The 118,842-nt window shown below is 40.9% G+C and overlaps 4 protein-coding genes and 3 pseudogenes across 6 annotated transcripts; 3 read left to right on the top strand and 4 right to left on the bottom strand.

Annotated features, from left to right (window-relative positions):
- Positions 1 to 3,630: 3,630 nt before the first annotated feature.
- Positions 3,631 to 5,024, bottom strand: LOC143568073 (eukaryotic translation initiation factor 3 subunit K-like). 2 transcript variants are annotated; one of them, XM_077054313.1, is made up of 8 exons: positions 4,926 to 5,024; positions 4,583 to 4,639; positions 4,467 to 4,517; positions 4,333 to 4,395; positions 4,217 to 4,267; positions 4,081 to 4,147; positions 3,910 to 3,992; positions 3,631 to 3,839 (listed from the first exon to the last, which is right to left on the bottom strand). In XM_077054313.1, exons 1-8 carry the CDS (start codon positions 5,022 to 5,024, stop codon positions 3,654 to 3,656), a joined length of 657 nt encoding a protein of 218 aa, XP_076910428.1. In that variant the 3' UTR covers positions 3,631 to 3,653. The 2 variants fall into 2 exon arrangements, with proteins under 2 accessions (XP_076910428.1, XP_076910435.1); XM_077054320.1 differs by having other exon boundaries at positions 4,583 to 4,627; positions 4,926 to 5,010.
- A 43,875-nt stretch (positions 5,025 to 48,899) lies between these two features.
- LOC143569653 (sucrose synthase-like) lies at positions 48,900 to 51,454 on the top strand. Its single transcript, XM_077055516.1, has 6 exons — positions 48,900 to 49,709; positions 49,792 to 50,075; positions 50,153 to 50,377; positions 50,462 to 51,025; positions 51,117 to 51,255; positions 51,328 to 51,454. The coding sequence occupies exons 1-6, from the start codon at positions 49,035 to 49,037 to the stop codon at positions 51,358 to 51,360; spliced, it is 1,920 nt and encodes a 639-aa protein (XP_076911631.1). The 5' UTR covers positions 48,900 to 49,034; the 3' UTR covers positions 51,361 to 51,454.
- A 2,122-nt stretch (positions 51,455 to 53,576) lies between these two features.
- Positions 53,577 to 55,308, top strand: LOC143566875 (pectinesterase pseudogene; annotated as a pseudogene). Its single transcript, XR_013141304.1, has 2 exons — positions 53,577 to 54,485; positions 54,575 to 55,308. The product of XR_013141304.1 is annotated as a pectinesterase pseudogene (transcript).
- Positions 55,309 to 55,332: 24 nt separating this feature from the next.
- On the bottom strand, positions 55,333 to 63,203 carry LOC143566863 (uncharacterized). Its single transcript, XM_077053444.1, has 11 exons — positions 62,566 to 63,203; positions 62,240 to 62,504; positions 61,822 to 62,007; positions 61,148 to 61,282; positions 60,636 to 61,037; positions 58,789 to 60,576; positions 57,981 to 58,165; positions 57,741 to 57,896; positions 56,501 to 56,735; positions 56,073 to 56,380; positions 55,333 to 55,979 (listed from the first exon to the last, which is right to left on the bottom strand). The coding sequence occupies exons 1-11, from the start codon at positions 63,201 to 63,203 to the stop codon at positions 55,670 to 55,672; spliced, it is 4,608 nt and encodes a 1,535-aa protein (XP_076909559.1). The 3' UTR covers positions 55,333 to 55,669.
- A 17,696-nt stretch (positions 63,204 to 80,899) lies between these two features.
- On the top strand, positions 80,900 to 81,460 carry LOC143566853 (ethylene-responsive transcription factor ERF017 pseudogene; annotated as a pseudogene).
- A 2,792-nt stretch (positions 81,461 to 84,252) lies between these two features.
- LOC143566846 (beta-galactosidase 15-like) lies at positions 84,253 to 102,471 on the bottom strand (annotated as a pseudogene).
- Positions 102,472 to 116,492: 14,021 nt separating this feature from the next.
- Positions 116,493 to 118,558, bottom strand: LOC143566838 (protein DEEPER ROOTING 1-like). The gene is made up of 6 exons (XM_077053425.1): positions 118,476 to 118,558; positions 118,347 to 118,353; positions 117,701 to 117,767; positions 116,855 to 117,309; positions 116,595 to 116,748; positions 116,493 to 116,512 (listed from the first exon to the last, which is right to left on the bottom strand). The coding sequence occupies exons 1-6, from the start codon at positions 118,556 to 118,558 to the stop codon at positions 116,493 to 116,495; spliced, it is 786 nt and encodes a 261-aa protein (XP_076909540.1).
- Positions 118,559 to 118,842: the final 284 nt, after the last annotated feature.

Here is a 118,842-nt window from a genome sequence, read left to right as displayed (position 1 = left end):
TAGATTCTTACTTGTTCCTCCAAGGTCGAGAGCCAGCAACACTTGTATCTCTTTACACCTGATTTTTTGGACTCGTCACACGCTTTCACATGAAGTTACGTCTCGATCGGTTACTCCTTAATTCACAAAGGATCTACGACCTATGACAGATTTAACTCACCTCCAAACAGCCTTATCACATGCCTTGATCATCTTCGGTGATCTACAATGCGAAAGCGAAAACGAAACCATCGAGCCCGATGTCTTCTATTTTTGAAAGCCCCAAAACCATAACTATGTGGCCATTTTTAGCCACCGATTCCAGCTCGTGACTCATCCCTCCCTGTTGTCAACAACCTGAGCTGCTGCTGATCACCTATACTTTACGATTTGGTCCCGAAACTAGACCCTGAACATCCGATGTTGTTGTCCCGTTTATACAGCGCAATAACACTACCACTTGGGACTATTGGGTCATCGTTTCACCCCACTAAACTACCCCGACACACGGAGATTTAACCATCCCAACACACGGTAATGACACACCATCATTGCCCGACATACGGAGAATCATCCTGACACACATCATCATTGAAACCTTTAACTTGATGAACATCAAAACTAAGTTGACACAACCTAGATGTGACCCGAAAGACTAGATCCAACTGATTGAAACCTGGACACACCTTCTACCGGACCTTGGTTCCTACGATCGGCTTCTTGGTCTCCTAAGCCTATTTGATCGAATCTTCTATTGCGATCACCGCGATTAAAAAAAACTGGACACCTTTCCTTCGAGCGAAAACTTACCATGTTCGGAAACTGGACATACCTTCCTTCAATCGGTTTCTATGTTTAAAAAAAAAAAACTAAAATAGCCGACCATTGCTTCCTTCGACTTCTTCGATCGGTTCAATTACTAAATCGACAAACATATCGCAACTCGTTCATGATCAGAACACCGGGTCCTCATGCTACTGTGATCAAGACTTGTTTTTTTTCTTGGTTTCTTGATAGTCACACTTGCTACATGGAAGGTGGTAGATTTTTATGGACTTGATTCACATGATAAGCTCAACCACAAACACAAAAGAATAAACTCCTGCTTCATAATTCCTTGTCTTCAAATGTAGAATTCCAGCCACAAATTAGAGCAATGTGCTAACCTAGTAGCCTGCTAGCTTATGTGGTTTATTTTATTTCTTCTTTTCTAACACACCAACAACTTATCTAGCAACTTCCGTTTTTTTTTTTTTTAATTAATCCCTTTTCGATGAAGCCAGTCTTCCTTTCTCCCAATTTTTACCGAGCTATAACTCTAGTTCTTGATCACTGACACAACGACTGTGTTACGACTCTCAAAACAGCTTTCTCTTTCACCAAGCTTTGATATCGCTTGTTAAACTTTAAGCAAGTTAATCAAGAACACGAACACAACACAGAGGATGGACTCTTGGTTTATTATGAAGAAACAAAGGACACACAAATAAACCTAACGTCTAGGACATATATATTCAAGCTCAAACTATGAATTTAAATAATAAACTTAATTATCTAAACATTAAACACTAACAAGATAATTATAAACGAACTTAACCTCCAAGTAATTCAAATTACACCTTGGACTTTATTAATCTCCTCTAACCACCCCTATAGAGATTACCGTACCACCCTAGTACTGCGATTCGAGTCTTTGAAGTTGGTATGGTATCATTTTTAACATGTAATATGTACAATAGGCTAGGCTAAGACACAAGTGCAGAGTAAAGGTCTTCCAGAGCAGCATACATGGGTTCAACAGACTTCAACAGGTATATCACAGTTGTCAGATATGGATCGCCATAAAACTCAAGATTCGTCTCCATCCTTGTTGAAACAATTAACGTTCCCTTCCACAAATGCTCCTTAAAAATTAAAAGAAAAAAACAAATCTTTTTAGATAACAAAAAACTTGAGTATGCTGAAAAGCTGTCCACTTCCCCACGCATTAAATCTATAAACCTACTGTTGACAGAAAAAAACTACTTCATAACCGTGAAAACGTTCTGTAGTCGCATACATTTTGCAATGCTGCAACAGGGCCTGTTGGGAGAGTTCTGGAATCTGACCACCATAAGCTACAAAACCACTTGCAAATGAAATTTTAGAGAACTAAACGCGAAGATTTAGCCATCCCCTGTGCAAATCCAATCCATGGCATCATGCTTGGCGACTTGTACAGCATTGCTGATGGTATTGATAAATACACGGGTCAAGCGTATCATAACAGGTACGGACCCAATAAATACGGTTGACCTGAGATGTGGTTAGTTAAAGGTGATTTGAAGATTTCAAGGTAGAATTATCTCCATGTAAATTATCTTTAATTTTATTTGATTTCGAAGTTATTCATTTTAACTTGAATTGTTTCCTTAGTTTTGTTTTCTCTCTTTCTAGAACTCTATTATGTATGTATGGAGGTGAGAATGAAATAGTAGTTAGTTGATTTATGTTTAATAAAAGATAATTGTAAGAGTGAAGCTTGTCAACCGAAGCTTTCGGTTTCGGTTATTTGATTATGATCAATTGTTGAGTAAAGCCGTGGAATTGGTATCAAGGTATCACATACCCTCTGTGGATTCCTCTCTTTGTTATGACCAGTGACAATTGCAATTTACCTCAGGCTGAGCAGAGTTGAGATGATTACCACCAGCCTGGTCTTCCGGAACAGCCCACACAAAATCATCAACGACGTAATCGTTCTTTACCATGTTTTAACTTGCAGAGCTTTGAGTTTTGGAGTAGCTAGCTTACTCTCAAAAGTATCATCACCTTCATCATATGATTCAATTAATCTGTTGCTTTTATTTACAAAACACAAACCCAATTGGAGCAGATAACTGGCAGTAATTAGAGCTTGTTTGATTAGATCAAAACCTAATCTTTAATCACTTTACAGTTTTTGAGCATGAGCTCATGACCCCCAATTTTCGTGGGTAAGAGGTAACAAAACAATTTCACCACTAGCAAAATTAGTTGGGTCATATGACTTTAAGACACTCAGATTCATCATCATCATCATCATCGTACTCAGTATATCCCACCAATAGCAATGCTATGGTAGGGTCTGAGGAGGGCAAGATGTAGACAGCCTTACCTCTATCCCATAGGGATAGAGAGGCTGCTTCCGGTGAGACCCCCGGCTCGATAGTAGTTTTGCATCAAGCCTTGGACATAAGGCACATAGCACTCAATCATCGGGACACCGGCTGATCGGTGCATGTGCCCTTGTCTTTCGGCTATCAACGCCACCACATGATGCCTGATTAACCTTCCGCCACTTTTAACGTTATTTTCACGTTAAGACACTCAGATTAATCTATCTAATTATCTCATAAGTAATTATGAGAAAATTTGAAAACCTGCTGTCAAAAATCATACTGAAAATACCAAATGAATGATTTGATTTATATTCGGTTTCACTTTCCGCCATTTGCGTATTATTATCTCTAATGAAGAATATTAAAAGGTGAGCAAAAGAACAGGCAGGTGTGTTGTGGCTCATATAGTTGTTTATTGATTTCACTAAACTGGTCCGACAACATGTACCAAATTTGCAGTATCAGAAACCTAGCATAAACAACATCTTTGTTTCTTACGCAGAATATCAAAAAAAAACATAAGAAAAGGGGGAATCAACCAAGAACAGGAAAGATACGAGTAATGCGATCCAAAGGAATGCTGTTGGCACCAGTTGCCCTCCTCAGCTCAGGATGATTAAACTCATTCCTAGGCAGTGAAACAAGATCGTCTTTGCCCTCAGCAATCCAACCATGCTGCTCAATGAACTTGTCCAAAGACACCCCCTCAAGATTAATTGCCTGTTTTTATGTGTGCGCGGTTAGTTAGTTGGCGAATTCAGAAAAGTTATTTTTATGAAAAGAGCAATACCTCAGCAACAACAGATCTTGGAACCTTTTGGTACGTCAGAGAGAGAACATGGACTGCGTATTCTTGAATTGCTTGCTCAAACCCTGAAGAAGAATTCAACAGGGGAAATTAGAACCCAAGCCATTAACATTATTATTATTGTTATTCATTAAAAAAAAGGAAAATGCCTACCTGGCACAACTTCAAGAATATGACGGTTTTTAGCAGCTTCATCCCAAAACTGACGAAATTTAGCAGTCTGCATACGGGGGCTAAATCAAGTAATCTGAAAGCAAGCAAAAAACAAAAAGGAGAAAAATATACGGACCTCCAAGTAATGGGAGAGAACTATAAGAGTCTTAAATTGCTCATCCATTTGCTGACAATTGTAAAAAAAATACATCAAAAAAATATGAATGCATGATGATTATGAAATGAGCATACCACTCTCTCTGGAATCAAGAAAAGACATAAGCTGAAATCTGGAGCAGGCATGGCCATAAGAGCCTACATTACATGGAAGGTAAGATCAATAATAAAACAGAATAAATAATTGTATTTGAGTGGATTTTGTTCACCTTGATCAAAATGCGGGCGACAATCTGAGTGCTCATCCTCTCGGGCTCAAACTGTGTAATAAATTAATTAATTAATTAGTAGTCTTGAAAATGAGATGGCAAGCAAGCAAGCGTACCTGATAGAGACGAAGAAGACAAAGATTTGCATCTAAACTGTAGGTCTGCGATGAAACCTGAAATTAACCACAAAGATTTAAATGTAAGAAAATAAGCAAGTAATTCATTACTTGTGTTGATGTGGAGAATGTTTAATGAATTTGGATACATACTTATTCTTGCTTGCGGTTGTGCTAATAATAATAATAATATAATCTAGAAGAAGAATGATTGTTTAGTAATCAAACAACAATGTCAATACTACTACTGCCCTAGCTAAATAAAATATCTCTGTCTGTCTTTCTAAGCAGATAGATATAAGTTTTAGTTTTGGAAAGTGGGGAATTAATTAAGTATAAGAACCTGTTCGTTGACGTAATTTTGGAGATCGGGGAGGATGTCAGGGTTGTAGGGATTGACAGCGACGAGTTGCTCCACCATTTGCGACTGCGACCTTCCCATCTGATCTGATCTGATCTGATCGGATCTTCCTTCCAACGCCGACACACACACACACACACACAGAGGCTTCTTCGGCTTTCACCTTTTAGGTTAGAGCCTTCTTTTTTTCATGGGCCGGACCACATTCACACTGTTTTCTTTTTTCTATTCTTTGGGCCTTCACCCATTTCGCTTCTCACATTAATATTTATTATCAAAACTAAATATCAATAAATTCATATTATGTGAGTCTATTAATTAATTACTAGGATAATAACCCGTATTACACACGGGTGGAAAACATATCAAGAAACAATATAAAATATAAAAAATATATTCAATCAACACAAATATTTGACATAAGTTTTTTTATCAGCAGATATTACAAAAGATGTTAAACTATGTCTATAACATAAAAAAAATACTTTATAAATAAATAATTCAGTAAATAAAGAATAATATAACATAAATGAACCATTATACCTGAAAAAAATAAAAAAAAAACACGTTAGTAACAGATTTTGTAATATTATTTGAAAATTAAGCTTATAAATACATCCCAAGTTTAAACTTATATTTTTCACCCGTGTAGAGTTTTCATTCAACAACCTTTTGAAACAAAAAATGTCGGGTTTAAAAACCGTAGCTTGCATTCCATTCTCCTGTCATAAAATAATAATAATAATAATAATAATAATGATAATAATAATAATAATAATAATAATAATAATAAACATGTCTATATAATTAATGAAAAGAGTAGTATAAATAAAGAAAAATATAAAACAATAAAAAACTTACAGATTGATCCATGAGGACCATCTCCATCAAAAAGTCCTCATTTGGAGTGTTTGTTATCCTTGACGGTCCATACTCTCAAAACTCTAACCTTAACTGTGGATGGAGATATTTTGATAATATCAATTTCATCCAACATTGTAAAGCTTTGAACCTCCGTTGTAATATGTTTTAAATCAAACGATAAAAGACTTTAATGAAATAATTCGTTTACATATAAAATTTATAATTACAGTTGAAGAACTTACCTTGTAAAAGCTTCAAAGACAGAAGATTGTTTTAATGTGGAAAATGCATCTATGAGCGGATGTTATATACTACATATGGAGATGTTTATTTTTGACAAAGACCGCAAGTTCATAAACTGTTTTAATTAAATAATAAATACAATAAATCGAATTCAATATAATGCAATATACATCCTATAAATAAAACCCTATAAATGCAGCATATAATTTCTAATAAAAATCCAGGGGTTGATTTTTTGAACTACTAAAAATTAGACATCTAAATATAATAATAAACCAATTTGACCTGTTGACTAATTTAGAAACCGTTTTAATTAACCCATTTTCTTTTCTTTTATTTTTATTGAAATGTTTGACGGGGATCCAACCCCTTTAAAAAAAATTCATTGTGTGTATTTTGTAAGATTGTTTTAATTGTTTTTTGTAAGATTTTTGTTGTAGGATTGTTTTAATTAAAAATAACAATTTTTGTAAGGTTGTGAATTTCTAGTCAATATATAACTAATTGATCAACTATATTAAAAAAGATTTTAGTTTCCAAAAATAACATTTTAATGTTACCAAAAATTATTTGTAAATATGTGGAAAATAATTATATGGAAATGTGATGATGTGGAGTCTTATGTGGACATCCTAGATTAATGGCACGCGGATAGAACTGAGTTGCTTTATTATATTAGTTAGATTATAACAGTTAGGTTCCTATCCATATATAATAAGATCTTCAAATTTTAAATTGATAGGTTATAAAAATAAATTAATATTAGTGAAACTTGGAAAAAGTCGTATTATGAACAAAAAATCACAATATACAAACATAATTTTAAGTAACAAATATGTTAAACATCATATTGATTAACCGATAATTTAAAAAAAAATCATACCTTTAAACCCTAAATAGATTAAAACATAAATCGATTAATAGGAATAGATTAAATATCAAATCTATTAATCGTTAGTATAAAAAATCATGCAGTTAAACCCTAAATCCAATAACAGTGAATCAATTTGATGTTGTTATTCACAAAAATCAATTAAACACTAAAATATAAATCATACCTGATAATTGCAAACTACCTGATAATTGCAAACGATGAACATATTTAATGTTGTTTGGATTATGAAACTGACAAATCATGAAGAACTGGTTATAGATGAGGCGAAGAATCTGGTTACAAACGATGGGAGCGTTATGATTTTTGAACGAAGCATGTGTCTTTTAAAGAAGAAACGATGAACAATTTAAACATAATAAATTTAATAAGTTTTTTAATTCTAAAAATAATTAGAATAATTAATATCATAATTACATTAATAAGTTACAAATATATAAAAGTCAATATCATTGATTAAAAATTTATTGTGAATATATGGAAATTAGATTTATGGAAGGTTGACGACATGGAAGCCTATGTGAACAACCTAGGTGAAGGACATGTAAACAAAATTATGTTGCTTTAATATATTAGTTAGATTTTATACTGAATAAGAGACCTATTAAAAATGATATATATCACTAACAATGAATTATCCTTTCTATAATTATTACTGGTGATGAATAAATTGTTAGATTTCGAAATGAAATTTAGTTTTTTAGTTTTTTAAAATGATATTGTTTGAAAAAATAAAGGTTGGGTTGGATTGGGTTGTATGAGGCAAAGAGAGAGAAATTGTTTTTTTTTATATTAAAGGTTGGATTGAATTGTGAATAAATGTGGTCTAAGAGTATTCTCGTCCGGTTCCCCAAAATTTTGTGATGGGAGTTTGTAAATTATAGGGTGAGGTTTTGAATGATTGTTAGAGTAAATTATATGGTGGAGAAAGAAAAAGGTAGTTTTTTTGTAAATTTGAGAAAAAGATAGTGATTTTTTGTAAATTATAAGGCGGTGAGAGAAAACTGTAATGATTAAAGTACAAAAAAAATATTAATTAATTAAACAGAAGAGAGAAATGCAGTGTTTCTTAGTTTAATTATAAACATGGGGATAGGAGATCGGTTGAGAATGCTCTAATACTAATGAATTGCTTTTGGAGTTGAATGATATAGTCATAAGGTAAATCTGTTTGTATGCGTCTTCGTTCTCTCAAAACATATTTATTATTCTTCGTTTTTCCCTTAAAGCTCTCAAACAAAATCCATATTGTAATCCATATAATTTTGGATAATGTTGATATTTAATATTCATTGTTTTTGTATTAATCATTTTAGACCAAAACTATATTGTAATTCATACAACTTGCGTTATATTGAGATTAGAATTCTTGTCTTGATTATTTCAAATATAAACCATATTGTAACTCATACAATTTTATGTTATCTTACATATTTATCATCAACTATTCATCTTTTCTTACACAGTTTAAAGAAGTTAATTATAAGTGACGAACTTAAAATTGGTGGATGTTAAAATAACTTATTGTTAACTATGTCTCACATGAAAAGTTTCAAATATAATAAAGAAAAAAATTCTGTTTGTATACTTGTGGTTTGTTGCTTCCATCCATTTGTATACAAATTCGAAACCTTTAACACTTTGAATACATATTAATTTCAATTGTATCCATTTGTATACAAGTTCCAAACGAAGTTAACCAAACCGTTAAAACCTCCCTCACATAAGGGATATTTTCGTCTATTACAGTAAAACCGTTTATGCTTTAAATTATTCATTTTTATAAGAACATAAACGAACATGAATATGTTCATTTTTTTAACATGTTCAATTTTAAAACGACGTACATGAACACAAAATTTTGGTTGATTAAGTGTTCGTTTTTACTTAAAGTTAAATACACACCTACGAACATGCTCGTTTTCGTTTGGTTCGTTTACATGCCTACATATAATGTTGTAATTAGGCTAACTCAAAGAAAATAGCAGTAGTTGACTTTCTATAATAGTTTGACAATAGTCAAAATGGGTTTACAAGATTTAAATGGAACATAATTTATTTGTATTAAAAAGAGGCGATTTTGATATAATTTAAACACAATTTGAAAACACATAAATGTGGTATAATTAAGGTTCACATGTTCATGATCAACATTTGATATTTGGGTCAAACTATTGAATTATTGATCTAATTACCCATTCAAGCATCTACCAAAATGTTAAGTTCAGATTTTTGACTTCAACATAAACGTGACATCGTGACCAATATATTGCAGCAGATTGTGATATATATTGCACCAGATCATATATTGTAGGAATATATTGTCAGATTTTCATACATAATGTTAGTTTTTTATACACTACATAGTAGACTAAACTAAAAAAACGAAGCATGCTTACACATTGAACTTTCACTAACAGTATACCACTAGGTACCTGCAATCACAATGGACTTTCACTAACAGTAGCATAAAGACATTATCATTTTTATACAATATATCCTCTTTCCCTAATATCATTAAAAATCAAAATTAGGTCATAAGGTTTAAATGTTGTTGTTTGAGAACACTAATAAAAAAACTAGAACAATGTACTTTTGTAATTGGCTTAAATTTTTGAATTGGTCTGATATGAAATTTGGATTTATTTTTTATTTGAATAGACGAAAATACACCTCATGTAGGGGAGGTTTTAACGGCATTGGTTAACTTCGTTTGGAACTTGTATACAAATGGATACAATTGGACTTAATATGTATTCAAAGTGTTAAAGGTTTCAAATTTGTATACAAATTGATGAAAGCAGCAAACCACAGATATACAAATAGAATTTCTTTTTTATAATAAATCATTGACAAATTTGATTTTAATAATCTTATTTTTTTGTAGTGAGCATATAGTTATCTCACCACAGAAAATCTGTGCCACTAGTCCCACATTTCACTTTATTTTTTTCTCATAACAACCTAACTCTATTATATCGAATTTCAAATTGACATTTTATGGTTTCATATCGAAAAAAGAATACAAGTCAATCTTTGTCTTTTAAGCTGATTTGTAAACCAAGTAAATTTCACTGGCATGTTTTCGCGAAAAAGCACCCATGTGAATAAGACCAAATTTAATGTGGAAAAGTAGTGTGAGCTTTATCAACTGAATAGTATTAACAATAACTAATGGAGTAATAAAATAATGATAGTTATTATAATAATATTAATAAGTAATATTAATTATAACAAATAATATTAATAATGTATAATTATAAAACAATTACAAAAAAATATATATGTATATTAAGTATGCAGGTGTGTGTGAATACAAAAAAAAAACAAAGAAATCGACTCGTATCAAAATCGAAACATCAAAATCATACAATAAAATACTATAATGTTATTATTTGATCATTTTCTTATTTACTTAATATTTTATTATTCAACAAACATAATAATTTAAATAATAAAATCACACAACAAAATACTATAATGTTATGAATATTTATCCTACAAGATCAAGATTTACCATTTAGATCTACCAAGCAAGTGAATGAGCTATTTGTCAAGCTTATTGATAGTGTACCATACTACTTGCCCATCAGATAATTAACCTTGTCTAGAGAAAAAGTTAATTTGTTATGATATAAATACTAGCTCAATGTAAAAGAGAAAATGCACATCATACATACACATTTATAAGTGATACATTTCACTACTTTCTCTCTTTGCCAAATTTTCTAAAATTCTGAAGTTTAGCACTAATCATGTGTTAATTCTTGTTAAATGATAACATATAACATTTTATAAAGTAAAAGCTACAATCAAATAGGAATAAACAACAATACTTAAAATAAGAAAAAAAAAATCTACTTGACATATAAGAGAGAGAGAGAGATTAGAATATCTTTAAAAAACGACTACTTGTTGGCACAATTATCTAATTAATTATCTTTACCAAATGTTCATAAATTGTTCATCAACAAGTTTGTTTATGTTCATTTGTTTAATAAAGCAATGAACATGAACACTATTTTTTGTTTTTTTATTAAACGAATAAAAATGAACACACGTTTTGTTCGTTTACTTATGTTCACGAACGTCCGTTTATGTTCATTTATGTTTGTTTGTGTCACATCCCAACCTACGGCGAAATATGTCGAGGCGCAATTGATTGCACAGTAGCTCATAAGATACTATTACTAATAATGATAGTAACTAATTAATTTGTTTTATAAATCGAAGTACATCACAAGACAAACAAAAACAATGCATCATGCAATCTTGCTTTATATTCGATAACCTAAAATCAAACTAAATGTCTTCTCTAACATCCAAATCTTCAAATAGCAAACTTGTAACACGTGTAAACATAGATTTTAATCAACAAAATTAAAGTTGAGTGAGCAATACACAAGTTTAGATGTATTATTATTGTAAAACAAACAATTTGTATGTGAATATACACCATTACAACATTGATGATATATAACAATTATCAAATAAAATAGATGTGGACCATTTCAGTCTAGAACAAAGCCAACTTACGGGGGTAATGTATGCATACTAGATGAGGATGAGGTGACCCAACCGCCAAAACAATAAAAAATAAAAGCATAACCATATAACATGTCATCGATGAGCAAATAATCCATAAACACATAATATCGAATTGTGGTTGATGAGGCATAGGTGTAAATAAATAAACTTTGATATATATGGTACGGATGTTAGCCCCAAAAATAAAAGATGAAAAACAAGGGTATGAATTACTCAAATTTATTGTTTAGGCGAGATAACAATAAAATAATAATAAATAAGGAAATTAACATGCCTACTGATCCAACAAAAATACCTGCAAATTTGAGATAATAAACTAGAGTCAAAATTGAGAATAATCCATCTGGAATCATATTAAAATCATTTACGGTTTATGAGTTATGATGAAAACAAGTTTTAAGCGAGCTGATGCAGGTCAGAATCCAAACAGTGAACTGGGTTTCGGTTCTGGTTCCTCATATATAACACGTGAAAATAAACATAAAAGTTTTCTGGATTGAAAGCTAATTTTAAACAAAGATACGTTAATCGTAAAATACCCAATTTTACCCTAACATAAACCCTAAAACGAATTTGATTAAATTAGACATGGTAATCCCTCAATCCTTTAAAATTGATTGAGGGATTTTGATCCTATGATGAACTATAACACTTTGATGTATAAAAAACTTACCCGGAATTCGGATTCAAACTAGGAGAAATCGAGAAGATGAAGAACTTTGACTTTTGAAAGTCAACCGATGAAGAACACTTGAGCTAGGACTTGAATTCGTGAATGAGAGGGTGAGTTGATGATTTAGGAGCAGAGAATGAATGATAAGGGACATTGGTTTATATAGGAATCGAATTATAGCTTCATGTTTATCAATAAACTTGTTTAAAACTCAAAAATGAGGTAGGATAACCACTAAGATCATAGCCTTAAATTAGACGATAAGATTCGTAGATTACTGTCACACCCCGACTAGCAAAATTGCGGAAGTGTTAAACGAGAATGTAACAGACACCTCCGGTATCAACCACATTGTTTATAAATAACAAGACAAACTAATTTACAATATTTCACATCGTTCTAACTTCTTTTACAAACTAGGTGATACAAATCTAAACCAGCCCGTTAAGCTTCTTTACTTCTTACTAGCTGTAACATTTCGGGTTTTACCGCATTCTTATTTGTATTCGTTTTATTGATCTACGAACCTTATTCGGATCTTTATCCTTAATAATATGAAGCATTTATAAGTATTAAAGTTTTACATGTTCATTTTATACCTTTTTATACTTTACATGATGTTCATTTCTTGTTTTAACCATAAAATATTCAATATTTAGCCTTTTTATGAACTACAAGGACCATTATTGTAAAAAAAAATGAAACTTATACCCCTTAGGGCCGGAGCACCGTGCGGTGGCACCACCATAGGGTGGCCACGCGCCGCTATGGCAAGTCTGATCAGATTCTATTGCTGTTGATGTTTTCTAGTTCGTTTTTAGCATCTAAATCGCTAATTTTTTGTCTAAATCGAGTAAATTAATGCCCAAGAAAAGAAAAATATAGCCAAGATACATGTCCATGTTCATTACCCATTGACCAAGAATGAATTTTAATGATCATTCTATTAATTTTGTCATTAAATGCTTATTCGGTTACTTAAACTAGCAAAACAACCAAATTGGTTCGTTTTTGCATACATTATATAAACAAACCTCATATTATCTGTCATAAACTTTACTCCAACCCTAATAGAGCATTCCCAGCCGTCACCCTCTCCTGTCCCTCATAAACTTCTTCGGTCTGGCCATTGTTCTTGAAGAAACAAGCTTTATCGGTTGACTTTGCTTATACATCGACCTTTGACTCTTCTTTTTGGTTGATTCTTTCACTTTCCAGGTAAGTTGTAAACTGAGAAATCATTCATACATATTCCCTAGTCAATAACCTTCAATAAATTTCCATGATTGAAGGGTGTTGACTGGTCAATTTGATTAAAACCCATTAAAGGGCAAAACAGTCAACAAGTTTGAGTATTCGTTTTCTCATACTTCTGGTCAGAACCAACGTTAGGTCCAGAAGACTTTTATTCTCGTAATGAAATTTTAAGGCTACTGACCAAAACCCGACTTTCGAATCACTGTTCGGATTCTGGTCAGTACCGACTCGTTTAAATCTTTAATTTAACATAACCGGAGTTTTAAACATCCGTTTGGAATGATTCCAGCGGCAAGAAGTTCGTTTTTACTTATATTTTCTTATCTCAAAGTTTCATGTTCTATTTATTGGTTTATCTCATTTGGCGCGTTAACGGACGATTTGATTATTTTATTCTTATTTTTATTTACTTGCCTACTATTTAAGATGAGTTTTGTCATTCTCCTATTTTACTATGTTTTCACAAGTTTTGGGGACGTGTGCGTACTTATTAGTATTTCTTATTATATATTTGTTACATGTTTACTTGTTTACTTTAACGCATTCGGAGAGGTCCAACATATTCTCATTTGAAGTATGATCATACGATCGTTATGGTAATCGGCGCCCGATTCACTTAGCAATAGTCAACTGACACCTTATTTGCTCATGGTTTGGTTATATTTACCGCAATTTATTACGTTTTGCTTATTTCATATATTATATTTATATCATTGCAAAACTGGTGACAATGTAACATCCTAAAAATTTTAATGATGAATAAAGGAAGTTATGTTTAGTGATTTCGCGTAATTAATTAATATCGGGTAGGGGGCGGGTCTTGGACGTGGATTAATTGAGATGGGTTAAATGAGAATGGGATTTCAGGGATATAAATACCCCCAAAATCCCAAAATATCTTCATTTTCACCAAACTCCCTAACACCCCAAAACACACACACACCACACACATACCGCCGCCGGCCGGCCGAGCCAAGGGAAGAGTCTGGCAGGTCCGAGAGAGAGAGATTAGTGTACTAGCAAGTAAACGAGATCCAAACAAGCCCAAAAAGGTATGATTCTTGATCTTTGAAGTTTAAAGATCCAAGCTTTTTAGTGTATAAGCGACCGGAAATGGTCGGGAAGCGTAGTGGGTGATATTGAACCATAGCAAGGGTGTTAAAATCGCTCAAAATGCTGGAAAGAAACCGAACAACGGCTGTCTGGGCAACTTCGCCTGCATCTGGGCAACTTCGCCTTCAAAGCGATGAACTTCGCCTGCAAGCTAAGTTCGCCTGATGAACTTCGCCTGCAAGCTAAGTTCGCCTGATGACAACTTCGCCTGAGGCCAAGTTCGCCTAATTGATAACTTCGCTTACGGCCAAGTTCGCCTGATGACAACTTCGCCTAAAGCCAAGTTCGCCTGATGACAACTTCGCCTAAAGCCAAGTTCGCCTAAGGTTTAACTTCGCCTAAAGCTAAGTTCGCCTAAGGTTTAACTTCGCCTAAAGCCAAGTTCGATTAGGAAGTAAACTAAAAATCTAATGAAAAATGTGTTAAGACAGTTAATGGAAATAAAATTTTTCCAAGCTGACCTGGCAGCTCGACCCCAGCCAGGGGCTCTGCCCCTTGGACCCTGCTAGGGGCTGCCGCCCCTAGACCCCGCTGCCAGGGGCGCTGCCCCCGGACCCCCGTTCGTTGTGGGTCATATAAAGATAGACATACATTATGAGAAGTGATAGTTAATTGATACGTATACTTGTTATACAGTCAGCCGTGCACAACTGAAGAAAGGAATTACGATTAACGGTGAATGTAACCGTGTTCAGGTGAGTTTCTAGCCCCATTCCTTGTTATGTTTTCGGGGCTGTGTGCATACTTGATGTGTTGTTAATACATTTATCCTAAGTGATAAGTGTATGCCCTATATGATATATGTGTTATGTAAGAATGATTGCTTGATGGTACGTGAACGATCTTCGGATATTGCACGTACTGTCAGGTTGTAATGCTATGTATAAGGTAAGTATAATATGAATGATTATGCGTATGAACGTGATAGAGATAATAAAAGAAGGAAATAATGATGTATGGTCGTATGGTTACGAAAAGGGTACCGAGCCCTAATAATACTCGAGGTATGATGTATGGTTGTATGGCTACGAAAGGGTACCGAGCCCTAAAAATACTCGGGGTATAATGTATGGTAACGAAGAGGGAATCGAACCCTACTAATATTCGAAAACTAGGGACCAGACCCTTATAATATCTGTGATGTTAGGGACCAGACCCTTATAATATCTGTGATGTTAGGGAATCGAACCCTTCTAGTATTCGAAACTAGGGACCAGACCCTTATAATATCTGTGATGGTAGGGACCAGACCCTTATAATATCTGTGATGTTAGGGAATCGAACCCTTCTAATATTCAAAAACTAGGGACCAGACCCTTATAATATCTGTGAGGTTATAGGGCGAAAGGCTCTTTAAAACGTATGATTATGTATGTAAAGAAAGTATGAAGGTAACAATGAAAGTAAAAGCACTTAAGTGTGTATGAAAGAAAGTTAAGAGGTTAAGTATGAAATGTAAAGAATGTATTGTATGATTATGTGATTAACTAGAACTCACTCAGCGTAGCTGACTTTTAGTATGCACGCAGGTGAGTAGGATGAGACAGCGGGCTTGAGCGGGGACACATGGCAGAAGAATAAGAGCCTGGCATCTGAAGACTTACGATGTTTTAATTTTAATGTTTTAATGTGAAAGACAAAGGACGTTTTGAGACAAGTTATGAAATATTGTAATGTTTTATGAAAGTTTTATATTCCGCGTAAATGTTTTAATTAACTCTGATATTTAGAACTGTGTTTATGAGTAAATCCAACACGAAAGTAGGGTTACCGGTAACGGGGCCTTACAGACAATCTCACTCAACTTTATGTTGACAACTCGATTGTATTTTCTACGCATATGCAGGTTTTCGTGTGACTTGAAGATCGAAGTTGGGATATTTAGAAGGACCTTAGGGGTTTTAATGAAGACAATTTATTTTTAAATTCATGTTTGGATTATATTTGTTTGTTTTTGGATTATTTGTCTTGTTTGGATATTGTGTGTGTTTTTGAATGAAATAATTAACATAATAGTTATTGTCACCTTTATTTTATGATAGTACCTTTGAGCTGTGAACAATCAGTTCACGCCCCAGCATTTCCGCTGTAGGTTGGGGTGTGACACTAGCATACTTGCATCAATTTACCCAACATTGATCACAAGCCCAACACGTAGCACATTAGCTTTCTAATCCAAATCCTGTACACCTGAAAAGCACGTTTAAAACGGGTCAACTACAAGAGTTGGTGAGTTTCATGATTTTCAAGAAATCAGTTATGCGTAATCACAAGTCATAGTTTGTATATACATATGTAAGTATGTATGTACGCATGTACGCTGGCCAATACGTTTGTTTGTATGTTTATGATGTAATTATGCTAAGCTATAGTGAAGCCTTGATTGTTCGTTCATGCTGCGTGCCTCCATTTCCCACACATAATCAATCACCGTGGCCCCCCTTCCGCCCACAACATGCCCCAAGTAGCTATGTCAAACACCACATAGCGTATTTGTATAATTATGGTCTTGTGAAAATGGGATAAAGTCTCAGCAAACTGTGTCGGCTCCGTTTGGGTTTATCAAACCAATAGTACTATTCACAAGCCATCGGCTCGAAGTTAATCACCGTGTTAGTGGGGACTTTCGTGTGTTAACACTTAGATAATTCACATCATTACATGGTATCTGATATTCAAATGTAAATAACATGCTTTTCACCCCAAAAGTTCGTAAAAACAGTTTAAAAAGTGGGGTCATGAAATACACGATTTAGTAGGTATTCAACACGGTATCGGATAGTGGTTCGCTCTGCTTGTTATCACTCAGACCCTATAATCAATATTATAATAACATTAATATTTAAATATAATTATAATCTCCATACTAAACTGGACTGTATATCTAGTCTGGATATATCTGTCACGCCCAGAAAGTGTCAATAGCCTTAGATTGTGAAGTTGTTCAATATCTAATGTTTAAAACCGAACTACGCTCAGTTTCCCCTTTTCACCTGCTCGCCCAAGTTGATCATTTACGTGTTTGGAGAACATGTACGAGCATGTAAACTTGGGTAAACGCGTTGGTTGATAAAATGATTAAATTTATAAAGAGAAATCATGGAGTAGATGTCTGGATTCGCTACGGAGCTCATTTCCATTTATTCAATCTGGTTTGGAGAAAAATGTGCACAATCCATCCGAATCGTCTGGATTTCTCATAAAATGTTTGGTTTACTTAATTAACTCGAAAATATGCTTTTTGATCACTCTTGATGTTATGATATTCCAACAAATTCGTTAATCACAAACCTGTTGGTTTTTATCATAAATTAATTTGTTTAACTTTCAAATTAGTATAATTAATTACCCGTTTATCATTAAATTATGAAAATTTATAAAATTATCAAGTAAAATATTTATATTTTTATAAAAATATTTCTGGAATTATTTATTGATTTCTTAATTTATAAAAATTCATTTTATATGCTATATTTAACCCGTAAATCGTCCGTTTATACCAAGCGATTTCTGAAAAATCTAATAAAATTCCTGAGTGATCCAAATATCTCCCAAAACACCTTGTAAAATTTCCAAAATCTAACACTTTTGCCAAGTTACCTTTTTGAGCCAAAAACGACTATAAAAACTCGAATAAACGCGAATTCAGAAAGTATATCTAGGGTTATCCAAATGACCCCAAATTTCATATGTGATTATATAATGCCATACCTGAGTTCTCCACCAAATTTCATAATTTGTAAAGCAGTTTAAGTATTTTTTTTCTAAATAAATGTCTCTAAACGGTAATAAATTCGCCAAATATTCTCCGATGGTCGCAAAATTACCAAATTTGGACAGGAACTCGTTCATATGGTCCCTAATTTCTCTGCAAATTTTAACAAGCTAACAATAATCACGTCATATTCTAATCCTAAGCAGTCCTTAAACAAGTGTTTCGGCATTACCTTTGCGGTTTTCGCTCGTTTCAACTCTTTTGCTCAAATTTCCAGGTTCTTGTTGTCACACCCCAACCTAAGGCAGAAATTCTGGAGCGTGATTCGATTGCTCACAGCTCGAAGATACTATCATAAATAAAATGTGACAATATCTAATTAATTATTTTAATTCAAATGTACACACAAAAATCAAATACAACAAAACAATTCAAATAAATAAATACAATCAATTAAATTTAAGTTTGTCTTCAATATAACATATGGTATTGACTACATATCCATACTTCAATCTAAGCAACCTGCATATGCGTAGAAAATGGATTTTGTTAACAACACATGTTGAGTGAGATGATCACTAATTTTTAAACATTAAATAATATATATATATATATATATATATATATTTAGTTGATGAATGATAAATGATAAATGCGCAAACCAACCATGTGATAATAATCAATCGAATCATAACAAACATGCATATAACCAAATCGTGTGTGCCAATGAAATCGTTGCCAAGCGAATCGGGCATTGACTACAATGACTAAGGTTGTCGTTTTACCTTTGCCAAGCGAATCGGGCTCTGGTTACTAAGACGGTCGTATGATCATACTAATGAGAACTCTCTACAAGGGGATATGTTGGACCTCTCCGAAACGTTATCAAGTAAACAATTAAACATGTAGCAACTAGCAAATAGCATTCAACTGATATTCACACAATGATTATATTTGCGATTTTGTGTATATATATAGATAGAAAATATGAATAAGTACGCATATGTCCCCAAAACGTTTATGAAAATCGAGTAAAATAGGGGAATGATCAAAATCACCTTAGACGGAAGGCAAGTGATTAATAAATTCGACAAACGAACTAATGATTTAAGCGAGTCATCCAATACACGTCCAATGAGATTAATGATCAGAATCTAAAACTTTGTGATATGAAACTATAAATAAAAACGAACTTAATGCCGCTGGAATCAATCCAAACGGATGAGTAGAACTCTAATTATGTTGATTTTAATGTTTAAACGAGCTGGTACTGACCAGAATCCGAACAGCGAGTCGGAAGTCGGGTTTTGGGCAGTAGCCTTAAAATTTCTTTACGAGAATAAAAGTCTTCTGGACCGAACATTGAATTCAAACTTGTTGACTGTTTTACCCTTTGTCGGGTTTTAAAGCAATTGACCAGTCAACACCATTCAACCACCGAAATTGATTGAAGGTTATTGACTAGGGAATATGTATGAACGATTTTAAAGTTTACAACTTACTCGGAAAGTGAAAGGATTGATGAGAAACGGAAGTCAAAGGTCCTTGAGTTTGCAAAGTCTACGAACAAGTCTTGAATCTTTAACGAATATGCAAAAACCGAAGGGTTAGAGGATGAACAGAGGTAAGGGACGGCTGGAGGATGTTCTTTAGGGTTTGTTTAATGTTTACAGCAGATGTTTAATGGTTTTTTATATAGAAAAACATAAAACAAACTAATTGTGGGTTTTTTGGCCCGTTTAAGCAAGTAAATATGTTTTAAGGAAAGAATCACCAAAAGATTCATAAAGATCTGATCTTGGACAAGGGAAAACGAATTAAGAGTTGTATTTTAGTTATATTATGATTACTTGGTCCTTAATTCTCTCTAATATGCCTAAAATAAACGATTTTATACCTTAAACGAGTTAACGAATGAAGACGAACCAAGATTGGGTGCAGTGGGGCCACCGCGCTGCGCGGCCAACAGGTAGGCTAGCTGTCGCGCGGCGCTCCGAAGGGTATGGGGGATAAGTTTCACATGTTGTCACATTTACTCCCTGTATTTTGGTCTTTTAGCATTTTTATGAACTTTTGATAATATAAATAAGATTTAAACACTATTTAAAGTACAAGGGCTCCAAGTGAATTATTAGAAACTTAAATATTTATAATTATTTGGTTTTTGATTAATAATAGTGATACAAAATATTTCCGGGTCGGGTTATACGCAACGAATACAGTTTCGAAAAATACGAGATGTTTCACTTGTCCTTCTAAGTAATGTAACTAAAGATCCTATATCACAAAACCAAGCATGTATAAGATCAGCCTTGAAACTTAGGGTTTCGGTTAGGGCTTTAAACTGAACATTTGAACCGTAAGAACACGATTTAAACTCCTTAATCCGTGTTTATGGCCAATAAAACTTATCAAACCAGGTCTTAACCATGCGTATGATCAAAATATGTTTTTGGCTAATTTTTAGGGTTTTTTAATGGTTAGAAACAATTTTTGGTAATCAAACTATGTTTCTTTGAGTTTAAACATGCTTAAATAGGCTAGAAATTGATCAAATAAGTAGTTTTTACCTTAGGATTTGATGGTATGAAAGAGTCCAGAAGTTCTCTCCAGATTTATGTTGATATGTAGATGAAAATATCTTGAAAACATAGCTTAAGCTTAAAGAAAACATAGGGGGGGGGGGTAGACCACTTTGGCGGCCTGGCATTTTTGGGCCCATTTGGGCCCAATTTTGGCCCATTAGTCTCGTTTTGTGTGCCCGAACGTAACATCCCAAGCCCAAGTTTATTTCGGGTTCGGTTTTTGGCGAGAAAATATATCGGGTGCGACAAACAGTGCGAAAACGAGTGTTTTTCGGCCAATTTCTTGTTATTTAGAAAAACATACTATTAGGTTGTAAAAATCCAAAGTATTTTCACGGATCGCTTAAAACATCTCAAATAAATGTTTTGTAAGTCTTTTTCGGCTTAACAGATGATACAATGCTTGTTTTGGAACTATTTTTCACGTTTAAAATCATAGCGGGTAGTTAAACAAGTATGCTTTTGTTTAACTGGTTTGCTATTGTACTAAGGCCATAATATCAATATGTTGGCTTATAATATACGTATGTCACTTATAGGTGCCCCCGGGTACTCAGGTCATAACCAGACTCGTTTGGTTATTCGTTTGTTTGTTACGCAATAAGCGGTTAATCGCTTATTCGATATGTGAATATTAAGGTGTACCCGGTTTTGTCACGAATGCCACAATTAATGATAGAATATGCTTAGGAACATTCTAGAACTTTTGTATTTGAACTATAACTCTATTAGGATAGAGATTTGAGGATAAACGAGTCAAAAACGAGCTAAACGAGTTGAAACACGAACTAAACCAAAAACCAACCGCTGCATTGGCCTGGTCACGTGACGTGGCTAGGTGGTTCAATTTTGGTAATTTTAGCCCCTAAACTTTCCAGAAATGCGTTTTAGACCAAAATTAGTGTTTTTAAGGGATTTTAACATATTTAAACATCAAATCAATATGAAATAAATCAAACAACATACATTACTAATAAACATTCAATTTCATTGATAATAAGAATCCAAATACAAGCCTGGGTCGAGAAAACAAATAAATCGAAATTGACGAATGCCATAGTATATTTGTTTAAATTCATTTGAATTTTAATAAATACATAAGTACATATATTTATATAATTTTAAACATAAAAGCTAGGTTTAAGTTATATATACATGTGTGTGTGTGTATGCTTGATGGTGCTTAGTCATTTATGTTCATTTGCGTTCGTTTATGTTTATTCAATTATGTTCGTTTAAGTTTGTTCTTTTTAGGTTCGTTTGTGCACGTAAATCGTTCGTTTAGGTTTTAAATAAACGAGCACGAACATACCAATTTTCTTAATGAACGGACACAAACACAGGGGTTTCCCCTTTGGTGGGCTTAGGGAGTAGTGGTTTCACAGCCCGTCAAGCTACTTTGAAAGCTGCTTCAGGGAAGGTGACCAAAAATGAGAAGGCGTGTCTTGATAACCAACATGTGTTTATTCCTTTTGCTTTTAACACTTTTGGTTTCCTCGCGCCTGAAGCATTGGAGCTACTTACCCGTGTTCAATGGGTCATGCATAGTAATGTTATGACTCCAAAATTCGCAAATATAGTTTTTAAAATATTAGGTTTTGCAATTCAAAAAGGAGGTAGCGGCGCAGCTTTTTGCCCGCTTGCCTTCTGTTTCGATGTAATTTAATATAATTATTAAATTTAAACTAAAAAATACATCTCTAAAAAAAATTGTGTTCATGTTTGTTCGATTCATTTACATGTTTAACCATTTTTGGTATGGGAAAACTTATTTGTAAAGCAGTACAATTCTTTTATCATAATAATTTGTTGCAAGAGTAATCAGGGCCGGCTATAAGGTAGTGCGAGCTGGACCCTCGTCCGAGGCACGCTTTGTTCGGGGGCACGGAGGAATCACAGGAGGGTCGATATGTTATTGTAGGTTGACCTTCAATCTATCATTGGCATGCATAGTAACAGAACTAAGAGGAAAAGAAAAGAACATGCCGGAAAATTTTCCGGTGACTGAAGCCGAGTTAAATGGTAAAGAAGAAGTAATGGAAATGAATCAATGGTTCTCTTATACCTAATTAATGCATGTGTGCTATGGCCCTATTAATACAATATTTTAATGAGAACAAAAGAGCAGGAGGATTGTAACTTACTTCAAAATAAAAATTTTATACTTTTTTCTTTATAAAAGTTAAAATAAAAATTTACATGACAAAATAAGCTATAGAAGTTGATGTGTTGTAAAACACTCGTATTTTTCGCACCTTTTATCTACGTTTTTGTATTACATTTTATGTGTTTTAACTCGTTTTAGATAGCTTTTACATATTGATCTTTATTTTGTAGGCTATGGGTGAAAGATTGAAGAAAACCGGACTTTTGGAGCAGTTTACGAGCCTTTTACGCATACGTTTTCAAGTAAAACTCAAAGCCCGGCCCGTCTACAACATGAAAAAGCCCAAGCCTCATATTATAACATAATATAAAAAAGAAAAAAAAACCTAAGCCTAGGAGTTCTGGCCGATCGCAGAAGACAGCAGCCAAGGGAGAGAAGAAAAACTTTTTTCGGCTAGGGTTCTTGGAGTTTTGACGGCTTAGGAAGGAAGAAGGAGTAAAGGACAAGCCCCGGGATCGATTATCATCAATTGTTATAGCCACGAGCAGCCCTGGAATCATCCATATCCTTACATCATTTTCATTGTTCTTATTCTTTGATTTGCTTGTTCAATTGTTGATTGTTTTTGCAATTGTTTGAGAGATTGAATTGTTAGTGGTTATTGTTGATCGTTGAATGATTATTAAGGTGATTGGTATGAGTTATATGATGATTTTATTGAGCATTAGCTGCTGTCCAAAAATGATAATCGGTTAAACTTGTTAGTTCTACCTAGGAATGATGATAATTGTTAGTGTTTGACGAGTTTTATGGATTGTTTGATTGATAGGCCTTAATTGCTATTGTAAAGTTTTATTTAGACATGAAATAGGTTGTGTTTAAGGGCTGGAAATATTGGTTAATTTATTGCATAAACCCCGTGTGTTGATTGATTAGTTTTGTATTGATTAATCGGTGCATTGTTTGATTCTAGACTTGGTGTTTAGGGTTTGTTTGCGGTAGGAACAACCGTAGGGTTTTGTTGCATGATTTATTGGATTAAGTACAGCGGTTAGGCACCTTCTTTGAGACCGAGAGGTGATAAAAAGTTAGGGTTGTCTCATTGCCTTTGCATTCTAGAATAAGGATTACGCAAGAGCGAGTTCGTTTCTTGTCAGGTTTAGGTGTTTTGAGCGACTAGTTGATCTATTTTGGTTTAAGTTGAATTGTTCCTCTATCCTTGGTTGTGTAGTATTCATTGCCATTAGGGTCGAGTGTTGGTGAGACCGAGAGGTGATCCTTCATTAGAACACGTTAGCAATTGTTTCCCGGTTTGGTCGTTTTAGCTGATTTTGAGTAGTTTAGGCTTGTTGATTGAGACCGAGAGGTAATCCAGTGAGCCCGAGCGATCCTTAGTCGTGTCATCTTTAGGGACTGGTGTCTTGATATCATTCAATCCATTAGCTTGTTAGGCCTACAATTTGATTCAGACCTAGGTAGACGTTTTTCTCCATCCGAAGTCAACTCAGTTAGTTTGTCGTTAAGTTTTCTATTTTTGGTAAGTTTTGTCAGTCAGTCTAATTAGTTCAGTTAAGTTAAAAGAATTCAAAAATCAATTAAATATTATTCTAAGGTAGGTCTTGTCTAGGGTTAGTAATCGTTAGCGTCTTACGTGTCCACGTGTTCGATACTCGGACTTCCTAGGTCTATACTACTTGCAATCGGTACACTTGTCGGTTGTGTGTGGTTTTAGGATTTTCGTTTTAATATTAAAGCTTTGTTGTGAGGGTCATTATTATAGGGTTATTAGACACACATCAGAAGTGGTTCGGCTTATTACCTTTTATTTTCTGTATTTGTATTTGTTTAAATTAGATTAATGTTACTAATATACTTTAAAATTAAAATTCTTTATAATTACTGAAAGTATCTTTACACTTTTAAAACATAATAAAAAATTAAAGAATTGTTTTTACTATTTACATTGTTATGACATTTATTTGATTTTTGTTAATAATTTTCTATAATTCTAATAAAAGATATATGAATTATTAGTTTTTTTAACTATTAATTTCAAATACCATTAGACCAACTAGCAAGACGTTAAAAACCAAAAACGACAACTAACTTTCAAAATGAAGTTACACGAATTTTTCCTAATGATACTAATAAACGAAGATCTAATTTTTATCCATAAAAGCCCAACGAATTTATAGCCTTCATGGTTTTTGAAATGTTTGGAAACAATTTTCATCATAAGATTTCTCAGTTTTATCAAGGTGCATACATAGTGTTATCATTTATCAATAAAATTAGAGTTCTGGTCACATGGTAAACAACAGGGTGGCCCTAGGGTTGTGCAAGCTAGACATTCAACAAAGGCCCGTAATTTTCAGGGTCAAATTTATTATATATTAATTTTTTAGTAAAACGTATGGATCTTAACAAACTTAAAAATATTTGGCCCAAAATTTTTTCATCCATAACGTCGTTTAGATAAATTAGCTTGTGTATTTCACTACTCGTGAGGACGTATGGGCCTTTTTATTTCGGCTCGGCCGTGGTATTAAAATCCTCGGGGCTGGCCCTGAGAGTAATCGTCTTAATCATATATGTTAAGATGTAATCCAAAAGACATGATTTGCGATTCAAAAAGGGGGTAGCGGCGCAGCTTGTTGCTCGCTTGCCTTCTGTTTCAATATAATCCAAAAGACATGATTTATGATCGTTTAATTTATGACAAACACTGGTATATGTATATGTATGATGAAAAATTGGTTTTGCACAAAAAAAAATATATATATGTTTAGTATGCACTTGAAGAAACACTAAGTGAACCCACGGGCAGATTATAGATAATCTGGGGGTTAAGTAATGTTTCCCACGAGGATGAGGTCCAGCAGAGAAGGTTGTTCTTCAGGGGACCTGCAAAACAGACACTAAGTGAAGAAACACTAAGTGAACCCACGGGCAGATTATAGATAATCTGGGGGTTAAGTAATGTTTCCCACGAGGATGAGGTCCAGCAGAGAAGGTTGTTCTTCAGGGGACCTGCAAAACAAACACCGTAAGCTCGTCACTGAGAAGGGGGGGGGGGGTTCCTCCTTGTGACCACCCTCCGGCATGAGAATCAGACTAGATTGCTCTGAATATAAGTGTATATTAAGAGATTGCTAGATAAGATTGAGATATCAGATGATGTCCTTACCATTCCAAGGTGTTGGAGTATTTATAGCCGAAGGTAGGTTTCCTACAAGGTACAGCCGGCTGAATAGTATTCTTGTTCCACCAACAGTGGATTATGCACAGGCCATGCTGGTTGGTGGATAGGCTACGGCCGACAGTAATAAGGTCGGCTGTACACTGTTCCTTTACTGCCGGAATTCCTTTAATCGTATGTTCTGATGAGGAATCCGCAGATGGTCCTCCGTTGGTGCGGAAGAAGAAGGCTGCCGGCGGGAAGGGGAAGGAGAAGGTGGCCTCCACTGCCGATCCAGCGCCTCGGTCTGATTCGGAGACCGAGAGCGAAGAGGTGGCGGGGAATCCCGGTGGTGATAAGACCACCGCTCCGGAGGCTGCGACTGTCACCTCCAGAGAGCCCAAGAAGACGACGGTGAGCGGCGCAAAGAGGCCGGCTCCATCGGGTTCGTCCCCGCCTCTCCGTACCTTTAGGCTCAAGAAAACCCGTAAGTACAAACTTCCTTTTATCTTTTAACTTCATAGTTTTCCATCATTAATACTTATCTTCTTTACGCAGGCGTGGATGTTGACGCATTCCAGGGTGGAGCGCAGAGGGGTACCTCTCCGCCAATGACGGTAGGCTTGGTCAGCCTACCTGAGGCGACGACCCAGGCGCCTGCGCCTGCTTCCGCTGGTTCAGTTGCTCACTCCTTTGAGCCGACTGTTCCAGCTGTGATGACGTCACCGCCGGCTGTGAGTGCTATTTTTACAGCATCTTTCACCGAGCCGGCGGTTACTATTGCTGCGGATTCCGCAGCGGCGACCGCGGCGGCCGCTACCATGCCTCCTCCGTCATCGGCAACGACGGCCGATCCTTCAGGTATGCATGGGGCGTATCGCCAACCTCTGCCACCTTCCCATCTGCCTGACCTCTTGGATGGATTTCCCTTGGGTTCAGGTGATGGGTTCGGCGGCTATCGGCCTGTTATTGACCCTACAGGTGCGTAGGGTTCTTTTGGCCTATTTTATATTTTTCAATCATCTTTTCCTAACTGCTCTTTGTTTTTTGCAGTGTCGGATTCCAATGAAGTGTATGTTCCACGATGGAACATTCGCCGAGGAACAACCCTTCGCACCCCTGTGGAGTGCGTGGAGTGGGCTCGTCACGCTGCTCCTAGTGGTGCGTTGGGGGAAGCCATGGCTAGCTACCAGGAGGGTAGGCTAAGCAATGAGCTTCGGGTTCTCCTGGCCCGGATGCAGCCGCGCGTCGAGCTGCTTTGTAGGAAATGGGCCTGTCACATCGATGGCCCACTTCTGAAATGGCCATGAAGAGGTGACTGGAACAAGTTCATTCTTCGGGCGGTGCGTGTTGGGTGCGTAAAGCTGGCAAGACCTGCATTTTCTGATGTATGCCAGCGCATCCGTATGCATCCCCGGCCAAAAGTATCCCGCGTTGTTTAGCTTAGCTACAATAGCGCGGGGACCTGCGTGTACTCCGCAGATGCCTTCGTGTACCTCCCTTAGGAGGTAGTCAGCATCTTGGTTGTCCACGCATCTTAAGAGTGGGCCAAGAAAGTTACGTCTGTAAAGGATGTCATCGATGAGTTGATAATTCAGTGCTTTACAGCGTAGTTTTCTTGCCTGTGTTTTTGACTCTGGTAGTGTACCTGCCGCAAGGTATTTTATTATTGGTGTCATCCATGTTTCTGTGCCGGTTTGGATGACACAAATTTCCTTGTGCGGGACCGAAGGTGTCTCGAGGAGTTCAATGCGGATGTCCTTTCCTAAGTGGGTGAAGGCTAACGATGCAAGCTTGCTTAACGCATCCGCAGATTTGTTTTCACTTCGCTTGACGTGTATGACTTTGCAGTCGTTGAAATCGCGCATAAGGGATTTTGCTTGTGCGAGGTACACCCGCACAAGCAATGAGCTTCGGGTTCTCCTGGCCCGGATGCAGCCGCGCGTCGAGCTGCTTTGTCGTGAAAACGACAAGTTAAAAGCAGCTCGCATTCAGGAAGTAGCTCAGGCGCGGGCTGTCCGGGAGGAGAATAGGAGGCTCTCCGCCGCGGCTCCGGAGAAGGAGAAGGCGTTCAAGGCCCTTGAAGTTGAGGTTCAGGCCCGTCTCGAGGCTCGCTCCAAGGCTGCCCAAGCTGTTAATGAACAGCTTCGGCTGGCTAAGGAGACTGCTAGGAACTCAACTGAAAGGGCCACCAAGGCTGAAGCTGTTGCCGAGCCTCTACGCGTGGAGAATGAAGAGCTTAAAGCCAAATTAGAGGCTCTCCAGCAGGCTCATGATGCCTTGGCGATGGAGGACGCGAAGAAGCTCCAAGAGATCCTGGACCAGAGGGGCGTGCTTGACCACCCTGAGCGGAAGCTAAAGGGCGTCGAAGAGGCTGCTGCAAAGGAAGTGTTGCTTGCCAACCTTAATAAAAGTGAAGCCGAACGCGCCTGTACCCAAGCTCAAGCCGCCCTCCAAGAAGCTCTGGTTGCCAAGGAATGGCTTCTTCGAGAAGCGTTGTCTCGGGTAAGCTTTTCATGTCTTTACGCTTTCCTTTGTAAATAGAAAAGGTTCTGATACTTGTATTTTTTTTCTTTGTAGGTTGTGCATCGGGTCTTTTCAGAGACATCTTATGACGATGCTATGAGCGCAGCCCTCAACGCTTCTCATGAGGATGGGGAAAAGGCCGGTTTCCTGCTTGGTCTAGGGTTCGTTGAGAAAGGCATCCCGCCTTCCAACTTCCCTTTGTATGATGTGGATACTGAAGCTATTTACGACCAAGTAGTGAACCAGTATGCCGCCTTCCCGCATCCGGTGGTGGAGAAGGTGAACGAAGTCGCTGCTGATGATGGGCTAGCTATTCTTAAAGCTTTCCTTGAACCACCACGCTCTACTGATGGAGCGGGTCCAAGTGGAAGTGGTCCTGAAGCTTGATTCTGAAGATCCCTTTCCACCATTAGCGTAGATTTTTGCTTTTGTATAGCTATCTTTGTAATATTTGAATTTGATGAAATAAAGATTGTGTTAGTTCTTTGCCTTGTTTATTTTACGCATGTTTTGATCTAACTTAGTAATTTCTTTAGTACTTAGATAAGTTAACTTTTTAACGTGGCAGATTATAAGTTTGTCTCGCTTCCTCTTTCATGATTGTGCGGGTATGACCGTCACTTACACTTAGTAGGATGGCTTGACTTTACTTATATCCGACCTGCGTGGAAGTTTTCCTCATCTTTTCCTTTGAAATTTTCTAAGTGTTCAGAATAAGTTAACCTTTGAACGTGGTAGATGATAGGTTGAAGTTTTGCTTCCTTGTTCGTGATTGTGCGGGTAAGACCGTCACTTGCACTTACAAGGATGGCTAAACTTTACTTACATCTGACCTGCGTGTAGGTTTTCCTTAAAACTTGAGATTTCTAGCGTTGTGTTTATGCGGGTTTTGCCGCCTTCCACACGTAACGACTTACTTCTTCCCCCATTTATGCGGTGAATACCGGCACATTAGTGTGGGAAGTTCGTAAGTATAAAGGTAAGGCTATCAACACATTGTGAAAGGAGAATCATTTCCATTAGAAGTGGCTCTAGGCCTTTTCTTTACAAGTTTGGAATTGATCTACATATAACATTTGCGTAATTGAGCTCCATTCCATGTTCTTGGGATGGGAGTGCCATCGAGCCTTTCGAGCGTGTATGCGCCCTTTCCCAGGACCTCTTTGATAATGTATGGCCCTTCCCAGACCGGGGCCAGCTTTCCTGGGCGTTCTTGGTTCGAAGCCTCGTTGTTACGCAGTATGTAGTCTCCTACTTTGAAGTTGCAGAGTTTTACCCGCGTGTTGTAGTACTTTTGCATTTGTCGCTTGTAGTTCTCTTCACGCACTGCGGCTAAGTCTCTGCGTTCCTCGGTTAGCATAAGGTCCAACCGTCTTTCCGCATCATTGTCTTCTGGCTGAATCAAGATCCTTGGTGAGGGTAAACCAATTTCGACCGGGACCATGGCTTCAGTGCCATAAGTGAGGCTGAACGGGGTTTCTCCCGTACTGGCCTTCTTCAGCGTTCTGTTTGCCCAAAGGACGTGCGGAAGCTCGTCCACCCAGCCGGATCTGTGTTCCAAGAGTCTCTTCTTGATGCCTTCGACGATGCTCTTATTTGCTCTTTCCACCTCACCATTACCTTGCGGGTGTGCCACTGAGGTAAAGGTGTGGGTGATTTGAAGTTCTTTCAGCCACTGTTGTAGCTTCTTGTCAGCAAAGTTGGTGCCGTTATCGCTCACCAAATTCTGTGGAAGTCCAAAACGAAAAATAATAAATTCCCAAATAAATTTTTTGATATGTTTTGCGGTTGTTTGGGCTAAGGGTTTTGCTTCTATCCACTTGGTGAAGTAGTCGATGGCTACCACTAGGAACTAAACATTTCCTGCTGCTGTAGGAAATGGGCCTGTCACATCGATGGCCCACTTCTGAAATGGCCATGAAGAGGTGACTGGAACAAGTTCATTCTTCGGGCGGTGCGTGTTGGGTGCGTAAAGCTGGCAAGACCTGCATTTTCTGATGTATGCCAGCGCATCCGTATGCATCCCCGGCCAAAAGTATCCCGCGTTGTTTAGCTTAGCTACAATAGCGCGGGGACCTGCGTGTACTCCGCAGATGCCTTCGTGTACCTCCCTTAGGAGGTAGTCAGCATCTTGGTTGTCCACGCATCTTAAGAGTGGGCCAAGAAAGTTACGTCTGTAAAGGATGTCATCGATGAGTTGATAATTCAGTGCTTTACAGCGTAGTTTTCTTGCCTGTGTTTTTGACTCTGGTAGTGTACCTGCCGCAAGGTATTTTATTATTGGTGTCATCCATGTTTCTGTGCCGGTTTGGATGACACAAATTTCCTTGTGCGGGACCGAAGGTGTCTCGAGGAGTTCAATGCGGATGTCCTTTCCTAAGTGGGTGAAGGCTAACGATGCAAGCTTGCTTAACGCATCCGCAGATTTGTTTTCACTTCGCTTGACGTGTATGACTTTGCAGTCGTTGAAATCGCGCATAAGGGATTTTGCTTGTGCGAGGTACAGGGCCATTGTGTCGTTCACGGCCGTGTACGTCCCGTTGATTTGATTGGCTACTAACATGGAATCCACGTGGGCTTCCAAGTTTTTCACTCCCATCTTACGCGCAATTCTCAGCCCAGCCAAGAATGCCTCATACTCGGCTTCGTTATTCGTACTTGGAAAATCCAGTCGAATAGCGTAAGTGTATTCTTGGCCTGCTGGGTTGGTTAGTTTCAGCCCTGCGCCTGAACCCTCGTTACTGGCTGCTCCATCAGTGTAGAGTCGCCAGACATCATTGATGTCTTGTGCTGGAGAGGGTTGAGCCTCTTCCTGGCACTCTTTTTCCCGCGATGCAGGCACTTCTGCAATAAAGTCGGCCAGAACCTGGCCTTTTATGGCTGGTCTTGGCTTATACTTTATCGCGTATTCCCCCAACTCAATTGCCCATTTGGCTAGGCGTCCCGATAACTCGGGTTTGCCTAGAACGTTTGCAAGTTTGAAGTTGGAGAGAATGGTGATTGGGTGACCCTGGAAATACCGTCTTAACCTGCGTGAAGCGTGTATAAGTGCTAAGACTAATTTTTCAAGGGTAGAGTACCGGGTTTCTACGTCTGTTAGGATACGGCTGACATAATAGATTGGCATCTGGATGCCTTTTCGCTCTACTATCAGGACTGCCCCGGTTGCTCTATCTGTTGCGGAAAGGTATAGGATTAACTCCTCTCCCGCTTTTGGTGCTGTGAGCGTTGGGAGTTCGATCAAGCGTGACCGAATCTCCTGAAAAGCTGCTTCCGCTTCTGGTGTCCAGCGGAAGTGCGTTTTCTTTAAACAGTTTCTCAACGTTGACACGAAGGGAAACGACTTATCCGCGTGGTTTGCCAAAAAGCGATTAAGTGCCACTAGTCGTCCATTCAGTGTCTGAGCCTGTTTGATGGTAGTAGGTGATTCCATTTTGATAATGGCTTCGACCTTTTCAGGGTTCGCTCTGAAGCCATCTTTAGTGACGATGACCCCCAAGAACTTCCCTTCTTCCATTCCAAAGGCACACTTGCTCGGGTTGAGCTTCATGTTTATCTTCCTGAGCGTGTTGAAAGTCTCTTCGATGTCTTTCAACATCGCTTCTGGGTCAGGGCTTTTGATGACCAAGTCATCCATGTAGACTTCCAAGTTCCTCCCAATTTGGGCATGAAACTGGTTGTCCATCAGGCGTTGGTATGTGGACCCGGCATTCTTAAGTCCGAATGGCATCATTTGGTAACAAAATGTGCCATCGGGCGTCCGAAAAGCGGTTTTGTCCTGATCATCAACGGCCATGTGGATTTGATGGTACCCCTTATACGCGTCCAGGAAGCATTTAAGGCGGAATGGTGCCAACGAGTCCACCTTAAGATCAATTTCAGGTAACGGATAACAATCTTTGGGGCATGCTTTGTTCAAGTCTTTGAAATCTATGCACATGCGCCATTGTTTGTTATTCTTCGGTACCATAACGGGATTTGCAACCCAAGTTTGATATCTACTAACGCGTACGATGCCTGCGTCAAGGAGTTCCTTGACTTGGGTTCTACACGCGTTAGTTTGTTCTGGCCCCATTACTCTGCGCTTTTGTACGATCGGCGTAACAGCCGGATCGCATTTGAGCTTATGCTCTGCCTTGCTTCGGGGTACACCAGTCGTGTCAGCTGGTGTCCACGCGAAGATGTCAGCGTTTTTTTGTAATAAGCGCTTGAGTAAGGTGCGTGTGGGATCAACAATTGTTGGGCCAATGGAGACGGCCTGGTCAGGGTACTTGCCGTTGAAGGCCCATCTTTCTGGTTCGGTGATGGTTGGTTTAGCCATCTTTGGTTTGGGTTTAGATGAGACAGATGCGATGCATACCTGGGGAATGCCGGTGATCATCGCTACACCCTCAGCTGTTGGCCATCCCATCATGCCGTGGACTGAGGATACCACAGCGTTGAATCTTGCCATCCCGTCTCTCCCGAAGAGAATGTCGTGTGTGGTGTGGCTTCCTCATCACGACAAAGTCCACATCTTCTGTGCGGGAGTGTTTCCCATCCGTAAGAGTGACGGGGAAAGATAGGATACCCAGGGGGGTGTTTGTGCTGCCATCAAACCCTTCCATCGAGGCGCAGATCGTTTCCAGGCGTTCCTTGTCTTCGTCATCTAGCTTGTCGAAGAACTGCCTGTACATCACCGTTGACGAGGCGCCGTTGTCAGCAAGAGTGCGAGAAGTGATGTAGTGCCCCAGCTGGCTTTTGATGACGATAGGGCCTTCTTTGCTGGGTCCTCCTGGCACTCGCGGGAAGCGCACCTCAGCTTCCTTCCACGCGCATGGTTCTGTCGCTCGCCTTTTTCTTCCTCTGATGTTGCCATGAACCATGTTGATGCTGATGTCAACGGGCTTTCGTCCGTTGCCTCTGTACCGGTTATCATTCCTTCCTCCCTTCTTGATTGATGCCACAAGGTGTGCAAGTCTTCCATCCTTGACGAATGTTTCAACAATATCCTTCAAGGATGTACACTCCTCCGTACTATGACCTTTTGTCCCGTGGAAGTCACAGGATTTGCTTTGATCCGCATTATGTCGCTGCCGGATCATTGGAGCTTTTGGCCATGGTAGTTTTTCGGTGGCAAATATCTCCGTGACGCTTTTGGTGAGTGGCGTCCACCGGTGTTTTCGGCTTGAAGGGTGTGTGTTATCTCTTCCGCCAACAAGAGGGTGAGAGCTGGATGAGGTGTCAAAGTTTACCCTTGACTGCCAAATACCTAGCTTCCTCTTTTTGTTCTGCCGGGCGATCCGAACATTGTTTTCTCTAGTCCTTTGCGTTTAGAGGTGTGTACTCTGGGGAAGATCCCTTCCCAATTGCTTCTCCGTCTCGGCAAAGCGCTTGGCCGCCGTCATGATGGCATCCCATGTGGATGGCATGCCGTCATTACCCGTCAATGTGCGGATAAGCTCTGGGTATTCGGCGCCCTGGATGAAAGCGGCGCGAACAAGATCTTCACTTATGTTGCCGAGACTTAGCTTTTTGGAGTTGAAGCGAGTGATAAAGTCTAGTAAAGATTCATCATCCTCTCTAACGCAGTTGAGGATCGTCCACTGTTCTTCAGTATATTTCCTCTGCTGGCTGAAGTGCTGGCTGAACTTGTTCTGAAAGTCCGCCCAATCATAAATGTGGTGGACCGGTAAACGGTCGAACCATGCCCTGGCCGCTCCAACCAGAGTCATCTGGAACATATAACACCACGTGGGTTCCGTCCAGTTACTGACGGTTGCCCCCGCAATGAATCTGTTCAAGTGGTCGTCTGGGTCGGATAGACCATCATAAGTGCCAATGTTGGACATTTGTTTGGCACTTCTCGGGGCGATTGCTTCCGCAATGTCCCTTACGAACTTTGACTTTCCTGCATTTGTAGCAGTTGGTCTAAAGGTTTTGGAGAAGTCACGCGGGTTTCTCTTCGCATTTGTTGGTTTAAAAGCTTCCCCAAAATTCCTTTTCGGTTGGAAGTCCGTTTCCTTACGCTTCCCTTTCGCCTTATGGCGAGGGTTTGCGTCGGTATCGGATTCTTCCCTCTCGTCGTCTGAGTACTCGCACTCACTGTTCATATTGAGATGTTGGCGAGTACTGCCGAATTCGTCAGCCTGTTGAACTGAACGCAAGCGTTCATCCAATTCAGCTTGGAACTCTCTCTGACGTGCTTCGGCCCACGCCTTCACTTGATCTAGTGTTTGGCGAGGGACCCTCGTTCGTTTTTCCAACTGGGCATCAGTGAACCCCAGTGGAATATTTACTGCACTTGCCCCGGCTTGGGTAGTCGGGGTAGTGTTCGTAAGATTTGTATAACCGCCGGTGTTCCCCCCAGTTGCTGGGGTTGTGGTTACCGGGGTTTCTTGGTCGATTACTGGCCTTTGGACCGGAGTAACGTTAACCATTTCTTCAGAAATTTTGAAAAAACTAAGAATTAGTTCTAGCTTTTATGCACGGATGGCGCCAATGAAGAAACACTAAGTGAACCCACGGGCAGATTATAGATAATCTGGGGGTTAAGTAATGTTTTCCACGAGGATGAGGTCCAGCAGAGAAGGTTGTTCTTCAGGGGACCTGCAAAACAGACACTAAGTGAAGAAACACTAAGTGAACCCACGGGCAGATTATAGATAATCTGGGGGTTAAGTAACGTTTCCCACGAGGATGAGGTCCAGCAGAGAAGGTTGTTCTTCAGGGGACCTGCAAAACAGACACCGTAAGCTCGTCACTGAGAAGGGGGGGGGGGGTTCCTCCTTGTGACCACCCTCCGGCGTGAGAATCAGACTAGATTGCTCTGAATATAAGTGTATATTAAGAGATTGCTAGATAAGATTGAGATATCAGATGATGTCCTTACCATTCCAAGGTGTTGGAGTATTTATAGCCGAAGGTAGGTTTCCTAGAAGGTACAGCCGGCTGAATAGTATTCCTGTTCCACCAACAGTGGATTATGCACAGGCCATGCTGGTTGGTGGATAGGCTACGGCCGACAGTAATAAGGTCGGCTGTACACTGTTCCTTTACTGCCGGCTGCGCACTGTTCCACCAACTGTAGGCTGCGCACGTCCCATCGTAAGGGTTGGTGAGTAGGCAGCGGCTAATAGTGACAAACAGTACTAGAGGGTGCTCCTCCTCGTACTGTTGTCGGTGAGCTGTCACCCTGTGATTGGTTCATGGGCTGTTCTGGTCAAATCGTCTGTTCTGCCCATACCTTAGTAGGTATAGTACAAAAGATCTTCCAGAAGCATACGGACTGGCTCATTTAGGCGGGAGTATTCCCGCCTTGCTCATTCCTTCATGTGACTACTGAAGTAGCTAGTGCCTTGTGCGTGTAGCTTTGCTGTTAGTGCGGGTAGCCTTCCCTGATGGCTTGTATCCGCAACTGCGGGAACAGGCGGGGTACTTCACCATTGGGAGGCTTTCCCTGCGGGTACAGCTGGCGTACTGCGCGTAAGGTTCTCTGAGCATGGTGGGTCCTGCTGGAGCAGTTGATGCGCAGACGTCCCTGTTCAAGGTGAGTCTTGCGGGTCCAACTGGGCTCTGCTGGGACCTACCTCTTCAGCACTCTACTAGTATTTAACAATATTTGATCATATATGTTTGGCTGACATTTGCAATAGTGCCTTATTTGGAGATGGCGTAATGGTATAATTTAACAATCAATTGGCGGCCACATCAGCATGTCTAGACTCTAGAGCTTCACTACCTCCCATTACGTCCGGTCATTATTAGTTAGTATATACTATAATATAATAATAGAACTTTTGTAAGTAGTGGTTAGGGTTTATATTTTAAATATTTTCACGATTCCATGCTTTGCTTTTTTTTTTCACTGAAAGTGATATATATATCTACTTTAAAGCAGACGCATTAAAAATGAACGAGATTTGGCGTTTATATCGTTGTTTAATATAAAGTTTGAAGCCAAGTTTGCATTTATTTCAGTAGTTAGATTTCTTAGTAACTCATCATAATTAGTTGCCAAGTAGCAGGAGTAAGCAGAATCATTTGTTTGTTTGCCTTTGATTGGAAGCATAAATGATTTAGGCGCATGGTGGGTACATGCCACATAATCACAACCTTAAAAGGAAAAAAATATATATGTATATGTATATATAATAAGAGAAGATGATATTAACTCATTATGTATGGATCTGCATAATTAAAGAAGCTTGCCTTTTAGGCGTATAAGAAAAGCATCATTTTATAACCACTGATTTAGAAATTGCGACTTAGGTGGCGTCCCCACCTTCCCTTGATTAGTGGTCTTTTAATCAAAATTTTTTACATGTAGCTTTTTTATATTAACATTGTTGACAATTGAATTTTCTTTTAATAGCGTTTAAAACTACTCTCATATCTGAGTTAGCATTCCTGACATAATATGTTAATTATCTATACTGATTTTAAGGCTTCTAACCTGACATACTCAGGCTTACCATAAAACAAAACCCGCCACTTTCGGATCTTTAGTCACCGTTGACAATTGACATTATCTATAGGTAATTGACTACAAATGATTGTCTTTAAAACCGGTAAAAGCATTTATTAGGATAAAAGACTTTTATTCAATCAGAGTGGCTGAGTCTTTAATTTTCTCATTCTATCATAATCACTAATAGGATTAGGATATAAACAAATACATCATTACGCTTACAAGTTTGTTGGAAATATCATGTAACGACAAGTCACATTCATTCACTTGATAGATAGCTGCTTCACATCAAAGAAGCAATCATCCAATTTTTGGTTGGGGCATCACCTTCTTCATCATCCTTAACCAAAAAAATGAAAAATAACATAAAAAGGAAATAAACAAAGTTGCACCTCTTTATTATTAAACAATATATAAACCCAAAATACTTCCTTCCATCCAGTTTCCCTCGACTCTCAAAATACTTTTGCAAAACTGATAAAAATTTTTAGCTCGACCCCCATCCAACATATAAAGCCTAAAATACTATGCAAAAGAATAAACCCTTGGCGTAAGTGTGTATCAAGTCCTACAATCAAAAGATTGATTTGTTGGTAAATGTCGGTACGAGGGATTATTATAATCAAATTTTAAGTAGTTTTTTGATTATAATAATACAGGAGTTCATCAAAATTTGTGTGGTTTGCGTTTTGTTTGCCAATTCAATCCTAGGTACCATACCAACGCACAAGACAACGGTATCTAAGTAATTAACAGTCTAAGTGTAACTAGGTTGATAAGGGACTGCATGTTTTTGAGTCGCAGAATGATTTTTAACATTGACATGTCTACGAGATTGATTGACGGAGTTGAATATTGATGCACTTTCAAAACTGATCCAATAAAAAATATGAAGGGCATGAAACAAAATGCTTAAAGGTGGGTAGACTAAATTGCCTTCTTTCTCTAGTTCATGGTCACAAATTCGAATCTTAGCCATCACATTATTAACTTGTTCCCATTTTTATCATTCTCTATTTGGATTATTTTTTTTTTATTATTTTACTTTTGTTGCGTATTGTGTTCCGATAGAAATTAGTGTTTTTTCAATAACAAGACACTCTAAAAGAAAGCGAAGGATAAATAATCCTTCTAGATTTTATTAAAAAAACAGTGGTTTTACCGTCCATATTCACTTCAGTACTATACTTTAGGTTTATAAAATTTTCAAATTAATTAGGCCATGTACATTAGGGTAGAGGTGCACAAATTGGTTAACCGGTTAACCAATTACCAGTTTCTAACCAGTTTTTTTGGCGGGAAATAACCGGTTAATTGGGTCGGGTACTAACTGGTTTTGATAAAATTATAATAAAAAAATCGGTTAACCGGTTGGCGGATAACCAGTTAAAAACCGGTTTTTAATAAAATAATAATAAAAAATTGGTTAACCGGTTTGTAACGGTTTTGACATCAATAATATAAACCGGTACTAACCGGCAGTTAGGATCTGTTAGTAACCGGTTAGATTTTCGAGTACGAACCGGTTTATTTGTGCACCTAGCCCCTATAACGCCCCATCACAACTCCTTTTAAGGGTTAGCGAGTGAGTGTGTATGTGTGTGTGCGTGAGAGAGAAAGAGAAAGAGACGCAAAATAGAAATTCGCGTTTGAGTTCGGATGGGCCCTGGTATGGGGCTCGAACGTGACACCTCCCCTCATATCAACTCAAACTAATCATGTTTTTTCCCACAAACTATAAGTCTCCAACAAATCAAATGCTTATGTTATTTAGATTTAATTTAAATTACAAAAAATAATTAATTTACATACCAGTGCAAATTTATAAGTTTTCATCTAAAAATTTTATATGTAATGCAAATTTACTTATTTTCGTCTAAAAATTTGAACCCGACAACCTCGATTTATGAAATTTTTTTATACGTATTAAGTCTGGTCACCTTGATGTTTTCGTCCAAGCTTCATCACCACACATGGATTTAGAAACATAAAATAACTAGTTAAATCATCGTCAACATCCAAACATAATTAAAATAACCTAACCTTCATACAACATGCAAGGTTTAAAAGTATGGAATCGCGCCTCGAGGCGTGTTCCCACAGCCTCTCGAGGCGTAAGCCTCGAGGCGACACAAGGCGTAAGCTCAAGGCGGAATTTAAAAATAAATATAAAAATTATATATCTTATTAAAAAAATACTTAACATCAAACAAAAAACTTTCCAAAATAATTTCATCATCAAATTTACTAGTCATAAGAAACACACAAATTCTAAACCATAATAAAAGACATAAGTTTGAAACTGACGTCAAAAGTCTAAAACATTAAAACACACAAAAAAGTTTGGGTTTCCCGCCTCTTTAACGCCTCAGCCGTTTTTTTCCGCCTCAGACGTTTTTTTCCACCCCGGCCATGAAGAGGCGTACGTTTATTTCTATCCCCTAAGACGCCGCCTCAAATTCGTTTTGCAGCCGTCTCGTACCGAGGCACCGCTTCACAGCGTTTTTTAAACCATGACAACATGGAACCCGACCCAATCTAAAGTGGCACATTGAAATACTGATGAAAATGAATGAACACTTGGCCTAAAAAGGTTGTATCTTAACATTTTGATGAATCCAGTTTTATTATATTATATTATGCGAAACCGGATGGAATACCTGGTTTTAGAAGCGCCCATGGTTTCTGGGATTTGTGGGCTCCCCTAAGCTTACTTGTACTCCCAATTTAATTTAATACATTAATCTGACAAATTAATTTAAAATTAAGACACGCCATTCTCGATATCATTTATTTTTAATCGAGGAATTATTACTAACTAAGAGTGAATAAGAATCCCAAAAACTATTTTCTTTGAAACATGGACTGAAGAAACACTAACCGGATCCCGGGCAGATTACTGGTAACCTGGGGGTTAGATAGATGTTTCCCACGAGGGGTTAGACCCTGAGAAGATGGTTCTTCTGATAACCTCCAAAACATACACCGTGAGCTTGTCACTGAGAAGGGGGGGGGGGGGGGGGTTCCTCCTTGTGACCACCCTCCGGCGTGAGAATCAGACTAGATTGCTCTTTAAATGTAAATGTATATTAAGAGATTGCTAGAGCAGATATCAGGTATAATATGATGATACAAGATAAGATATGATGGTCATACCTTTTGTGGTATTTATAGCCGAAGGTAGGTTTCCAAGGAGGTATGGCCGGCTGCAACAGTGTTCCTGTTCCACCAACAGTAGCCTACGCACGTGCCCTGCTGGTAGTTGGTGGGTAGGTAGCGGCTGATAGTGACCAGACCTGCTGTATACTATTCCTTTTCCACCAACTGCCGGCTACGCACGTGTTATGACAAGAGTTGGTGAGTAGGCAGCGGCTAATAGTGACATACAGTGTAGGAGCATGCTGCTCGCCATACTGTTGTCCATAAGCTGTCGCATCTTTAGTCAGATCTTTTTCCCATACCTCGTCAGGTACAGTACAGAAGATCTTCCCGTATCGTACGGACTGGCTTATTTGGGCGGGAGTATTCCCCCTCCCGCCCTTGTGCGGGATTGTTCCCGGCTTCGCTCATTCCTTCAGGTGACACTGAATGAGAGCTAAGTGCCTTGTGCGTGTAGCCTTGCTGCGCGGGTGGCCTTCCCTAATGGCTTGTTTCCGAGGCTGCGGGGACAGGCGGAGTCCTTCACCATTGGGAGGCATTTCCTGCGGGACCAGCTTGCGTACTGCGCGTAAGGACGTCATGTCTCTGAGCATGGTTGGTCCTGCGGATCCAGTTGGTTTCTGCGCAGATGTCCCTGTTTAAGGTGAGTCTTGCGGGTCCAACTGGGCTCTGCTGGGACCTACCTCTTCAAGTCCCCCCAGTCCAATGTTCTTCTCATGCGTGTTTAATAAAGTGAGGTGAATTTTTGGACTTAAGCAAAGGGTTTTGAAAAGGGTTTTTTAAGGTTTTCCATGGGGATTCTTCCCGCGGAAGTCCTTGTCACTTGCAGAAATTCCCGAGTTTCCTGATTGGTCTTTGGGTATGATGCGCGTAGGTCTGTAACCTCCTCGCAAGTCAGGAGCGTTGAGTCCCACTTGTGTGGTCTTTACATGAGGTTTTGGTAGTTTTGAACATAGTGATCAATTATGTTAAAACCACCAATTCCATCCTGGAGCTTCCAACAACGTAGTTCTCGACGTTCCCGCTATGCGGGGATGTTATTTCCGTTTCCGCAAGCATTGCCAAGTAGATCTTTCTTGGTTTCAATTCCCAGCGGAGCGCTAGGTATGTGAAGGGTTTTGCCTTAAACACTGTACCAGCGCTCGTCTTACGGTTACTTTACTTCCAAGGTATTCCTGGCGTCAATTCCCTGCGGGTGCTAGGTATGTGAAGGGTTTTGCTTTTACACTGTACCCGCAGCCGTCTTATAGTTACTTGGTTGCCGAGGAATATTTGGCTTCAATTCCCTGCGGGTGCTAGGTATGTGAAGGGTTTTGCCTTTACACTGTACCCGCTTCCGTCTTACGGTTACTTGTTCGCCAAAGTTGGCTTCAATTCCCTGCGGGTGCTAGGTATGTGAAGGGTTTTGCCTTTACACTGTACCCGCATCCGTCTTACGGTTACTTGTTTGCCAAGGTTTTACTTGGCTTCAATTCCCTGCGGGTGCTAGGTGCGTGAAGGGTTTTGCCTTTACACTGTACCCGCATCCGTCTTACGGTTACTTGTTTGCCAAGGTAAGGGGTATTTTCCCGCTTACTTTTTAATATTTTTAAATTTTGAATTTTGAAATTCGAAAGGTTGGTGGAAAGATAGGAACAGTCCAAACCTCTGAAACGTCGTGCGACGGTTTCTTCTGACTGTGTCAGGACGTGCAGGAAGTTATGGTGACGTGACATTATATGGTCATTCCAGACGCTTTTTATGGCGCGTAGGCGCGATTTTTCGGGCGCGTGGCCGCGAAATTACTGGCACACGTCCTGTCAACAGCTGTTGCCAGCCTGCTTTTTGCCACGTGTCATAGTTTCATTGCACCTTAGATTTCTCTCTCCTCCGCATTAAATTCATCGCATTAATTGCGATTAGTATATAAAGGGGGAGAGGCCTCTTTGTAATCCACACTTTCACCTCTCTTCTTCTTAGCGATTTCCGGCAAATACTCCCCTTTTCAGGCAAGCATTTTCCCGAAATCGCTTTCTTCTTTCTGCAAAATGTCTTCCCATGATGCTGAAGCTGTAGCCGACGATAGGAGTACTGCTGGCGAGTGCCAGTGTGCTCTACCTGTCGATCAGTACCAGTACGTTGTCAGGAAATTCATGCTTGAGTCTCTTGAGCCTGAATTTCCTGAACCCCACCAGACTGTGTACGATGCCCCCAGTGGCAAGATCGGGGTATATGCTGCATTCTTTGTTTATGGGAACCTTAGGTTCCCATTGACAAAGTTTGTGTACCGTGTCCTGGAGAGGCACGGTGTGCACCTGACCGAGTTGCATCCGATGGCGATTGCCAAGATCCGGCACTTCGAGTGGGTGTGCCGGATTCTGGGTATTGAGCCCTATGTGGACCGCCTGATGACTTTCTATACTTGGAGGTGCGTCCAGGGGTGGTACACCCTGACAACCCGTATTAAGGGTTTGAAGATTTGCGTGACCGAGCGCAGTCTCCGATCGTGGAAGCGGGAGTTCTTCTACATTTCTGCCCGCGCCATTCCCATTGCCATGAAGTTTAAGAAGGGGCAAGCGCTTCCTAACCTTCACGCTTCCAGCTACCAGGAGGCGGAATGGTTCGCGAAGATATCCCGGGTCCAATCTCCGGTTTACCGGTTTGCGGAGTCCGGGATGGTGATGCTGGGGATGAGCCGGGTATGGAAGGAGGCGTCTCGGTTTCCCATCCTTCTCGAATACGGTTTGAACTCTATTCCTTATGGTATGTCTTGTCTTTCTTGCTTATATTAGTTTGTCTTCTAACTGTTTCTTTTCTTTAGAGGGGAATGATTTGGAGTCGCTCCTGTACCCGCGGGAAGCTGACGGTCCCGTGCGGGTGGGCACTCGTGCTCTAGACGAGAATGAGTTGCCCATCCTGGAGCAAACGGCGGATCGGTTTGTGGAGGTCTATCCGCTGGGCCACGAGATCCTGAGCCACCGGCGGCCAGGTAAGGCGATATTCTATCCTCAACCCCTCAATGCTGTACTCGCTGCTGGAATTCCTTACATCCTGTCTTCTTCTGAGGAATCCGCAGATGGTCCTCCGCTGGTGCGGAAGAAGAAGGCTGCCGGCGGGAAAGGGAAGGAGAAGGTGGCCTCCACAGCTGATCCGGTGCTTCTATCTGACACCGAGTCAGATAGTGAAGAGGTGGCGGGGCACCCCGGTGGTGAGAAGACCACTGCTCCGGAGGCTACGACTGTTACCTCCGGAGAACCAACGACGACGACGGTGACCGGCATCAAGAGACCGGCTCCATCGGGTTCATCCCCGCCCGTCCGTACGTTCAGGCTCAAGAAAACCCGTAAGTACAAACATTCTTATCTTTGTAGATTTATCACTATAAATTTATTGAAACACTTATCTTCTTGTGCAGGCGTGGATGTTGACGCATTCCAGGGTGGAGTGCCGAGTAGTACCTCTCCGCCGATGACGGTAGGCTTGGTCAGCCTACCTGAGGCGTCGACCCAGGCGCCTGCGCCTGCTCCCGCTGGTTCAGTTGCTCACTCTGAGCCGACTGTTCCAGCCGAGTTTACGCCACCGCCGGCCGTGAGTGCGATTTTTACGGCATCCTTCACCGAGCCGGCGGTTACGATTGCTGCGGATTCTGCGGCAGCGACTGCGGCGGCTGCCACCATGCCCCCGCCACCGGCACCGACGGCCGGCTCATCAGGTACGCATGGGAGTACTCGCCAATCCTTGCCACCTTCCCATCTGCCTGACCTTTTGGATGGGTTTCCTTTGGGTTCAGGTGATGGGTTCGGCGGCTATCGGCCTGTTATAGACCCTACAGGTGCGTAGGGTTCCTTTGGCCCTTTTTCACTTTTATTTTTTATCATCTTTTTCCTAACTGCTTTTTTGTTTTTTGCAGTGTCGGATTCCAATGAAATGTATGTTCCGCGATGGAACATACGCCGAGGAACAACCCTTCGTACCCCTGTGGAGTGCGTGGACTGGGCTCGCCACGCTGCTCCTCATGGTGCGTTGGGGGAAGCCATGGCTAGCTACCAGGAGGGTAGGCTAACCAATGAGCTTCGGGTTCTCCAGGCCCGGATGCAGCCGCGCGTCGAGCTGCTTTGTCGTGAAAACGACAAGTTGAAAGCAGCTCGCGCCAAGGACGTATCTCAGGCGCGGGCTCTTCGGGAGGAGAACCAACGGTTGGCCGCAGCTGCTGCGGAGAAGGAGAAGGCCTTCAAGGCCCTCGAGGTTGAAGTTCAAGCGCGACTCGAGGCCCGCTCCAAGGCTGCCCAAGCTGTTAACGAACAGCTTCGGCTGGCTAAGGAGACTGGGAGGAACGCAACTGAGAGGGCCACCAAGGCTGAAGCCGTTGCTGAGCCTTTACGCGTGGAGAACGAGGAGCTCAAGGCCAAATTAGAGGCTCTCCAACGTGCTCATGATGCCTTGGCGATGGAAGATGCCAAGAAGCTCCAAGAGATCCTGGACCAGAGGGGCGTGCTTGACCACACCGAGCGGAAGCTTAAGGGCGTTGAAGAGGCTGCTGCAAAGGAAGTGCTACTTGCCAACCTCAATAAAAGCGAAGCCGAACGCGCCCGCACCCAAGCTCAAGCCGCCCTCCAAGAAGCTCTGGTTGCCAAGGAATGGCTTCTTCGAGAAGCGTTGTCTCAGGTAAGCTTTCATGTCTTTACGCTTTCCTTTGTACATAGAAAAGGTGTTTTGACACTTGTATATTTTCTTTTGTAGGTTGTGCATCGGGTCTTCTCAGAGACATCCTATGACGATGCTATGAGCGCAGCCCTCAACGCTTCTCACGAGGATGGGGAACGGGCCGGATATGGAGAAAGAAATATGTGCGATATGCAGATAAATAATCAACTCTATACATTCATAGTTTTGATTTTCTCTTTTTTCAGTTTATAGAATTGATAAATAACCATTCTTTATGTGTGTCCAAATACTAAAGGTGTGGCCGATTCACGTGATAAGGTTGCCTAATTTATATTTATGATATGGAAGTCCTGTACGTTTTTTTACCTGATAAAAAAAATAACAAGATTACTTATCTTTGCCTTTTTTCTAAATTAGTAGTTTATGATATCCGTTCTCCTTTTTAATATATATATATATATATATATATATATATAGGGTTAGGTTAGAATAAAAACCCACTTAAATTGTGAAAACTCTAAAAACTCATTCTCAACCACATGTTCTTAATTAAAGATTAAATCTTGTGGTTCACAATTAAAGTTAATAAAAAATATAAAAGTTTATTTACATTTTCTCTCACCTGAAAACATATATAAAAATTACTAAAAAAATGTAAAAAAAATAGCAAAACATTTTTTTTATGTTTTCGATGTTTTGAATTAAATGTAACAACATATATTACATGTAACAAAAAATAAAAAAAAATAAAAAAACGATGTTATATAGGGTTTTCACGGGTTTTCTTGTAACACCCCGGCTAAAGCGGAAACGCCTGAGTGTGACGTACAGATTGCTCAAACACATGTGACACTATTATGCGACCATAATAACATTATTTCATTTAAATCTTCATGTAACACAAGTTTATCAAATAATACAGGTTGTAACAAATAAATAAACAAATGATGAGTTGTTCTTTGAATATCCTATAGGCATGCTATGTGTCTTCTAACTTTCATCCTCGTATCTTTACACTTGTAACATATGTATAAAATAAAATCAGCTATGAACATATCTGATGAGATTTCCACAGTTTTATATACATACATAAAAAATTATACAATTCATGGACAAGTGATAAACGAGCAAGTAAAGTCCTTTCCAGTTGGTATCAACCAACGTACTCGGGTAATCGCGCAAGTAGGGTCCTTTCCAGTTGGTAGCAACCAACGTACTCGGATACTGAGGCCCTTTTCCACTCGATACAAATGGACCTGAGTGCAAAGGGGGGCGTATGATCATACATATTGAGGCTACCACGTGCAAGTAAATTCGAGCAAGTAATCAAGTAACACACAAGTCCATATAGTGAATTGCAGTTTGTAATCAAAATCGTAATACTTGAATTTGTAATAGATACATATGCTACCCCAAAATATGAAAACGTTTAAAAAGGGGTTGTGAGAAACTCACCTCGAAATTGAAGATAAACATTGCAATGAAAACCAAAAGCATGATAATGAAACCGAAGCGGTCAAACGTCACGAACTATAAATGAGATAAATACGGAATTTAAAGACTAATCCAACGGAATTATTAAAGTTTATTATTTGTTGAAAACATGCATTATTTTATTATTTTAATGTATGGGTTATTTTGATATTAATCTAAGTCTTAATGATTTTAACGAATTTTAAGCTAACAAAATAAAGTTTAATGAACTATGAATTAACATTACTGAATCAAAGTTTAATGACTTAAAAGTTAACGAATTTAAGTTCAATGAACAAATTAAAATTAATAAATTAAAGTTGACGAGTTAATGTTAACGAATCATGATATAAACTAATTTTAAATGATTTTAACGAACTATCTTATTTGCATATTATTTAATAATTTATTATTAATAAGTAAACTTTAATAATTATGGAATATAGATTTTAAGGTACAAGTTTTATCTAAATAAAAGGACTACATTGGTGTATTTAAAGATTAACGACTACAATAATAATATAATATTATATTAACGAGGTTAAAGTTAACGAACGGGTTAAGTTAACGAGCTAAAAAAATAGTTTTTAACGAGTGTGGAGACTGGGTTTAGTTGGAAATATATATTTAAGTTAAAAATAATTATATTTGATTTATTATGATTTAAATAATTTATTTGATTTTTTATATTTATTAAAGCTGAAAGAAAGAAAAAAAATAATATCGCCCAAAACCCGGGTCCTTCCGTTCACATCCAAACGAGCCAACCAGTTGATCCGATTTACGTGTTTGTCATTAGAACGAAAACATTTGTATTTATAATATACCTTTCAACTTCATCTTCTTCACGTAAAGCCCTAAATATCTAATCTGCTAATTCGTTCCATGTTTGATTAAATAAGGTTAGAGCTTTTGTTAGTTGGCTCAAGACAATCAAAAAGCATATAATCGTTACCTGCTAGTGTGACGGGAAGAGGATGAAACAGGGTCGCCGGAAGTTAACTTGACTGATTAAATAAGGAGTTTAGGGAGTGTTTTAGATGGATAGAAGGATTGGTGCGAGTTTAGCATAAGGTTTACATCCTATTTATACTAGTTAATGGAGCGTGTATTCGTTAATCATATTAATTGATTGATGCCCTTTTTCCGGCGGATAATACGGAATTTAATTTGACGATTCTAAGTCGTTATAACGCGATTAAGATGTTGATTATTGTTTGTTATCGAAGTCTATGATCATTACACTAAACAAACGGTTCAAACGCATGATTAACGGACATTTTGTAGACCTGCCGGCGCCGAACTCCGACGGCCGGAGTTCACAGACGGAAAAACGGGGTGGGTTGGCTGGGGTGGGTTCTTTTTTTTAATTAAATTAATATAATTTAACTATATTTACACTTTCGGTCATTGAGCTTTTAGAGGTATAAACTTTTAAATTAAAACTATAGTTTCAATAATAACCTTGAACTTTGAATTATTTTGAAAAGATTATTAACTTAGATATTTACGTATTAAGCCCATGTAGTTCGAAAATCGATTAAGTAAGGTATATTAAGCTCTCGGGGTTTCGTTAAAAACTTGGAATGAACGAATAATATACTTGAATCATCTTGAATATAATTCAATCAATAAAAATATACGTCGAAACGACCCAAAGGGTCGGGTTAACGAATACAAACTTAAATCCAAATATGAATCAAAATTGGTGAATGTCAAACAAAATTCATGAAACAAAACTCGAGATTAATAATATATATATATACACATACACACATATATATTTATAAACAAAATCAAAAATTCGAAGTGGGTTGGGTTTCGGGTTTGAAAAGTAACGAATGTTACATTTCTCAACTCAAGAGAATTTTCAAACTATACTTCTCATATATATATTATACTAGATTTTATCTCCCTTATTACGGGGGTTGTTTTACACTATTCGTTTTTAATATATATATATATATATATATGTATATTTGGATTTTAATTTTATTTATTGTAAAAAAGTTAATAATTAATATACTTGAGGTTTGATGATGAAATTGTTTCACAAATAAATGATATGTTATAATCCGATTTAAAAGCTATCTGGGTTTGGTGATACCCATTACCTGTTTATTTTCTTTATTATAAAATTGTTTCTTAATTATAAATAATATTTTTTTTAAATAAAATAGGATATTAATTTTTAGTATATTCCTATTTTATAGGATTTTCATATCAAATATTTGATGAGGTTATTTTTTAATATAATGAGATGTTATAACCCGTTTAATAGCTATATGAGTTTGGTGAGAACTTTACCTGTGAATTCAGGTCAAATGCGTGAGAAACCTTCATTTACAAATAAAGCAATATGATAGCTTAAGAGAATGGTTGTTTTACATTTTTTGTTTTTTAATATTTATTTTTTGGATTTTAATTTTCTTTATTGTAAAAAAGTTAATAATATACTTAGGGTTGGATGATGAAAGGGTTTCATAAATAAATGATATTGAGTGTTCCCGAGTATCTTCACTTCAAAGAGGAGCTGGTTGATGGGACCGGCAACTTCGTTCTCGAGCTGGACTTCGAACCGTTCACGGCCTCCTTCCCCCGCCCCACCCTCACCAAGTCCATTGGGAACGGGGTGGAGTTCCTCAACAGGCATCTCTCTGCTAAGATGTTCCATGACAGGGACAGCATGCACCCGCTCCTCGATTTCCTCCGAACCCACCACTACAAGGGCAAGACGATGATGCTCAATGACAGAATCCAAAACCTCAACGCCCTCCAATCTGTCTTGAGGAAGGCCTCCGAGTACCTGTCAACACTGGATGCATCCACTCCATACTCTGACTTCGAGCATAAGTTTCAAGAGATCAGCTTGGAGAGGGGCTGGGGGGACAAAGCAGAGGGCGTCACGGAGATGATCCAGATGCTGTTGGACCTTCTCGAGGCCCCGGACGCCTGCACTCTCGAGAAGTTCCTCGGAAGAATCCCCATGGTCTTCAATGTGGTCATTCTTTCTCCCCATGGTTACTTTGCTCAGGAGAACGTCTTGGGGTATCCGGACACCGGTGGCCAGGTCGTTTACATTCTCGATCAAGTTCCTGCTCTGGAGCGGGAGATGCTCAAGCGGATAAAAGACCAAGGCCTTGACATCGTTCCTCGCATTCTCATTGTCACAAGGCTTCTCCCTGACGCCGTGGGAACCACTTGCGGGCAGCGTCTTGAGAAAGTGTTCGGAGCAGACCACTCTCATATTCTGCGAGTCCCCTTTAGAACCGAAAAGGGAATTCTTCGTAAATGGATCTCTCGCTTTGAGGTGTGGCCATATATCGAGACCTTCACCGAGGTAATTATAAGCTACCTATTATTATTATGAAATTCTAGTTTAACCAGACTAATAATTATTAATCCATGGACTTGATCATCAGGATGTGGCCAAAGAAGTAACAGCAGAGCTGCAAGCCAAACCAGATTTGATAATTGGTAACTACAGTGAAGGCAACCTGGTTGCCTCTTTGCTAGCCCACAAGCTGGGCGTCACTCAATGTACCATTGCTCATGCCCTGGAGAAAACCAAGTATCCTGATTCCGATATCTACCGGAAGAACTTCGACGACAAGTATCATTTCTCTTCTCAGTTTACAGCTGATCTTATTGCCATGAACCATACGGACTTCATCATCACTAGCACTTTCCAAGAAATTGCTGGAAGGTATATACATACTTACTTTTCAATCATATCATCTTAATATTATTGCTGTTTCTTAACTTGTATTGATATATTTTCAGCAAGGACACAGTTGGACAGTATGAGAGTCATACCGCTTTCACAATGCCTGGACTATATAGGGTGGTCCATGGGATTGATGTTTTTGACCCCAAGTTCAACATTGTCTCACCCGGTGCTGATATGGGGATCTACTACTCTTATACCGAGAAAGACAAGAGGCTCACAGCACTCCACCCTGAGATTGAGGAACTTCTCTTCAGTTCCATTGAGAACGAAGAACACCTGTACGTTGATTGCCTAGCTTTTCTTTTTATATACATTCATTATATTTATACATACATATACTAATGGAATGAAATGCGATGTAGGTGTGTGTTGAAAGACAAGAATAAGCCAATATTATTCACAATGGCTAGATTGGACAATGTGAAGAACTTAACAGGACTGGTGGAGTGGTATGCCAAGAGTGATCGGCTTCGTGAACTGGTGAACCTTGTTGTGGTGGGTGGTGACCGAAGGAAGGAATCCAAGGATCTTGAAGAGCAAGCCCAAATGAGGAAGATGCACGAGCTTATCGACAACTACAAGCTCAACGGCCAGTTTAGATGGATTTCCTCACAGATGAACAGAGTGAGGAACGGGGAGCTGTATCGTGTGATTGCGGACACCAGGGGAGCGTTCATTCAGCCTGCATTCTACGAGGCGTTTGGGTTGACGGTGGTGGAGGCCATGACCTGCGGTTTGCCCACGTTTGCGACCCTTCACGGGGGACCTGCTGAGATCATTGTTCATGGGAAATCCGGGTTCCACATCGACCCCTACCATGGGGACCAGGTGACTGAATTGCTCATAAATTTCTTTGAGAAGACCAAACAAGACCCCTCTCATTGGGAGTCAATCTCCAAGGGTGGCCTGCAGCGTATCCAGGAGAAGTAAGTGAAGTACCCTATTGATTCAGATCGATATCTTTTGATTGAGTACCATCAAGATAAATGTTATGTTTGGTTGTTTTGTCCTTTGTAGATACACATGGCAGATCTATTCAGATAGGTTGTTGACGCTCGCTGGCGTTTATGGATTCTGGAAGCACGTGTCAAAGCTTGACAGGCTTGAGATCCGTCGATATCTTGAAATGTTTTATGCTCTTAAGTACCGCAAACTGGTATGGTAGCCCTCTCTCTATTGTTTGATATTTGATATTGAAGAGCATATATATAATGAGCTGATTTTGCAGGCTGAATCTGTTCCATTGGCTGTTGATGAGTAAAATACAATGGTTGGTCAAAGGGAGGCTTCGGAGTTCTGCTGCTCTTATAGATATATATAATAAAAAAGAGCATTTTGAAAGACTTTTCCTTTTGTATTGTGTGTTCTCTGTAATTGATTCCTGCCTTGAATTGAAATTCGTCATGAATTTTCTTTTTTGTAGTAATCTCTCAATGTCTTAAAAATCACAAGTTGAAACAAGAATCCTAGTGTATTGAATAATTCACTTGTAAAATACAAAACTTTGAAATGCAAAAAGTACAAAAGAAATCATGTGCAATGTAGCAAAAATCCCTAAAATATCAGACATGATTACATATTCTATTTTCCTGGGTTGCAACATGGTTGCCAAATCGATGATTAGGTGGGCAAGTGAATATATCATCTATTATTAACATATGATGATAACTCATTAAGATAATACAATAAAAAGAATATTTACATGTCAAAAGTATTGTTCAATCCCTAAACTAAACACCAAGGCCATCCCGTTTCTAATCCTCCTGTTGTGTTGATTTATCTATAAGTAAACCTCTCATTATGTGCACCCCATGCTTAATAACAGAAATACATTCAATACAAAGCATTCACCAAGTTAAAAGGCCCCTATGAGATTCACTAATCTTGTTATGAGATCCTTAGATGCCTTACCGCATGGTTCAAGTTAACACCATACAAAGACACTTTATATGCATGCAAATAATCAATCATATAAGTCTTTCCTAGATGACTATTAACAAAGCAAAAACAACAGCTATATATGTCGTCATATCCAACATTACATCAATGAATGATAACTAAGCTTATGCATAAAATAACTTGTAAATAGGCCACATAATTTACAGAAATTGCAAGTTAGGTCAAAATCGATGGCTAATTTTACTTTACTTTAGATGGATTATAAATCCTCCTCATATCATATCATATGCGATGATTCTAACCTATTAAATGAAATGATAAATTAGCCACTGAATTCCAATAAAAAAAGAATGGATAGAATAGAAGCTAAGCTAACCAAATGAAGTCTTTACGATGGAAATCAAAATCATGATGATGATGTCTCAGAAGTGATGAAATTGCAATCCCTCACACACGCAGCCGCTTCTATTTTGACTTGATGTGAAACAACCGCTTCCAAGATTATTTGTTCTGAATAATTTTTTTAAAAGTTTACTGTTTCCCCATAATTATAATTAGTCCTTCACATTCAGTATATTGACTTTTAGCACCTCATTTTTTTACTTTTGACCCAAACCCAAAGCTCAACAAATTTCTGACGTTTTAATAAGATAGACTACTTGCTTCGAGATCCTTATGTCAATATATATACCACAAACAAAAATATGAATATCACATTATTTTAAATTTTAAATATCGTGTTCAAAATTAATACAAATTTTGAGATGTTTCAACTAGCGTACACAAATTTAGAGTTTCCAAAATTAGTATCATGTAATTTCGTCCTACATTTCATAGAATAGATGTAGGCTCAAGGAAATCTTGTTAAAAAGAATTATGTATTTTGGTCACATCACGTAATTTTGAAAGTCTAAATTTTCTTTCACCTTAACCATCCATCCAAAGGTGATGGGATACCAACTGTGTTGTAAAGATCCTGACTAGACGTCAATCCCCATTCCACTGCCCGACTGACGATTTTACAACACCTGATATCAATAGACAATTTGGTACCTAACTTCCCCTATAATTTTCATCAAAATTTAAGAAGTACCTGTGTATCAAATACAATCAAGTAAACCTTAGCAGCTTGTGTAGTAATTCAATTAAATCAAATAGATTTTAAAAACTGAATCCAATTTCTTTTTGTCTTGACCAACAACCCCTGACCAAGCTGTTGCCATCAAACACACATAGATCCGCATTTTTCCAGTCAACAAAAATACCTTCAAACTACAACGAAATCTCACAATTGCGCTAGTCATATACTTTGACGATAGGAGTTGGATCAATTTTCATGATCCTCCCCTCATTTTCTAATCAGTAAACCAGTTAGAGGGGTAATTTGAAATTAAACGTGTAAGTATGAATACAAAAGTGTGTTACTTACATTAAAGAAAAATGAACTAGTTGCTATGATTTGAATATACTTATCATCAAATGCATAAAGTTTTAAAAGTGTGAGGGAGGGGGCTAATGAATCTTTTCTTTTTCTTTTTATTGTTGTTATATGTAGAAACGAAGTGACCGCCGTCAACAATGGAGTTTTCCGGCAACAAGAAGTCATCGTCATCTTCACTTACAATCATCGTCATCCCCGTAGCATTCCTCATCATCCTCTCTCCCTGGTTATTCTCCTCCCAAACCGATCACAACAATCACCCACCATCACCACCACCACCACCACCGCACCTGTTCATCAGAAACACCTGCGCCAATACCCTCTACCCTTCTCTCTGTCTCCACACCCTCTCTTCTTCTACTCATTCCATTTCCCTCAATAATCACACCAGACTTCTTGAGTTCGCCATCAACAAAACCATCAGACGTGCTACCAAATGCCGTTCAAGATTATTATTAACCAGGGGGGTTCAAGAAAACTGCATTGACCTACTGGACCAGACCATCTATGAACTCCAAGAATCCATCAACGCCCTACACCTCCACCCCCTAATTACGCCGCCATCAAGAACCTACTCAGCGCCGCCATCACCAACGAGAACACCTGCATTGAAGAAGAACAACGCCACCACAAATCCCTCACCCCCATCATGCGCATGATCAGCAACTGCCTCGCCATCGTCAACCACATCGACGATGGGCTCACCACCAGCCTTCTCTCCCCTGACCATGCCCATCTCCATGTCCCCTCTTGGATGACCGCTGCTGACCGCCGCCTGATGCAGGCGCCTCCCACGCCTACTGTGGTTGTAGCCATCGATGGCTCTGGGAACTTCACCACCATTGGCGCTGAGGTTTCAATGGCTCCTAACCGAAGCGCGGCTAGATACATCATTCAAATCAAAGCGGGGGTCTACAACGAGAATGTCGTGATTCCCAGGCTAAAGATTAGCATCATGCTGGTTGGAGAAGGGATGAACTCCACCATAATCACCGGCTCCAGAAACTTTGTGGACGGTTACACCACCTTCACCTCTGCCACACTATGTATGTATTTCATATTTTCACAAATGGAAAACTTTTATGTTATGCATATACATGCATAAATGCTTATTATGTATTGTGGTGTGGTGCAGCTGTTATTGGGAATAACTTCTTGGCACGAGACCTGACCGTCATCAACACAGCAGGCCCGGAGAAGCATCAAGCGGTGGCTCTAAGGGTGACCTCCGATGCTGCTTTCTATCACTGTCAGTTCATCTCCCATCAGGACACACTCTATGCCCACTCCCTCAGCCAGCTGTACCGGGAGTGTGCAATCCACGGCACAGTCGACTTCATCTTTGGAAACGCAGCCGCCATTTTTGAAAGATGTCTGATACTCGTTCGCAAACCAATCCCTGGTCAGAAAAATGTGATCACTGCGCAAGGAAGATTGGATCCAAACCAGAACACAGGAATATCACTGCAGGACTGCACCATAATGGCTGCACCAGACTTTTCAGTTACTGAAAGGTCTAATTTCTCAACATTTCTGGGCAGGCCATGGCGGAACTATTCCAGGACCATAGTTATGAGGAGCTATCTTGGGGACATTATAGACCCCCGAGGTTGGTGCGCCTGGAATAAGTACAGCAACCTGGATACTGTGGAATACATCGAATATATGAACTTCGGGCCAGGTGCAGAAACTAGAAACAGGGTACAATGGGCTGGTTATCACAAGAATTCCAGTACAGATGTTGACAACTTCACCATCCAATCATTTTTACATGGAGCAAATGAATGGTTAAAGTCCACAGATCTACCCATATGCGGTGGTCTCTATGCAAAAGATTGTAAAACTGCTGCCTCTGCTCAGGTTTACTGAGCCATGTATAGAAACAAATACACACAGCTTCAAAGCTTATGCAGCAGATAGTAATTTTGAGTATGAGATTTTTGAGAGAAAATGTAGCATGAAAATAGCCATACACTTACTGCATCAATGTATACTGCAGGTCCAAGCTAAGAAAATTGTATATATCTATATGTATGTATGTGTGTATATGTACATGCTTTTTTTCCCTTTATACAGATGGTACACTAGAACAAAATTTTCGTGCGTGCCAAAACTAAGAGCAAGTAATTTTCTGCATTCGCATCAGAAAACCAAACATCTTTGGTCAACTGACTTGACTTTGAAAATAATCACTGTCATTCCGACTTTCGGGTCTTGCTTGATTTGTGCATTACTTGATGTTTTCACGCTGTTGTGCATTTTGAGGATTTCTTGGATAGAGAACTGCCGCCCATAAGAAAGCCACAGCAAGGCCCACTATGCTGTTAAAAGGCTGGAAAGGGTCACCACCACCACTTACCCATAAAGGATAAGGAGTGGTATTATTATACATCAAAAAGCCGCCTTCTTTTAAGATGAAACTAGAAGCCATAATCCCTGCACGCAGCCCAATGGGAAGGGAGAGCCTTCCTTGGCATCTCTGCCTAACACCTGCCAGCCCCACTGATAATAGCCAAATTCCTGGCATTGCCTTCAGTGACCTTGCATCCAAAACATATTTCATTAAGTTTTTTATTGTTTGCTTACGAAGGAATAAAACAAAGTGTGTCTCTGTTAGTCAAAGCCATACTTACCACTGAGATAATGAAAATGCAAGTCCAGAAAGGATTATTCCTTGATTGTATCCAAGATCAACTGCAATTTCTTCGGACAACCATGACCTGAAGAGCAATTCTTCAACCAGAGCAACAGCAACTGTTGTTACAAGCCCTTGACCAACAAATCTAATCACTTTCCCAAACACCTTAAGCAGGGTAACAGCATCTCTAGAAGATGGAATGCTAGGCCATGATACGCACACAAAACCAAGTAATACATTTGTACATTGTATCAACAAAACAAGCATCACCCCTCCAATCAACCCATATACAAAGTTTTGGATCTGCAAGTCAACATTACATTAGCTCTTCCATCCAATTCAACTAAGTAGCAATTGAATAGGAGGGTAGAGTGTAGGGTCCATCAAAACATGTTTATCAGATGTTCAAATTAATAATAATACCTGTCTTGCTGAAGTCAACTCAAGTCCATATCTCTCAAGTGGATCTTCATAGCCTCTGATCCTTTTGCCCCATAGCACAATAAGTATCATTATAGAACCATAAAGACCAATTATGCAAGCAAGTTCCGCATATTTTGAGGACTTATGTGCTGCCCAGTTCTGTACAAGTGTTGGAAGCAAAGGAACCACAACTGGTGTCCACAGTACAAGCACCATACATGCAAACCCCAAAACCCTACGTAAAATAAAAGGATAGTAAGCAGAATCCCATAAAATAATAAACGCACATTCCCATAAAAAAAGAATAGTGGGTATAGAACATGAAAGCATATGTACTCAGTACTCCATATCTATAAAATTAAATCTGAAGTTATGCCCTTAATATTACTATTTGACGTATGTATTCATTGCTATGTTCCAGCTGATTAGCTTAATACAAACTAATATCTTGATAGAGTTGGAGAAGCACCATACACTTAATTAGAGGCAACATAAAGTAGTTTGTTATTACCCTAGACTTGTGGGTGGATGTCGGTATCCATAGGAATAAGAAACTGGGATTGCCTGTGAAATTGCAAGTGGCATTGTCATTGCGACGCCAGCAGGAATTGTGGTAGGCCTTAATTAAGGCAATGGTTGTATTATTTTAGTAACAACCAGTCAAGCGTAGCCAGTAAAATCCACTCATATCAATTAAGCAACTGGTCTGCCAAGGGTGTGATGAGAGCAAACCTTTCCTCTATTTAAGGAGATAGAAAGGCTGCTACCACTAAAGACCCGTGGCTCCAAAAAATCTGATTTTCTTTTTTTTGACATAATGATATTGTTTTAGACTCTTAGTATTAATGTTATTTCCTTAAGGAGAGTATTATGCTTGAATTTATATGCAATTATTCGAGCCACAGTTGGAGAGCAGCCTACATCTCAAAAGTAGGTCATTCGGAAAGACGGTTACCTATCAAAGGCTTCCATTTATGGCCATTTCTTTTATCTTTAATACAAAACCAATCAGGTTCTAACAAATTGTCTCTAGACTAACCAATTCTACTTTTGTCTCAATTCTATCTTACCAAAGTACCCAAAGCATGGCTCATTCAGTTCGAATTATAAAACAGAAGTTTGCATGTTCTGAGGTGAAATCCTAAATCTAAAGACGCACAGTACCATCTTTACTTGCACCCATTGATGCACATTTTTCCTAGCATCTGAACAGAAAGTAATAGAATACTCATGTATATACCTCTGAAACAGGGCTCGGTCAGCAAGGCGAAGAAAGGAGATGAGCTTTCCAGTCAAACTCATAGCACCACGTATTCCTCCCCAAAGTAAAGCAACTTTACCCACCAGCTTCAATATCCCACCTTTTTGCCCCAAATCTGCCAGCAGTGCAACCAGCCTAGCCAGCCACACAAGGGAAATGTTCGGTTACATAGTACACGCATACTAAAATATGTTTATGAGCAATGTTAAATATGCAAACCTCTCTTGATCCACCGCACCATCTTCCTTGGTAGGCACTACAGGAGCAGCAACTAACATGGCTTTCTCAGCAAGACTTGTGACTATACCATCACCACTTTTGGGCGTTTCCTCCTCAACCTTTTCAGGCTCCTCATGAGTCTCTTTTGACATAGAGGAACTTTCAAGTCCATCACTAAATGAATTCTTCATTCAAAATATAAGCTTTGTTCAGCATCAATGAAATTAACTATATACACATGGTCATTTAATCATTTGTTGAAATGCAATTTTGATCAAAAAATCAATAACCTGAATTGACGATTTTGTTAGTATATAGCACAATCCCAATGAAACAGTAAAGAAATCACTCCAATCAAACTAATAATGAGATAAAAAAAATATCCTGGGAGATTATAAAGGCCGAGATGGCAAGACAAGCATGCCATACATAGATTATGGAAGAAGGTAATTGTTTAAACTTTAAAGAATAGTTTCTGGTACCATAGATTATACCACACATGATGCAATTCAGGAAATGCGATTTGTTAGTTAACACCTATTTTGTTGCATCTAAATGATGGTTTAAGTAGCATGCTACATAAAATACTTCAAGAATTCATAGTAAAGTTCTTATTTTGCCCCCACACCTTCTCTCTTGTTCAATTTCACAATTCCTGTTTACATTCAACCCATTTACACTCATCTGCCACAGTTCTGAATAATATGAATATGGAGCCAATTTCAAGTTAAATGAAAATGCATATATGCAAGCTAGAAAAGAACAATCTGTGTAGTCACGTTAAAGTTTAACAGAAAGTGAGCCTTACTTGTTGATGAACCAATAAAGCAGATGCTCCTAAGGCGGCAGTAACTGCTCCAGCCATGACAGTGTCACCACTAAGACTGCTTGGCACATTTTCCTCTCCATCTTCATTGTACAAGTTGTCGTTCGGGTTTACTTCATTAACAGCCATCCTATCTGCTTGTAAATGATATCCTACCTTAGAATCACTAATTTGATTGGTTATGGCTTCAGTATTTTGTATAGAATATGCTGCATCTATGTTGTCAATTTTTCTCAGAGAAGCTAGGCTAGAGCCTACAACAATGCCAACTGGAATCACTTCTTTCATGTATCTGGTGCTTTGAACAGCTGAAGAGATGGTGTCTAGTATATGTTCATCCTGCAGATTACGAAGGCCAACCAATTTCTCACCATCCCATGATAGTACATGCCGTTTGTCATGTACAACAGCCAATGAAATGGCATTTGCAACACCCTCTAGTTCTTTTTTCAGCATGGCTGCCATGTTTGTTGCTTGTATTCTTCGGAAAACTTCAACTTCTAAAGATTTTAATATGTTCTCCTTGACAAACTGAAAGGCCTGTACTGATGCAGCATCGCCAATTTCATGTTTTTCTTTGGCTGGGTCACAATCACCTTCAGCATCTAATATTACATAAGTTGGTTCGACGATGTCACTGTTACACTCAACCTCAACATCAGATGGGACATCATCAGCATAATTTGTACCATCTGCTGATTGCTCTAAGAGCTTCCATTGACCTTCTTCTGGAACATAGTCAAGATATAAAGCATCCAACTGAAGCAACTTATCATTTTTCATCTTTGAATAAAGATGACTTTGGACGTACTGATCGTAAAAAGAGTTCCTATATGGAAGTCTGGTTATGGAGTTCGGGATGTCTTCAGGATTCTTGTAAGCTTCATCTTTTTTCTCAATGGAAATTGACATGGTTTGGTGATGATTACTACTTTTCCCATCACCTCCTTTTTGTTCGCTCTTAGAGACTGTAGATGTGTGGTTATCATCCGCTGCTCTGTTCCCTTCCAACTGAGTAATTACATCTTCAATTACACTAAAAACGCTGTTAACTGCTACTTGGGTAGAATCATCCATCCCTGTTAGTGCATCCAATGCCTGGGAAACACTAAAAGATGGAGAATTAGGCTGTGCACTTGATTCTCCCCTCCTCTGACTTTCACCTGCCATCTCATTGGAAGTTTTTTCAGTCCTTGGGGGGTTTGATATATCAGTAGAATGTTCTGATGCGTCCTTGTGTTGATTATCCTTCTCCGCATTTGTTCCACCTTCAAGACCCAAGTTGGCCTGATCACTGATATGATCCTCAGACCTTTCCATCTTTCTAGAAGCGTCAGGAGGCATAACACCTGAATCAGAGTCTTGGGGTTCAGCAACTTTTTCTTTGGAGAGATCATCACTTCCCAATTGATCATGATTGCTTGTGGACCCGAGATTGGAAATTTCACCACCTTGATGACTTGTTGGTTGCAACCTACTGCCATCATCAAAAGTATGAGCTTGGGTGGGTTCATTCTTGCTACAAGGATGATTATTTGAATTTTCTTCTGTCAAATTAGGATTAAGATCCGAAGCATTTTTCTCTTTTTCTACATTTACAGATCTTTCTTGCACCTTTGTGTTTAATGCTGCTGGTGTACCATTTAAGTTCTTCTTCTGGTTTTCCAGGATTGTAGTAACAGTGCTGGTGAGCTTTCCACGAACATCTTCAGGCACGGCATCTTGCAAAGCACTCATTAGGGTCTCTCCTTGACTAACTGCAGTCAGTACCTAACCAAAAAGCCATATTAGTTTCACACCCATTTTATTAATGTCCTCCGATGCATTACCTTAAGTTTCTGTTCTTCTGACAGAGCTTCAGGCATCGTCATGTCAAGCATGTTCATCACGACTTCTGTAGCCTGTAGCACCTTTCCTCTTTCACTATCCACATCTCCTTCCTTTAAATCTACAAGGTTTGTTTGTGTTACCGTTCCATTGGTCGCATCTTTGTCTTTGGCTTTAGTTGTTTGTAACTCAAGAACAGAACTTGAATTAACATATTCATCACTTTTTTTCAGCATCTTATTCCAAGGATTTGAGGTGTTGCCACCCAACTGGTGAAAGTTTAGGAGATTATTGTTTCTGCTACTTGCATGAGATATCTGTTTTAAATGACTGATGGTTACATCACTGTCCTCCAAAAGAGGATGTCGGCCTTTCAGAATTCCTAGCTCGACAGCTGTAAGCCACTGCATGTAAGATTAAATATTACTCATAGCTGTACTAACCTAACAGAGTATATGTGAGTACTTCTCATGTTGGAAGCTAAAAGAAAGTACAGTTGTTTATTAGTAATTACCTCAACAACAAGTTGCTGACACCATGATACATCGGTAGTACGTTGGTCATCTGATTGGAAAGTGCAGATAAGCAGGCTTGTAAATGGATTTTCTGCTATTAAGCTGCGTGGGATCGAAAAAGGCACTGCATTGTTCTGTCACAAACCATCAGAGTATGAAGCTGTCAAATTCTATACACACTTACCATAGAACGATAACAGGCCCATGGGATGTTCAACAGTAACATATATATCTTTAAAAAAAATTAACCTAATCCAAAGCATGACAAAACTTAGGGTCTACCAGGAAGATAGAAATCATTCCACTTCCAAATCAGAGTTGCAAAGGGTACATGCCAAATTCACACACTAAGTTCAAATGCTCAATAATACTACGACCAGGCTTTTTCCCATGTACTTTTCAAATGAGTTTGGAAAATCAACAGCAGCTTAAATGCATATATCAGGTAGAATCAATTTCTATGGCTTTCAAAAGCAACCATTAAAAAGACATAATATAAAGGATGAAACCATGACTTAGGTATAAGAGTTTTTCCCCTAGACAAAGCATACATATTGCCTCACTTACACAAATGTTCTGTGAACTTGTGCAACATTAGCATGCAGAAAAGAAACATGCACAAGTAAAATGGTTGAGCTAGACCCCAAGAGGCTATGATAACATATTTTATTACCTGAACAAAGAGAAGTGGAATCTTTACATTGCCAACCACATCTGTTGTACTGGAGCTGGCATAAAATTCTTCGATTGAATCAAATCCATATGAAACCATAGATATTGCTTCCTCAAAATCTTTAAGTGACTTAGCTTGTAAAGCCTTTTCAACATCAAACCCTTTAGATCGACCCAGAAATAGTTCCTGCAAGCAATAACATACGTTATTCAAAGGCAGATAAATTTTTAAATCTGATGCAAATCATGCTGTAACATCTATTTGTAGGGCTTCAGAGAGTTAAAAGTCCTTTTGATCACCTAATAAACTATGAGACCAAAATATACCGAAAGAGATTACTATTGCCAGTTCCTATGCATTCCATTGGAACATTCCCTCTACTTTACTTTGTGAAAATCAATAATGAGTTTGCAATAACCTTGTTGGATTGCAGCATATCAATTAAGCCACTTGTAAGATTGTGATCAACATAAGGATGAGTAGAAGCCTGTTGTAAATCAAAAGGATTGTCTATGCATGTGGCAGCTGTAAGAGGCGTTTCGTCTCCAACTTGCGCTAGATACTTTGTCAGCATATTAGCACCATAACCAAAGCCAACAGCCATGAAAGTTGTCCACGGTCTGGCCCTGCCGATAAACTGTACAACCGTGCGGATATCATCGCTGTCAGCAGCAGTGAATAACCTGCATCGCATATAGGCTTAGGGATTTTGACGAAAAGAAAATAATGAATAGGATTGATTACCGTGGGGTGGTGATAGGGGAACGGGCGCAACCCCTGGGATTGATGACAATGGGGAAACAGCCGCGAGCTAAGCATTGAGAAACAAAGGAGGTGACATTGTGATCCATACTCCCATCAGTAGCCCCTGGGACGATAAGGACGGTGGTGTCGAGGTGGTGCTCGGAGGTCAAGTCGTCCAAATTGGCAGGCCAGTCGAGGGAGACTACTCCGCCATCGTCGGTCTCCAGGCATATTCTCTGATATGATAGCATTTGTGGTTGCTTATTATCTACTGCTAGATGTTGAATTACTATTCGTCCAGAGCTAACAGCCTCTGCATTTGAATGCTGTTTCTCCTCCAACGGAAGAAGAAGAGAGGCGCACCGTAACTTGATAAAAGTGTTAAACGGCGAGGGAGATGTAAACAGAGTCCACTCTCCTCCTCCGATTAGTTGATGATTGGATTTGAAATGGAAATGGAATTTGGAAGCAATAGCAAGAGCAGTGGTGAGCTGAGAGAGGAAGTCATTGCGAATGATAAGGTGCGTGCTTCTTCGCCTCCTAGGTCGGTGGAAACTGATGCTGATGTTTAATCGATGGGCTGGTGGTAGTAGTTGTGTGCCTGCCACTGAATTGCTGCTATTCAGGCTGAGGCTCATTGTTAGTTTAGTGTTGAATTTGAATTCTCATACCGGTAAAGAAGAAGTTGGTCCACATAAACAAACAACCCCAATCCCAACGCCACCAGCGCCGACTCAGATCAATCAAAACTTAACACACAACAACGTAAGCCCAACCAAAAATCCAACTCAAACTTTTCGTTTATTATGGAAACCAGTCTTAGTGACTCATATATTTTTAAGTTTTCACATCTTTTGGACTTTAATATATTAGTTTTAAACTATACGGTCGAGCTTGTTCCGAGTTTTGGCCTGTTTAAGGTGCCACACAAGCTTAGGCTCGTTTAAGATTTTTTTTCATAATATATGAAAATATTTGTAATCATATATTAATTAATAAACAAGCCAAACCTAACCTTGAAAAACAACTCAAGAGTGGAGCTTGAAATAAGTCGTACTTGGGCTTGGCTCAACTCATTTACGCCCCCCTACCAGCAATTGCAAAAACTATAGTTACACTTCTCGTCCTTTACGTTTAACTTAAATTGCAGTTTTGTGCTCTTTAACTAAAGTATACTTACATAAAACATCCTTTTTTTAAACATTTGTAGCGCATTACATACCGGGTCGTCATTAAGCGTATGTTTGTTTTTGTTCGTATAGGTGCGTTATCTTTTTTTGTGTAAGTTAAACATATGTGCATTTTTTTTTAATAATTAATGTCGTTTTAAAAAAGTTTTGGACTTTTAACAACATGAGGAAACTTGAAAAAATTATAACAATGGTAGGATATAATAGTTTTACGGTTTTACCCACATTAACAATTTCACAATGGTGATGCGACAATCTTTTTATTATCTCACCTATTGATTTCTTAAGGGTCCTGCCAATAAAACACCCACCTTCAAAATTCAAACACCATCTACACGACTCATATAGCTTATACGCGTCGTATAGGCTTCTGTACACTGACAACCACCAGTTTCTTGGAAAAGGTGTTTGACCAAATTCTTAAACGAGCCGTATGACTTATACGAGATGGTGCTCATACACCCTCTATACGACTAGCATAGCCTATACGAGTAGTATGTGGTATGCTATGTTATGTGGTATTATTACTTCTATTATTATGTGATTTGTATGCGTGATTATAGATTCAAAATAATTAGTTAAACATGGTAGCATTACATAAATTATATATATATTAGATAAATAGCAAATGACGGTGCCGCAAAATATTTTTGTTGTTTATTTGTGTTACTTTTAAATACAGCCACTTTACAATAGATTAACAAAAAATCAATCTATCATAGTGGCTCTTCTGCGTTTTGCATTGATTATTTCACATGATGCATGGGTTTGAATCCCTGTTGATTTAATTTTTTGTTTTCCTTTTTTTAGTTTCTCATTTTTGTAAATAAAAAATTTTGTAATTATTTTACATGTGCTCCGGCATAAAGATGTCATGTCACATGAAAATTCAAATTCATCTCGTATAGCCCATACAACTCATATGGGGGGTTACTCGTATAGCTCTTCTGGTATTAAAGGGTTAACGGGTTCTAACATAAAGTTGACTTCTATACGACTAGTATAAGCTATACGAGTCGTATATGTAGGGAAGGGTGTCCAAACAGCAAAATGGGTGTCGGAATAGAGAAAGCCTTTATTAATCGAAGGATTCAAATTCTTTCTGTACTTTATAGGTTAACATTTTAACAACCCTATATATATAATACTAGGATAGAACTTGTGTGATACATAGATTGTTTAAAAATACAACAAAAAAGTTAAATTTAATCATATACATAATAGCATCTCTTATGAATTAATAATATATAAATAATGATAAACAAAATTTTACAATTCATAAATCTCTAAACACTCTTTAAATATACAACATTGGATAGTGACCCATGTGATTAAGAGAACAGTTAATATCATTATATTTAAACGTAATCAAATGTTAACTTATAACATACTAATAGGATATTTAACGAAATTTATTAATGAATCTATAATATTTCTATAAGTTATTTGTTGAGATTCCCAAATATAACATAAGTGATTTGCTTGATAAAATAAGAAACCGCTCACATGACATCTACGTGTCATTCTATGTGGAGGTCATAGAATGATGTCATGTGAAAAAATTATCTTAATTTAATAGTATAGTTAGATATATAAATTTGAAAAATATTAAATAAAAAAATTGTTCATAAAACCTTCAAATATCTTATTGTACACAACATATGTGGTTTTTCTATATTAATTATTCAATGATACAAAAAGATAACTTTAAGGTTTTAAAATGGTAAAATAAATCAAGAGTCAAGCCAAGTTAAACTAGATTTTTACATAATGCAAATTCTGGGTATTTAGATGTTCAAATGCTCGAAAATGAAACTTTTTATAGTTTAGGCACATGTTAGTTGTTTTACGCAAATCAAAAGAATCTTTATAATAATATTTTGAAATAAAATATTTAAAAAATTAGCTTAAAAGACGTAACAAAATAAATAAACATTAAACGTTTTTTTATTTATGGAAATCACATTAAATGAGAGTTAATGAAAATTTAATTTAGGAATTAAAAAAATATAAAATAAATTGGATGTGGCACTCACTTTACTAATGAGAGGTAGGGGGTCACCTCACTATCACCAATTTATATGGGAGATATGAGGGATGACCCTGGCTTGCCAGGGTTCGAGTGCTGATCTCACCTGGTTTTACCGGCCCATCGCTGTCTTGCCGTTTGGCGGGGTGGGGGTCGGGTTTTATCCGGGGAATCCCTTAATAGGTGGACCGCTAGGGGCTCCGGCTCGGGCTACCTTTAGCCAATGGGGGCCGCATACAAAGTACCCGACGTTACTTAGCTGGTCGTTCCAAATATATATATATATATACAGACACTTTAGAAAAATAACATGTGTCCATATTATTTTACTTTAATATAGTAGTAAGATTATATTAAATTGTATGCAATAAGAGCATGTGTATGATGTTATATGTTATATTTGGTGGTGTGTCGTGTGGTCATGATATTAAGGGTATGAGATGTGGTTGTGAGAGAGTGGGGCATTGGTTTGGACGAGCCTCATATATGTTACTACCAATAAATGATCCATGCCACAAGTTAACTAGTTGTTGCAATTCTCTTGTCTTTAATTGTCAATTGTGGCTTACATTTATTGCAACCAAACCCATACATAGATATGATACTGAAAGATAAATCTTTTTTTTTCTTTCACTAGTATCTTTTGTTCGAGAAAACCACATGCATTTTCATGAAAATCAAAATAACAGTTACTAACAGATTGATTTAAAAGTAAAACACACTTTTAATTAAACAACAAATTCAAACATAAAATTTAATTTTAGTGACAAATCAAAACACCTTTAAATTTCGAACTTGATATTAAGACAAAGTGTTACGGTGAGGTGAGGGCGTCACTCACCATACTTCAACCTTAAAGGCTTCAAAAAGGTGGGGTCTGCCCCTCATTTCAGTCAATCATTTTTTTTGATATATTGGTTAACTAACTCTCCTCCGTAACATTTCTTTTTGGCATTAGTTAGTGTCTCATTGTTCATGTAATAGTGATGTAATTTTACTTTTTGATTAACACCTTCACAACACATCTACTTATTATAATAAAGTAAAATAAATGTGGACACTTGTCATGTTTTGGTTAATTCTCACAATTTTTTCCCTCCAAAACTAATATACCCTAATATATATAACTAGTTTTAGAGCCCGTGTTACACACGAGATAATTCAAATTATAAAATTATAAGTAAAACAAATAATTACATGGCGTATATGAAAAAAAAATTACATGGCGTATATGAAAAAAAAATGTATTACATCTATGGTTGTTTCTATACAATGTGTACATAAATTGATTTTATTTATATCACAAACTGATTTTTTTAAATGAACTTAATAAAAAATGTCCGTGCAAAATCGTACCTGAGAATGCTTCTTTCTATTGAAAAATTCATTCTCGGTGTCATATATGTATAATTGACAGAATTTTGGTTATGAACCAATTTCGAAAATAAGACTTCTCATACAATAGTAGTTCTAACCACTCAGCCTAAATACAAAAGAGACGCTACATTTATTGATATATTTATCAATTTACCACCAATCAAAAGAAAGTAGGATATTAAATTGTAACAATGGATGTTCTTTAAAAACTATGTTTTTCTGAGCTACATCATAAAAAATTTTTTGATAAGTTTCAGAGGGCTTCTCGACTTTGTCATAATGACAACATAAAAAATAACATGTTAACCTATTCAATTTTGTGAATATTTTGTTTCATTTGAGCATAGTTTTGCATGACATGCTTCCCATACAACGTTCTGATCACCATTGAAGGAAAAATTAATGTTGACGTAAATATTTGAAATTTGATAAAAGTTATAAGCATTGATAGGTATGGGGGTGGCATGTCGAAAGTGTTCGCAATCTTTTCTTAAGTTTTAATAGTTGAGGGAAAAATAGTCAATTTGTCAAATCCCGAACCTTTTGATTATTTCAAAAATTGCCCTTAAAAATAAACTTGAAACCTAAATCATGTTTAAAATTCTAACTTTCATACTTTTGACATTTTAAAGTCAACACTTTGAACCCATAACAATTTGACGATAAATATTTTGCATTCTAAAACTTTTAAAAATACTCAAAATTTTCATTTTTGACCTGTAACAAAATTTAACCTAAATGTAGTTAACTTGTACCAAACAATTTATTGACCAACTTTTGACCCAAAAAATCAAATTTAACTTCAATAAAAAACTCAAAACAATTTTCATTTATTTTACATATATTATGGTATATTAGTTTTGGAGGGAAAAAAATTGTGAAAATTAACCAAAACATGACAAATGTCTTCATTTATTTTATTTTATCAGAATAGGTAGATAAATCAATAATTATTCACTTTCCTTTTACACTATATTTATATAATATCTATATATTTTTTTAAATATAAATATTAACATATTATTTTACTATATATTTCAAAATACTTGGTGAATTACAAAAATTAACAACAAATCATGTTTCTTAAATGAAAATTGTTTCGGGTTTTTTGTGGAAGTTAAATTTGATTTTACGGGTCAAAGTTTGGTAAATAGATTGTTAGGTACGAGTTACTACATTTAGGTCAAAATTTGTTACGGGTCAAAAATGAAAATTTTGAGTATTTTTAAAAGTTTGAGAATGCGAAATAGATTTATCGTCAAATTTGTTATGGGTTCAAAGTGTTGACTTTAAATTGTCAAAAGTATGAAAGTTAGAATTTTAAACATGATTCGGGTTTCAAGTTTATTTTTAAGGGCATTTTTTGAAATAATCAAAAGGTTCAGGATTTGGCAAATTGACTATTTTTCCCTCAACTATTAAAATTTAAGAAAAGATTGCGAACCATTTCGACATGCCACTCCCATGCCTATCAATGCTTCTAACTTTTACCAAATTTGAAATATTTATTTCAACATTAATTTTTCCTTCAATGGTGATCAGAACGTTGTATGAGAAACATGCCATGCAAAACTATGCTCAAATGAAACAAAATATTCACAAAATTGAATGGGTTAACATGTTATTTTTTATGTTGTCATTATGACAAAGTCGAGAAGCCCTCTGAAACTTATCAAAATCATTTTTATGGTGTAGCTCAGAAAAACGTAGTTTTTGAAGAACAACCATTGCTACAATTCTACTTTCCTTTAATGGGTGGTAAATTGATAAATATATTAATAAAGGTAACGCCTCTTTTGTAGTTAGGCTGAGTGGTTATAACTACTATCGTATGAGAAGTCTTATTTTTAAAATTGGTTCATAATCAAAATTCTTTCAATTATACATATATGACACCGAGAATGAATGTTCCAATAGAAAGAAGCATTATCGGGTACGATTTTGGACGGGTATTTTTTTATTAAGTTCATTTAAAAAATCATTTTGTGATATAAATAAAATCAATTTATGTACACATTGTATAGATACAAACATAGATGTAATACATTTTTTTTCATATACTCTATTTAATTATTTGTTTTACTTATAATTTTATAATTTGAATTATCCCGTCAATAAAACTAGTAAAGTAACAGAATGTTATGTTTTACAGATAAGTTTTAAAAAGGTAAGCTAACATTGAAAAAATAACTATTTGAATGATGAAGTTACTTTATTTAAATTTGAAAGAAAGAAAAAACAAAAGTTTTAATGTACGTGGTCAAAATAAAAGAATAGTGTGAACAAAAAAAAATGGAACGGCATCCAGTGAGGGATCTACCATTGGCATCTAATCTGGATTCGTGGCATCTAAATCAACATGTACCAATCCCACGGTTCTCCCTTCATACCAATAAAATATATATAATCTAATACTTGCTTGCTATAACCACACACCCCGCAGCTAAAGCTAGAGATCGAGTATGGCCATGGAGTTGGAGGCGCTTGCAATCAATTACCTGACCCAAAGTGTTTGGGCCTGGCTAGCCTTTCTAACCGCAGCTCTTAGCTTCTGGAAGATCAAGTCTTCTGTTCTTCATCATAATATCTCTCCCAAGCTATTATCACCACCACCACCACCACCACCATCACCATCATCAACACCACCACCACCATCACCATCAACGCCACCACTGCAGACCTCCAATCAACAGGCCACATTTTGTTTGTTGGATAATAGGAGAAGTGGCAAGTTTAGTGTGTACTATGGAGAAGATGCAGGTAGGAAGGAAAGCAGAAAGACAATTAGGCATAATAATAATTGAAGAGGTAGGTCCCAGCAGAGCCCAGTTGGACCCGCAAGACTCACCTTAAACAGGGACGTCTGCGCAGAAACCAACTGGATCCGCAGGACCAACCATGCTCAGAGACGTGACGTCCTTACGCGCAGTAAGCAAGCTGTTCCCGCAGGAAATGCCTCCCATGGTGAAGGACTCCGCCTGTCCCCGCAGCCTCGGATACAAGCCATTAGGGAAGGCCACCCGCGCAGCAAGGCTACACGCACAAGGCACTTAGCTCTCAATCGTTCAGTGTCACCTGAAGGAATGAGCGAAGCCGGGAACAATCCCGCACAAGGGCGGGAGGGGGAATACTCCCGCCCAAATAAGCCAGTCCGTACGATACAGGAAGATCTTCTGTACTGTACCTGACGAGGTATGGGAAAAAGATCTGACTAAAGATACGACAGCTTATAGACAACAGTATGGCGAGCAGCAGGCTCCTACACTGTATGTCACTATTAGCCGCTGCCTACTCACCAACTCTTGTCATACCACGTGCGTAGCTGACAGTTGGTGGAAAAGGAATAGTATATAGCAGGCCTGGTCGCTGTCAGCCGCTACCTACCCACCAACTACCAGCAGGTCACGTGCGTAGGCTACTGTTGGTGGAACAGGAACACTGTTGCAGCCGGCCATACCTCCTTGGAAACCTACCTTCGGCTATAAATACCACAAATGGTATGACCATCTCATCTCATCTTGTATTATCATATCATATCACATTATCATCATATTATACCTGATATCTGCTCTAGCAATCTCTTAATATACTTTTATATTTAAAGAGCAATCTAGTCTGATTCTCACGCCGGAGGGTGGTCACAAGGAGGAACCCCCCCCTTCTCAGTGACGAGCTCACGGTGTCTGTTTTGCAGGTTATCAGAAGAACCATCTTCTCAGGGTCTAACCCCTCGTGGGAAACATCTCTCCAACCCCCAGGTTACAAGTAATCTGTCCGGGGTCCGGTTAGTGTTTCTTCATTGGCGTCATCCGTGCATAAAGCTAGAACTTTATTTTTCTCCAGTTTTTTCAAACTTTCTACAAAAGATGGTTAGAGAAATTCCGGTAACCACAACCCCAGCTACTGGGGTGAATACCGGTAACACAGTATTTACAAACACTACCCCGGTTACCCAAGCCGGGGCAAGTGAAGTAAATTTTACGAACACTACCCCAGTTACTCAAGCTGGGGCAAGTGCAGTAAATGATCGCCTACTGGGATCCACTGATACCCAGCTTGAGAAACGAAGACTCCCCCGCCAAACTCTCGATGAAGTTAAGGCATGGGCGGAGGCACGACAAAAAGAATTCCAGGCTGAGTTGGACGAACGCTTGCGTTCCGTACAACAGGCCGACGAACTCGAATATTGGGAGGATGACTCGGAGGAATCCGACTCCGACGCGAACCTTCGCCATAGGGCAAAAGGGAAGCGAAAGGAAATGGAATCCTAACCGAAAAGGCATTTTGGACAAGCCTTCAAACCAAAAAGCACAGGTGGAAGTCCACGAGACTTCTCCAAAACGTTCAGACCAAACGTTGCAAATGCAGGAACGTCCAAGTTTGCAAGGGACATTGCAGAAGCAATCGCCCCAAAGAGTGCCAAACAAATGCCTAACATAGGCACATATGACGGTATATCTGATCCAGACGATCATTTGAACAGGTTCATAGCGGGGGCAACCGTCAGCAATTGGACGGAACCCACGTGGTGCTACATGTTCCAAATGACGCTTGTTGGGGCTGCTAGAGCTTGGTTTGATCGTCTACCGGTCAACCACATCTACGACTGGGCAGACTTCCAGCAGAAGTTTAGCCAACACTTCAGCCAGCAACGGAAGTATACCGAGGAGCAATGGACAATCCTCAAATGCATACGAGAAGAAGATGAATCTCTGCCAAACTTCATCACTCGCTTCAACTCAAAGAAGCTAAGTTTGGGCAATATCAGCGAAGATCTTGTTCGCGCAGCCTTCATCCAGGGCGCGCATGACCCAGAGCTCATCCGCACCCTAACGGGTAAAGATGGTATGCCATCCACATGGGATGCCATCATGACAGCAGCAAAACGCTATGCGGAAACGGAGAAGCAACTGGGTAGAGATCTCCCACATAGCACAAACATCTACACTCAGAAGACGAGAGAAGACAATGTCCTCACCGCCCGATTAAACAAAAAGCGGAAGCTAGGCATTTGGCAGTCAAGGGTAAACTTTGACACCTCATCCGGCTTGCAACATCGATTGGGCGGAAGGGATAATGTACAGCCGCACCGAAACTCCAGATGGACGCCACTCACCAAAAGCGTCACTGAGATATTCGCCACTGAAGAGCTCCCGTGGCCAAAGCCTCCAATAATCCGACATCGTCACGATGCTGATCGGAGCAAATACTGTGACTTTCACAAGACAAAAGGCCACAACACTGAAGAATGCATAGACGTAAAAGACATGGTCGAAGCATTTGTCAGAGATGGGACGCTCGCGCACTTCGTGGCGCAATAAAGGCTGAGCAGGCGGGTGCGTGTAGAACCCCAGCTGGGGAACACGAATAAAAATTCCAGCTTCAATATCGAGACTACATGCTGCGTAAAGAACGAGATCCCGAACCAGGTGCGTATCGGCTCGATGGCACTCCCATCCCAACATGGAAGGGAGCTCATTTACACAGTTTACATGTAAATCAATTCCAATTTGTAAAGAAGGCCAAGAGCCACTTCTAATGGAAATGATTCTCTTTAGAACATCGAAGCTGATGATTTTACTTTTCTGCACTAATATGACGATATTCACATTATGCGAAGTCGTTCCGTGGGAAGGCGGTTCTACCCGCACAAACCCAATAATGTGAAAAAACCTTCACGCAGGTCAGTTGAAGGGGAAAGGTTCAGCACCCAAAAATGAAAGTGCCGGTCTATCCGCACGAATCATAATGAGGAAACTGAACAATAACCTATCAACAACCGCGCGTCGAACGGTTAAACTATGCAACACTGGTGACGGCATTCACATTACGTGAAGTCGTTGCGTGGGAAGGCGGTCCTAACCGCACGAACCCAATAACGTGGCAAACCTTCACGCAGGTCAGTTGAAGGGGAAGAGTTCAATTATCCCATTAAATGAAAGTGCCGGTCTATCCGCATGAATCATTAAAGGAAACTGAACACTAACCTATTGACAACCGCGCGTCGAACGGTTCAAAACAAAATTCTCAAAAGGATGAGGAAAACCTACACGCAGGTCAGATAAGGGTAAAGTTTTGCCATCCTACTAAGTGCAAGTGACGGTTCTACCCGCACAATCACGAAAGAGGAAGCAAAACTTCACACCTATTATCAACCACGTTCAAAGGTTAACTTATCCTCAAAAGATGAGGAAAACCTACACGCAGGTCAGATATGGGTAAAGTTTTGCCATCCTACTAAGTGCAAGTGACGGTTCTACCCGCACAATCACGAAAGAGGAAGCAAAACTTCACACCTATTATCAACCACGTTCAAAGGTTAACTTATCCTCAAAGGATGAGGAAAACCTACACGCAGGTCAGATAAGGGTAAAGTTTCGCCATCCTACTAAGTGCAAGTGACGGTTCTACCCGCACAATCACGAAAAAGGAAGCAAAACTTCACACCTATTATCAACCACGTTCAAAGGTTAACTTATCCTCAAAAGATGAGGAAAACCTACACGCAGGTCAGATAAGGGTAAAGTTTCGCCATCCTACTAAGTGCAAGTGACGGTACTACCCGCACAATCACGGAAGAGGAAGCAAAACTTCACACCTATTATCAACCACGTTCAAAGGTTAACTTATCCTCAAAAGATGAGGAAAACCTACACGCAGGTCAGATAAGGGTAAAGTTTCGCCATCCTACTAAGTGCAAGTGACGGTTCTACCCGCACAATCACGAAAGAGGAAGCAAAACTTCACACCTATTATCAACCACGTTCAACAGGTTAACTTATTCTACACTTGGAAAATTGCTAATTTAAACTAAGTATGCAAGTCATAAGTTTATAAAGCAAGAAACCCAAAGAAGGAAATAACAGTCTTATACGCAAAAAGATTAATATTTCACAAGTGAATTATTACAAGAATGGCCGGGTAACTACCCGCATACGAAGAAAAAAAAAAAAAAAAAAAAAAAACTATCCTAGCAGTGGGAAGGGATCTTCAGGATCAGGCTTCAGGGCCACTTCCACTTGGACCAGCCCCATCGGTAGAGCGTGGCAGTTCAAGGAAAGCTTTGAGGATAGCTAACCCATCATCAGCAGCAGCTACTTGGTTCACCTTCTCCACCACTGGATGCGGGAAGGCGGCGTATTGATTTACTGCTTGGTCGTATATGGCTTCAGTGTCAACATTGTACAAAGGGAAGTTGGAAGGCGGGAAGCCTTTCTCAACGAACCCTAGACCAAGCAGGAAGCCGGCCCGTTCCCCATCCTCGTGAGAAGCGTTGAGGGCTGCGCTCATAGCATCATCGTAAGTAGTTTCTGAGAAGACCCGATGCACAACCTACAAAGAAAGTATACAAGTGTCAAACACCTTTTCTATGTACAAAGGAAAGCGTGAAGACGTAAAGCTAAAATACCTGAGGCAACGCTTCTCGAAGAAGCCATTCCTTGGCAACCAGAGCTTGGGTGCAGGCGCGTTCGGCTTCGCTCTTAGTAAGATTGGCAAGAAGCACTTCCTTTGCAGCAGCCTCTTCAACGCCCTTAAGCTTCCGCTCGGTGTGGTCAAGCACACCCCTCTGGTCCAGGATCTCTTGGAGCTTCTTGGCATCTTCCATTGCCAAGGCATCATGAGCACGTTGGAGAGCCTCTAATTTGGCCTTGAGCTCTTCGTTCTCCATGCGTAAAGGCTCAGCAACGGCTTCAGCCTTGGTGGCCCTCTCAGTTGCGTTCCTCGCAGTCTCCTTAGCCAGCCGAAGCTGTTCGTTAACAGCTTGGGCAGCCTTGGAGCGGGCCCGGGCCTCGAGTCGCGCTTGAACTTCAACCTCGAGGGCCTTGAAAGCCTTCTCCTTCCCCGCCGCAGCTGCGGCCAATCGTTGGTTCTCCTCCCGAAGAGCACGCGCCTGAGATACGTCCTTGGCGCGAGCTGCTTTCAACTTGTCGTTTTCACGACAAAGCAGCTCGACGCGCGGCTGCATCCGGGCCTGGAGAACCCGAAGCTCATTGGTTAGCCTACCCTCTTGGTAGCTAGCCATGGCTTCCCCCAATGCACCCTGAGGAGCAGCGTGGCGAGCCCAGTCCACGCACTCCACAGGGGTACGAAGGGTTGTTCCTCGGCGTATGTTCCATCGCGGAACATACACTTCATTGGAATCCGACACTGCAAAAAACAAAAAAGCAGTCAGGAAAAGATGATAAAAAATTAAAAGTGAAAAAGGGCCAAAGGAACCCTACGCACCTGTAGGGTCTATAACAGGCCGATAACCGCCGAACCCATCACCTGAACCCAAAGGAAACCCATCCAAAAGGTCAGGCAGATGGGAAGGTGGCAAAGACTGGCGAGTACTCCCATGCGTACCTGATGGGCCGGCCATCGGTGCCGGTGGCGGGGGCATGGTGGCAGCCGCCGCGGTCGCTGCCACAGAATCCGCAGCAATCGTAACCGCCGGCTCGGTGAAGGACGCCGTAAAAATCTTACTCACGGCCGGCGGTGGCGTAAACACGGCTGGAACAGTCGGCTCAGAGTGAGCAACTGAACCAGCGGGACCAGGCGCAGGCGCCTGGGTCGACGCCTCAGGTAGGCTGACCAAGCCTACCGTCATCGGCGGAAAGGTACTACTCGGTACTTCACCCTGGAATGCGTCAACATCCACGCCTGCACAAGAAGATAAGTGTTAATAAATTTATGAAGTATGATAAATCTACAAAAAGAAGAATGTTTGTACTTACGGGTTTTCTTGAGCCTGAACGTACGGAGGGGCGGGGACAAGCCCGATGGGGCCGGTCTCTTGACGCCGGTCACCGTCGTCATTGGTTCTCCGGAGGTAACAGTCGTAGCCTCCGGAGCAGTGGTCTTCTCACCACCGGGGTTCCCCGCCACCTCTTCACTATCTGACTCGGTGTCAGATAGAAGCACCGGATCAGCTGTGGAGGCCACCTTCTCCTTCCCTTTCCCGACGGCAGCCTTCTTCTTCCGCACAAGCGGAGGACCATCTGCGGATTCCTCAGAAGAAGACAGGATGTAAGGATTTCCAGCAGCGGGTACAGCATTGAGGGGTTGAGGATAGAATATCGCCTTACCTGGCCGCCGGTGGCTCAGGATCTCTTGGCCCGGCGGATAGACCCCCACAAATCGATCCGCCGTTTGCTCCAGGATGGGCAACTCATTCTCGTCTAGAGCACGAGTGCCCACCCGCACGGGACCGTCAGCTTCCCGCGGGTACAGGAGTGACTCCAAATCATTCCCCTCTGAAAGGAAAGAAACAGTTAGAAGACAAACTAATATCAGCAAGAAAGACAAGACATACCATAAGGAATAGAGTTCAAACCGTATTCGAGAAGGATGGGAAACCGAGACGCCTCCTTCCATACCCGGCTCATCCCCAGCAGCACCATCCCGGACTCCGCAAACCGATAAACCGGAGATTGGACCCGGGATATCTTCGCGAACCATTCCGCCTCCTGGTAGCTGGAAGCGTGAAGGCTCGGAAGCGCTTGACCCTTCTTAAACTTCATGGCAATAGGGATGGCGCGGGCAGAGATGTAGAAGAACTCCCGCTTCCACGATCGGAGACTGCGCTCGGTCACGCAGATCTTCAAACCCTTAATACGGGTTGTCAGGGTGTACCACCCCTGGACGCACCTCCAAGTATAGAAGGTCATCAGGCGGTCCACGTAGGGCTCAATACCCAGAATCCGGCACACCCACTCGAAGTGCCGGACCTTGGCAATCGCCATCGGATGCACCTCGGTCAGGTGCACACCGTGCCTCTCCAGGACACGGTACACAAACTTTGTCAATGGGAACCTAAGGTTCCCATAAACAAAGAATGCAGCATATACCCCGATCTTGCCACTGGGGGCATCGTACACAGTCTGGTGGGATTCAGGAAACTCAGGCTCAAGAGACTCAAGCATGAATTTCCTGACGATATACTGGTACTGATCGACAGGTAGAGCACACTGGCACTCGCCAGCAGTACTCCTATCGTCGGCTACGGCTTCAGCATCATGGGAAGACATTTTGCAAAAGAAGAAAGTGATTTCGGGAAAATGCTTGCCTGAAAAGGGGAGTATTTGCCGGAAATCACTAAGAAGAAGAAGAAAGGTGAAAGTGTGGATTACAAAGAGGCCTCTCCCCATTTATATACTAATCGCAATTAATACGGTGAATTTAATGCGGAGGAGAGAGAAATCGATGGTGCAATGAAACTATGACACGTGGCAAAAAGCAGGCTGGCAACAGCTGTTGACAGGACGTGTGCCAGTAATTTCGCGGCCACGCGCCCGAAAAATCGCGCCCACGCGCCGTAAAAAGCGTCTGGAATGACCATATAATGTCACGTCACCATAACTTCCTGCACGTCCTGACACAGTCAGAAGAAACTGTCGCACGACGTTTCAGAGGTTTGGACTGTTCCTATCTTTCCACCAACCTTTCGAATTTCAAAATTCAAAATTTAAAAATATTAAAAAGTAAGCGGGAAAATACCCCCTTACCTTGGAGAACAAGTAACCGTAAGACGGATGCGGGTACAGTGTAGAGGCAAAACCCTTCACATACCTAGCACCCGCAGGGAATTGAAGCCAAGAAAACCTTGGCAAACAAGTAACCGTAAGACGGATGCGGGTACAGTGTAAAGGCAAAACCCTTCACATACCTAGCACCCGCAGGGAATTGAAGCCAAGAAAACCTTGGCGAACAAGTAACCGTAAGACGGATGCGGGTACAGTGTTAAGGCAAAACCCTTCACATACCTAGCACCCGCAGGGAATTGAAGCCAAGTACCTCGGCAGCCAAGTAACTATAAGACGGGTGCGGGTACAGTGTAAAGGCAAAACCCTTCACTTACCTAGCACCCGCAGGGAATTGACGCCAGGAATACCTTGGAAGTAAAGTAACCGTAAGACGAGCGCAGGTACAGTGTTAAGGCAAAACCCTTCACATACCTAGCGCTCCGCTGGGAATTGAAACCAAGAAGGATCTTCTGGGCAATGCTTGCGGAAGCGGAAATAACATCCCCGCATAGCGGGAGCATCGAGAACTACGTTGTTTGAAGCTCCAGGATGGAATTGGTGGTTTTAGCATAATTGATCACTATGTTCAAAACTACCAAAACCTCATGGAGAGTCCACACAAGTGGGACTCAACGCTCCTGACTTGCGAGGAGGTTACAGACCTACCCGCATCATACCCAAAGTCCAAGCAGGAAACTCGGGAATTTCTGCAAGTGACAAGGACTTCCGCGGGAGGAATCCCCATGGAAAACCTTAAAAAACCCTTTTCAAAACCCTTTGCTTAAGTCCAAAAGTTCACCTCACTTTATTAAACACGCATGAGAAGAACATTGGACTGGGGGGACTTGAAGAGGTAGGTCCCAGCAGAGCCCAGTTGGACCCGCAAGACTCACCTTAAACAGGGACGTCTGCGCAGAAACCAACTGGATCCGCAGGACCAACCATGCTCAGAGACGTGACGTCCTTACGCGCAGTAAGCAAGCTGTTCCCGCAGGAAATGCCTCCCATGGTGAAGGACTCCGCCTGTCCCCGCAGCCTCGGATACAAGCCATTAGGGAAGGCCACCCGCGCAGCAAGGCTACACGCACAAGGCACTTAGCTCTCAATCGTTCAGTGTCACCTGAAGGAATGAGCGAAGCCGGGAACAATCCCGCACAAGGGCGGGAGGGGGAATACTCCCGCCCAAATAAGCCAGTCCGTACGATACAGGAAGATCTTCTGTACTGTACCTGACGAGGTATGGGAAAAAGATCTGACTAAAGATACGACAGCTTATAGACAACAGTATGGCGAGCAGCAGGCTCCTACACTGTATGTCACTATTAGCCGCTGCCTACTCACCAACTCTTGTCATACCACGTGCGTAGCTGACAGTTGGTGGAAAAGGAATAGTATACAGCAGGCCTGGTCGCTGTCAGCCGCTACCTACCCACCAACTACCAGCAGGTCACGTGCGTAGGCTACTGTTGGTGGAACAGGAACACTGTTGCAGCCGGCCATACCTCCTTGGAAACCTACCTTCGGCTATAAATACCACAAATGGTATGACCATCTCATCTCATCTTGTATTATCATATCATATCACATTATCATCATATTATACCTGATATCTGCTCTAGCAATCTCTTAATATACTTTTATATTTAAAGAGCAATCTAGTCTGATTCTCACGCCGGAGGGTGGTCACAAGGAGGAACCCCCCCCTTCTCAGTGACGAGCTCACGGTGTCTGTTTTGCAGGTTATCAGAAGAACCATCTTCTCAGGGTCTAACCCCTCGTGGGAAACATCTCTCCAACCCTCAGGTTACAAGTAATCTGTCCGGGGTCCGGTTAGTGTTTCTTCAATAATCCTGACGGATTAGGCGACGGATGGGAAGCGTTACTAAAGTTGAAGACAACGGAGATGGGGTGATATCGCCACCAGGATTTGACGGTGTTAGACGGCAATGTTGTTCGCTTGTGGAACCACCATGTGGTGTACTACTAGACTATATTTCTTTCTTTCTATCCCTATGCACGTGTACGTGCTTTGGCATGGTCATCCAAGTCCATCAAATTATACATACATGATGAATTTATTACAACATTAATAATAATAATTATTATTATATGGAAATTATGCCTTAGGTATTGGTTAATTATATGTTATAAACCATCCTTATGATAAGTATCTAACAATTTGTAGTATACCATCATGGTATGGTTTTAATTTAATTCATCTATGAAGTAGCCAAAACTTTCTTTTTGCGACACCAATCTTCTCACGACATGGATGACCCACCCGATTTAATTGGTTTTTATCCACAAGTAACTCATCGCTTTGACAATTCAATTGTATACATAGAAAAACATATAAAACGATGTCAAGTGAATTTAATTTTATGATAACAATTATTTTTCACAATATCAATTTAACCTCTTATACTATAAATAATAAGCATCTTTAATTTAATTAATCTTTTAGTAAATTTATTTTTCTCTAATAACCTTATTTTAATAAAAAAAAATCAATACTAAATTAAACGCGCTGTTATGACTAATATTTTATGTTTGAAAAATGGGAAAATTCTCAAAGTATGTATTTTTAAAAACAAGTTTTAAGTTTTAGGTATTATTTGTAAAAAAATTTAAAAAGTAGGTATTTTAAACTAATCGTGATGACTAGATTCTTGGTGTCAACGAGTAGTTTACAAAACTAGTCACGAAGACTAGTTTGGGCGAAGAAATTTCAGGGACGAGTATTTTGACGCCCTAAACTTTTCAGGATGACCAGTTTAGGTAAAAAAAACAGTCTGGACGAGTTTTTATGAATTTTTATGTACTTTTCTTAATATTATATTATTATATTTAATTTTACTTATAATTAGTTTTTCTTTTATAACTTTTCAAATATAAAGTTTACTAAAATCCAAATACACCATTGAGACATGCTTTTTTTATCTACATGCCGACATAAAATTTATTCAAAACCGAGCGGTTTAGAAGTAGTAGGGGGTTTGTTTATTAAAAAGAAAAAAAGAAAAGGATTTGTTGACTGGGGTTGTGAAAAAAGACACGTGAACAACGTCTCTGGGCACCGCGTGAGTGAGAGCACCCGTTTGTAGATAACATAAGACTGGCTTGTACCAGTCAACGCGTCATGTTGACTCTGGAAGTGTGCATATATATGGAGCCGCCAATTAATCCACTCAAACAACACCAAACCAATATCTAAAATCGTATAATAGATAAATATGGTTAAGTCCTCAAGTTCGTGTTCAGACAGGAGTAGGAGTAGCGAGGCCATGTACAGAGGTGTGAGAAAACGGAAATGGGGAAAATGGGTGTCGGAAATCAGGCTACCCAAGAGCCGCGAGAGGATCTGGTTGGGGTCCTACGACGCCCCTGAAAAGGCCGCCAGAGCCTTTGACGCCGCCCTTTTCTGCCTACGTGGCAGCGCCGCCAACTTCAACTTCCCTCACGCGCTTCCTCACATTCCGGGAGGGAGATCGCTCCTTCCCTCCCAGATACAAGCTGCGGCTGCTCGCTATGCAAACCACTCAGAAGATACGATCTCATCATCCTCGTCCTCTTCGGAGCTGGAATCTCCTAATTCTCCTGCTTCCGTCTCTGTCCAAACGGACCAGGATCTGGATCATGAGTTGATGAGCTATATGAGTAATATGCTTGATGCCAGCCACCTGCCTGATTTCGAGCTATACCCAGCTGGATTTGATGATAATTACTTCACGCCATCTGTCGGCGATTACCAGGAGGACGAGATCAACACTTGTTCATTACTCTGGAACTTTTAGAAAACAATTCTGGAAAAGTTTTAGTTGCCGGAGTTGTGAATTTGCTGAGAATTAATGAGATGGACCACTTTTTGTTCATGGCACCAATCTCATGTTTTGGCCTTAATTAATTTACAATCGTAGGATATAAATATATGCATATATAGGATTTTACAAATAAATACATGCACTCATCTCATTTGTATAACATATGCCGGCCAACATTTGGTAATCTCAAAACTAAGCATGCAAAACTTCTCTTTCAAAGTCTGAGATGCAACAATAATAAACCACCGAGACAAATACCATTAGTGAAGCTCACTATATATGACATGTGATATGATGTGTTGTTAAACTCTAGTAAAACGGGTGTTGGTTTGATTGAAAACGAATTGGATCAAAACAAATTATTTTTTAAAAATGTGTTAATTTGGTTCGGGTAAAAAGAGGCTTCTAACTCAATGTGCATGGGTTAAAATTGGTTGTTTTGAAATTAAATACTAAAATACGTTATTATGATGGCTAGTGATAATGGGTTTTGGAAATGGCAGTGGTAGAGACTGTTCTTGATGATGGAACCTAACTAACCCCTCTTAAAAAAAAAAACTTATTCTCGAGCCCGCAAACATAAATTTTAGCCTTGTTGAGTTGGCCCATTCTAATTATTCCAAACTGAATTTCCACTCCATCCTTGCTGAGAGTAACCATTGTTCCAGCCGTTGGAGGAGTATTGTGGTGGATTACAACCACCACGACCCGAGCACCCACGGCCACTGCCGTTGCCGCGTCCCCTTCCACAGCCTTGGTATTGATTAACTGTAGTTTGCTGATAGGATTGGGGTTGGTTAGGGTTCTAAGTGGGTTGCTGGTAGGATTGATGATAGCTACAACAATATTGTATTCACTTGGGACACCTTTGATCATCTAAAGCACGAGTCATGACCCGTCCACCGGTTTTCCACATCTTCCATCTGATTTGCAAATGTCTTTAAGTTGCTGAAAATAATCGTCTAATGATACAAGGGTGAAGTTAGTGAATTTATGTTCGAGGATTTTTTGTCGGGATTCCATATTATTGAGAAATATTTCTTTGATCTTGTCCCATGCCTTTTGAGCGGTAGAATCAGCTTCAAAGACCCGGACCAAGATTTTGTTGGAGATGGTCCCGTAAAACCACTGTAAAACAATGGCATCAATTTCGGCCCAAGACTCGTAAGTCGCATCTGTGACTTCTTAACCATTTAAGACATCAATTTTATTATGTGTATTTTTGACAAAATATATAGGGTGCAGGGGTTTAGGGTCGGCCTTGTTAAAATCTGAGTTGTCGCCGGCCATGGAAGGAAACAAATTTGAAGACAGCTAGATAGAATTAGGGTTAGGTGATGAAGTCTATTTTATTATGTGTATTTGTGACAAAATATACGAGACACGGGGGTTTAGGGTCGGCCTTGATAGTATCTGAGTTGTCAGCGGCCATAGAAGGAAAAAAGTTGAAGACGGCTAGATTGAATTAGGGCTAGGTGATGAAGTTGTGATACCATGAAAGTATTCATGATCGTTTATGATTCTCAATGTATTTTGTGTACAAGGAAGTCCCTAATATAGGGAATTAACATAACCACCTAACCGTAAACAAGGAAAGAGATATCTCCTAAACAAATATAAAGACATGCCAAATATATGTACAATAATACACACTAATAAATGACATATATGGTAGAATCTTAACCATAGAATACGACCTGACCCAAACCGACCCAAATCAAAAGGCATGCATTTGTCTTATACGTCATACTTCCGGATCCAGTCCATAGAAATCAATAGAAAAAGGTAAGCTGGGCGTCGGTCCCGCTATGCGAACGATCGAGCATACCCCCGTCGCGATACGTGACGAGTTGAGTTCTACTAGAGTTTCCAAAATGTCATATTTAGTCCATGCACTTACATAAATGCATTTTTTAATCATTTTAAGTTATTTTAAGAGTTTCTAAGAGTTGTTTGACGAGTTTGAAAGTTACGAGAATATAAAATAAGCTAAATCAAACTAAATACTAATAAATACCAGTTTTTAAATAATACAAAAGATCTGGATTACATTCCGAATCGGGTTAAACATAAATGAATACAAATACGAAATCACATAAAATGTATTTTGGAGGGGGGGGGGGTATGACTGCGGGGTCCCCCACACCAACCGAAAAATATGTATTTTGGTTTAAAGTTAAAAATATTGGGTGGGGGGGAGGGGGGGGGGGGACTAGGCTTAAAGCATTTCATCGGTTTCATCAACATTCCTTCCAAAATTGAAGGATTTCTAAATTCCACTCAATGTGGAATTTCATTGGAGTTCATTAAAATTGCAATTACATCTATTGTCGAACCGAACACGCCGTGTTATGGGAATTCAATTCTAATTTATTTGAATTCTCATGAATTTTGTGAAACGAATGCGCCCTAAAAGTAAAGTTGAAAATCAGTGTAAATTATTTCTATTAAAAATTGTCAAAAACTGAACACGCCGTGTTATGGGAATTCAATTCCAATTTCTTTGAATTCTCATGAATTTTGTGAAACGAACGCGCCCTAAAAGTAAGTTGAAAATCAGTGTAAATTATTTCTATTAAAATTTTCAAAATCATAATTCAACACTATGGATGTTGTAAGAATTTATCAGAACATAGAGTTCTAGTTTGTGATGTAGCTCTTAAGGACTTGAGGCGTCTTGGTCATTTTATGGTGTACATGTAAGTCAGATTTGAAACCATTGATCGATCAACCGAATAGTTTTTCCTTTTCAAAACAACGTTAATCTAACAAACTGCTTCTGCAACAAGTCTCTTTTTGATGCCTTGACAGTTTACGGATCCAAACAGAGCTTCATCTGCTAAAACCACACATTTCTCCTTGCCAATGCAATTCTGCTCCATTACACATATGTTAATTTAAGATAATATACTATATATCTGAAGAGGTAGGTCCCAGCAGAGCCCAGTTGGACCCGCAAGACTCACCTCGAAGAGGGACGTCTGCGCAGTTGGACGCGCAAGACTTACCTTAAAGAGAGACGTCTGCGCAAAGACCAACTAGATCTGCAGGAACCACCACGCTCAGAGAGATGACGTCCTTACGCGCAGTACGCAAGCTGTTCCCGCAGGAAAAGCCTCCCAATGGTGAAGTACCCCGCCTGTTCCCGCAGCTGCGGATACAAGCCATCAGGGAAGGCTACCCGCACTAACAACAAGGCTACACGCACAAGGCACTAACTCTCAAATAATTCAGTAATGTCACCTGAAGAAGGAATGAGCAAAGTCGGGAACACTCCCGCCCAAAGCCGGGAATACTCCCGCCCAAATGAGCCAGTCCGTACGCTAGTGGAGGATCTTTTGTACTGTACCTGACGAGGTATGGACAAAAGATCTGAGCAAAGCAGCGACAGCTCACTGACAAACAGTACGAGGAGCACGCTCTATTACTTAATGTCACTATCAGCCGCTGCCTACTCACCAACCCTCACTGTGGCACGTGCGTAGCCTGCAGTTGGTGGAAAAGGAACAGTACACAGCCGGCCTTGTCACTATTAGCCGCTGCCTACCCACCAACCAGCATGGCACGTGCGTAGCCCACTGTTGGTAGAACAGGAATACTATACAGCCGGCTGTACCTGCTTGGAAACCTACCTTCGGCTATAAATACTCCTCCAACACCTTGGAACGGTATCTGATCATCACATCTTATATCTTCATATATTACCTGATATCTGCTCTAGTCATTCTCTTAATATACACTTATATTCAAGAGCAATCTAGTCTGATTCTCACGCTGGAGGGTGGTCACAAGGAGGTACCCCCCCTTCTCAGTGACGAGCTCACGGTGTCTGTTTTGCAGGTCATCAGAAGAACCATATTTGCCGGACTTAACCCTCGTGGGAAACATCTATTTAACCCCCAGATTATCCTTAATCTGCCCGGGGTCGATTAGTGTTTCTTCAATATCCATCAGTACTTCAATTTGGTTACCTTTTTAATTATGGCCAAGGCATCATTTTTCTCATGGCAAGTCCCCTTCTGAAAGGATCCGCAGGTCCCTCGGGCATCTCCATAGGAAGCAAATCGAATGGCTGAGATGTTTCTCCCTGGGCTGCAGGATATCTCCATTGTCCTGTTCTCGCAAGCATTACCGCACGCACTCCCAACTCTCACTGTCTGGAAGTTGACCACAGACGGGTTACCTCAAAACTCTTCAAACAAAACGAGCTCATTCTCCCCGTCCACCAAGAAGGATCGTGGGACATGATACCACTTCTGAGTAGGTATGCCACAGTTGAGTACACATTTTGTGTTGTCATATTTACCGCTATAATCACAAGGTTTCACTGTGCAATTACTATCACGCGCAATGTTGCTCGGCCAGTACCTACCGATGCTCTTCCCGTTCACCCATGCATGCCCTTTACCCAGCCCTTCCAGATCCAACAACACTGGATCCCTTCCTAACGGCGCCTTGAATGTCGTATACACTAAACAAAACAAAAAACAACTTCCGTCTTTATTTAATTAATTAAACACACACACACACATATATATATTATAATCAATCAATCAATACCTTGTACCAAGTGAATTTTTGTTGCGTGGGAAGTGTATCAGATTGCCACTCAGAGGGATTGACATTAAGAAGCTTATTATAGCGATCAATGCTGTTTAATCCGGCCTTGTAAGACCATTTTTGTGAGGACAGATCTTGAAGAAACACTAACCAGACCTCGGGCAGATTACTGGTAACCTGAGGGTTAGATAGATGTTTCCCCTGAGGGGTTAGACCCTGAGAAGATGGTTCTTCTGATAACCTGCAAAACAGACACCGTGAGCTTGTCACTGAGAAGGGGGGGGGGGGTTCCTCCTTGTGACCACCCTCCGGCGTGAGAATCAGACTAGATTGCTCTTTAAATATAAGTGTATATTAAGAGATTGCTAGAGCAGATATCAGGTATAATATGATGATATAAGATAAGATGAGATGGTCATACCATTTGTGGTATTTATAGCCGAAGGTAGGTTTCCAAGGAGGTGTGGCCGGCTGCAACAGTGTTCCTGTTCCACCAACAGTGGCCTACGCACGTGCCCTGCTGGTAGTTGGTGGGTAGGCAGCGGCTGATAGTGACCAGGCCTGCTGTGTACTATTCCTTTTCCACCAACTGCCGGCTACGCACGTGGTATGGCAGTAGTTGGTGAGTAGGCAGCGGCTAATAGTGATACAGTACAGGAGCATGCTGCTCGCCATACTGTGGTCAATAAGCTGTCGTATCTTTAGTCAGATCTTTTTCCCATACCTCGTCAGGTACAGTACAGAAGATCTTCCCGTATCGTACGGACTGGATTATTTGGGCGGGAGTATTCCCCCTCCCGCCCTTGTGCGGGAGTGTTCCCGGCTTTGCTCATTCCTTCAGGTGACTGAGTGATTGAGAGCTAAGTGCCTTGTGCGTGTAGCCTTGCTGCGCGGGTGGCCTTCCCTGATGGCTTGTATCCGAGGCTGCGGGGACAGGCGGAGTCCTTCACCATTGGGAGGCATTTCCTGCGGGAACAGCTTGCGTACTGCGCGTAAGGACGTCACGTCTCTGAGCATGGTTGGTCCTGCGGATCCAGTTGGTTTCTGCGCAGACGTTCCTCTTCAAGGTGAGTCTTGCGGGTCCAACTGGGCTCTGCTGGGACCTACCTCTTCAAGTCCCCCCAGTCCAATGTTCTTCTCATGAGTGTTTAATAAAGTGAGGTGAACTTTTGGACTTAAGCAGAGGGTTTTGAAAAGGGTTTTTTAAGGTTTTCCACGGGGATTCCTCCCGCGGAAGTCCTTGTCACTTGCAGAAATTCCCGAGTTTCCTGCTTGGTCTTTGGGTATGATGCGGGTAGGTCTGTAACCTCCTCGCAAGTCAGGAGCGTTGAGTCCCACTTGTGTGGATTCTCCATGAGGTTTTGGTAGTTTTGAACATAGTGATCAATTATGTTAAAACCACCAATTCCATCCTGGAGCTTCAAATAACGTAGTTCTCGACGTTCCCGCTATGCGGGGATGTTATTTCCGTTTCCGCAAGCATTGCCCAGAAGATCCTTCTTGGTTTCAATTCCCAGCGGAGCGCTAGGTATGTGAAGGGTTTTGCCTTAACACTGTACCCGCGCTCGTCTTACGGTTATTTTACTTCCAAGGTATTCCTGGCGTCAATTCCCTGCGGGTGCTAGGTATGTGAAGGGTTTTGCCTTTACACTGTACCCGCACCCGTCTTATAGTTACTTGGTTGCCGAGGTATACTTGGCTTCAATTCCCTGCGGGTGCTAGGTATGTGAAGGGTTTTGCCTTAACACTGTACCCGCATCCGTCTTACGGTTACTTGTTTGCCAAGGTTTTCTTGGCTTCAATTCCCTGCGGGTGCTAGGTATGTGAAGGGTTTTGCCTTAACACTGTACCCGCATCCGTCTTACGGTTACTTGTTTGCCAAGGTTTACTTGGCTTCAATTCCCTGCGGGTGCTAGGTATGTGAAGGGTTTTGCCTTAACACTGTACCCGCATCCGTCTTACAGTTACTTGGTTGCCAAGGTAAGGGGTATTTTCCCGCTTACTTTTTGATCTTTTTGAATTTTGAATTTTGAAATTCGAAGAGTTGGTGGAAAGAAGAACAGTCCAAAACTCTGAAACGTCGTGCGACGGTTTCTTCTGACTGTGTCAGGACGTGCAGGAAGTTATGGTGACGTGACAGTACATGGTCATTCCAGACGCTTTTTCAGGCGCGTGGGCGCGATTTTTCGGGCGCGTGGCCGTGAAATTAATGGTATGCGTCCTGTCAACAGCTGTTGCCAGCTTGCTTTTTGCCACGTGTCATAGTTTCATTGCACCTTCGTTTTCTCTCTCTTCAGCATTAATTTCATCGCATTAATTGCGATTAGTATATAAAGGGGGAGAGGGTTCTTTGTAATCCACACTTTCACTCTTCTCTTCATCTTCTTTGCGATTTCCGGCGAATACTCACCTTTTCAGGCAAGCATTCTCCCGAAATCGTTTTCTTCTTCTTTTACAAGATGTCTCGTGATCTCGAATCTACAGCTGATGATAAGAGTACTGCTGGTGAGTGCCAGTGTGCTCTGCCTGGCGATCTGTATCGGTACGTCGTCAGGAAGTTCATGCTCGAGTCTCTCGAGCCTGAGTTTCCTGAACCCCACCAGACGGTGTACGATGCCCCCAGAGGCAAGATCGGGGTTTATGCTGCATTCTTTGTCTATGGGAATCTTAGGTTCCCATTGACAAAGTTTGTTTACCGTGTCCTTGAGAGGCACGGCGTTCATTTGACCGAGTTGCACCCCATGGCGATCGCCAAGATTCGCCACTTCGAGTGGGTGTGCCGGATTTTGGGCATTGAGCCCTATGTTGACCGCCTGATGACCTTCTACACTTGGAGGTGCATCCAGGGGTGGTATACCCTGATAACCCGAATCAAGGGTTTGAAGATTTGCGCGACCGAGCGCAGTCTTCGCGCGTGGAAGCGGGAGTTCTTCTTCATCTCCGCTCGCGCCATCCCCCTTGCCATGAAGTTTAAGAACGGGCAAGTACTTCCCAGCCTTCACGCCTCCAACTACGAGGAGGCGGAATGGTTCTCGAAGATATCTCGGGTCCAATCTCCGGTTTACCGGTTTGCGGAGTCCGGGATGGTGATGCTGGGGATGAGCCGGGTGTGGAAGACTGCCGATGCGCAAAAGATCCCAATCGTCCTCGAATACGGTTCGAACTCTGTTCCTTACGGTATGCTTTGTTTCTTTTTGTTGATTTTGAATTTCTTCTAACTTTCCTGTTTATTTCAGAGGGGAACGACTTGCAGTCGCTCCTGGACCCGCGGGAGGCTGACGGTCCCGCTCGGATGGGTACTCGCGCTCTAGACGAGAACGAGTTGCCCATCCTAGAACAAACGGCGGATCGGTTCGTGGAGGTCTATCCGCTAGGCCATGAGATCCTTAGCGCCCGTCGGCCAGGTAAGGCGCTATTCGACCCTCGACCCCTCAATGTTGAAACCTCTGCTGGAATTCCTCTAATCGTATGTTCTGATGAGGAATCCGCAGATGGTCCTCCGTTGGTGCGGAAGAAGAAGGCTGCCGGCGGGAAGGGGAAGGAGAAGGTGGCCTCCACTGCCGATCCGGTGCCTCGGTCTAACTCGGAGACCGAGAGCGAAGAGGTGGCGGGGAATCCCGGTGGTGATAAGATCACTATTCCGGAGGCTGTGACTACTGTCACCGAAGAGCCCAGGATGACGACGGTGACCGGCGTGAAGAGGCCGGCCCCATCGGGTTCATCCCCGCCCGTCCGTACTTTCAGGCTCAAGAAAACCTGTAAGTACAACTTCCTTTAGCTTTTATCTTCATAGTTTAATATCGTTAACACTTATCTTCTTTACGCAGGCGTGGATGTTGACGCATTCCAGGGTGGAGCGCAGAGGAGTACCTCTCCGCCAATGACGGTAGGCTTGGTCAGCCTACCTGAGGCGTCGACTCAGGCGCCTGCGCCTGCTTCCGCTGGTTCAGTTGCTCACTCCTTTGAGCCGACTGTTCCAGCTGAGATGACGTCACCGCCGGCTGTGAGTGCTATTTTTACAGCATCTTTCACCGAGCCGGCGGTTACTTTTGCTGCGGATTCCGCGGCGGCGACCGCGGCGGCTGCTACCATGCCCCCGTCATCGGCAAAGACGGCCGATCCATCAGGTACGCATGGGGCTTCTCGCCAATCTCTGCCACCTTCCCATCTGCCTGACCTCTTGGATGGATTTCCCTTGGGTTCAGGTGATGGGTTCGGCGGCTATCGGCCTGTTATTGACCCTACAGGTGCGTAGGGTTCTTTTGGCCCATTTTATATATATTTTTTCTTTATCATCTTTTCCTAACTGCTTTATGTTTTTTGCAGTGTCGGATTCCAATGAAGTGTATGTTCCACGATGGAACATTCGCCGAGGAACAACCCTTCGCACCCCTGTAGAGTGCGTGGAATGGGCTCGTCACGCTGCTCCCAGTGGTGCGTTGGGGGAAGCCATGGCTAGCTACCAGGAGGGTAGGCTAACCAATGAGCTTCGGGTTCTCCTGGCCCGGATGCAGCCGCGCGTCGAGCTGCTTTGTCGTGAAAACGACAAGTTAAAAGCAGCTCGCGTTAAAGAAGTAGCTCAGGCGCGGGCTGTCCGGGAGGAGAACCAAAAACTTACCGCAGTGGCTGCGGAGAAGGAGAAGGCCTTCAAGGCCCTCGAGGTTGAAGTTCAGGCTCGACTCGAGGCCCGTTCCAAGGCTGCCCAAGCTGTTAATGAACAGCTTCGGCTGGCTAAGGAAACTGCAAGGAACGCAACCGAGAGGGCCACCAAAGCTGAAGCTGTTGCTGAGCCTCTACGCGTGGAGAATGAAGAGCTTAAAGCCAAATTAGAGGCTCTCTAGCAGGCTCATGATGCCTTGGCGATGGAAGACGCCAAAAAGCTCCAAGAAATCTTGGACCAGAGGGGGGTGCTTGACCATACCGAGCGTAAGCTAAAGGGCGTCGAAGAGGCTGCGGCTAAAGATGTGTTGCTTGCCAACCTCAACAAGAGTGAAGCCGATCGCGCCCGTAACGAAGCTCAAGCTGCCCTCCAAGAAGCCCTGGTTGCCAAGGAATGGCTTCTTCGAGAAGCGTTGTCTCAGGTAAGCTTTTCCTGTCTTTACGCTTTTCTTTGTAAATAGAAAAGGTTTTTGACACTTGTATATTTTCTTTTGTAGGTTGTGCATCGAGTCTTTGCTGAGACGTCGTATGACGATGCTATGAGCGCAGCCCTCAACGCTTCTCACGAGGATGGGGAAAAGGTCGGCTTCCTGCTTGGTCTAGGGTTCGTTGAGAAAGGCATCCCGCCTTCCAACTTCCCTTTGTACAATGTTGATACTGAAGCTGTTTACGACCAAGCAGTGAATCAGTACGCCGCCTTCCCGCATCCGGTGGTGGAGAAGGTGAATGAAGTTGCTGCTGCTGATGATGGGCTAGCTATCCTTAAAGCTTTTCTTGAACTGCCACGCTCTACTGACGGTGCTGGTCCAAGTGGAAGTGGCCCTGAAGCCTGATCCTGAAGATCCCTTCCCACTGCTAGGATAGATTTAGCCTGTATAGATTTATTTTCTTGTAGGCGGGTAGTTACCCGGCCATTCTTGTAATGAATATTTATGAAATATAAATCTTTGTGCGGGTAAGACCGCTACTTTCTCTGGATTCCTTGCTTTATAAACGTTATATGACTTGCATACTTTAGTTTAAATTAGCAATTTTCCAAGTGTAGAATAAGTTAACCTTTGAACGTGGTAGATAATAGGTTGAAGTTTTGCTTCCTCTTTCGTGATTGTGCGGGTAGGACCGTCACTTGCACTTAGTAGGATGGCTAAACTTTACCTGCGTCTAACCTGCGTGTAGGTTTTCCTCATCTTTTCTGAGGATAAGTTAACCTTTGAACGTGGTAGATAATAGGTGTGAAGTTTTGCTTCCTCTTTCGTGATTGTGCGGGTAGGACCGTCACTTGCACTTAGTAGGATGGCTAAACTTTACCCATATCTGACCTGCGTGTAGGTTTTCCTCATCCTTTTTGAGGATAAGTTAACCTTTGAACGTGGTAGATAATAGGTGTGAAGTTTTGCTTCCTCTTTCGTGATTGTGCGGGTAGGACCGTCACTTGCACTTAGTAGGATGGCTAAACTTTACCCATATCTGTCCTGCGTGTAGGTTTTCCTCATCCTTTTTGAGGATAAGTTAACCTTTGAACGTGGTAGATAATAGGTGTGAAGTTTTGCTTCCTCTTTCGTGATTGTGCGGGTAGGACCGTCACTTGCACTTAGTAGGATGGCTAAACTTTACCCATATCTGTCCTGCGTGTAGGTTTTCCTCATCCTTTAGAAATTCTCTGTTTTGAATAATTTAACCGTTCGACGCGCGGTTGTCAATAGGTTAGTGTTCAGTTCCCTTTTTCATGATTCATGCGGATAGACCGGCACTTTCATTTAATGGGATAACTGAACTTTTCCCCTTCAACTGACCTGCGTGAAGGTTTGTCGTTTTTTGGGTTTATGCGGGTTTTGCCGCCTTCCCCACGCAACGACTTCACGTAATTATGCGGTGAAAACCGGCATATCCGTGTTGAATAAATTAACCGTTCGACGCGCGGTTGTTAATAGGTTAGTGTTCAGTTTCCTCTTATCATGATTCATGCGGATAGACCGGCACTTTCATTTAGTGGGATAACTGAACTTTTCCCCTTCAACTGACCTGCGTGAAGGTTTGTCGTTTTTTGGGTTTATGCGGGTTTTGCCGCCTTCCCCATGCAACGACTTTCCACGTAATTATGCGGTGAAAACCGGCATATTCGTGTTGATAGTTCATAAAAGTATAAATGTAAAATCATCAGCGTCGATGTTTTAAGGAGAATCATTTCCATTAGAAGTGGCTCTTGGCCTTTTTTTTTTACAAATTTGGAATTGATTTACATGCAAACTGTGTAAATGAGCTCCCTTCCATGTTGTTGGGATGGGAGTGCCATCGAGCCGATACGCACCTGGTTCGGGATCTCGTTCTTTACGCAGCATGTAGTCTCCACATTGAAGCTGGAATTTTATTCGTGTTTTCCCCAGCTGGGGTTCTACACGCATCAGCCTGCTCAGCGTTCATTGCGCCACGAGGTGCGCGAGCGTTCCATCTTTGACAAATGCTTCGACCATGTCCTTTACGTCTATGCATTCTTCGGTGTTGTGGCCTTTTGTCCTGTGAAAGTCACAGTATTTGCTCCGATCAGCATTGTGACGATGTCGGATTATTTGAGGCTTTGGCCATGGGAGCTCCTCGGTGGCGAATATCTCGGTGACGCTTTTGGTGAGCGGCGTCCATCTGGAGTTCTTGTTTGACTGTACGTTATCCCTTCCTCCTAACCGATGCTGCAAGCCGGATGAGGTGTCAAAGTTTACCCTTGACTGCCAAATGCCTAGCTTCCGCTTTTTGTTTAATCGGGCGGTAAGGACGTTGTCTTCTCTTGTTTTCTGGGTGTAGAGGTTTGTGCTCTGTGGGAGATCTCTACCCAGTTGCTTCTCCGTTTTCGCGAAGCGTTTAGCCGCTGTCATGATGGCATCCCATGTGGATGGCATGCCATCTTTACCCGTTAAGGTGCGGATGAGCTCTGGGTCGTTCGCGCCCTGAATAAAGGCAGCGTGAACAAGATCTTCGCTAATGTTACCCAGACTTAGCTTCTTCGAATTGAAGCTAGTGATGAAGTCTAGCAAAGATTCGTCTTTTTCTCGAATGCACTTGAGGATTGTCCATTGCTCCTCGGTATACTTTCTTTGCTGGCTGAAGTGTTAGCTAAACTTCTGTTGGAAGTCTGCCCAGTTGTAGATGTGGTTGACCGGTAGACGATCGAACCACGCTCTAGCAGCCCCGACAAGCGTCATTTGGAACATGTAACACCACGTGGGTTCCGTCCAACTACTGACGGTTGCCCCCGCTATGAATCTGTTCAAATGATCATCTGGGTCGGATATACCATCATATGTGCCTATGCTGGACATTTGCTTGGCACTTTTTGGGGCAATTGCTTCTGCAATGTCCCTTGCAAATTTGGACGTTCCCGCATTTGCAACGTTTGGTCTGAATGTTTTGGAGAAGTCTCGTGGACTTCCACCTGTGCTTTTTGGTTTGAAGGCTTGTCCAAAATGCCTTCTCGGTTGGGAGTCCATTTCCTTACGCTTCCCTTTTGCCCTATGGCGAGGGTTCGCGTCGGAGTCGGACTCCTCCGAGTCATCGTCCCAGTATTCTTCGAATTCGTCAGCCTGTTGGACGAACGCTTGTCCAACTCAGCTTGGAATTCCTTTTGACGTGCCTCCGCCCATTCCTTAACTTCATCGAGTGTTTGGCGGGGGAGTCTTGTTCGTTTCTCTAACTGGGTATCGGTGAATCCCAGTGAGCGATTATTTACTGCACTTGCCCCAGCTTGAGTAACTGGGGTAGTGTTCGTAAAATTTACTTCACTTGCCCCGGCTTGGGTAGCCGGGGTAGTGTTTGTAAAAACTGTGTTGCCGGTATTCCCCCCAGTAGCTGGGGTTGTGGTTACCGGAGTTTCTTTAACCATCTTAGAAGTTTTGAAAAAACTGGAGAAAAACGAAGTTCTAGCTTTTATGCACGGATGACGCCAATGAAGAAACACTAACCAGACCCCGGGCAGATTACTGGTAACCTGGGGGTTAGATAGATGTTTCCCACGAGGGGTTAGACCCTGAGAAGATGGTTCTTCTGATAACCTGCAAAACAGACACCGTGAGCTTGTCACTGAGAAGGGGGGGGGGGGGTTCCTCCTTGTGACCACCCTCCGGCGTGAGAATCAGACTAGATTGCTCTTTAAATATAAGTGTATATTAAGAGATTGCTAGAGCAGATATCAGGTATAATATGATGATATAAGATAAGATGAGATGGTCATACCATTTGTGGTATTTATAGCCGAAGGTAGGTTTCCAAGGAGGTGTGGCCGGCTGCAACAGTGTTCCTGTTCCACCAACAGTGGCCTACGCACGTGCCCTGCTGGTAGTTGGTGGGTAGGCAGCGGCTGATAGTGACCAGGCCTGCTGTGTACTATTCCTTTTCCACCAACTGCCGGCTACGCACGTGGTATGGCAGTAGTTGGTGAGTAGGCAGCGGCTAATAGTGATACAGTACAGGAGCATGCTGCTCGCCATACTGTGGTCAATAAGCTGTCGTATCTTTAGTCAGATCTTTTTCCCATACCTCGTCAGGTACAGTACAGAAGATCTTCCCGTATCGTACGGACTGGCTTATTTGGGCGGGAGTATTCCCCCTCCCGCCCTTGTGCGGGAGTGTTCCCGGCTTTGCTCATTCCTTCAGGTGACTGAGTGATTGAGAGCTAAGTGCCTTGTGCGTGTAGCCTTGCTGCGCGGGTGGCCTTCCCTGATGGCTTGTATCCGAGGCTGCGGGGACAGGCGGAGTCCTTCACCATTGGGAGGCATTTCCTGCGGGAACAGCTTGCGTACTGCGCGTAAGGACGTCACGTCTCTGAGCATGGTTGGTCCTGCGGATTCAGTTGGTTTCTGCGCAGACGTTCCTCTTCAAGGTGAGTCTTGCGGGTCCAACTGGGCTCTGCTGGGACCTACCTCTTCAGATCTTTAACCACCCTCTCATTACCTTTGTTTCCTATTATCTCTACTGGACCAGACACACCATTCGCAGTCGCATCAAATTTTGGTCCGTAATTCTGTATGGATGCCAAAAAAAAAAAACAATAGTATCTCTCTCCTTAGTGACATTCATGCCAAACTATATATATATATATATATATATATTTGAAGTCTTAATTTTACCTGAAAGCCCACAGTGCACTAAGTAGGGTTATCTGGTTGAAGCCGGGTTTGAACTTAACCTTTCTTTCAAAAACATAATGAAAAGCTCCATACTCAGTAGCATATTGTTTACCAAGATAGTCCCCGTTCACGAATGCATGAAGAACTTGACCAGTGCAATTAACTCTCAGCCTCATATCATGGCTCCAAATTGGGTCATTCTTATTAATGCCTACACTGTAAGTTACAGATCTCGGATCAACCAATTACTTGTTTTAGTGAATTAGTATGTAAGGGCTAGTGTATACGTACGTACCTAGTCATGTACCACAGGTAGTCACTAACATCATTAGCAACTTTCTGATCTATTAATTTACAAACAGTTTTCTCACCCTTGCCTTTGACAACAATATCATCAATGTTCTCAGGCCTCCACACCCACTTCAAAGCCACTGCTTCATTTTCAGCCTGATTCTCCTTCACCCATGTTTCTGTGTTCACCTGTAACATGAATTTGAAGACGCACTTTCTTTCTTTACCACCGAATTAATCAAATTTCAAAATAACACCTTGGCTGTGTTATAAGCTTCATTCTTGCAGTCTGGAAGTATCTGACAGACCATGCGGGAACATGATACAATGCTCCATCAAAACTGACAGTGGCATCTGCAGTTGTATTTGCATTGCTCAAGAAACAACCAGATGCATTGGCTACCTTATAGACTGTCACCTGTTATCCTCACAAGTTTTAGTTTGGTGGTCAGTTACAGCTAGCTAGTACTAGTACTAGTATAGTATATACATACCAAAACTGAATTCCCCATGTCTGTGTTTGAAACGTTCCCATGGGTTAGAAGCTTCTCCATAGAATGGAGAACAACATGCAGCTCCTTGAGATGCCCATATTTGGGTTGATTAAAGTTTCCTGCATGCCACATATCCATCATTCAGTTCCATATATGCATGCATGCATGTGTGTTCATTTATAACTCAAGTGCGTACCATATTCATCAAGAGGCGCGTCATAGTCGTATGAGGTTATAATATATGGACCCCCCCGCACTTCTACCAAAATTGGTGCCACCGTGATACTGGTAAGCCACATTAATTAATTCATTAAGTAAGGCTATAACTATTAAATTAACTGGAAGAAAGCTAGGTTAAATTATAGGTACCATATAGTAGTTGTTGAAAGTGCCTCCAACTTGAAAAAACCTCGCAGTAGCATAGGCAAGATCTTCAGTTGTTCTATACGGATCAGAACCACCCCATTTCTTAAACCTATAAAATTTAATTATTAATTCCCCAAATATGTATAACTTTTGGCTGATTAATTTGGACGTACTTCAAATATAAAGTTATAGGGTCAGGATGGGCTCACTTAAAACATAACTGAAACTGAAAATTACACAACGGGTTCTATCTGGAAATCAATCTCCCATTGGAAGGAAATCTTGTAATTGATTCGCAAAATAATTTATTTTACACATAGCTCGTTATAACCCGAAACCATCTTGACTAGACCCATTCTGACACCATGTATTAATAATATGAAACAGAAAACTTGATATAGATCACTAATTACCATCCAGTCCAGTTTTCAGTCCACATCTTTGGGGTGTTGGGATTGTTGGGAGTAAATTGATCACAGTACCAGCCATTGCATGTATTTATCTGGAAAAGTTGATTGGTTTAGTTATAATCACACACACACACACACACATATATATATATTAATTAGTTTGTAAATTAAGAAAAGAATTGAATGGGAACCATCGGCTGTGGAGCATTCTCCTGTTGACACATGATCCATGGGACACCAATATGAAGCGAGTCAGCCATCTTTGCGCACCAGTCAACATAGGCTTTAGCGGCATCTCCATACGATGCCATCACATTCCCATACTCATTCTCAACCTACAGCAAGTAATTTATTATGATCTAATACATGATCGATCATGATATATAAAAAGATTAAAAACTAATTAATCATTCTTGTGTTGGAAGTTAAACTAAATATAAGGGCTCATGTGTCATTAGTAGAAAGTATATTTAGAATGCTTTTAAGTATTTGTTAAAGTAGAAGGGCCTAGTATGTATTTTTGAAAGTTAATAACTGTTTATTCTAGATGACTATATAAACCCATCAACACTTGTTGTAAAAACATAATCGATGTATCGATTCATCAATCCATAAAGTTTTTTGAGTCTCCTGTTCTTCAATTCTCATATCAGAATCATCAATCCAAAAGAAAGGAGAAGGAGGCCCGGTTCAAATCAATTCACTTGAAAGAAAAATCAGAAAGGGGGCAGTGATCAGGTTCGAATCACACCAATTAATCGATTAAAGGAAGTGAAAAACAAAGGCAATGGGTTGTTTCTATGCAAGGCTAATCGATTGAAGAGAGAATCCAAAATCAATTGTGTGTATGGTTTCTATTAGCGTGAAGAAAATGAATCCAGAATCAATTGGGATTTTTTTAAAAAAGCATTAATTTATCAATTTCATCAAAACGTAAGAGTGGTTTTTTTCTTATCCTTGTTTTGTTTCAAATTTATCCGTTCACGGTATTCAAAGTTTGAAATCACAACATTATTTATTTTACTTCTTTGAATCATTTGGAACCAAGGAAAACCAAGAAAAAGATTCCGTTCGAAAGGGTATTCAAATAAGAAAAAGTGAATGGCTAGGAATTCATTTCTTAAAGTACTACATAATTTTTTGTGTTATTTTTACAAAATAAATCAATTAATCTACTGTTAAAACAATATCTCTTTCCATAAATAACCATTTTCATAATTTCTTACTAATAAAATAATTATTAATTAAATTAAATTACACTCAACTTAATTATATTCAACATATTATAATCTATTATAATATTAATATATATTAATTATGTATTTCTTAATGAGTTCAAGTGTTCTTTTCAAAGTTTCATGACAGTTATTTATTATTTTGGTTTTATTTCTGTTTTTGTTTTTTGTTCGGTTTTAGTTTTTATAAATTTGTTTCATTTCAGTTTTATTTCGAAGTTTTTTTTTTAGTTTTGTTTTAGATGGGTTTAACTTTATTCAGTTTTTGTTTCAGTTCATACAGTTTTGTTTTTGGTTCATTTTCAAAATTATCGGTTTTAGTTTTTCAATTTCATTTCGGTTTTTGTTTTAATTTTATTGATATTTGGTTTTATTTAGGTTTTCGGTTTTGGTTTTGTTTTAGTTCTTTTTTTAAAATTTAGTTTCGTTTCAATTTATATTTAGTTTGTTTGGTGTTTGGTTTTAGTGTTTATTGAAAAATGAAAAAATATAGATGGTTCACAAATTAAATGAAAGGTTCACATAAGTTTCAATTTTCAAGTGGGTTGAAGTCATTGAAGCTTTATATATATATATTTTTGGATCTTCATAACCAATATTAATGAATTCGTATTTGGTAGAAAGGATTTCAAAAACTAAAAAGGTTGTATGTGTTACCCTTCATTTTTTTTCTTATTCTTGAAGTGTGTTATTTCAATTTTCATTTTGAAATAGGGTCATTTTAGAAATTATTTGATTTGCTTTGGCTCGGGTCAAAATGGGCCATTTTAAAAGGGTATCAGTTTAGTTCTGGTCAATGAGTCAATACAAATAAGTATCGATTTCGTTCGGGTTTCAATGGGTCTTTTTAAAATCGTATCAATTTGGTTGGTGTCATAACGGGCCAGTTTTAAAAGATATCGAATTGGTTCGGGTTAATATGGGTCATTCTCAAAATGTAATACGATTTGATTCTGGTCAATACATGTCATTTAAAAAAGGTCTCGATTTGATCTGGTTCTTAAATGCGCTTTGGACATGTTTCAGTTTATTAGGGTGCAATACTTTTCACATGAAATGTAAAACACAGTTTTCGTAATCAGTTAGTCATTATGTGTTGTTAAATTAATGTATGAATGTTTATGCCATTAATTGTGTTCCCGGTCCAGGAAGAAAAGAAGCCCGAATCATTCTTGAATAATTATCGAAAATCTTTCCTAGATACTTATTTTCTGATTTGCTTGCTTTCCAGACTAATGTTAATGAAGTTTGTTTGTTTTATATTACTATTATTTTTTTTAAGTTTATGAAGTTTATATTTTAAAGTTTTAAATGTTCTTCATAAACATTCTACTATGTAAAGTTATTCTTTGTAAGTTTATGTATTTCATTATTTTGTTTGCGCACGAATATGAATTGCAATTAAAAATCATGTTGTTGTCTCAAAAAATATATTAAAAAGATAACTTGTTTGAAGTTATATATGTGTTTACTTGACGATTTCTATATTTTCGCCTGTGTCGTGCACAGGTCAATAACCTAGTATTTAATGAAAGCAAGTCGAACGAATTATGATTTTTAAGAAAGCTAGTCTTGTGTGGTAAGAAAGTTAGTCCTATGTGGCGTAAGTCCTGTGTGACAAGAAAGAAAGTTAGTCTTGTGTAGCAAAATCCTGTGTGGCAAGAAAGTTAGTCCTGTGTAGCGAAGTCCTGTATGGTAAGAAAGTTAGTCATGTGTGGCAAAGTTATGTGTGGCAAGAAAGTTAGCCCTGTATGACAAACAAGTCTTGTGTGGCAAATAAGACCTGTGTGGCAAACAAAATCTATATGGTACAGGTAAGAAGCAAAAGAAAGATTAAAGAAAGAACCGCAAAATAGGGAAGAAAAGTCCAAGAAAGTAAGACAAGAAAGCATGGTTGGTAAAGAAGACAATAAAGATGAAAGCCCATCAACATCAGAGACAAGAGCAATTTTAGATGTTTCAATTGTGGTGAATACCAACACTTTGCAAGAGATTGCTCTAAATGGAAGGAGAAAGGAAGAAGAGGCTCATCTTGTCAGTGAAGATGAACCATTGCTAATATGAAAAGAGGTCAAAAAGTTGGAAGACCTTCTTAAACTATATTTAGTTTAAGGGAGTTAAACTAAATATAAGGGTCCATGTGTCATTAGTAGAAAGTAAGTTTAGAATGCTTTTAAGTATTTGTTAAAGTAGAAGGGCCTAGTATGTATTTTTGAAAGTTAATAACTGTTTTACAGTTATTCTAGATATAAACCCATCAACACTTGTAAAAACATGATTGATACATGGATTCATCAATTCTGAAAATTTTTTGAGTCTCTTGTTCTTCATTCTCATATCAGATTATAATTATATTGTGTTGTGCATGATTGTTCTTGATTGACAACATCATGTAGCTAGTACCTGAGCAAGAATGATAGGCCCTCCTTGAGAAGCAAAAAGCTTCTCTTGCTTCATCATGTCAACTATCAACGTGGTAAAATTTTGCATCTCGTTCTGATCCAATAGGTACACACCGATTGATTAGCTAATTTCATATAAAGTAAGATTAATTAGGATTACCATGTACACCGTATTAGTTGTTCTAAGAATATCAATCCCACGCATTTGTGCAACCATAGTGGGAATCCTCTGCAGGTAGCATTAATTAATCAGCAAGCATCTTAATTATATATGCTAATAAACAGGGCCGTCTCCGAGGATTTGAATACCTCGGCCAAACCGAAATAAAAAGGCCCATAGCCTTAACGAGTAAAGAAATATATAAGCTAATTTTTTAAACGATGCTTAATGTTATAACAATAAACACTGAAAAATATATTATTTAAAAAAATACCATAATAACTAACGACTAACCAATGATTTGTGAAACTCTCCTAACATTGGGAAAAAAAATAGCTTGGTCCTTGGTGGCAAGCTTGGTCAACCGTGGAGGAGCCTGGTGGTTAACAACGAACCAACAGTGGTGGTCGACTAGGTTGGTCGTTGTTCAGTATTCGTAAAGAAGGAAGGAATCAAACAGAAATTTCAATCAACCGCGTTTTCTTTTATTTTGCGTCGGGTTTTTATTTAATTTTTGTAGTTTTTAGTTTTAGTTTGGGCCTAATAATTTTTTAAGTTGATTAAATGGATTATGGATAAAGAAGAATTTTGGGCCCAATAATTATAAGATGGTAAAGAGCAATTCATGTTATCTAAGTTTAATATTTTTAAATGTATATATAAAAAATATAGATATAAAAAGTTTTGCCCTCTAAAATTACGTGCCTCGGTTGACGGTCCGACCGACGCCACCCTCCAGCCGGCCATGTAATAAATAGACATACATTCTAATTCATCAAGCTAGCGAGGATATATATGCATGAGAAACTATAAGCTAAGAAAATAAATAAATAAATACCCGTAATTCCATTCAGCGCAAACATAAGGTCCCATACGGAGAACAGCATACATGCCGTGATCTTGAATGGTTTTTATAAAGCTGATGAGATCCAAATTGCCAGAAAAGTCATAGCGGCGACGGAATGGCTCATGAGCGTTCCAGAATACATATGTTTCAATTGCATCGACACCACCATCTTTTGCTTTCTTAATCAAATCAGGCCACATCTAAACCAAACAATCAAAAGTACTTATATTAATTAATTACTTATGTATGTATTCAAAATTATTAATATTTTTAATTACCTTAGGCGTGCTATGTGGATAGTGAATGGAGCCGGAGATGAGAAGTCGACGTTGGCCATCGATGGTAATGGCCCTGCCATCGTGATAAACCTTGGTAGCATGACATGTACAGGCGGACAGAAACACAGATAGCAAAAGGAGATTAGTAGTGAATATTGAACACGCCATTTTGATCCAGAAAAGTATGACCAAGCTAGTGTATTTATAGGAATGTTGTTATATATAGTAAATTGTGGAGCACTTCAAACCTCATCAAAACTCGGTGTTTGAATCTTATGATGTTGGTTATAACTCAGTGTTTGTGGTAGAAATTAAAAAGAAAACAATTATCAAAATAATGTTCAATTTTAAAGTGATTGGCTGTAATTTCACCATGCATGGAACTTGGACTTAATTGCCAAAACAAACTTTTTAGCATGTAACCATTGGCGGAGCTAACCAACGGATGATCGAGGTCAACCCACCACAATATTCTTTTTTGCATTTCATGTACAACGTATAAAACGGAAATTTCAAACGAGCCCAGTTTTCTTTCTTTTTTTTTTCAGTTGACCCCATTGTCTTTTGAGAAAAAAAAAATATGATCGCATTGCCTGTTAGTTTGATGAGAAAATGATAAAAATAATTTGACTATGTAAAAATATATTTAACTTAAACTAAATAAAAGAGTTATTGCTTAGGGGTGTTTGGCCTGACTTTTATTTTTTGTCTTATACTTATATTTTCAACTAGATTATAGCTTATATTCTACAGGTTGTTAAATCCATCATTCTTTAATTTGTTATAGTAAAGCTGTTTTAATAATTATTAATCCACCACCATTTGAGGGCAAATGAGTAATTTACATCCTTACACAAATAAGTTTATTCAAATAAGCTAAAAAACCATCTTCAGATAAGCTTCTTCAAATTAGCTTATTGAAGAAACACTAATCGACCCCGGGCAGATTACGGATAATCTGGGGGGTTAAATAGATGTTTCCTACGAGGATGAGGTCCAGCAAAGAAAGTTGTTCTTCAGGTGACCTGCAAAACAGACACCGTAAGCTCGTCACTGAGAAGGGGGGGGGGGTTCCTCCTTGTGACCACCCTCCGGCGTGAGAATCAGACTAGATTGCTCTGAATATAAGTGTATATTAAGAGATTGCTAGAGAAGATAAGATAATGAGATATCAGATGATGTCCTTACCATTCCAAGGTGTTGGAGTATTTATAGCCGAAGGTAGGTTTCCAAGAAGGTACAGCCGGCTGAATAGTATTCCTGTTCTACCAACAGTGGGCTACGCACAAGCCATGCTGGTTGGTGGATAGGCTGCGGCCGATAGTGACAAGGCCGGCTGTATACTGTTCCTTTACTGCCGGCTATGCACTGTTCCACCAACTGTAGGCTACGCACGTCCCATAGTAAGGGTTGGTGAGTAGGCAGCGGCTAATAGTGACAAAAGTACTAGAGGGTGCTCCTCCTCGTCTGTTGTCGGTGAGCTGTCACCCTGTGATTGGTTCATGGGCTGTTTTGGTCAGATCGTCTGTTTTTCCCATACCTTGGCAGGTATAGTACAAAAGATCTTCCAGAAGCATATGGACTGGCTCATTTGGGCGGGAGTATTCCCGCCTTGCTCATTCCTTCAGGTGACTACTGAAGTATCAAGAGTTAGTGCCTTGTGCGTGTAGCCTTGCTATCAGTGCGGGTAGCCTTCCCTGATGGCTTGTATCCGCAACTGCGGGAACAAGCGGGGTACTTTACCATTGGGAGGCTTTCCCTGCGGGAACAGCTGGCGTACTGCGCGTAAGGTCTTCATCTCTGAGCATGGTGGGTCCTGCGGAAGCAGTTGGTCGTTGCGCAGACGTCCCTCTTCAAGGTGAGTCTTGCGGGTCCAACTGGGCTCTGCTGGGACCTACCTCTTCAAGTCCCCCAGTCCAATGTTCTTCTCATGAATTATTAATAAGTGAGGTGAACTTTTGGACTTTAGCAAGGGGTTTTGAAAAGGGTTTTTAGTTTTAAGGTTTTCCGTGGGGATTCTTCCCGCGGTTTTCCTAATGTCACGCAGAAATTCCCGACTTTTCTGCTTGATCTTTGGGTATGAAGCGGGTAGGTCTGTAACCTCCTCGCAAGTCAGGAGCGTTGAGTCCCACTTGTGTGGATTCTCCATGGGGTTTTGGTAGTTTTGAACATAGTGATCAATTATGTTAAAACCACCAATTCCATCTTGGAGTTTCAAACAATATAGTTCTCGACGTTCCCGCTATGCGGGGATGTTATTCCCGTTTCCGCAAGCATGGCCCAGAAGATCCTTCTTGGTTTGAATTCCCTGCGGAGCGCTAAGTATGTGAAGGGTTTTGCCTTGACACTGTACCCGCACTCGTCTTACGGTTACTTTACTTCCAAGGTATTCCTGGCGTCAATTCCCTGCGGGTGCTAAGTATGTGAAGGGTTTTGCCTTAACACTGTACCCGCACCTGTCTTATAGTTACTTGGTTGCCAAGGTAAGGGGTATTTTCCCGCTTACTTTTGAATCTTTTTGAAATTTTGAAATTCGAAGAGTTGGTGAAAGGATAAGAACAGTCCAAACTATTGAAACGTCGTCCGACGGTTTCTTCTGACAGTGTCAGGACGTGCAGGAAGTTATGGCGACGTGACAGTATATGGTCATTCCAGGCGCTTTTTCAGGCGCGTGGGCGCGAATTTTCGGGCGCGTGGCCGCGAAATTAATGGCACGCGTCCTTTCAACAGCTGTTGCCAGCTTGCTTATTGCCACGTATCATAGTTTCATTGCACCTGCGATTTCTCTCTCTTCCGCATTAAATTCATCGCATTAATTGCGATTAGTATATAAAGGGGGAGAGGGTCCTTTGTAATCCACACTTTCACTTTTCTCTTCATCTTCAAAACGATTTCCGGCGAATTCTCACCTTTTCAGTCTAGCATTCTCTTGAAATCGTTCTCTTCTTTCATACCTGCAAGACGTCTTCTGCTCACGATCTTGAGGTTACAGCCCAGGAGGCTGGGGTGTACGCCGAGAACCCGTCATCCACGTCCGACAAGGATGACAAGAGTACCGCTGGCGAGTGCCAGTGTGCTCTGCCTGTCGATCTATATCAGTACATCGTCAGGAAGTTCATGCTCGAGTCTTTCGAGCCTGAGCTTCCTGAACCTCACCAGACGGTGTATGATGCCCCCAGAGGCAAGATCGGGGTATATGCCGCATTCTTTGTCTATGGGAATCTTAGGTTCCCCTTGACGAAGTTTGTGTACCGTGTTCTGGAAAGGCACGGTGTACACCTGACCGAGGTACACCCGATGGCGATCGCGAAGATTCGCCACTTCGAGTGGGTGTGCCGGATTCTGGGCGTTGAGCCCTTCGTCGACCGCCTGATGACCTTCTACTCTTGGAGGTGCATCCAGGGGTGGTATACTCTGATAACCCGGATCAAATGTTTGAAGATTTGCGCAACCGAGCGCAGTCTTCGTTCATGGAAGCGGGAGTTCTTTTATATCTCCGCTCGCGCCATCCCCCTTGCCATGAAGTTCAAGAATGGGCAAGCACTCCCCAGCCTTCACACCTCCAACTACCAGGAGGCGGAATGGTTCTCCAAGATTTCCCGAGTCCAATCTCCGTTTACCGCTTTGCGGAGTCCGGGATGGTGATGCTCGGGATGAGCCGGGTGTGGAAGGATGCGGAGGCGCAAAAGATCCCGATCGTCCTTGAATACGGTTTGAACTCTGTCCCTTACGGTATGCTCTGTCTTCTTTGTTTATATAGGTTTGTCTTCTAACTGTTTTTCTTTTATTTCAGAGGGGAACGACTTGCAGTCGCTCCTGCATCCGCGGGAGGCTGATAGTCCCGCTCGGATGGGTACTCGTGCTCTAGATGAGAACGAGTTGCCCATCCTTAAACAGACGGCGGATCGGTTCGTGGAGGTCTACCCGCCAGGCCACGAGATCCTGAGCGCCAGGCGGCCAGGTAAGGCGTTATTCAACCCTCGACCCCTCAATGCTGAAACCTCTGCTGGAATTCCTCTAATCTTGTGTTCTGATGAGGAATCCGCAGATGGTCCTCCGTTGGTGCGGAAGAAGAAGGCTGCCGCCGGGAAGGGGAAGGCGAAGGTGGCCTCCACTGCCGATCCGGTGCCTCGGTCTGATTCAGAGACCGAGAGCGAGGAGGTGGCGGGGAACCCTGGTGGTGATAAGACCACTGCTCCGGAGGCTGCGACGACTGTCACCTCCGGAGAGCCCAGGATGACGACGGTGAGCGGCGTAAAGAGGTCGGCTCCATCGGGTTCGTCCCCGCCTGTCCGCACTTTTAGGCTCAAGAAAACCCGTAAGTACAAACTTCCTTTATTTTTAACTCCATAGCTTTCCATCATTAATACTTATCTTCTTTGTGCAGGCGTGGATGCTACCGCATTCCAGGGTGGAGCGGGGAGGAATACCTCCGGACCCATGACGGTAGGCTTGGTCAGCCTACCTGAGGCGACGACCCAGGCGGTTGCGCCTGCTTCAGTTGGTTCAGTTGCTCACCCAGTTGAGCCAACTGTTCCAACTGTGATGACATCACCGCCGGCTGTTAGTGCCATATTTACTGAATCTTTCACTGAGCCGGCGGTGACTTTTTCTGCGGACTCCTCCGCAGCGGCGACCACGGTTGTGAGTTCACCTACGGTGAGTTCACCTCCGTTGGTTTCTACTACCGCGGCGGCCTTCACCATGCCTCCTCCGTCATCGGCAACGACGGCCGATCCTTCAGGTATGCTTGGGGCTTCTCGCCAACCTCTGCCTCCTTCCCATCTGCCTGACCTCTTGGACGGATTTCCCTTGGGTTCAGGTGATGGGTTTGGCAGCTATCGGCCTGTTGTCGACTCTACAGGTGCGTAGGGTTCTTTTGGCTTTTTTTTTTTTTTTTTTTTTTGTATCATCTTTTTCTAACTGCTTTTTGTTTTTTGCAGTGTCGGATTCCAATGAAGTGTATGTTCCACGATGGAACATCCGCCGAGGAACAACCCTTCGCACGCCTGTGGAGTGCGTGGAGTGGGCTCGTCACGCAGCTCCCAGTGGTGCGTTGGGGGAAGCCATGGCTAGCTACCAGGAGGGTAGGCTAACCAATGAGCTTCGGGTTCTCCTGGCCCGGATGCAGCCGCGCGTCGAGCTGCTTTGTCGTGAAAACGACAAGTTAAAAGCAGCTCGTATCCAAGAAGTAGCTCAGGCGCGGGCTGTCCGGGAGGAGAATAGGAGGCTCTCCGCCGTTGCTGCGGAGAAGGAGAAGGCCTTCAAGGCCCTTGAAGTTGAAGTTCAGGCCCGTCTCGAGGCCCGTTCCAAGGCTGCCCAAGCTGTTAACGAACAGCTTCGGCTGGCTAAGGAAACTGCTCGGAACGCAACTGAAAGGGCCACCAAGGCTGAAGCTGTTGCTGAGCCTCTACGCCTCGAGAATGAGGAACTTAAAGCCAAACTAGAGGCGCTCCAACAGGCTCATGATGCCTTGGCGATGGAAGACGCTAAGAAGCTCCAAGAGATCCTGGACCAGAGGGGGGTGCTTGACCATACTGAGCGGAAGCTAAAGGGCGTTGAAGAGGCTGCGGCTAAAGAAGTGTTGCTTGCCAACCTCAACAAAAGTGAAGCCGAACGCGCCCGTAACCAAGCTCAAGCTGCCCTCCAGGAAGCTCTGGCTACCAAGGAATGGCTTCTTCGAGAAGCGTTGTCTCAGGTATGCGTAATTTCATATCTTTACACTTTTCTTTGCACATAGAAGAGATTTTAACACTTGTATTTTTTCTTGTAGGTTGTGCATCGAGTCTTCACGGACACATCATACGACGATGCCATGAGCGCAGCCCTCAACGCTTCTCATGAGGATGGGGAAAAGGCCGGCTTCCTGCTTGGTCTAGGGTTCGTTGAGAAAGGCATCCCGCCTTCCAACTTCCCTTTGTACGATGTGGATACTGAAGCTGTTTATGACCAAGCAGTGAACCAGTATGCTGCCTTCCCGCATCCGGTGGTGGAGAAGGTGAACGAAGTTGCTGCTGCTGATGATGGGCTAGCTATCCTTAAAGCTTTCCTTGAACCGCCACGCTCTACTGATGGTGCGGGTCCAAGTGGAAGTGGTCCTGAAGCTTGATCCTAAAGATCCCTTTCCACCATTAGCGTAGATTTTTATTTTTGTATAGCTTCTTTTGTATGCGGGTATGCACCCAGCAATCTTTGTAATATTTGAATTTTGATGGAATAAAGATTGTGTTAATTCCTTGCCTTATTTATTTTACGCATGTTTTGATTTAACTTAGCAATTTCTTTAGTACTTAGATAAGTTAACTTTTTAACGTGGCAAATTATAAGTTTGTTTCGCCTCCTCTTTCATGATTGTGCGGGTATTACCGTCACTTACACTTAGTAGGATGGCTTAACTTTACTTATATCTGACCTGCGTGGAAGTTTTCCTCATCTTTTCCTTTGAAATTTTCTAAGTGTTTAGGATAAGTTAACCTTTGAACGTGGTAGATAATAGGTTGAAGTTTTGCCTCCTCGTTCGTGATTGTGCGGGTAAGACCGTCACTTGCACTTAGTAGGATGGTTAAACTTTGCCTACATCTGACCTGCGTGGAGGTTTTCCTTAAACTTTTGAAATTTTTACCGTTTTGTGTTTATGCGGGTTTTGCCGCCTTCTACACGTAACGACTTCTTTCCATATTTATGCGGTGAATACCGGCACATCAGTGTGGGAAGTTCATAAGTATAAAGGTAAGGCTATCAACACATTGTGAAAGGAGAACCATTTCCATTAGAAGTGGCTCTAGGCCTTTTCTTTACAAGTTTGGAATTGATCTACATGTAACATTTGCGTAATTGAGCTCCATTCCATGTTCTTGGGATTGGAGTGCCATCGAGCCTTTCGAGCCGGTATGCGCCCTTTCCCAGAACTTCTTTGATAATGTATGGCCCTTCCCAGACCGGGGCCAGTTTTCCTGGGCGTTGTTGGTTCGAAGCCTCGTTGTTACGCAGTATGTAGTCTCCTAGATTGAAGTTGCAGAGTTTTACCCGCGTGTTGTAGTACTTTTGCATTTGTCGCTTGTAGTTCTCTTCACGCACTGCGGCTAAGTCTCTGCGTTCCTCGGTTAGCATAAGGTCTAACCGTCTTTCCGCATCATTGTCTTCTGGCTGAATCAAGACCCTTGGTGAGGGTAAACCAATTTCGACCGGGACCATGGCTTCAGTGCCATAAGTGAGACTGAACGGGGTTTCTCCCGTACTGGCCTTTTTCAGCGTTCTGTTTGCCCAAAGGACGTGCGGAAGCTCGTCCACCCAGCTGGATCTGTGTTCCAAGAGTCTTTTCTTTATGCCTTCGACGATGCTCTTATTTGCTCTTTCTACCTCACCATTACCCTGCGGGTGCGCCACTGAGGTAAAAGTGTGGGTGATTTGAAGTTCTTCCAGCCACTTTTGTAGCTTCTTGTCAGCAAAGTTGGTGCCGTTATCGCTCACCAAATTCTGTGGAAGTACAAAACGACAAATAATAAATTCCCAAATAAATTTTTTGATATGTTTCGTGGTTGTTTGGGCTAAGGGTTTTGCTTCTATCCACTTGGTGAAGTAGTCGATGGCTACCACTAGGAACTAAACATTTCCTGCTGCTGTAGGAAATGGGCCTGTCACATCGATGGCCCACTTCTGAAATGGCCATGAAGAGGTGACTGGAACAAGTTCATTCTTCGGGCGATGCGTGTTGGGTGCGTAGTGCTGACAAGACCTGCATTTTCTGATGTATGCCAGCGCATCCGTATGCATCCCCGGCCAAAAGTATCCCGGGTTGTTTAGCTTAGCTACAACAGCGCGTGGACCTGCGTGTACTCCACAGATGCCTTCATGTACTTCCCTTAGGAGGTAGTCAGCATCTTGGTTGTCCACACATCTTAAGAGTGGGCCAAGAAAGTTACGTCTGTAAAGGATGTCATCGATGAGTTGATAATTCAGTGCTTTACAGCGTAGTTTTCTTGCCTGTGTTTTTGACTCTGGTAGTGTACCTGCCGCAAGGTATTTTATTATTGGTGTCATCCACGTTTCTGTGCCGGTTTGGATGACACAAATTTCCTTGTGCGGGACCGAAGGTGCCTCGAGGAGTTCAATGCGGATGTCCTTTCCCAAGTGGGTGAAGGCTAATGATGCAAGCTTGCTTAACGCATCCGCAGATTTGTTTTCACTACGCTTGACGTGTATGACTTTGCAATCGTTAAAATCGCGCATAAGGGTTTTTGCCTGTGCGAGGTACAGGGCCATTGTGTCGTTCACGGCTGTGTACGTCCCGTTGATTTGATTGGCTACTAACATGGAATCCACGTGGGCTTCCAAGTGTTTCACTCCCATCTTACGCGCAATTCTCAGCCCGGACAAGAATGCTTCATACTCGGCTTCGTTATTCGTACTTGGAAAATCCAGTCGAATAGCGTAAGTGTATTCTTGGCCTGCTGGGTTGGTTAGTTTCAGCCCTGCGCCTGAACCCTCGTTACTGGCTGCTCCATCAGTGTAGAGTCGCCAGACATTATTGATGTCCTGTGCTGGAGAGGGTTGAGCCTCTTCCTGGCACTCTTTTTCCCGCGATGCAGGCACTTCCGCAATAAAGTCGGCCAAAACCTGGCCTTTTATGGCTGGTCTTGGCTTATACTTTATCGCGTATTCCCCCAACTCAATTGCCCATTTGGCTAGGCGTCCCGATAACTCGGGTTTGCGTAGAACGTTTGCAAGTTTGAAGTTGGAGAGAATGGTGATTGGGTGACCCTGGAAATATCGTCTTAACCTGCGTGAAGCGTGTATAAGTGCTAAGACTAATTTTTCGAGGGTAGAGTACCGGGTTTCTACGTCTGTTAGGATACGGCTGACATAATAGATTGGCATCTGGATGCCTTTCCGTTCAACTAGCAGGACCGCCCCGGTTGCTCTATCTGTTGCGGAAAGGTATAGGATTAATCCCTCCCCCGCCTCTGGTGCTCTGAGCGTTGGGAGTTCGATCAAGCGTGACCGAATCTCCTGAAAAGCTGCTTCCGCTTCTGGTGTCCAGCGGAAGTGCGTTTTCTTTAAACAGTTTCTCAACGTTGACACGAAAGGAAACGACTTATCCGCGTGGTTTGCCAAAAAGCGATTAAGTGCGACTAGTCGTCCATTCAGTGTCTGAGCCTGTTTGATGGTAGTAGGTGATTCCATTTTGATAATGGCTTCGACCTTTTCAGGGTTCGCTCTGAAGCCATCTTTAGTGACGATGACCCCCAAGAACTTCCCTTCTTCCATTCCAAAGGCACACTTGCTCGGGTTGAGCTTCATGTTTATCTTCCTAAGCGTGTTGAAAGTTTCTTCGATGTCTTTCAACATTGCTTCTGCGTCAGGGCTTTTGATGACCAAGTCATCCATGTAGACTTCCAAGTTCCTCCCAATTTGGGCATGAAACTGGTTGTCCATCAGGCGTTGGTATGTGGACCCGGCATTCTTAAGTACAAATGGCATCATTTGATAACAAAATGTACCATCGGGCGTCCGAAAAGCGGTTTTGTCCTGATCATCAACGGCCATGTGGATTTGATGGTACCCCTTATACGCATCCAGGAAGCATTTAAGGCGAAACGGTGCTAACGAATCCACCTTAAGATCAATTTCGGGTAACGGATAACAATCTTTGGGGCATGCTTTGTTTAAGTCCTTGAAATCTATGCACATGCGCCATTGTTTGTTATTCTTCGGTACCATAACGGGATTTGCAACCCATGTTTGATATCTGCTAACGCGTACGATGCCTGCGTCAAGGAGTTCCTTGACTTGGGTTCTACACGCGTTAGTTGTTCTGGCCCCATTACTCTGCGCTTTTGTACGACTGGCGTAACAGCCGGATCGCACTTGAGCTTATGCTCTGCCTTACTTCGGGGTACACCAGTCATGTCAGCTGGTGTCCACGCGAAGATGTCAGCGTTTTTCTGTAGTAAGCGTTTGAGTAATGTGCGTGTGGGATCAACAACTGTTGGGCCAATGGTAACGGCTTGGTCAGGGTATTTGCCGTTGAAGGCCCATCTTTCCGGTTCGGTGATGGTTGGTTTAGCCATCTTTGGTTTGGGTTTAGATGAGACAGATGCGATGCATACCTGGGGAATGCCGGTGATCATCGCTACACCCTCAGCTGTTGGCCATCCCATCATGCCGTGGACTGAAGATACCACGGCGTTGAATCTTGCCATCCCGTCTCTTCCGAAGAGAATGTCGTATGTGTGGTGTGGCTTCCTCATCACGACAAAATCCACGTCTTCTGTGCGTGAGTGATTCCCGCCCGTAAGAGTGACGGGGAAAGATAGGATACCCAGGGGGTGTTTGTGCTGCCGTCGAACCCTTCCATCGAGGAGTAGATCGTTTCCAGGCGTTCCTTGTCTTCGTCATCTAGCTTGTCGAAGAACTGCCTGTACATCACCGTTGACGAGGCGCCGTTGTCAGCAAGAGTGCGAGAAGTGATGTAGTGCCCCAGCTGGCTTTTGATGACGATAGGGCCTTCTTTGCTGGGTCCTCCTGGCACTCGCGGGAAGCGCACCTCAGCTTCCTTCCACGCGCATGGTTCTGTCGCTCGCCTTTTTCTTCCTCTGATGTTGCCATGAACCATGTTGATGCTGATGTCAACGGGCTTTCGTCCGTTGCCTCTGTACCGGTTATCATTCCTTCCTCCCTTCTTGATTGATGCCACAAGGTGTGCAAGTCTTCCATCCTTGACGAATGTTTCAACAATATCCTTCAAGGATGTACACTCCTCCGTACTATGACCTTTTGTCCCGTGGAAGTCACAGGATTTGCTTTGATCCGCATTATGTCGCTGCCGGATCATTGGAGCTTTTGGCCATGGTAGTTTTTCGGTGGAAAATATCTCCGTGACGCTTTTGGTGAGTGGCGTCCACCGGTGTTTTCGGCTTGAAGGGTGTGTGTTATCTCTTCCGCCAACAAGAGGGTGAGAGCTGGATGAGGTGTCAAAGTTTACCCTTGACTGCCAAATACCTAGCTTCCTCTTTTTGTTTTGCCGGGCGATCCGAACATTGTTTTCTCTAGTCCTTTGCGTGTAGAGGTGTGTACTCTGGGGAAGATCCCTTCCCAGTTGCTTCTCCGTCTCGGCAAAGCGCTTGGCCGCCGTCATGATGGCATCCCATGTGGATGGCATGCCGTCATTACCCGTCAATGTGCGGATAAGCTCTGGGTATTCGGCGCCCTGGATGAAAGCGGCGCGAACAAGATCTTCACTTATGTTGCCCAGACTCAGCTTTTTGGAGTTGAAGCGAGTGATGAAGTCTAGTAAAAATTCATCCTCCTCTCTAACGCAGTTGAGGATCGTCCACTGTTCTTCAGTATATTTCCTCTGTTGGCTGAAGTGTTGGCTGAACTTGTTCTGAAAGTCCGCCCAATCATAGATGTGGTGGACCGGTAAACGATCGAACCATGCCCTGGCCGCTCCAACCAGAGTCATCTGGAACATATAACACCACGTGGGTTCCGTCCAGTTACTGACGGTTGCCCCCGCAATGAATCTGTTCAAGTGGTCGTCTGGGTCGGATAGACCATCATAAGTGCCGATGTTGGACATTTGTTTGGCACTTCTCGGGGCGATTGCTTCCGCAATGTCCCTTGCAAACTTGGACTTTCCTGCATTTGCAGCAGTTGGTCTAAAGGTTTTGGAGAAGTCACGTGGGTTTCTCCCCGCGTTCGTTGGTTTAAAGGTTTCTCCAAAATTCCTTGTCGGTTGGAAGTCCGTTTGCTTACGCTTCCCTTTTGCCTTATGGCGAGGGTTTGCGTCGGTATCGGATTCTTCCCGCTCATCGTCCAAGTACTCGCACTCACTGTTCATGTTGAGATGTTGGCGAGTACTGCCGAATTCGTCAGCCTGTTGAAGTGAACGCAAGCGTTCATCCAACTCAGCTTGGAACTCTTTCTGACGTGCTTCGGCCCACGCCTTAACTTGATCGAGTGTTTGGCGAGGGACCCTCGTCCGTTTCTCCAACTGGGCATCAGTGAACCCCAGTGAAATATGTTTACTGCACTTGTCCCGGCTTGGGTAACCGGGGTAGTGTTCGTAAAATTTGTATAACCGCCGGTGTTCCCCCCAGTTGCTGGGGTTGTGGTTATCGGGGTTTCTTGGTCACTTACTGGCTTTGGGACCGGAGTAACGTTAACCATTTCTTCAGAAATTTTGAAAAAACAAAGAATTAGTTCTAGCTTTTATGCACTGATGGCGCCAATGAAGAAACACTAATCGACCCCGGGCAGATTACGGATAATCTGGGGGGTTAAATAGATGTTTCCCACGAGGATGAGGTCCAGCAAAGAAAGTTGTTCTTCAGGTGACCTGCAAAACAGACACCGTAAGCTCGTCACTGAGAAGGGGGGGGGGGTTCCTCCTTGTGACCACCCTCCGGCGTGAGAATCAGACTAGATTGCTTTGAATATAAGTGTATATTAAGAGATTGCTAGAGAAGATAAGATAATGAGATATCAGATGATGTCCTTACCATTCCAAGGTGTTGGAGTATTTATAGCCGAAGGTAGATTTCCAAGAAGGTACAGCCGGCTGAATAGTATTCCTGTTCTACCAACAGTGGGCTACGCACAAGCCATGCTGGTTGGTGGATAGGCTGCGGCCGATAGTGACAAGGCCGGCTGTATACTGTTCCTTTACTGCCGGCTATGCACTGTTCCACCAACTGTAGGCTACGCACGTCCCATAGTAAGGGTTGGTGAGTAGGCAGCGGCTAATAGTGACAAAAGTACTAGAGGGTGCTCCTCCTCGTCTGTTGTCGGTGAGCTGTCACCCTGTGATTGGTTCATGGGCTGTTTTGGTCAGATCGTCTATTTTGCCCATACCTTGGCAGGTATAGTACAAAAGATCTTCCAGAAGCATATGGACTGGCTCATTTGGGCGGGAGTATTCCCGCCTTGCTCATTCCTTCAGGTGACTACTGAAGTATCAAGAGTTAGTGCCTTGTGCGTGTAGCCTTGCTATCAGTGCGGGTAGCCTTCCCTGATGGCTTGTATCCGCAACTGCGGGAATAAGCGGGGTACTTTACCATTGGGAGGCTTTCCCTGCGGGAACAGCTGGCGTACTGCGCGTAAGGTCTTCATCTCTGAGCATGGTGGGTCCTGCGGAAGCAGTTGGTCGTTGCGCAGACGTCCCTCTTCAAGGTGAGTCTTGCGGGTCCAACTGGGCTCTGCTGGGACCTACCTCTTCACTTATATAAACTTATAAGCATAGGCTTAAAAAGCTAAACCAAACACCAAATTAAGCTTATTTTGTAAAAAAAAAAGCTAAAAAAGCTATAAGCTTGTTAAAAAAGCTAGGCCAAACACTCCCTTAGCATATAAGCTCAATTGCTCAAGCTTTATTGCCAACTTAAATAAACACACGCTTATTAGTAATTAAAAAAAACTCATTTCCTTTAATTCCCAATTCCTTTTTGTTAACTTGAATAAATAAATAAAGCCGATTCTTGGATGACCTGGAGAGTGGCGATTGATGAATCGAGAACAACAAGCAAAATAGAACAAGTGAGTCGAGCGATTGAATGAATGGATCATTTTCGAAAACATAAAACCCGTAGGGAAGAACAATCGAATGCATCTTTTTTATATGTTAAAAATAACATAGTACTTTTAATATCAAGTGCTTGTTATCGAATGATCCTAACCATATAGTTATATAAACAATAAATGCATCCTCTAATTAACTAGCTAGGTATAACTAACCTAACGAATATCAACTACATCTATACTAAAGTCTTCATCATATGTTGGCTTGCTACTTTGGATGTTAACCAGGTTTACTTGTGGTTGGCAAATATTTTGCAGAAGCAGCAGGCTAGTCTCATTCAGTATTTTTGAATCAATAAATTTAGAGGTACGTTTCCTTCTTTTTGTGTCACCCAAACAAATAAAATAGCTTCTGTAGTAATCAAATGGGATTTTGTGTATTTTCATTATAAATTATGAACTTGTACGTACGTATTATATGATGCTGCTTCTGAGTCAGACCTTTATTTATGCCAACACTAACAAATACATTATAACATACATATTCTTCTTCAAGGATAAAAAATCCATATTGTTACAAAAAAACCGACAATTAATTGTCGGTGCAAGTAACATCACAACCTTGTATTCTTTTTTCTTCAAATTCAATCTGAGATCCAGCCGGCTACAAATCAAATCTCTAGAACAATATCTGCACCCACAACATCAACAATCTCCATGGATATGCCTTAAGGTGCAAAAAGTAAGTAGGAGAATTTGTTAAGGATGCTTACATTCAGAATCAGTCTTTACCCACGTGCTTCCTTCGTTATCATCATCATCATCATCATCATTATCTTCATCCATGGTCACCAAATACTTGTTTGGCAATGCTTTTGCTGTACAAGTTTGGGGATGTATCTTCTTGTTCAGAATAGCTCTTAATATCTGTAAACAAACGCATGCAACATATCTTAACTTTTTTCTTTTTTTTTAAAGTTGATCTTGTAAAAAAGATGGTGCAGGAGCATATAAAAACTTACGATCGACATACCTTCTCCATTCTTGACTTGTCAAAGGCCGGGTCGGGTAATGGATCTCTTAACACATGATTTAATCTATTTCTGGAAGTGAAAATTTTCTTAAGAAGAAAAGTAAGTGACTTCTTTCTGATGACCCGGTTTTTATGATCCACTGAGATGTCCTTCCCTTTAGAGGACATGCTACGCGGTAGATGCACTTGTCTATTTTCAAAAACTGTATCTGATTCTTCTTCTTCTTCTTCTTCTTCTTCTTCTTCTTCTTCTTCTTCTTCTTCTTCTTCTTCTTCTTCTTCTTCTTCTTCTGTGTCCAGATAAGAGATTAATTCTTGTTGAACTTGTTCTGGTGTTGGCGTCTGTGGATGGTGTTCTTCTGGATCTGATCTCAATGTACTGAGTCCAAATGTCCCAATTGACAGTAGTGATTGAGGCCAATCACTAAATTCTTCCTTTGAACTAGCTGCTGCTGCTATATGATCTGTTTGGTCATCAAAAGTGAATAAGAACATTACTAATCCATTTCAAATATAATTCTCTATATATAGCAAACACAGGTGTGACGCGCGCGGTAAAACAAATGAATGGTTGGTTGGTTCATCACTTGCTATAAATGAGGGATTCTGTTTACATTCTTCACCCGTCCACCACTATTAAATTACGGGTCGCTTTGGTCTCATGGTTCATGTTTCTATGTCTATTCAGGATCAAAAGATTTTGTTAATGTATATATGGTTCTACATTTAAAGTGATCATCTAAATAAGGTTATGCATTATGTAGCTGGAAAAGTATAAAGGTTACAAGTTAACGCATGATCTGACTCAGTTAAATGAGGAAGGAGGGATTAATAGTGCATGCTTACTGTTAGATGTATTACTCTTTTTCGTCACTTGCTTTCCATTCAGCTTGCTTTGCATCCAGTTAAATATCTGAAAACAAACACATCAAACTCTAACTACTTGGATATAATCAACTACCCAAAAGTTGAAGCACCTACCTTCATTCTCAAAAACCTCAAGCTCAAGCTAGAGGTAGAGGTCGAATGACAGATCCACCACAACTAAACCATCAACCTTGAGGGTGTTATATACTGGTGGGGCTGGCTGGCTACAAGTCCCATTGTATCCACCACTTCAAGTTCCCATAAAAATACCTTTTTGAAAAGAAATAAAATTTACACTTTTTTTTGCAACTTCTTTCTTTTCGTATGCGCGCACAAATAAATTGTCTATCCTTAGGATTGAAAAATACTAGCTAGTATATAAATATTGAATCATATATATATGCATGTGCCCTTAATTCCTAAAGTATCACTGAAAAGAAGGGCACACCACATGGTATAAGTTAGTTGCCTACCAAAGACAAGAAGCTAGGATCCAAAATAATACATCTATGTAATATGGGACTTGTAAATATGTTCCTTACTCACCCAACCATGCTTATGCATTACAATAATTATCACATTCCAACAACTATTTTATTTCTTCTTTCCTTTCTATAAAACTAACAGCAATACTAGTATCAAAAACTAACATTTATTAGAAAAGATTTACAAATTATTACTGTCACCAAACTAACTAATATCAGGCTGCCTCAAAGTCCAATGAATATCTATAGATCGACAGGGAATAGAATACCAACTAAGAGCCACGTGATGCTGTCCATTCACATAGGCATTCCTAATTCCTTCTTGCAACTTGGCTGATAGAGCTTTTGCCATCATGTCCACCTGACAACATTGTGATTAATGTTCATCGTACAATGTCAGACCAACACCTGTGTCAATCACACCTCATTCTATGCACCCGCTTATCTACAACTAAAATATATAAAGCTTTTACGCTTGCCAATAAATGTATGTCTCCTAATCCCATAAAAAGGAAAAACAGTGCACCAATCACACATCTCAAGTTTACTGTTAACTCTCATTTCTATATATATATATATATATATATGTATTCAATAATAATATATAATCTATTGATCACTAATCAGATGGATCGT

This window comes from Bidens hawaiensis, unplaced genomic scaffold, assembly GCF_021521415.1.
Source record: "Bidens hawaiensis isolate Kalapana, Puna unplaced genomic scaffold, B.hawaiensis_p1.1 tig00001236_1, whole genome shotgun sequence".
Lineage (NCBI taxonomy): Eukaryota > Viridiplantae > Streptophyta > Magnoliopsida > Asterales > Asteraceae > Bidens > Bidens hawaiensis.
This window is presented reverse-complemented; position numbering and strand designations above follow the sequence as displayed.

Bases quoted from the DNA above. Each gene is read 5' to 3' on its own strand.
- LOC143568073 (XM_077054313.1), bottom strand. From the start codon at position 5,024: ATGGGAAGGTCGCAGTCGCAAATGGTGGAGCAACTCGTCGCTGTCAAT. The intron at 4,518-4,582 runs GTACGCTTGCTT...TTTATTACACAG, and splicing joins GTCTTCTTCGTCTCTATCAG to TTTGAGCCCGAGAGGATGAG. The intron at 4,148-4,216 runs GTCCGTATATTT...CCCCGTATGCAG, and splicing joins TTCTCTCCCATTACTTGGAG to ACTGCTAAATTTCGTCAGTT.
- LOC143569653 (XM_077055516.1), top strand. From the start codon at position 49,035: ATGTTCCATGACAGGGACAGCATGCACCCGCTCCTCGATTTCCTCCGA. The intron at 50,378-50,461 runs GTACGTTGATTG...AATGCGATGTAG, and splicing joins ATTGAGAACGAAGAACACCT to GTGTGTGTTGAAAGACAAGA. The intron at 51,026-51,116 runs GTAAGTGAAGTA...TGTCCTTTGTAG, and splicing joins CTGCAGCGTATCCAGGAGAA to ATACACATGGCAGATCTATT.
- LOC143566863 (XM_077053444.1), bottom strand. From the start codon at position 63,203: ATGAGCCTCAGCCTGAATAGCAGCAATTCAGTGGCAGGCACACAACTA. The intron at 61,038-61,147 runs GTAATTACTAAT...TCTTACATGCAG, and splicing joins GTCAGCAACTTGTTGTTGAG to TGGCTTACAGCTGTCGAGCT. The intron at 56,736-57,740 runs GTATATACATGA...TATTTTACGTAG, and splicing joins GACCGAGCCCTGTTTCAGAG to GGTTTTGGGGTTTGCATGTA.
- LOC143566838 (XM_077053425.1), bottom strand. From the start codon at position 118,558: ATGGCAAAAGCTCTATCAGCCAAGTTGCAAGAAGGAATTAGGAATGCC. The intron at 117,310-117,700 runs GTAAGCATGCAC...CAGATCATATAG, and splicing joins AAAGAGTAATACATCTAACA to CAGCAGCAGCTAGTTCAAAG. The intron at 116,749-116,854 runs GTATGTCGATCG...GTTTGTTTACAG, and splicing joins ACAAGTCAAGAATGGAGAAG to ATATTAAGAGCTATTCTGAA.